Here is a 144,179-nt window from a genome sequence, read left to right as displayed (position 1 = left end):
AAGAGTAAAATTTAAAGTCTAAAATTTTATGGTATAAAATTCAAATAATCCCGAACTATGAGGGTGTAGTTTTTCAATTTAACGTAAATTAATATAAACTAGGAATTAGAACAAGGATGCTTTGGAATCGGAAATTTGGAATAATTTTGGGAAGCTATTATTGTTTTTTGGGTCTCACATATTCGGAGAATGATGCCAAGACAAGAGTAGTGGCATATCTTTAACTTTTAGTGCAATTTACAGGGCATGTCCGCATGTGCTTTTCTTGTTGTGCAATATTTTCAGTCATGGGCGTGTCATTGATTCATTATATTGTGAGAGTCACATGAAATGGTCATAATACGATTCCTATTGATAAAAAGAAATGATGTGGTCATCCGCTCAAGTTAGTTAGAATGAATCAATTAGCTGGATCATTTTTTTAGAATAGGTTATTTGACGGTTTAACTAAACCATGTGCTATGGGTGGAATCTTTAGTTAAAACCTTTTACTTCCTATTGAAACAATTGATAATTTAATAAGAGTTGTTACCTCCATGATATTTTTTACAATACTTTTACAACAAATTAAAGGTAATAAGTTTTTATTGGTTCTAATTTGAATCTATTACTGAAAATACTTTTTTGTCCACCAATATCAACCCATAATAACCTATCACTTAGTATTTGTTGTAAAAATATTGTGAACATAGCATTTCTCTAGGTGAATTTAAGTCATTCAAGAAAGGTGGAATAATATTTTTGAATTTTTATGTATTCACAATGAAAACTTTGATGTATGAGAAGAATTTTAAAGTTTGCCTTAAATAAACATAAAAAGAATACTCATTAACCCTAAGATTGGTTGATTACTCATGTCATCCTAATTTGAAGCAAGTTCAAAAAAATCAATCATAATAAAAGTTTTCGTTAGTGTTCGTATGTATCAGTACGTGTATCACCATAAAGTGACAAGTTTAACAAAAATAGGCGGATGGTTAGAAATGCCTGTCATCAAATATTACCATAATGTCAATGTATCTTTTTTGCCAACATTTAAGAGGTAAAGCTATAATTTCAAGTTTGAGGGAGACAAAGTAATAACAAGTATTTCCTATAAAAAAAAAAAGTAATAACAAGTACAGCAAATTAACCAATTTACGGAGGACACATAAGAAATAATTAAAGTTTGAGGGACCATCCATATATTTATTACAAATTTTAACCAAACATAAACGTAAACATTGAGTTCTTTGAAAGCTAAGAGCTTATGGGGCCATGACCCTAGCCTCAATGTTAGGAATGTCAATTTAAATATATGATTCATGAATACCTCTAAGTTAAACTCGGCCTAGACATATTCAAAAAAACCAATATATTTAACTTAGATTTAATGTTGTATATTAGGTTTCTTAGTTAAATGCAAACATATTATCGATTTGACCAATAAAATGCAAACACAATTTAAATCAATAGAGAGAGAGAGAGGAATGTTTATGATTATTAAATTGCTGCATACACAAGTTTAATTTTTTTAGACTAAAGCAGGACAATTTTTTACAAATTATGAAAAATGTAGCTTACTCAATATAGATGAGTAGTCAAGGGTCTTGTAGTTGATCTGATACGTCTCCATGCACAAAGTGCTTGAAAGTTTAGGGAGGAAATGATTCGAGCTGCAAGATTAGCAGCATGTTGTAATTATCTCTCAAAATATATGGAATGTAGATGAGAATACTTCAGATGGTGATTGAGCTCCCAACAAGAAAATTCTTATAGTTTCAAAAAGAAATTTAGTAGTTTGGGTTGCTAATCTTGTGAGGAGGGTCTTTGTGATTTGGTCTGAGTGCATGGCTGAGTCCGAGTGCAAGTAGCAATTTGTCTTTACACAAATTGTTGACTGGATGTAGAAGATAAAAAGATCAATTAAACTAAATATTAGGGACAAGAAATATGGTAACTTGTAAGGGCAATGGAAAAGATTACTTTTGTATTTAGATTGTCTGGAATCACTGAATTTAGCCAAGTCGAATTTAAAATTCTGCTAGTAATTTTATAGACATGTTAAAGCATTAAATCATTAATGTACATTTTTTGGGGGGGCCATTAAAGGTCATTTACCTCGAAATGTCTTCATGTTTTCGTCAGGTTCAGGTTCAACTGTGTCATCAAAAGGCATGGTACTTCAACCAACCAATCAACATCATTTCCATGTGCCCATCAATAGGCATAAAAATACTATCCAACTTCGAATTCTTTACACTTCAACCACTGCTGATCCAAAACCTGCAAAAGCAACTTTTGTGGCTCACCAGTCGCCACCATCCATGCTTCTCGTTCTTTGGTGAATAGTTGATAATGTTGCATCCTCTTTTCTGGATGGGAAAAAATAAATTGTGGGGTCGGTTATTATCCTAATGAGATCAAACAGATGATTGGAGGTATTTTATTTTCCTAGTAAGATGTATTCTCAAAAAAAAAAAATTCCTAGTAAGATGATTTCGAGTTGGTCATTAATGAAGCAATTAAATATGAAAAAGAAATGGAAAGAATGGTTTTGTTTTTTGGCAGATATTGAGAGAGGGCAAACCATAAACTCTAGGGCAAACTTATGGTATTTTTATAGAACATTGAGGATTAAAATCTCTTCTCACCATTTATCAAATTGTCCCAAAAGAAAAAAGAAAGTGTTTGAGGACTTTAATATAATATATGTAAAAATGTATGATTGTCAATAAATAAATATATATAATTAAATTACAAATTAGGAATGAGTTTTTTTTTAGAAAGTTTCAACTTATGGCGTCCACTCCTGATGATAACTCTTTATCATCAGACTAAGACACCAATCAATTTTTGGTATAAGCGGGGATTGAACCCCAGATCTCTTATACAACTATTAGAGACTTTACCAGTTAAGTTAACTGGAATCCACAATGAGTTTTGTTAATTGGTGTCCTTGTGAACCCGCTATAATAGAAATCTATAATCTGATTTGTGCATTTCTTATGGAGGGTCAAGGCACAATTAAAGTCTGTATTTTTATTAGTTATTATATTATTATTTTCCAATGAAAACCCTTTTGAGTCTCCTTAATCAATTGTGGTAAAACCAAAATAAGATTTTTTAAGGGGCTAATAAGTAAAATTTTATGTGTTTTATATCTTATAAAAATTGTAAGATGTAGGAGAGATTTTTTTAAAACTAGACTACCATGGCCCTCCCTTCGTCACCATGCTCCACCCTGGTGAGCTCACGTGGTTCTGATGTGCCCAAAGGCTAGACATGGATCGGTTAGTGTTAACAAGTGCACAAGAGCATATGCATCCCTTAGCACAAAACTATTAGTGTTAAAGAGTGCACAAAAGCATTTCTCAACGCAATTCATAAATAATATATAATTTTTTTATAAGTAATTGTAAGATACAATAAGCTCGATCGATAAAATCTCTTTTTCCTAATTCCAATCACTTTCGTTGATGATAAACATTGGTATTGTAGGGGTATTGGGCCTAGGAACTCATTATTTATGTATATAATGGGTCTAGGACCCAAGTCGAGGACTAGAGGTCGTCCGAGGAGGGTAGACATTGTCAAGGGAGCCTATGTTAGTAAATAAAGAAGTCAGTTTTGATCATAACTGCCCAAGGGATTGGGCCGAGGACTAATGCCTCCTCGGCTAACCAAGGCCATGGTTCGTAGAGTTGTTCTGTCGTCCGAGGGAACGTCCCAAGAACATTCTATTGATACGGATAAACACTACGGGAACACAAGACAAGGAGGAGTCTTAAAATATTTAAAGAGAAAGTTACTACCACCGCATTGAATGCTTTGTACCTAACTTTCTGGCTGCATTAATGTGGAGAAGACTCTAGAACAGTGTTGCATTGACTACCCCAACGCACAAAGGGACTGAAAGGGTGTCCGATGGGATAAACATTCAAGTGGTGGCTTGGATGTTTAATAAGTGAAGGGCCAAGATTATCTAAGGAGAACTATATAATAGAAGAGATCCTTCATGGAGAGGGAATTGAGAAATCAAGAGAGAAACACTATAGCAATCAGGAACCAACTTTGTAATTAAACTTATGAGAAATATATAGGAACTGACTTCCTTGGACTATGCCGATGATGATTTTCTTTGGATTAATTCAATCTACTTTCTTGTTCCTGTCAATTGAACTCACTTTATTTGTTGTCCAACTTATTTTAATCCAGTGTTCCAACACATTTTCTACAAATTCATTGATTTGGGCTTTTTGGGCCTAGGTCCATCCATCATCTGGGCTAGGGACTCAAATCTGGTCCTTACAGGTATTATTTTGCATGTTTTACACATCAATAAATCATGCAACAAGAAACAAACTTATTGACTCAATTGTTGGAACCGATGCTCAATAGGAATGGACTGAATGAGTTTTACCATTTGGCTCACTTATGAGAAATATATAGGAAATGACTTCCTCAGACTATGTCGAGGATGATTTTCTTTGGATTAATTCAATCTACTTTTTTGTTCTTGTCAATTGAGCTCACTTTATTTGTTGTCCAACTTATTTTAATCCAGTTTTCCAACCCACTCTCTACAAATTCATTGTTTTAGGTTTTTTAGGCCTAGGTCCATCCATCGTCTGGGCTAGGGACTCAAATCTGGTCCTTACAAGTATCATTTTGCATGTTTTACACATCAATAAATCGTGCAACAAGAAACAAACTCATTGACTCAATCGTTGGAACCGATGCTCAATAGGAATGGACTGAATGAGTTTTACCATTTGGCTTATTTGAGGTGATGACAAACTGGCTGAGGAGTGAGGACACAATGGAATGCATTCCATACGCAGATGACTGTTTTTGCTAATGTATTGAAGTTCCCTCCACTCTTACATATTATAAAATGCAAGTTCCCATTGTATGAACCGCGCCTAAAATACAAAACAAAGGTTCGAATTAAGGAATCTAAATAAAATATTTAATTTTTTGTAATCACCTCTCACACGCATTTCTTTTTTTCTTTTTTTAAATATCCTTTTTTTTCAAATTGTTTTAATTTCCTTTTTATAGTGTTTTACACGTGAAGAATTTAAATGTTATACAACTAATAAAAAAAAATTGTTGATTTCTAATACCACTCATTCTTAACTAAGAAATGTATCATTATCTACCCTAATCACCTTATATGATACAACCTGTGGGGGCCGGGGAGCTTATGATCCGGCCCACGCTCTATCCAGGCTCAGGGCCCGTGTCGAGGAGGTCGTGTGCCGAGGACGAATGATTAAAGGCTGAGGTGTCGAGGGGAACAGCTGAGGACGACCCTATCCTCGGCACTCCAGGACTTCAATGGGAAGAGCAACGTCTTGATGAAGGCTATCCCCAAATAACCCCCTGAAGGGGATGTGAGTGGAATGGGGCCCACGTGGAGGTACGGTGCAAAATTGGTTCAAGGAAAATACATCCCCTTCGCATTAAATGCACTTGCTAGCGTCCTGATCATGTTAATGAGAAAAGACGCTTGGACAGTGTAACTTCGATCATTGCAACTAACAGAAAGTAAGAGGGGACAACTGATGGGACGGGTGCAAAAGTAAGCACCTACCTGACCAACAAGTGGAGGGCTAAAATCAACCAAGAAGGACTATATAAGGTAAAAGTTAGTGCACCAAGAGGCTGGCTGGGAAAAATGGCCAAAAACCAGAGCCTCCCAACCCACCTCCAGGAGAAGGACTCTCAGGGCGAACACGATTTCACTCTGTATAAACACCACGAAAAACCCACCGTCTGGTGACCAAAGCCTAGCCTTTCAAACCCACGCTCTATAAATGATATTGTTTGGGCCCTTTTACATGCGAGCCTAACATTGTTACGGGTCGTTACGAATCGTGTCCTCACAATTGGCGCCGTCTGTTGGAAAGACTTGTGTGTTGGCATAGGCGGTAGGTCGAGACAGTTCCCTTGTCATTTCTAACAGCCGGTTGTAGTGTTCTAGCGTAAAGTTCCACTAGGGGCTATATTTCTTCACTAGGGGCTGCGCTTTGTAGCGTCAACAGCATGGTTAGTTCTAGGGGCTTGCCCAAGGAGCTAATCCCCCTAAACCAAGGTCCCACGCCATAGTCGAACTTGGAAGAAAAACTGAGTTTTGGACAGAACCAAGGTATTGCATGGTCCTTGGACTCAAACCTATGAGGAAACCAACTACTTATCAAAATCAAGTTTTGGACAGAACCAAGGTATTGCATGATCCTCAGACTCAAACCTATGGGGAAACCAACTACTTTGAAGAAAAACTGAGTTTTGGACAGAACCAAGGTATTGCATGGTCCTCGGACTCAAACCTATGGGGAAACCAACTACTTGGAAGAAAAATCAAGTTTTGGACAGAACCAAGGTATTGCATGGTCCTCGGACTCAAACCTATGGGGAAACCAACTACTTGGAAGAAAAACTGAGTTTTGGATAGAACCAAGGTATTGCATGGTCCTCGGACTCAAACCTATGGGGAAACCAACTACTTGGAAGAAAAATCAAGTTTTGGACAGAACCAAGGTATTGCATGGTCCTCGGACTCAAACCTATGGGGAAACCAACTACTTATCAAAATCAAGTTTTGGACAGAACCAAGGTATTGCATGGTCCTCGGATTCAAACCTATGGGGAAGTCAACTACTTTAAAGAAACCTAGATACTAAGCAGGACCTAGTAACTACACGTGACATCTCGGATGATGCCTATATCTCCATTGAATGGGGGATAGAAATGAGTTCAAGGCTCTACAGGTGCAGGTAAGCTAACGTTCTGAAACACGATTCCAAATTTATCGAATGCACAACTATTCATACGTGTTAAGATAATTAGTTCAAAGTTCATAAACAATAGTAAATATCGACAAGGGCAACTAACAAGTAACCAAAAGGAAAAAAGGAAGAAAAAAGATTTCATATATACATGTTCAACAGGTTCACACTACTAGTAGAATTACAAAGCTTTTAAAATGGAAAAGAAACAAGTTAATCGTTAAACTGAAAACAAATATGAAGCTTGGCCAGGGCTTCTACTCCTTTAATTTTGCGTCGGCCACGTCCTGGGAAGGCGGAACGGGATCAGCTTCGACGCCCTGGAGGATAGTCCCTTCTGGGGAAGGCTGAACAGGGTCAGTGTCGGTACTCTTGGGGACCACAGCAAGAGGAATTGCCTGTAGGGGCTGGGCATGTAGGGTTGGCTCCTCAACATTAGGCATCTGAGTGCCAACCACGGGCTCAGCAACCTCTTTGGGTACCTCGAGATCCGTACACTGAGATGTTTCTATTACATCCTGAAGTTCTCCCTCTTTGAGCGTCTCGCCAGGGGAGACAACGATCTGTACGGTTTCCGACTGAGTGACCCCTTCCTCGGGTTGGTCGCTTACAGCCACGGAGCTAGTGGAGGGTGCCTCACGGATGGCTGTAGGGTAGAATATGTTCTCTGCTTTCCACAAATCGGATGAAGCATTCACCCCAGCTCGCTTCAAGGCCTCTTCCCAAACCTAGGAGCAGTAAAGCCTGCATACTCCAGGAATCTGGGCTTTAAGGATGGCTTGGGTTTCAGCTACCCTCGCATTATAACCATCATTCTCGGCCGTTTCCTTGGCAGCCTCAGCCTCGTTTCTGGCAAACTCGGCCTCCTGCTTGGCCCTTATGGCTTCGTCACGGGCATACTCAGCCATACCTTTGTCATGCTCTGCCGTGACCAATTTTTTATTTAAATCTTCGATCAGTTCCTTGGCTATTCGCAACTGATCCTCAACTTCTAGCAGACGTTTTGTTTGATCCTCGGCTTGCTTTTGAGCGCCAGCCAAACCCACCGAGGCGTTGTCCCTTCCTCGGATAGCATTTGTTAGGGCAGCCTTGGCCTTGGCGAGGTCCTCCTCAGAAGACTGGAGAGTCCACGCGGCCATTAAGCGTTTGGAGCGTTCATCCTTGGTCGCCTTACTCTTCTTGTTCACTTCTTCCTCCATCTTATAGGTGGCCTGGAAAGCCTGTCAAGGGAAATAAATACATCGTGAATGACAAACCGGGAGTGAGAGTTAATAAAGTTTTAGGTTTCAAAAAGCCTTACCATGCCCAGGTACCTCTTCGTACTGAGGAAGACCTCCTGCATCCTCATTTTCTTCAACTCATCCATGTCGGTGGGAAGTAGCATGGTTCTCCCTAATGCGTCTGCCACGTAACCACCCTCGCCATCTCTAAGGTCCCTCATGGACGCGGTTTCTAGCAATGGACCCCCATGGAGCATTGGGGCGGGAAGCCAGGCGCTTGGCAAGGATTGGGCCTTGATCCCCTTTCCCTTGCCTTGGGAAGGTTGGACTTCGGTCTCTTTACCCTTGCTTTGGTGCCCCATCTTTAACTGCTTCGCACGCGGGGCTTCCTCCCTCTCCTTAGAAGGTTAGGACTTTCCCCCATCCACGGTTTCCTTATCCTTGGGACTCCTCTTCCTTTTTGAATCAGTGCTCTCCGGCCGAGGAGGCAGAGCTGGTGGGGGAGAAGCAGGAAGTTTGGGGCGAGGGGATTGTGGTTGTGACTTTGAGGAGGATGACCTAGTCTGGATAGTCTGGGGCGGAGGTGGTAGGGAGGGAGCATTGGGTTGTGTCGTCCCCTGCGCATCCTTCCCTGTTTGACCTTCGAGGAGTTCGAGCATGGTGGTCGGGGGCTTTCTCTTGAGTCCCATCTCGGCTTGGGAAGATGTGCCTACTGACGACAATTCTACCTCGGACAAGACTGGGTCACCTATATCACCAGAAGGATCCTCGAATTGGTTGGCTAGGTCAAACACCCAAAACCCTTCCTCGGCCTGATCTAACTCGCCTTCGTCCTCCGCTATTTGATGAGACGAGGAGGGGCCCACCAGTGGGATGCTCTCCGGGACAGATGGTACTTCGGAGATTAGAAATTCTGTCTCGACTACGGTAATTTTTGGCAGCCGAGGACGGCTAGCACTGATCACGTGCCTAGCGTCGGCAAATGACTTTTGGACGGGAGGGTACCCTAATATTTTGTGAGCGGCTCGGATTTGACCATCTCCGTCATTTACAAAAACTGCCGCTTGTAGAACAGTCTCCAAGTCCACCCGGTTAACTAAGTGAAAATGTCATTGATAAGCGTGTGGATCTATAAAAGAAAAACACATATGCATGGTTAGTTACCGAACCACATCAGATTAGAAATGGCTCAAAGGTTCAGCACCTTTCCATTCCCTATACCCCACATGGTTCTCCTTCTACTATGGGGCACGGATTGCCATCATGCCATTCGCCGGAAACGATAAGGAAATCCTTATTTAATCCCTTGTTGGAATCAGGGAGGCATTGGATTAATCGAACCCTTTCATCCCTCGTCTTCATGTAGTAGGATTTCCTCTTCAAATTTTGGAGATTATAGCACCAATTCACGTCATGGTGGGTCAGTCTTAACCCCATCTTTTCGTTTAAAGCGTCCACGCAACCCAGAATCCTAAACACGTTGCCGGCGCACTAGGTGGGGGCTAATCGGAAGTGCTTGAGGTAACCCCTCGTTACCGACCCCATAGAGATTCTCATACCCCCCTCTACAAAGGCGAGGACGGGAATTACTACCGCACCCGTTTCCCTCTTATAGTGCCACTCCCCCATCTTACAATGCCTCAGACTTACGTTGGAAGGAATCCTATAATCGACGATGAACTTATTCATTGCCTCTTCAGTATCGACTAATTTCCTCAGTCTCAATTTAGCCATTTCTATGATTTACTAAACAAACCCAAACCGCGACGGGAGAAGAAAGGGAACCAAAGAAAAATAAACCCAGAAAAGAAAAAGCACGAGTTAATGGAGGTAGGGAACTTACATAAAAGAAGAAAGACGCTTCGGACAGGCTTTTTGTGCTGGAGATAGACTTGAGTTTGGGCGAAAGTTCAGATGAACCCAGAATATACGCACTAGAACTCTTAAGTGCAAAAACTGAAGAGACAGATCCGTTCCAAAAAATCTTTTATACTTTCTAGGGTAACTGCACAAATTTTCCCGCCCATAAAGACCAAGGGATCACCACCGTTCGATCTTCATCATGCCGTAGAACGTGGGAAACACAAAGCCGCCCGTATTTAATGAGGCCACGTTTCACCTTCCAAAGGCTCTAGGAACGTGTCTCGGGCAGATGAAAAGTCTCAGAAACCGATAGGTGACAAGGATTGACAGGCATTGACAAATATCTGATGTCATCAAAACCCTCATATCTATCTGAGGAGTCGGATAGCAGGATTTTGAGGGGCTATTGTAGGGCCGGGGAGCTTATAATCCAGCCCACGCTTTATCCAGGCTCAGGGCCCGTGCCGAGGAGGTCGTGTGCCGAGGACGAATGATTAAAGGCCGAGGTGTCGAGAGGAACTGCTGAGGACGACCCTATCCTCGGCACTCCAGGACTTCAATGGGAAGAGCAACGTCTTGATGAAGGCTATCCCCAAACAGCCCTCTGAAGGGGATGTGAGTGAAATGGGGCCCACGTGGAGGTACGGTGCAAAATTGGTTCAAGGAAAATACGTCCCCTCCGCATTAAATGCACCCGCCAGCATCCTGATCATGTTAATGAGAAAAGACGCTTGGACAGTGTAACTTCGATCATCGCAACTAACAGAAAGTAAGAGGGGACAGCTGATGGGACGGGTGCAGAAGTAAGCACCTGCCTGACCAATAAGTGGAGGGCTAAGATCAACCAAGAAGGACTATATAAGGTAAAAGTTAGTGCACCAAGAGGCTGGCTGGGAAAAATGGCTAAAAACTAGAGCCTCCCAGCCCGCCTCCAAGAGAAGGACTCCCAGGGCAAACACGATTTCACTCTGTATAAACACCACGAAAAACCCACCGTCTGGTGACCAAAACCTAGCTTTTCAAACCCATGCTCTATAAATGATATTGTTTGGGCCTTTTTACGTGCGAGCCTAACACTGTTACGAGTCGTTACGAATCGTGTCCTCACACAACCTATTAAGGAGATGGTCTATTATAAAGAATCCAGTTTTCAGAAGCATTTTTACATTGCATCGACAAGATTGATATCTCAAAAACAAGAACCGTTGTTGCATTGAAAAGGTTGCAACAAAAGAGGTAGGAAAGTTGAAGTCAACAATGGCAGATTTTTTGTCAACATGGCAAGGTTTTCAAACCCGGGCCGTTCATTGAACCGTTAAAGGGAGAGGTTCAAGGTTTTTGAGGTCGAACCGAGGTCGAACCGGGGTCGAACTGTGATGACATCATAATTAATTAAATAATTAATTAAAGCCTAAATATAGATATTAAATTTATAAAAACTAGCAAAATTGACAATATATCTATATATGTGAGAGAAATTTAATGATTTTCAAGCATATATTTAATAATTAAATAAGAAAGTTAATAAAATAAAATAATAATCATGAAAATATTAAAATTTATGATTAATTTTTAAAGTAAAATTGAATATCTTTGAAAGTTTTTAATTATAATTTTTTTTATTCCTTGTAAGAGATGAATAATTTAATTAGGTAGAATAAAATTGTAAAAAAAAAAAAAAATTGCTAAGGGGTTGGACTGCACAGTTCTCACCGGTTCGTACGGTCCAACCCCGGTTTTAACGGTTTACGGAATTAACAAAAAATCCGGTTCTTTATGCTTAAAAAATCGGTTTTCATCCCGGTTTCCGGTTTTCACGATCCGACCTTCCGGTCTGGTCCAGTTCTGAAAACTATGCAACATGATCGATGGTTGTTGTTGATAAGAAATACGAAAAAAAGGAAAAATGAAGTATGTGAATTATTCAACATGAGTTTTCTTATTTAGGCTGTCAGTGATGAGATTTAACTATTGTTAGTAGTCAATCTGGAATTTGGATAGTCAATTTGGAATTTGAGTGGCTAATATATATAGATTTAAGGGAATATATAATAGGCGTGACCTGAAACAATAGTAGACTCATGTGGTTGATCTATATATATAGATCAAGGGGAAGCGGTCGAAAGAGAAATATCAATGTAGTTTGGTTAGCCTTTTTAAATCTCTTGCTTACAACTACACCACTAAGTAAGCTTAGTTTTGTATGCTGCCCTGGGGGGTGTGGAATTGCCATTGTTGTTGCCATTGGAGGCTAACGGTTGATTTGATGCGATCGTGGTTGATGTGATCTATGATGAGATAATCGTGAATAGCCCTGCCTATTAAGACATTGCTTAACTTAATGGTTTAAGCACAATTATATTCATTTATCAATTTAATTTAGTTATTTTCTTAAACCTTCCTCTCACACCCACATGGGCCACAACCCCTGTAACACATCGTGCAAATATTTAAGTACGCCGTACTCCGGACATGGAAAAAAAAAAAGGAAGTGTATCAATTATAGAGTTATAGAAGAAACCGAGGGCAAAACTGCAATGTCTCCGTTTCAAAATTCAAAAAAAGTTTTAAGAAATAATAATAGTTCAGGGCGTTATTGTAATTACCCCCCCACCTAATAGCCTAACCTGAAAACGTAGGCTTTAAGTGATGGAAACCACGAGAGCTGTAAGGTCCACCTCCCCATTTCGGACCCCAAACCTCACATATTTACCATTTAATGCCACTCTCCATCTCTCTCTGTCTACTGTGAAGTCTCCGATCTCTCTCTTTGTCTAGCTCTTGCTCTTCAGCTCTGTTCAACTTCAATGGCAGTTCCTTCAAGCTCAATCTCTCTACTTCTCCTCTAAGCTTCAGCTTCGCTCTGCAACAATGGCGGTTTTCTTGAGCTGAAGCCAGTATACTATATGCTCCACTCTCTTTTTTCTCTCTCTTGAGCTTCTACAAGTTTTTGGCTTTATATGAGGTCAAAGTTCTAGTTTGGAGAAATCCAAGCTGAATGCACTAGTTTACGCTTCGATTTCAGATCTATTTCGTGCTGGTTTTTGGTTGGAGGAAGTTCATGATGACTCAGAACGGTGCGTTTGGTGTAGAAATCGTTGGCAGTGGTTGGAGAAGTGAGTGAGAAGCCAAGCTATGGTTTTTTTTTAGGTTAGTGGCTTAGGGCTTTTGTTTACTACTATTTTTGATCTGCGATTATTGGAGAGTCGTGGAGCTAGGGTTTTTTTGGCGATGAATCGGAGTTTTAGGGCACACGAGTCGCAAATGCAAGCGGCGATGAGACAGAGGCAACAGCAATTGGGAGGTCTTAGGGTTTCGGTGATGAAGGAGAAGGAAGAAGAGCTCGCATTGTTCCTTGAGATGAAGAAGCGCGAGAAGGAACGGAATGATCTTCTTCTAAATGGCTCGGAAGAGTTCGATGCGCCATTAGGTAATGATTTCTACGAAATTTGTTCCATTTTTCCCTTTTGATGTAGTGCAATGTAGTGTTAGTGTTCTCACTTCAATGTTATTTGCTTTTGTTATGTCTGATAGAATATAGAAATTGCAAGAAGGTTGATTTTGCTTGTGAATATAATTTTTATTTATTCGAATAATATAGTTTCAAACAAGATTAGTGAATTTAATTTTTGTAAGTTCATAAACAAAGAATCATTAATTTTGTAGTCTTGGTTTGTAAAGAATAATTTAATCAAGTATCTAGTGAATAAGCTCGAGCTTGTTTGACTAGAAAATGAACTAAGCTTGAACGTGTAATCTAGCTCGGCGATGAACTCGAGTTTGGCTTGTGTAATTGTGTTTGAAATAAAATTTAATGGACCAATCTTGAACTTGTAATACTTGGCTCATTTTATAGCCTTAATGGCTCTCCACTTAATTGTATGGAAATTTTCTGATTTTAGATTATGCAATTGGTCTAGATGATTGCTATTGTGTATCTAATTTGGTGTTCTTTGTATTGTAGGATCAAAACCCGGAACTTCTCCTATATTTAATATTTCATCATCGACACCGGCACCAACACGCAAGACGGGTGCTGATGATTTCCTCAATTCTGAAAATGATAAAAATGACTATGACTGGTAATGTGGTTGTGTTCTTTTAGATTCATATAGTAAGCATTACTAATTTTACTAGGGTTTATTTTTTCCCTTGTGGGCTATAGCTGCCATTAGCTGAGATGGAATTCTAGAGAATTAGGGAGATATTATAACTTTTGCGCTTGCAAATTAGACATAAATTCATTTATTACTAGTTTGCATCCTCCATGACTATGACTGGTAATGTGTTTGTGTTCTTTTAGATTCATATAACTAATTTTACTAGGGTTTCTGTTTTCCCTTGTGGGTAATAGCTGTCATTAGCCGGGAGAGAATTATAGAGAATTAGGGAGATATTATACTCTTGCGCTTGCAAATTAGACATAGATTCCTCTATTACTAGGTTGCATCCTCCCATTTGTTATCTGAGGCTTCTCAGCAATTTCATTTGGTCTTTCTATTAGTTTTGAGTTTTGGGAGAATATAAACATCTGTTATGGGATGCAGTTCCAAATAGTGGAAAACAATGAAGAAAGAAATTTTTTTAAATTAGTTATTAATACATGTGTAGTCAATGGAAGTGGACAGGCTGTAGATGTGACAAAAAGACATTTTCAGGTGTTTCTAAATTCAATTATCACAATAAAGGCATTCTTTTCATCCTTAAAAGAATCAGTGTCTTTTTCCCTTTTCTTGTTATAAACTTTAGCAATGTTGTATGATGATCTTTCTAAGAACTTGAGAGGGATTTTGCTTCCTAAATTTAAATCTGCATCCATATATTATCATTGGATTTCCTATTGAGCGAAAGATTTCAGTTTTTGTTGCAACACCTTCAAATTCTTAGATTCATTAGTAATTAAATGGAAAGTGCTTTTCGTGGTTACAGATAATGGAGTAGTGTGACTGTGTTTGTTTGTCTCTGCTCCTTCTATGTGTGTGGTTTTATTAGATTTAGGTTTATTTATACAGATGTGTAACAAGGTGCATATAAAGTTGTTTAAGTTGGAATTTATTGATTTTTCTTCTGTTTTCAGGCTTCTAACGCCTCCTGGTACCCCTCTATTTCCTTCTTTGGAGATGGAATCACAAAAGACTGTAATGAGTCAGCTTGGTACCCCAAAGGCTCGCCCCACTGCCCTGAAATCTAGGGTGAGCAGTCTTAAATTTTCTAAAGTTTCTGTTACTCTTTTATACTCAGTAAATGAAGGCTGCTTGTGGATCAGAATGTCACATGTACATTCTACCAAACATTCAGACTATTCGAACCTGTTAATACTTTCAAGTCTCACAGGGTGGTCTCAGGAATGCTTAAATTGAAACTTCACATTGTACTAACACATCTAAGGTTTTGGACTATTGACCAATCTTAAGACCTTGGCTGCTAGTGAAGTTGAAAAATTGTTGTAGTTTCACTTAGATATGATGATGCTTCTTCTATATTTATGTCAGTGACTTGAATTTCATGGCCGTGAGGCAACATACTGTTTAGGATTTTCAAGGTAACATTATGCTTGAATTCATGAAGTCAATTTGCTAAGTCATTCCTTCATTGTCTATGTAGTTGGCAAACCCACAGCTAGAGCCTACTACAAGGAGCAACTTAGTATCTAAACAAGCAACTTCCTCCCCTGGTTTGAACACTTCAAGTGCTGGGATTCGCAGGCCTTCATCATCAGGGGGTCCAGGATCAAGACCTGCAACACCAACTGGGCGGCCCACATTGACCACGACGTCTAAACCTTCAAGATCCTCCACACCTACGTCCAGGGCTTCATTACCTTCAACTAGGCCCTCAGTTTCAGCAACAAGGCCCACAGTCTCAGCAGCAAGGCCCACAGTTACGGCAACTAAGCCCACAATTTCTGCAACTAAGCCTACAGTTCCTGCATCTAAGCCTACAGTTCCTGCATCTAAGCCCACAGTACCTGCGAGATCCTCTACACCATCGAGGTCTACAGCAAGATCTTCAACTCCAACTGCAAGACCCACTTTACCTTCATCCAAGCCCACATCAAGAGCAGCAACACCAACTCGTAGACCGTCAACACCATCAAGTGCACCGACTGTATCCGCTCTTCCAATTAAGTCATCTTCTTCAATTTCAAAGTCCGTTCCAATGACATCAAGGAATCCTGCACCATCACGTGGAACTTCCCCAACGGTGAAGTCCAGACCATGGAAACCGTCAGAGATGCCTGGTTTCTCACTTGATGCTCCACCGAACTTAAGGACATCAGTACCTGAAAGGCCACTGTCAGCCACTAGGGGTAGGCCTGGGGCACCTAGCTCTCGATCGTCCTCCATTGAGCCTAGTTCTAATGGAAGACCAAGACGGCAATCATGCTCTCCTTCAAGAGGAAGGGCTTTGAATGGCATTCTTCATGCCAGTGGGAGTTCTGTTCCAGCAGTGAATCGTGGGCATTCTAAAGTTAATGACAATGTGAGCCCTGTCTTAATTGGAACGAAAATGGTTGAAAGGGTAATAAACATGCGTAAACTGGCACCACCAAGGCAAGATGACAAACATTCTCCTCATGGTAATCTCTCAGGGAAGTCATCCTCATCCCCGGACAGCTCGGGCTTTGGAAGAACACTCTCAAAGAAGTCTCTAGATATGGCTATAAGGCATATGGTATGTATATCTTTCCGTACTATAGGAAGTTGCATTTGTACCATATCAGATTGGATTCTTTGGTGCTATATTACAAAAATGTCCATCTTATACCTTTGTTTATTAGATAATCTATTAAAGTTACTAAGGCATATGGTATGTTTGTCTTTCCGTATTATAGGAAGTTGCATTTGTACCAGATCAGATTGGATTCTTTGGTGCTATATTACAAAAATTTGCATCTTACACCTTTGTTTATTAGATAATCTATTAATGTTACTATGGCATAGCATGCTCATCCCCCTTTTTTGTGTACATTCATGCTAATTGGTGCTATATTTAGTATTTACTCTACTTTGTATCCTCAGAATTTTTTTCCTTTTCATTTTCAAAGTGATTTTTCTGATATGAGTTTCCCCTTGAGCAGGATATCAGACGAAGCATTCCAGGTAATTTACGGCCATTGATGACAAATATTCCAGCATCCTCTATGTACAGTGTGAGGTCTGGGCCTGGACGAAGCAGAGCTATTAGTGTTTCAGACTCTCCTCTTGCCACGAGCAGCAATGCTAGTTCTGAAGTTAGTGTGAACAATAATGGCCTATGTTTAGAAGGGAGTGAAGTAGAAGATGATATCAGCAGTGAGAGAGGTGGTCGATCACCTGCTAGTATGCGTGGCAGGTGATAGTTCTGAGTGCACTCTCCTGAGATATAAACTGCATTCTCATCTCCTTATATTCCCATTTTGAATTTGAATCATCCTGACTGCTAAAGAGGAACCGAATTCCCTGAAAGAACTGACAGAGTCATGCTTCTATGATTAATGTAAAGTTATTCAAATTGTTGGGATTTAAGCCTATGTAATTCATGATTGTTGTTAAATTAGGGTAAGTAGTTTTGTACTGGACAGCCTCTCCTGCCCATTTTTCTACACGGTTATGGGTTGTGGTACTTCCTTTGGAAAGTTGGACCCTTGTCACTGAAAACTAGAAATCAAATTACCTCTCCCCCATTCTTGCTTCTGTACTTTGCTGGGAAAACATTCAAGGTAAACGAAGCAGCACGCTTATATGTGGGGGTGTGTCTGTGTATTTTTGGGCCAGTGGTAAGAGTAATTCTAATCCATCAAATTGCGCACCTATTTTCGGGAGCGTAGCCCAGGATCAGATAAAAAAATTTCATTGCACTTGTATGTGTTTGAATTTTTAAAAAGAAACAAGTTTGCATTATTAACCAATAATAATGAAAAGAACAGAATAATAATGAAAATAACAGACTTTTTATACTTCATTGGTTTGCGTTATTAGCCAATGATAACAAGAAGAATTCCTAGTTTGCATGGAATTCCGAAGCTCGCCTGTCTTTTCAGACTGGTATAAATTATAAAACTATTGAAGACAGTATTTATTTATTTATTTTTTTAAAGAGAGTTTCAACTTATAGTGTTTGTTTTTGATGTTATCTCTTTATCAATAGATTAAGACACCAATTAGTTATTGAAGACAACTGAGTATGACACCAAAGTTTACACAGATGGTAAAAGAAGTTGGGGGTTGTTTGGATTGGCAATTTCCATAACTCAATTCTCAGTTTTCATAACTCATAACTCAAAAATGGTGGGACTCATAGCAAAAAAGTTGTTTGGCAAACGATAACTTTGTTTTCATAACTCTGTTTTCATCATTCAATTATCTGATTTTTGAGTTATGAGTTATGGAAACTGAAAACATATTTTGGCTGTTTTCAGTTTTCATAATTCATAACTCAATGACAATATTGTAATTAAACACATATAGGGGACCCACAGCCGCAACTTTTGACCACCTTTTGACTTTTTTTTTTCTTTTCCTGGGTTGGCTGTTCTTTTTTTTTTTTTTTTTTTTTTTCACTGGGTTCAATGAGTTTGGGTATTGAAAAAAAAAATGAAAAAGTTGCACCAATGACAGTTATGGGACCCACAAATAGTGTGAAAAATATTAAGTGATGGTGCCAAACAAACATGATATTTTAGAGTGATGAGTGATGAGTGATGGAAATTGAGTGACCAAAAAAATGAATCCAAACAGCCTTGGGCCGTCATAATCCATAACCCCACCTAATGCTTTGAGCTTGCGCTGAATTTGTAAACTACTTTCAATTTTGGTAATCAGTGTTCACTTATTTACTCCCCCCTCTTGAAGCTCCATGAAGATGTTCAATATCATTCCCATCACATAAGGCACGTGTAGTACTACTTTAAATTAGTTTGCATAAATCAATAGAACATTTACTAGTCTTAAACAACTCTCTTTTTTTTTTTTTTTGGTTAACAGTTTTGAACTCTTTGAAAACTTGGGCAAGATTTTTTAATTATTTTTTATGAATGAGTAATCTTACTCAAACAAATAAGCCTAAATAGTGTGCGTTTTTATTTAACTTATTTTTTTTATAACTTTTCTCTTCCTCCCTTATGTACATTTTATATTTCTATCCACTTTCAACATCCAAACACTGAAAACGAAGATATAAGAAATAGCTACAGCTGCAAGCAAAGCCTACGTTAGCAAATGCATCATGTGTATTTTTTTAATATAAAAAAAATGCATGTATATTTGGATGAGTTTATTTTTATTGTCTTATTTTACTCAAAACAAGTTGGCAAAAATAACTGATAAGCTATATATATATATATATATATATATATGTAGGTATATATATTAACAAAGTTGGCTCAGCAATATAGGCAAATGAGCCAGTCGTCTAAGACCCCCAATTGGAAGAAGACCCCTTCATTAAGGGCTTTTCACTTAGCAAAAAAATAGTAGATCTGTCCAAAAAATTTTAAACAATAAAAATAAATTTTTTTTTTTTGAAAAAAAATAATACTAGGGACACAACAAAAATTACACATCTTTAGAACTTATCGACTTATTGTTATCCACTCAATGCTTATCCTAATCTATATAGCTTTTAACTCTTTTTACACCTTATAGTTTTGGTTTCCCCAGCATGTATTGTACAAAAGTAAAATTAATTTTTTATTTTATTTAATTAGCTAGTGAAGATGGTAAAATATAGAGCCTGATGGGCTTACCTTAATGGGCCAGACGGATTGGGTCTCTTGGGCCTGTGTAAAGATGGCCCCAGCTTTGAAGGCCCATCATTGACTGACACGGTACGGGCCCATGATCCGAAACGTCCATAGCCCAGAAAAACCCTAAGATCCGGAAACGGGGATCCTTGCTCGCCACGCATAGAAGAATTGGGAGTAGAGTCCCACATTGGAAAGATTTGGAAACCAAAAAGGAAAAGTCAACCCTTTATCACTATAAAAGGTCTAATACCCACAGAAATCGAGGTACGCTTTAATGAACCCTCTCTAACGCACAAAGTAAAACAGAGGAATTCTAACTTGACCGTCGGAGAGCTTTTGGCCGGCACCACACCGGTGCTCTCTGAAGGACTTCTTTCGACTTCTTTTGTCGTGCAGGTTCGCTTCGAGTCGCGAGTACGGTGTGACCCATTGGTGACAATTTTCGACGTCATCAGTTGGCGCCGTCTGTGGGAATCGGGTACGGTAACATTATCGCTTCCTAGACAAAAGAGTTACATGGTACTCACACGCTCGATGGCAACCACAAATGACGTCCAAGAAGAAGCCCCTACGACTGCCCTTGAGAGACAGGTCAAGACGCTCGCCGCAGCCGTGGAGCGCCTCACCAAACAAAACCACGACCTGGTGGAGCAGCTGAATCAAAAAAGTGCGGCGGTGAATAGCCAAGGAGAAGATCAAGAAGGGAACAGTGCGGAAAGGAGAAATAATGACGGACCACAGGAGAGTAACGCCCCGAGCAAACAAGTGCGACGGGACGCTAGCATCCCTTCAGTGACGGATACAGCTCCACAACCCATCATCGCGGAGATGCAGGCGATGAAGGAACAGATGGAAGTACTGATGAACGCTCTCAAGGGGCGAGTGTCCAGTGATCTTGACGACCTTGTCAACCGGACTGACTCGCCATTTACGGCGTCCGTCAATTCCTTCCCCCTGCCGAGTAAGTTCCGCATGCCGAGTATGGACAGTTATAACGGAATCAAGGACCCTCTCGATCACCTAGAGACCTTCAAGACCCTGATGCACCTTCAGGGAGTGGCAGACGCAATTATGTGTAGGGCATTCCCTACAACCCTGAAGGGCGCAGCAAGGATTTGGTTCAGCCGGCTAACACCAAACTCCATCGGCACCTTCAAGGAGCTGAGCGCTCAGTTCACTACGCACTTCATCGGAGGACATCGGTATAAGAAATCCACGGCTTGTTTAATGAATATCAAGCAGAGAGAGGAGGAGACGTTACGGGCCTACATATCACGCTTCAATAAAGAAGCGCTCTCGATCGACGAAGCCGACGACAAGATATTGGTGGCAGCGTTCACGAACGGGCTGAAGGGGGGTAAGTTTTTGTTCTCCCTATACAAAAACGACCCAAAGACCATGTCAGAGGTGCTTTACAGGGCCACCAAGTATATGAACGCTGAAGACGCACTATTAGCCCGAGAAGACAGACCCAAGAAAAGAGACAGACAAGAGGACCCCCGACAGGACCAGGGGCGGAAGAAAGGACGGATGGGAGATCGGAGGGAGGAGAAACGTCCAAAACCAATGGGCGGAAGGTTCACAAGTTTCACTCCGTTGACCTCTCCGATAGACCAAGTCCTAATACAGATTAAGGACGAAGGATCCCTAACGTTTCCGGGAAAGCTGAAGAGTGATCCCAACAAAAGGTCCAGAGACAAATATTGCCGCTTCCACCGTGACCATGGTCACAACACGGCCGATTGCTACGACTTGAAGCAACAAATCGAAACCCTTATCCGACAAGGGAAGCTGAAGAAGTTCGTCAGCAAGGAGAGAACGGATCAACCCCCACAAGAACAACACCCCCGTCGAGAAAACGAGCGACCAAGGCCCCCATTAGGAGACATAAGGATGATAATTGGAGGAACAGGTGCGGCCGGATCGTCAAAAAAGGCTCGCAAAACATACCTTCGGATGGTACAGAATGTCCAGTTGGCGGGTACAGTACCAAAGATGGCAAGAAGGGAAGGCCCCATTATCGGGTTCTCGGAAGAGGATGCACGGCGCCTACACCATCCACACGACGATGCCCTCATCGTCACCTTGCGGGCAGGCGACTACAATATCCACCGAGTGTTGGTCGACAACGGTAGTTCGGCCGACATCTTGTATTATCCGGCGTTCCAACAAATGAGGATTGACAGGGAGCAGCTAATACCGACAAACGCCCCGCTCGTTGGTTTCGGAGGGAGTAGAATATTCCCTTTGGGCGCAGTCACGTTATCGGTGACAGTAGGAGATTACCCCCAACAAATCACCAAGGACGTAACATTCTTGGTGGTCGATTGCTCGTCAGCCTACAATGCTATTATTGGACGACCCACGCTCAACTCGTGGAAGGCGGCAACATCAACTTACCACCTGATGATCAAGTTCCCAACGGAGTATGAGGTAGGAGAGCTACGCGGAAGTCAAATTGCCGCACGAGAATGCTACGTAGCTATGATGGAGGTGGAAGACCAGATCCAGGCCTTGAACATAGAAGAACACCGAACGATGGCAGAACCCACAGAGAAGCTAGAGGAGATAACTCTCGACAGTTCCAATCCAAATCGAACCACCAAGATCGGAACGCTTGCCAAACGCGCAATCCGTCAAGAGCTCGTAGCTTTCTTGAGGAGCAATAAGGATGTGTTCGCCTGGAGCCATGACGATATGCCAGGAATCGATCCCTCGGTCATGGTACATAAGTTGAATGTGTTGCCCTCGTTCCCACCTGTCCGACAAAAGAAGAGAGTATTCGCCCCGGAACGAGACCAAGCAATAGCGGAAGAGGTCCGCAAACTCCAAGAGGCAAGCTTCATCAGGGAAGTCTACTACCCCGATTGGCTGGCAAATGTGGTAATGGTGAAGAAAACGAGCGGCAAATGGCAGATGTGCGTGGACTTCACCGATCTTAACAAAGCATGCCCCAAAGATAGCTATCCCCTTCCAAGGGTCGACATCCTAGTAGACTCGACGGCTCAACACCAATTGCTAAGCTTCATGGATGCTTTCTCGGGTTATAACCAGATCCGCATGCACGAGGACGATCAGGAGAAGACTTCATTTGTAACCAGTCAAGGACTCTTCTGTTACAAAGTAATGCCATTCGGCCTGAAGAATGCAGGGGCAACATACCAGAGACTAATGAACAAGATGTTCGCACAGCAAATCGGGAGGAATGTCCAAGTCTATGTCGACGACATGCTGGTGAAGAGCCGGAAGGAGGAAGACCACTTGGAAGATCTCAAGGAAACATTCGGCACGCTTCGATCCTACAACATGAAACTCAATCCGGGAAAGTGCGCATTCGGTGTAACGGCAGGCAAATTCCTAGAATTCATGGTATCTCAAAGGGGGATTGAAGCTAACCAGGACAAAATCCCAGCCATAATGGACATGGCCCCCCCGAGAAACGTGAAGGAAGTACAGAGCCTTAACGGCAAGGTAGCGGCATTGAATAGATTCGTGTCGAGAGCGACGGACAAGTGTTTACCCTTCTTTCGAACATTGAAAAAGTCATTTGAGTGGACGGACGAGTGTCAGCGAGCCTTCGAGGAGTTAAAAACCTATCTATCTTCACCACCTCTGCTGAGCCCCTCGCAACCAGGTGAAGAACTCTTCCTCTATTTGGCTGTCTCCCCGGTGGCCGTCAGCGCTGCCTTAATCAGAGAGGAGGACAGGGCACAGAAGCCCGTGTACTACGCCAGCCGGGCGCTCCGCAGTGCCGAGGAAAGATACCAACCTATGGAGAAACTCGCTTTTGCGTTGGTCACGGCGGCTCGCAAGCTCAAGCCCTACTTTCAAGCCCATACCGTGAACGTAATGACCGACAAGCCCTTGCGAAGGGCACTGAGTAATCCTGAAGCCGCGGGTCGACTGACGCTGTGGGCAATAGAATTGAGTGAGTTTGACATCAAGTACCGACCACGTGTGGCCATTAAAGGACAAGCTATAGCCGACTTCATAGCAGAGTTTACGCGGGACGCGGACAAGGGGGCAGAAGAACCCCCCCAGTGGAACATCTACACCGACGGATCATCCAATAAGCGAGTTGGAGGAGCCGGCATAGTATTGTTGTCACCTGAAGGAGACAAGATTGAATGTATGGTCCGTCTCGACTTCCCCATTACCAACAATGAAGCAGAATACGAAGCGGTGGCAGCAGGACTCGACCTAGCCAAAGCCGCCGGAGCTGAAAGTGTGGTCGTGCATTGCGACTCTCAAGTCGTGACCAATCAAGTAAACGAAGATTATGAATGCAAAGGGGAAAGGTTGAAGAGATATCTTGATCAAGTAAGGGCGAGAGTCGACGGGCTAAAAGCAATGTTCGTCCAGATCCCCAGGGGAGAAAATGAGCTCGCCGATCAGCTAGCCAAAGCCGCTTCAGCAGAACATATGACGGCACCGGGTAATGTACTTTCTTTTGTTCAAATCTTTCCGCTAATAGACCCCGACAACATGCAGGAGATACGCTCCGAAAGAAACTGGACTACGCAGATAACTTCATACTTAAAGGACGGGATATTGCCAGAAGAGAAGGAGGCAGCGAGAAAGCTAAAAGTCCAAGCGGCAAGGTTCGTCTTGATAAAAGACATTCTTTACAAGAGAGGTTTCTCCCGTCCTTATCTAAGATGTCTCGGGGTTGAAGAGGCAGACTACGTAATGAGGGAAGTACACGAAGGAATATGCGGGAACCATTCCGGATCGCGCTCATTAGTGCACAAACTGGTACGAGCTGGGTATTACTGGCCAACCATGCAGAAGGATGCCGAGTCTTACGTTAAAAGCTGCGACAAATGCCAAAGGTTCAGCAATTTCATCGGACAACCAGCTGAGGAGCTAACCCCTATAACGGCTCCATGGCCGTTCGCTCAGTGGGGACTAGATATCATGGGACCTTTCCCAACGGCGGTAAGGCAGCTGAAGTTCTTGGTAGTGGGTATCGACTACTTCACAAAGTGGGTAGAGGCGGAAGCCTTGGCCACCATCACAGAAAAGAACATTAGAAGCTTTGTCTGGCGGAGCATCGTATGTAGGTTTGGTATTCCTAGAGTTCTTGTCTCAGATAACGGGAGGCAGTTCGACAACGGCCACTTCCGGGATTTCTGCACACAGCTAGGAATAAAAAACCACTACTCGTCACCCGCCCATCCTCAGGCTAACGGTCAGGTTAAGGTCACAAACCGATCCCTGCTAAAGATTATCAAGACTCGGCTCGAGGGGGCAAAGGTCATATGGCCAAAAGAATTGCCGAGCATACTGTGGGCATATAGGACAACGGCGAGGACTCCGACAGGAGAGACACCATTTCGACTGACATACGGGAGCGAGGCAGTCATCCCAGCAGAAGTTGGGCTCACAAGCTACAGGGTTCACAACCACGACGAGGGCAGGAATGACGAATCCATGAGGCTACAGCTGGACCTTATAGATGAGGTCAGGTCGACGGCAGAGCAAAGGATCGCTAGATACCAGGATCGCATGTCCAGATATTTCAACTTCCGGGTCCGACAAAGAAACTTCCAAGTAGGAGACCTCGTACTCAGGAGGGTCATGGGTGCAACTAGAGACCCTACACAGGGAAAACTCGGCCCCAACTGGGAAGGACCTTATAAAGTTACGTCGTGGAAAAGGAAAGGAACATACCACCTGGAGACAACAGACGGAGAAAAGCTACCGCATCCGTGGAATGCCGAGCATTTGAGGAAATACTACCAGTAATAGTGACACGACAACCAGTTTTTTTTCTTTTAAGACTTTTTGGCATTATTAGCTGTTCTTTTAATTGTTTAACTATTTTTGCTACAATCTTGTCGTGCCTTTTTAAGCCCGGGGGGGCAGGCACTTTTCCCTTACGCATTTCTATTAACTTTGATCTTCTACTTGGATGCCATTACAATTGCCCACAAAATAACATAGGTCCACAAAATGGACGGATGCAAAATAAAGTCCATAAGATGGACGGATCCTTCTAAAGGATAATCACTTGAAGTCCACAAGATGGACGGATAAGCCTACGAGGATTATCACTTTCAACAAGATGGACTGATACAAAAAGGAGTCCACAAAGTGGACGGATCACTAAGGTGATGAAACATAAGTCCACAAAGTGGACGGATCACTAAGGTGATGAAATATAAGTCCAAAAAGTGGACGGATCACTGAGGTGATAAAATATAAGTCCAAAAAGTGGATGGATCACTAAGGTGATGAAATATAAGTCCAAAAAGTGGACGGATCACTAAGGTGATGAAATATAAGTCCAAAAAGTGGACGGATCACTAAGGTGATGAAACATAAGTCCAAAAAGTGGACGGATCACTAAGGTGATGAAACATAAGTCCAAAAAGTGGACGGATCACTAAGGTGATGAAACACAAGTCCAAAAAGTGGACGGATCACTAAGGTGATGAAATACAAGTCCACAAAGTGGACGGATCACTAAGGTGATGAAATATAAGTCCAAAAAGTGGACGGATCACTAAGGTGATGAAATATAAGTCCACAAAGTGGATAGATCACTAAGGTGATGAAATATAAGTCCACAAAGTGGACGGATCACTAAGGTGATGAAATAAAGTCCATGAGATGGACGGACTGTCCTACAGGGATAATAACATCTTACAGGGACGAATGCTCAAGTCCCAAGGTGGACGAAAATAATAGAAGAGCGTGTACGCGAAGTGGACGGACAACTAACTACGTTAAAATTTTTTACAAGTCCATTAAATACGCGATACATTTAAAAATGATATACAACGCCACAAAGTGGACGGAGTATCACAGATAAACAAATATTCTCACAAAAATCCTTCCTCAAGAAGGAGGACGGACCTTTAAACAAAGCACCAAACAATGATAGAAAGCATAGATGAACATTAAGCCAAAAGCCCCAAAGGCAAATGTTTAAAACAATTAAAGAGGACGGATTGTTCTGAAATGTCAATGAAAAAAAAAATAATAATAATAATAAAGGAAGGACGGATTGTTCTCAAAATAAATTACATAGACATTAATCTTTCTTTTGTTCAGCGACTTGGACGTCCTTCGACGGGACAGACTCTCCGTCTCCTTGAGCAGCGCCTTCGCCAAAGAGGTCCTCCGTATTTTCGGAGGCGACGGGGAGGGCAGAGGTCTGGGCTTGGTCCTCAAGTTTGACCATTGACAAATCCAGCTCTGGATAGGCCTTCTTGACTTGACGGAGAGAATCATCGAAGCCTTGAAGGAAAGAATCTGACAGCTCGCCCAAGCAGGACTCTGAGCATCGGTACTCCTCGACGGCTACCTCTTTCGCATGACGGATCTCTTCCTTGAGTTCTTTGATCTCCGCCTCCCTTTTCTCGATGACCGTCAACGCAGAGGCCGTCTTCTCCTCCAGCTCCTTCCTCGCCTTCTCAGAAAGCTCCAACTTCTTCTCCATCTTGGACCTCCATTTATGAAGTTGTCCGAGCTCTTCCTCCGTCTGCTCCGCCTTCGCGCGCACTCGGTCCAAGGTACTCTCACGGTTGAGACACCGGTCCAGTAGTCCCTTCATCATGACCAAGGACTGCGAATAGAAAAGAGACTGTCACATAATGTAAATAACAACGAGAAAGAAAAATAAACTTATTTGACGGACATAACCAACCTGAGCGACGGCAAAGAGGCCCGTCTCCCCCATGGCCTCCGTCGAATGGTTTCCCAGATCTTCATAGTCTTCTGCCGTGATGATGGACGACAGCTTCTCCAATGCATACTTGGAGTCGTCGCGGAGAAGGGAAGGAGGTCTCTCTTGCTTACCGTCTGGGGCCGTCATCAATCCTTTACCCTTCCCCTGCTTCGCTGGGGTGACGGTCTTGTTACCCTCAGCCATTAAACCAACCACAGGTTCAAGAGAGACCTTTGGTTGCTTAAATGGACGGTCAGATTTTGATGTCGTTTTCCTCTTAGGGGCTGAAGCCGACACCTTAGGTACCACCTCGCCGGATTCCCTCTTCTTGACGACTTGGGATTTGATCAAAGCTCTACTTTTTGCGTCCTCCATCTCTGCAAGTAGTGACGGATGAAATTAAAACTAAGTAAGGGCAGTTAAATGGCAAAGTAAAGTTGACGGGCTTACGTCTATGAACTCGTTCGTCGTATCTAATTGCCTCTTGGGTGGGCTCAGGATCGTCGCAGTACCAATGTATGGTCCTCGGGTTCACCAACTTAGCCCAAGTCCTTTCCTCCGGCGTAGTTTTCCTGCAAATCTTTTCAAGGAAACTAAACTCCTCAAGACTGACTTGTGGGCGCTGTCTACCTGCAGAGAAAGATGATCAAGATATACACATAAAATTGGACGGATATGAAAAGCAGTACAAAATTAAGACGGATGCATACGTGTCTGATTTATCACTGCCCAAGTTGTGTCGACGGGCATGTACTCCGTCTCCCCTGGATGGTTCATCCATCTGTCACCCTCCAGGAAGAAGTACTGACTCTTCCAGTCTCTATTTGAGTCTGGGGTCTCAAAGATCACCTTCAACAAGGGGCTCCGACTAGCAAAACTATACATCCCCCTTGATCCAGAAATCTCGTCTGGACGGTAACAGTGAAGAAATTGACGGACCGTCAATTTCCTTTCCCCGTCTGACATTGCACCGTAAAGAATCTCCATGGCTATGAAGACCCTCCAGGCGTTAGGGGATATCTGGGTGACGGACAACCCCAGATACTGTAAGAGTTCCCTATGAAGTGTAGAAAGCGGGAATCGAAGTCCAGCCTTCAACGCCTGCTCGTACACTCCGACACCGTCTAGCCCTTCATAGTAACACTTCTCTGACACGTAAGGTAGACGGATGGAAACATAGTCAGGGATTTGGAAGTTGGTTCTGAAGGTGCTGAAGTGTTTCTCTCTAATGACGGATGTAAACCTATGCACCGTCCACTCTGGCAACATGATGAACTGCCTTAGTCCATCAGCACCTACAACGGACTCCAGTACTTGATCCCCATCGTCATCGGAACCCTCTATTTCAACTATCTCCACATCCTCATTTGTTGAGGATGAAGAGGAGGCAGACGGACTCCTATCTTCGCCGGGGCTCTCTTGGTCTTTATGACCGGACGGGTATACATCCTCGTATTCCGTCCCATCACGAACCACCGACTGGTTACTTGACGCACTAGACATTTCCTACAATTGATAATGAAACCTAAGACCGACGGGTTTGAAAGTATTGACGGGTATGGAAAGCCTAAACAATGCATGGACGGAAATGTAACTTGACTATAAGTATATTAGCACTTACCAAACTTAGCGAAGGAGAGGTGACGGTTGGTGTAATTAGTAGATGCTCGTCCTCGGCGGATTACTCTGACAAAGTTGACGGCTTCGCTCTGACAAATGATTTCTGAGTGAAAATTGAAAAATGAGAGAGTGAGGCGCCTTATATATATTGGAGGTGCACGGAAGACGAAGCGACGCTTCGATCCTATACAACGACCATTCAGAGAGTGACACGTGGCACGCTTAATAAATGCTGACAACCTGTCAGTACGTACCAACAGATTTGTACCCGTCATGTAACCGTCAACTTGATGAATCTTCCTCTGACGGGTTGATCCATCTTGAACCGTCGTCCTATCTTGCATGAATCCGTCATAAAATGACCGTCATACCCATACGTAAGGATCGTCACCCCATTGATCTTTTGACCTAAAAGGTGACGGACCATTGGGGTGAAGGGGGCAACTGAAGATGGTAAAATATAGAGCCTGATGGGCTTACCTTAATGGGCCAGACGGATTGGGTCTCTTGGGCCTGTGTAAAGATGGCCCCAGCTTTGAAGGCCTATCACTGACTGACACGGTACGGGCCCATGATCCGAAACGTCCATAGCCCAGAAAAACCCTAAGATCCGGAAACGGGAATCCTTACTCGCCACGCATAGAAGAATTGGGAGTAGAGTCCCACATTGGAAAGATTTGGAAACCAAAAAGGAAAAGTCAACCCTTTATCACTATAAAAGGTCTAATACCCACAGAAATCGAGGTACGCTTTAATGAACCCTCTCTAACGCACTAAGTAAAACAGAGGAATTCTAACTTGACCGTCGGAGAGCTTTTGGCCGGCACCACACCGGTGCTCTCTGAAGGACTTCTTTCGACTTCTTTTGTCGTGCAGGTTCGCTTCGAGTCGCGAGTACGGTGTGACCCATTGGTGACAATTTTCGACGTCATCAGCTAGTTTTTTTAAGTTTCTAGTTTTTACACGTTGTGTTACCTGTGTACTAATCTTTATAGCAAAATCAGATATGCTTCTAGGCTGGATGAGATTACTGTAAAATGTAAAAGATCTCTTTGCATTTATCACATAATCTTAATTATTAATTTTACATCTAAATTTTAATAAATAATAATATTATTATTTAATTTAAATTTAAATTTAAATTTTTTTCTCAATTTTTTTAAAAAAATTTAAATATAAAAAAAGCCCCTATAGTTGTCACCTTAGGCCCCGAAATATATATAAAAAATTAAAAATAAGTTGATTCAACAACTCTGTTTTTCCCTTTACTCGGGTTGAGTAATAATATATTTATTCCAAAAAAAAAAAAAAAAACTTCACCAACGAACCACAAATACCTTATTAGGCGAGGTGTTATCTTATTAGGTAACAAGTTTATATGTGATCTGCGTGAATAAAATCTCATAAAAGTGTTGCGTACATTCTGGATTCTACAAACAATGCAGCTCACCTTATAGGCTTGTCCCATCTATGTTCATATCCTGAGGTATTGGGCCAATAGTTGAAAAGTAATGTAGTTGGGCCTAGCCCACACAACGAATCATGCCTACTAAATAGTCCTTGTATTTAGGCCCACCAAGACACAGAAGCATACAACTCTCTTCTCTCTCTCTTTAGAGCATTTCACACAGTTTACGTGTCCGTACACAACCAACCAGCCAGCCAGCCAGCCAGCCATGTCATCGTTTCCCGACTCGTTTACTCAACCCGGCGACGACTCGGTCCCCTCAACCGGGTCGACTCGTCCGTTCGACGACGATGGTTACCAAGGTTACGACCCTCGTCTCCCTTCCCAGCGATTCGACTCGTTTGCCGCAACTCATTTCGCCGACTCTGACTCACTCAAGGACTCGGCCACCGATTCACCGATCTTCCACAACAACAACGACGCCTCTTTCTCTGCCGGCGATGACGCGGTCGCGTCGCAGCCAGTCTCGGAGATCTACGCCGATGAAGCGATCGGTGAGGACTTCGATGGAGGGTTTCCTGGATCGGACGGTCCGATTTTGCCCCCTCCGACGGAGATGGAGCCTGAGGAAGGCTTCGCTCTCAGGGAATGGAGGAGGTACGCTTTCGAATTTCACTTTGTTTCTCTGATAGATTCATCGAAGCGATTTGGAAAATAATACTGTTCTTAAATTTGCGATCTGTTTGGTTGCCGAGAAAATTAGGGAAAATTGTCCTATTTTGCGTTTCCATTCCATAATGACTGAATCACTTTACCAAAACAATTGGCTTTGTTAGGTTAAATTCGAATTGCGATTGAAAATTTAAGATTTCAGGTTTTTGTTAAGCCAAATTTGTGGAAATTGTATCATTTATGGATTAAGCGCTTTTAATTATTTATATATTGTCTTTGATGTAATGTTTGGTTTGCTTATTGAATTTGATAGAGTTGTATGTTGTGAAGTAATTGAGTGGGATTTAATGTTTTGCATTGAATTTGTGGCGAGCAGAGAGAATGCGATCCTGCTAGAGGAGAAGGAGAAGAGGGAGAAGGAGGTGTTGAGCCAGATAATTGACGAAGCCAATGAATTCAAAGTTGATTTCTACAGGAGGAGGAAGGTTACTTGTGAACAAAACATAGTCACTAATAGGGAGAAGGAGAAGGTAAAGAGTGTGCATATATATATATATATATATATATTTGGTTGTTGTGGTTAATAATTAGATTCTATGTTGTTCTGTATTTAATCTGTTACTTTGTTCTAGAATCACAAGATTACATCACTGGAGGGTTTTTTTAGGAATACATTTGCCGGTTACTTCTGCCACATTGATGTGAGCTAGATATGAGAGCTTACAGAATCTCAATGGAGATAAATTGCTGACTCTGCATTGATATGTAAAATAAGAGTATTTTTATTAGATTAAATGATGCACCTTTAAAAGGTTTTAACAAAATATAGATTTTTTGATTAGGTGCAGAATACCCAGATAAAAATGTACTTACTGGTATTTAGTATTAACAAATATATTAAGTAGGATGTTGTGGAATTTTTTTATTATGCCGCCTCCTCTATGGTGGTATTTTCGTGGCCTTAAAATGTGGTTGTGGCTTTTATCATGCTGCTTTGAAATTCCAATTTAGTTTGAAATATAATCCGTTGCCATGAAATACAGCTGATCATGGTTTTAGAGAGCATGTGTCGGATCTCTGTTACCCTTGCTTTAACTTTGTGTGTGTGTGTGTGTTCAGGCCTGCAAACAAATTACACTTCTAGCACCAGATTTATGTCATTATTTGAATTTTTTCTGTTGGCGAAGCTTCTGGCACATGGTTGAAATGCTCCTATTACACAAAATTTTCCCTTTTTTTTTTCTCTTCTTTTTTATTTATTTATTATTTCATATTATATATATGATAAGAATTTCCTTCCAAAGTCAGGAATGGCAAGACAGGAAACTAAAGAGATACCTAAGCCATATTAATTATTCCAACTCTACTATCTCTATAGGACTAAAGCTGACTTCCTTTAGCTGCTAAGAGTAGATCAAGGACTTCTGCTTAGCGTCCTAAGAAGAGTAAGAGCAAGACAACAATCTTCCTTCTCTCTTTTTTTTTTTTTTTTTTTTTTTTTTTTTTCAGTCTTGTACATGCTAGTCTGCTGCAAAGGGCTGTCAGCAATAGAAGGAGTCTTTCATATAAGTCCTTGAGGCAAGACACATTGGTCATTTGGTCACTCACTCCCACTTGAAAGGTATCTCATGTCAGTTATTCTGGAAGTAGATCAGCAGTGGCTTTTCTAGATTTAACTGCACTCATGAACTTAGAAGGGAAGCAAATTATATGATTAATTATGGTAGTTAAAATCAGGATCTTACTTTTGATCGGAAGAAGGGTCTTCTAGATTGAATCATAAGATCGGATCAAGGATTGTAAAATTTTATGGAATATAAAAATTAGTTTTGAGTAGTAGACATATTTTAAGAAATCATATCCAAAGCTTAGGAAATACATTTTTACCACAAACTATTGCCATAAAATAAATAGGGTTGTAGGCTTATAGCTCAAAAGGTAGAGCCTTCATCTATACCTAGAAGCTGACATAACTATTAAAAAAATAATATTATCGCTTGAGATGGTTTGGTCATGTGTAGAGGAGAGAGATTAATGCACTAGTAAGAAAGTGTGAATTAATTTAAGTTAAGGGAGCAAAAAAAAAAAGTAAGGGAAAATAAAAACTAACATTATTAGTAGTTAAAATGGACATGTCAATTAAGTAAGTAATAGAGGTTATGAGTTTGAATGGAATAGGATGGAGGAATAGAATACATGTGGCTAGCCCTAAATAACCTTGTTGAGGATCCATAGCCAACCCCAAAAAAATTGGTATTAAGGCTTTGTTGTTGTTGTTGTTGTATTATTAATTTCAACCAAGTTCAGATGTCAAATTCTCATTCAACTAAAATTTATGAATAATAATAAGCTTGTTGCGAATTCCAATCCTATCACATTTTTACTTGAAAACCAAAGAGATAGATAGCAATATAATATTATTGTACCGATGTTTAATTGACAGCAGATTGACTCCTGATTTTATTATTCAGATCTTGATCTCAATCTGATCCTATAACTTTATGATTTTTAAACAACTTGAATTGTATAAGGGATTTCAGACCGTATATCCTGATTTTTACAACCATGTGATTAATGTGAAAGGAAGCAAACTACTTTTGTAAGACAGACTGAAGCATCTACATTTGAGATTGTTCCTTCAGTGGATGTCTCTAGGTAGTAGTAGTCCTTTTTCTGGAGTTCTTGGATTCTTTACCCTTGTAATTTTTTCTTTATGGGTCACCTATAATGTGGCCTGTGAACCTGCAGTATCCTTGTTATATTTGTCAGTTTTTCTTTTAAAAAAGGTTCTGTAGAATTTTTTAAATGGTAATTGAGCTAATTTTGTTTGGCTAATTATTAAGGGCAAGACTTGTACGCTTGAGAAAAATCTGATCTTAATATCTTAAATTGTAAACTTAATATCCTGCTTTTTCCTGAATTGCATCTTTTTGGACTCGGTTATTTTCTTTTCTGTCAGATATTTCTGGCCAACCAAGAGAAGTTCCATGCTGAGGCTGATAAGAATTACTGGAAGGCCATTGCAGAGTTAGTTCCTAATGAAGTTCCTGCTATAGAAAAGAAAAGAGGGAAGAAAGATCAGGAGAAGAAGCCTTCTGTTGCCATTGTCCAAGGTCCAAAGCCTGGAAAGCCAACTGACCTCTCAAGGATGCGGCAGATAATCTTGAAACTAAAGCACAACACACCTCCTCACCTGAAGGCTTCACCACCCGCACCAGCCCCCGCAAAAGATGCTAAAACCAGCTGTACGGCTGTTGTAACTGAGGCTAAGGCTGCAGCTGTTGTGGCTTCTCCTGAGGCTGTTGCTGCAGCTTGATATTTTTCTGTTGTGTCGGTCTTTAATAGTCAGGATATTTCACTGCAAGAGAAAGATAGTACTTTGCTAATTGTTAGATTATGTTAAGTATAGACCTTCGAACATCATTCACGGCCTATATTTGAGTTTGTGAGGATATTGTCGTGTTTTTCCATGCATGAACTCAAATCAATTGGACGGGCTTGTGAGCCCGAAATTATCACATTTTACTTTTTGTTACAAGTCCACTACTGTAATTTTCAGGTTTGGTGCATGTGCAAAGCTTGTGTGAGTCATGTGACTCGGTTTTTTTTCTTTGTATGAATTCAAATCGGCTTGTGAGCCGAAATTATAACATTTTTCTTTGGTTTCAAGTCCACTACTGTATTTTTTAGGTTTGGTGCATGTGCAAAGCTTGTATGACTGAGTTGACTGGTAAATTGAGAGAGAGAGAGAGAGAGAGAGAGAGAGAGAGATATCTTATGACGTTTTTAGGAGGTCTCTCCCTCACACTAGGTGTGGGTTTTATGTGTGTGGATTTCATATGTTGTGAGAGGGTGGTCTCATGGGATTCTCACATCCACTATGGACATGCACTTGAGATCATTCACTGGCTTTGCTTTATGTAGTCTCCTCCTTACATTTTAAGTTTTCAACTGCCCAAAGGCCATTGGTTTTGCTTTATGTAGTCTCCGCCTTACATTTTAAGTTTTCATCTGCCCAGAGTACGGGTCATTTTTCTTTGGAACTGATTGCAACTTACTGACTACTGTGAACTGTATTTTGGTGTTGTCAGTTTCATTAATTTAAAGTTTTCTTCTGAGGATAATATGAGTGGTCCAGTTACTCGATTTTGTTATACGGAAAACATTTTTATATCAAATCATAGCATACCTATTTCTTACTTATTACGAGTGAAAATGGAATCAAAACCACATGTTTATATCAAATCATAGCATACCTATTTCTCTAGGAATTAAAACCACTCCGCCGTCCAAATTGTCAAGTTGATGAGCTATGAAAATGAAAAAAAAACCAACCCACTATCCAAATTGTCACCAAATTGTCAAGTTGATGAGCTATGAAATTGAAAAAAACTAACCCACTATCCAAATTGTCACGTTGATATGATTATCCAACGAAAATGGAAACAAAGCCATCCCACCATCCAACTTGTCATGCTGATATGATTAGGGATATGGTGGTGATTACTATTTGTTGATGTGTATGTATATCCTCTCTTATGTTTTCTTGTGTAGCAAATATATCATGTTTGATGTTAACTCACCAATCAATATAGATACAAGGGGGTGAGCGAGGCAACATTCCAACATTTGCCCACCAGGTTCCTTTTTCTCCAAACCAAAAAATGCTTCACGAAACCAATTTGTGTGCGTCTTGTTCCATTCTCTTTCCCATAATTCTACTTTGCTTGCAACTCACCTTTACAGCCACCGCTCCAACAAATGAGACTGATCTTTTGGCTTTGCATAAATTCAAAGAATCTGTACCTCATGATCCAAATAACATATTGAGCTCATGGAATGATCTATGCACTTCTGCAATTGGCATGGAGTCACATGCGGCCTTCAGCACCGAAGAGCCACGGCCTTGGATCTAGAGGGCTACAAGTTACGTGGATCTCTATCACCTTACATTGGCAACCTTAGTTTTTATGGTGAAATTCCACAGGAAGTTGGTAATTTGTTTCGACTGCAAGGACTCCATCTTAACAATAACATGTTGAAAGGGGAAATACCCTCTAATCTGTCCAATTGCTCTAATCTCAGATCCATAAATCTAATATGAGCTTAAAGGGAAGATTCCAGCTGAGCTAGGCTCTTTGATGAAGCTTGAAAATTTTCAACTTTCTAAAAACAATCTAACAGGAGGTATTCCACCATTTTTAGGAAATCTTTCGTCACTCAAATATTTCACTGCAGCGTACAATAATTTGGTGGAAAATATTCCAGAAGCCATAGGCCAATTAAAGGGTGTAGTGTCTGTTTGGATCACGTCTGCACGTCTGTGTTTTTGCCTTTTTTTTTTTTAGACCAGCACCTCTTGCATTGTTCATGGGACATAAAAAGTGCATTAAGGCAAAGTTATAGTGTTTTTAGTTGTGAATAGTAACCCAAAAATTATTTTTTTTTATTGTTTTCAGCAATAAGTTTTCAATTTTCAGCAAAATAAGCGATATCCAAACGCATACTTAGTGTTTTTCTCAATTGCAGTTAATAAATTGTCAGGTACAATCCCTTCCTCTCTTTTCAATGTATCATCTCTCCAAATCATTTCAGTTGCATACAACCAACTTAATGGCACACTTCCCACCAACATAGGCCTTAGTCTTCCTAATCTCCAACTTCATCTATCTTCTGGAAATGCGTTCTCTGGGCCAATCTCTACTCACTACAAGAAAAAGGGGCTATTGCGGCGGTCTAGAACCGCCGCTAAAGCCCCAAAACCGCCGCTAAAGGTACATTCGACCTATAGCGGCGGGTGCTATTGTGGCGGGCCGTCCCGCCAGTGCTGCAATGCCGCTATAGGTCAATTGCGGCGGTTGCTAAAAGCGCCGCAATAGATCTGTCATTTAGCGGCGCTTTTTGGTCTATTGCGGCGGGCTAAAAACCGTCGCCATATGAGGTTGCCATTCCCCTCAAGTGCCCTTTAGCGGCAGGATAAGCCCACCGCTATAGGTTGTCACCTATAGCGGCGGTAAATAAGCGCCGCTATAGGGCTCCATGGAGAACGTACCCTATGTACCTTTTAGCGGCAGTTTTGCCCGCCGCTATATGTTTGAAGCTTTAGCGGCGGTTTTGCCCGCCGCTATAGGTTTTTTTTTTATTCCTCTTGGGTTCTAAAACCACATTTCTATTACAAATAACCTGTAATAATTTTCACTCCACTAAAACATTACCACAAATGTCTCCAAACTAACATTATATTAACATAAAAACATATTATCAAATACATAACATTGTCTATAACCATCATCATAAGATTAACAAAAGAAAGATGTGACCTTTTGAATAAAACCACCACTTAAATTAAGCTAATACATTAATCAAAGTTTCAAAGTGTTTAAAAATATCCCCCAACACTTGCAAAAAAATATCCTCCATTCTAGCACCATATTTTAATTTGATACTACCTACACAATATATCTAAGCCCACTACATCATTATAAAAACATAATCATGCCTTTCGAATGAAAAAGAAAAGTTATCACGAAAAGCTACTTTCATGTCAAGCACAGGATTTGTACATCTTAATTTCAAAAAAGATATATAATAAAAACCCCTTCAGGCATTCAAAAACAATTACTAACCATCAGGACTTCCCAAAGGTGGTACACCATGTCCACCAGCACCCATGCGAAGTATAGTTGTAATAGCAGGATTAATGAATGCATGCTGACTCCGTCGTATCTTCATAAAAAAAATAAAAATAAAAAACTCATAACTCAGTATTACATATCATTCAACAAGGTGGTCAAGTGTGTGAAGAGCGAGAGAGCACATACCTCATCTATATCTTCAAACGATACAACCACGTATTAAATTTATAAGGAAATCAATGAATAATTTCAAATTCTAATAATAACAATTAAAATCCTAAAATTACCTTCAACAAAATGTTCCATGGAAAGGTTTTTTTTTTTTTTTTTTTTTTTTTTTTAAATCACTCTAATTATGTGTATCCATGAATTTATGGAAAAACTTACAATTTACACACATACTTTGTCGCAGAATTAGCCAACACTACAAATTTTATATTTACCCGCTTAAGAGAAAAAAAAAGGTACTGGGAAACGAGTGCAAGAAAGATGGGCTTGATAGCTATGTTGTCCGAAAATCTCATAGGAGGACACTACAAATTTATGACCAACAATACCAAAGATGTAGACGCAACTAACCAGAAATTCCAGCATATGTTTTCCTGCAAAAAATTTAGGAAAAATTACAATTTATTATTTACTCTGCGTCCCTCACTTTTAAATATTAACTGGTTTGGATTAAACTATATATTTTGGTGAATCAATCAATTATCTACTTTAAATCGTGTTACACAAAATCTTTCTTCATTCTTTCCTTCAAACCTTGCTTCCAAAATGTATTAATGAATCCACTCCACAAGAACACCATGATAATTGAGGATAATAATGGGAAAAAGGTTGTTCACAACTAGGATGTCAATTAGAGGATGTTGATGTGATATCACTTGAGGGTTCATCAAAACGTACCAATTTAATCCAAATTGTAAGGAGGTTTTGCTTTGTTTATCTAAGAGTAAAGTAAAGTGTAATAGACCTAACCTCAGGGAGATGAATTTCAATTTGCACAAATTTTTAACTTCTCATGCTATCAAACATGAAACATTTAAAGGAAGTATACAGCACTAATTACAAAAATAATAATAGCTTTTTCTTCTCAAAAAACTAGTATTATAAACAGGAGAGCCTAACAAATATGAAATTAAAAACATGATAATTGAGAAACTCCCACTCACATAGCTAAGCAGTGCTGAAATGACAAAGAACATGAATCCCATAAGTGTTATCTGACAAAATATAAAGATTACTGTCAGTTAATAGGCATGAGTATATTACATCAAAGCAAAAGTTACAAATGAATGCAACGATACAAAGAAGGAGCCAAGATTACAATACCATGTTTGGACTGATAAAAGATCCCGAATGCAACACCAAAAATCAAAGAAAAAGATAAAAGTCAGCATATCTCAATAAAATAAAATACTAAAACTTGCCTGGAGAAAAATCATTAACAAATCGTACATAGTCAGACTGATAGAAGTTCCTAATAAGGTGAAACTATAAAATATTAAAGCCATAAATAAATCACACACACAAAGGCAGGCATAAATAAATCTAAGGAAGCTCCCACGACCCACCAACCCAATAAAGTTTCAGAATTGAACATACCCAACTGACCCCTTTCAACCACAAAACAAATATAACAATATCAATACATGACAAGATCAAAACAATAAAAAAAGATCCAAAAGACAAAACCCACATCACATATGAAGTCACAAACACCAAAAATCAAATCTTTACCCAGAACCCAATTCAAAACAACCAAAAACAATAACTTTTCACAACAAGAATCAAAACCCATGTTTTATATAATGAATAGAATTGAACCAAAAAAATCCAGATCCAAAAAACAAAGATTTGGGATTAAAGGTACAACCTTGACAAAGAAAGTAGAAGGAGCACCACCGTGAGGCCGAAGGAGTGTTAGAATCACATTGAACTTGCTATCATCAATTTAGCATATAATCACATTGAACTTGAGCAAAAATTATAATTAGTGATAGAAATTTATCCAAAGAACTATGAGCACAAATTACAAAGTGATAGATATTTAAACAAGCAAACTCCCGTCAATTTAACCCGACTTAAACATCCATTCTTGTAACATTAGCATATCGACCAAAAAGACTTCAACCTTTCATCTTTCCACTTAGGCAGTAACAAATGATAGCTCACGTGATGCTACCCCGCAGAATCTTAAAAACGAAACCTACATTGACCAATAAAATTACTTAACTAAATTGTACAACCTAATCACCTACGGTTTCTCACTTAATTAGGATGAGTTCTAAGTTGAGTTGATGATTTTCTAACTATCCAAACCACAAAATAACTACAAATTTCCTCAGTTCTTTCTTTGCAATCAAAATTAGACCAATGCTTAACAAAAACACTTAATCATCCACAGTTTCCAAAACTTGCTCTACAAATTATAGCTCATCTTGGCACAACCAAGTAACAAAAATCAACTAAGCCCTAAAAATGCCATCTCAACAAATCAACATGTTTATTTATAAAAAAATAAACTGAAATGAGAAAGGTAGAGAATAGTCTATTAAACAAAAGATTCTAGAGTTTTCTTGCAATTTTCCCGGTAACCAAACAGCAAGTTAAGGAATCAGAAAGAATAGATTGGTACGGACCTGCAGAGATCGTCGAGGAGTTCCTGGGGAGGGAGGCCGTTTTTCAGGAGTTCCTGGCGAGCTGAGTGTCGCGTTCGCGATGCTGAAGCGTTGCCGTTGAGCTTCAGCTCGCCGATGAAGCTGAACGGCGACGCTTCAGCGTCGCGATCGGCGAGCTGAGCTTCAGCTTGCCGATGAAGCTCAACGGCGAGCTGAGCGTCGCCGTTGAGCTTCAAGCTAAACGGCGACGCTGAAGCGTCGCCGTTGAAGATTAACGGCGACGCTGCGCTGAAGCGTCGCGATCGGCGAGCTCAGCTCGCGATCGCGACACTGAAGCGTCGCCGCCAATGAAGCTTAACGGCGACGCTTCAGCGTCGCGATCGGCGAGCTGAGCGTCGCGATCGGCGAGCTGAGTGTCGCGATCGCGACGCTTCAGCTCGCCGATCGCGACGCCGAAGCGTCGCCGTTAGCTTCAACTCGCCGATGAAGCTCAACGGCGACGATTTAGCTTGCCGAAGCGTCCCCGTTGAGCTTCATCGGCGACGGTTGGCTCAACGGAGCTGCTTTGGGTTTTTTTGGTCAAGCTTTGTGTTTTTTTTTTTTTTTTTTTTTTTTTGACTGAAATGCTTGGTTTGAAATGATTTAAGGTAGCTGAGTATTCTATTGATATGCATAACACGCGGCAACATACGTTTCAGTTGTCCATTATTATTATCTATATATAATATAAAATTAAAAATTTTGACTTTCTTTAAATTTAGGATTAAAAAAATAATAATAATTTTTTTTAATTAGATCTCATATTATAATTTTTTAATACATAAAAAAAGACTAACTTTAAGTTTCAATACAAAGAAAAATAAAAAAGAAAGACTAACGTAAAAAAAAAAAAGTTACACCAACCAATAACTTATTGCTGGTTTCATATTTTGAAAATCCAACCGTTGGATCACATTTTCTATATGTTCTTAACGTGCATGTCAATTTTCATGCCAATCGGGTGTAATTTACCATTCGATTTTTAAACTCATCTTTTATGCGTATTTTAAACTACAAAAACTTGAATTTAAACAATTGATTGATAACACGGTTATTAATCTTCAATCGCCTTGAAATTTGGTAAGCAAGAAAAATATATGAAGATAATGTAATCTAACGGTAGATTTATCAAAATTCACATCGAATTAAGAAATATAGCGTTGGATTCAAATTACACTTGATGTAACTCTAAAAAATGTCACACAAACTAATAACTTATTGTTGAATTCATATTTTGAAAATCCAACCGTTGGATAACATTTTCTATATGTCCTTAACGTGCATGCCAATTTTCATGCCAATCAGATGAAATTTACCCTTTGATCTTTAAACTCAACTTTTATGCGTTATTTTAAACTACGAAAACTTGAATTAAAACAATTGATTGATGGCATAGCTATTAATCTTTGATCACCTTGAAATTCTGTAAGCATGCAAAATATATGAAGATAATGTAATGTAACGTTAGATTTATCAAAATTCACATCGAATTAAGAAATATAGCGTTGGATTCAAGTTACACTTGATGTAACTCTAAAAAATGTCACACAAACTAATAACTTATTGTTGAATACATATTTTGAAAATCCAACCGTTGGATCACATTTTCTATATGTTCTTAACGTGCATGCCAATTTTCATGCCAATCGGATGTAATTTACCCTTTGATCTTTAAACTCATCTTTTATGCGTTATTTTAAACTACGAAAACTTGAATTAAAACAATTGATTGATGGCATAGCTATTAATCTTTGATCACCTTGAAATTTTGTAAGCATGAAAAATATATGAAGATAATGTAATCTAACGGTAAATTTGCCAAAATTCACATCGAATTAAGAAATATAAGATTGGGTTCAAGTTACACTTGATGTGACTCTAAAAAATGTCACACAAACTAATAACTTATTGTTGAATTCATATTTTGAAAATCCAACCGTTGGATCACATTTTCTAAATGTTTTTAACATGCATGCCAATTTTCTTGCCAATCGGATGTAATTTACCCTTCGATCTTTAAACTGATCTTTTATGCGTTATTTTAAACTACGAAAACTTGAATTAAAACAATTGATTGATGACATAGCTATTAATCTTTGATCACCTTGAAATTTTGTAAGCATGAAAAATATATGAAGATAATGTAATCTAACGGTAGATTTGTCAAAATTCATATCGAATTAAGAAATATAAGATTGGGTTCAAGTTACACTTGATGTAACTCTAAAAAATGTCACACAAACTAATAACTTATTGTTGAATTCATATTTTGAAAATCCAACCGTTGGATCACATTTTCAATATGTTCTTAACCTGAATGCCAATTTTCATGCCAATCGGATGTAATTTACCCTTTGATCTTTAAACTCATCTTTTATGCGTTATTTTAAACTACGAAAACTTGAATTAAAACAATTGATTGATGGCATAGCTATTAATCTTTGATCTCCTTGAAATTTTGTAAGCATGAAAAATATATGAAGATAATGTAATCTAATGGTAGATTTATCAAAATTCACATCGAATTAAGAAATATAGCGTTGGATTCAAGTTACACTTGATGTAACTCTAAAAAATGTCACACAAACTAATAACTTATTTTTGAATTCATATTTTGAAAATCCAACCGTTGGATCATATTTTCTATATGTTCTTAACGTGCATGCCAATTTTCATGCCAATCGGATGTAATTTACCCTTTGATCTTTAAACTCATATTTTATGCGTTATTTTAAACTACGAAAACTTGAATTAAAACAATTGATTGATGACATAGCTATTAATCTTTGATCACCTTGAAATTTTGTAAGCATGAAAAATATATGAAGATAATGTAATCTAACGGTAGATTTGTCAAAATTCATATCGAATTAAGAAATATAAGATTGGGTTCAAGTTACACTTGATGTAACTCTAAAAAATGTCACACAAACTAATAACTTATTGTTGAATTCATATTTTGAAAATCCAACCGTTGGATCACATTTTCTATATGTTCTTAACCTGAATGCCAATTTTCATGCCAATCGGATGTAATTTACCCTTTGATCTTTAAACTCATCTTTTATGCGTTATTTTAAACTACGAAAACTTGAATTAAAACAATTGATTGATGGCATAGCTATTAATCTTTGATCACCTTGAAATTTTGTAAGCATGAAAAATATATGAAGATAATGTAATCTAATGGTAGATTTATCAAAATTCACATCGAATTAAGAAATATAGCGTTGGATTCAAGTTACACTTGATGTAACTCTAAAAAATGTCACACAAACTAATAACTTATTTTTGAATTCATATTTTGAAAATCCAACCGTTGGATCACATTTTCTATATGTTCTTAACGTGCATGCCAATTTTCCTGCCAATCGGATGTAATTTACCCTTTGATCTTTAAACTCATCTTTTATGCGTTATTTTAAACTACGAAAACTTGAATTAAAACAATTGATTGATGACATAGCTATTAATATTTGATCACCTTGAAATTTTGTAAGCTTGAAAAATATATAAAGATAATTTAATCTAACGGTAGATTTGTCAAAATTCACATCGAATTAAGAAATATAAGATTGGGTTCAAGTTACACTTGATGTAACTCTAAAAAATGTCACACAAACTAATAACTTATTGTTGAATTCATATTTTGAAAATCCAACCGTTGGATCATATTTTCTATATGTTCTTAACGTGCATGCCAATTTTCATGCCAATCGGATGTAATTTACCCTTTGATCTTTAAACTCATATTTTATGCGTTATTTTAAACTACGAAAACTTGAATTAAAACAATTGATTGATGGCATAGCTATTAATCTTTGATCACCTTGAAATTTTGTAAGCATGAAAAATATATGAAGATAATGTAATCTAACGGTAAATTTGCCAAAATTCACATCGAATTAAGAAATATAAGATTGGGTTCAAGTTACATTTGATGTGACTCTAAAAAATGTCACACAAACTAATAACTTATTGTTGAATTCATATTTTGAAAATCCAACCGTTGGATCACATTTTCTAAATGTTTTTAACATGCATGCAAATTTTCTTGCCAATCGGATGTAATTTACCCTTTGATCTTTAAATTGATCTTTTATGCGTTATTTTAAACTACGAAAACTTGAATTAAAACAATTGATTGATGACATAGCTATTAATCTTTGATCACCTTGAAATTTTGTAAGCATGAAAAATATATGAAGATAATGTAATCTAACGGTAGATTTGTCAAAATTCATATCGAATTAAGAAATATAAGATTGGGTTCAAGTTACACTTGATGTAACTCTAAAAAATGTCACACAAACTAATAACTTATTGTTGAATTCATATTTTGAAAATCCAACCGTTGGATCACATTTTCTATATGTTCTCAACGTGCATGCCAATTTTCATGCCAATCGGATGTAATTTACCCATTGATCTTTAAACTCATCTTTTATGCGTTATTTTAAACTACGAAAACTTGAATTAAAACAATTGATTGATGGCATAGCTATTAATCTTTGATCACCTTGAAATTTTGTAAGCATGAAAAATATATGAAGATAATGTAATCTAAAGGTAGATTTATCAAAATTCACATCGAATTAAGAAATATAGCGTTGGATTCAAGTTACACTTGATGTAACTCTAAAAAATGTCACACAAACTAATAACTTATTTTTGAAGTCATATTTTGAAAATCCAACCGTTGGATCACATTTTCGATATGTTCTTAACGTGCATGCCAATTTTCTTGCCAATCGGATGGAATTTACCCTTTGATCTTTAAACTCATCTTTTATGCGTTATTTTAAACTACGAAAACTTGAATTAAAACAATTGATTGATGACATAGCTATTAATCTTTGATCACCTTGAAATTTTGTAAGCTTGAAAAATATATAAAGATAATTTAATCTAACGGTAGATTTGTCAAAATTCACATCGAATTAAGAAATATAAGATTGGGTTCAAGTTACACTTGATGTAACTCTAAAAAATGTCACACAAACTAATAACTTATTGTTGAATTCATATTTTGAAAATCCAACCGTTGGATCATATTTTCTATATGTTCTTAACGTGCATGCCAATTTTCATGCCAATCGGATGTAATTTACCCTTTGATCTTTAAACTCATATTTTATGCGTTATTTTAAACTACGAAAACTTGAATTAAAACAATTGATTGATGGCATAGCTATTAATCTTTGATCACCTTGAAATTTTGTAAGCATGAAAAATATATGAAGATAATGTAATCTAACGGTAAATTTGCCAAAATTCACATCGAATTAAGAAATATAAGATTGGGTTCAAGTTACACTTGATGTGACTCTAAAAAATGTCACACAAACTAATAACTTATTTTTGAATTCATATTTTGAAAATCCAACCGTTGGATCACATTTTCTAAATGTTTTTAACATGCATGCCAATTTTCTTGCCAATCGGATGTAATTTACCCTTCGATCTCTAAACTGATCTTTTATGCGTTATTTTAAACTACGAAAACTTGAATTAAAACAATTGATTGATGACATAGCTATTAATCTTTGATCACCTTGAAATTTTGTAAGCATGAAAAATATATGAAGATAATGTAATCTAACGGTAGATTTGTCAAAATTCATATCGAATTAAGAAATATAAGATTGGGTTCAAGTTACACTTGATGTAACTCTAAAAAATGTCACACAAACTAATAACTTATTGTTGAATTCATATTTTGAAAATCCAACCGTTGGATCACATTTTCTATATGTTCTTAACGTGCATGCCAATTTTCATGCCAATCGGATGTAATTTACCCATTGATCTTTAAACTCATCTTTTATGCGTTATTTTAAACTACGAAAACTTGAATTAAAACAATTGATTGATGGCATAGCTATTAATCTTTGATCACCTTGAAATTTTGTAAGCATGAAAAATATATGAAGATAATGTAATCTAACGGTAGATTTATCAAAATTCACATCGAATTAAGAAATATAGCGTTGGATTCAAGTTGCACTTGATGTAACTCTAAAAAATGTCACACAAACTAATAACTTATTTTTGAATTCATATTTTGAAAATCCAACCGTTGGATCACATTTTCTATATGTTCTTAACGTGCATGCCAATTTTCTTGCCAATCGGATGTAATTTACCCTTTGATCTTTAAACTCATCTTTTATGCGTTATTTTAAACTACGAAAACTTGAATTAAAACAATTGATTGATGACATAGCTATTAATCTTTGATCACCTTGAAATTTTGTAAGCTTGAAAAATATATAAAGATAATTTAATCTAACGGTAGATTTGTCAAAATTCACATCGAATTAAGAAATATAAGATTGGGTTCAAGTTACACTTGATGTAACTCTAAAAAATGTCACACAAACTAATAACTTATTGTTGAATTCATATTTTGAAAATCCAACCGTTGGATAACATTTTCTATATGTCCTTAACGTGCAGGCCAATTTTCATGCCAATCAGATGAAATTTACCCTTTGATCTTTAAACTCAACTTTTATGCGTTATTTTAAACTACGAAAACTTGAATTAGAACATATGATTGATGGCATAGCTATTAATCTTTGATCACCTTGAAATTTTGTAAGCATGAAAAATATATGAAGATAATGTAATCTAACGGTAGATTTATCAAAATTCACATCGAATTAAGAAATATAGCGTTGGATTCAAGTTGCACTTGATGTAACTCTAAAAAATGTCACACAAACTAATAACTTATTTTTGAATTCATATTTTGAAAATCCAACCGTTGGATCACATTTTCTATATGTTCTTAACGTGCATGCCAATTTTCTTGCCAATCGGATGTAATTTACCCTTTGATCTTTAAACTCATCTTTTATGCGTTATTTTAAACTACGAAAACTTGAATTAAAACAATTGATTGATGACATAGTTATTAATCTTTGATCACCTTGAAATTTTGTAAGCTTGAAAAATATATAAAGATAATTTAATCTAACGGTAGATTTGTCAAAATTCACATCGAATTAAGAAATATAAGATTGGGTTCAAGTTACACTTGATGTAACTCTAAAAAATGTCACACAAACTAATAACTTATTGTTGAATTCATATTTTGAAAATCCAACCGTTGGATCATATTTTCTATATGTTCTTAACGTGCATGCCAATTTTCATGCCAATCGGATGTAATTTACCCTTTGATCTTTAAACTCATATTTTATGCGTTATTTTAAACTACGAAAACTTGAATTAAAACAATTGATTGATGGCATAGCTATTAATCTTTGATCACCTTGAAATTTTGTAAGCATGAAAAATATATGAAGATAATGTAATCTAACGGTAAATTTGCCAAAATTCACATCGAATTAAGAAATATAAGATTGGGTTCAAGTTACACTTGATGTGACTCTAAAAAATGTCACACAAACTAATAACTTATTGTTGAATTCATATTTTGAAAATCCAACCGTTGGATCACATTTTCTAAATGTTTTTAACATGCATGCCAATTTTCTTGCCAATCGGATGTAATTTACCCTTCGATCTCTAAACTGATCTTTTATGCGTTATTTTAAACTACGAAAACTTGAATTAAAACAATTGATTGATGACATAGCTATTAATCTTTGATCACCTTGAAATTTTGTAAGCATGAAAAATATATGAAGATAATGTAATCTAACGGTAGATTTGTCAAAATTCATATCGAATTAAGAAATATAAGATTGGGTTCAAGTTACACTTGATGTAACTCTAAAAAATGTCACACAAACTAATAACTTATTGTTGAATTCATATTTTGAAAATCCAACCGTTGGATCACATTTTCAATATGTTCTTAACCTGAATGCCAATTTTCATGCCAATCGGATGTAATTTACCCTTTGATCTTTAAACTCATCTTTTATGCGTTATTTTAAACTACGAAAACTTGAATTAAAACAATTGATTGATGGCATAGCTATTAATCTTTGATCTCCTTGAAATTTTGTAAGCATGAAAAATATATGAAGATAATGTAATCTAATGGTAGATTTATCAAAATTCACATCGAATTAAGAAATATAGCGTTGGATTCAAGTTACACTTGATGTAACTCTAAAAAATGTCACACAAACTAATAACTTATTTTTGAATTCATATTTTGAAAATCCAACCGTTGGATCATATTTTCTATATGTTCTTAACGTGCATGCCAATTTTCATGCCAATCGGATGTAATTTACCCTTTGATCTTTAAACTCATATTTTATGCGTTATTTTAAACTACGAAAACTTGAATTAAAACAATTGATTGATGACATAGCTATTAATCTTTGATCACCTTGAAATTTTGTAAGCATGAAAAATATATGAAGATAATGTAATCTAACGGTAGATTTGTCAAAATTCATATCGAATTAAGAAATATAAGATTGGGTTCAAGTTACACTTGATGTAACTCTAAAAAATGTCACACAAACTAATAACTTATTGTTGAATTCATATTTTGAAAATCCAACCGTGGGATCACATTTTCTATATGTTCTTAACCTGAATGCCAATTTTCATGCCAATCGGATGTAATTTACCCTTTGATCTTTAAACTCATCTTTTATGCGTTATTTTAAACTACGAAAACTTGAATTAAAACAATTGATTGATGGCATAGCTATTAATCTTTGATCACCTTGAAATTTTGTAAGCATGAAAAATATATGAAGATAATGTAATCTAATGGTAGATTTATCAAAATTCACATCGAATTAAGAAATATAGCGTTGGATTCAAGTTACACTTGATGTAACTCTAAAAAATGTCACACAAACTAATAACTTATTTTTGAATTCATATTTTGAAAATCCAACCGTTGGATCACATTTTCTATATGTTCTTAACGTGCATGCCAATTTTCTTGCCAATCGGATGTAATTTACCCTTTGATCTTTAAACTCATCTTTTATGCGTTATTTTAAACTACGAAAACTTGAATTAAAACAATTGATTGATGACATAGCTATTAATATTTGATCACCTTGAAATTTTGTAAGCTTGAAAAATATATAAAGATAATTTAATCTAACGGTAGATTTGTCAAAATTCACATCGAATTAAGAAATATAAGATTGGGTTCAAGTTACACTCGATGTAACTCTAAAAAATGTCACACAAACTAATAACTTATTGTTGAATTCATATTTTGAAAATCCAACCGTTGGATCATATTTTCTATATGTTCTTAACGTGCATGCCAATTTTCATGCCAATCGGATGTAATTTACCCTTTGATCTTTAAACTCATATTTTATGCGTTATTTTAAACTACGAAAACTTGAATTAAAACAATTGATTGATGGCATAGCTATTAATCTTTGATCACCTTGAAATTTTGTAAGCATGAAAAATATATGAAGATAATGTAATCTAACGGTAAATTTGCCAAAATTCACATCGAATTAAGAAATATAAGATTGGGTTCAAGTTACATTTGATGTGACTCTAAAAAATGTCACACAAACTAATAACTTATTGTTGAATTCATATTTTGAAAATCCAACCGTTGGATCACATTTTCTAAATGTTTTTAACATGCATGCAAATTTTCTTGCCAATCGGATGTAATTTACCCTTTGATCTTTAAATTGATCTTTTATGCGTTATTTTAAACTACGAAAACTTGAATTAAAACAATTGATTGATGACATAGCTATTAATCTTTGATCACCTTGAAATTTTGTAAGCATGAAAAATATATGAAGATAATGTAATCTAACGGTAGATTTGTCAAAATTCATATCGAATTAAGAAATATAAGATTGGGTTCAAGTTACACTTGATGTAACTCTAAAAAATGTCACACAAACTAATAACTTATTGTTGAATTCATATTTTGAAAATCCAACCGTTGGATCACATTTTCTATATGTTCTCAACGTGCATGCCAATTTTCATGCCAATCGGATGTAATTTACCCATTGATCTTTAAACTCATCTTTTATGCGTTATTTTAAACTACGAAAACTTGAATTAAAACAATTGATTGATGGCATAGCTATTAATCTTTGATCACCTTGAAATTTTGTAAGCATGAAAAATATATGAAGATAATGTAATCTAAAGGTAGATTTATCAAAATTCACATCGAATTAAGAAATATAGCGTTGGATTCAAGTTACACTTGATGTAACTCTAAAAAATGTCACACAAACTAATAACTTATTTTTGAAGTCATATTTTGAAAATCCAACCGTTGGATCACATTTTCGATATGTTCTTAACGTGCATGCCAATTTTCTTGCCAATCGGATGTAATTTACCCTTTGATCTTTAAACTCATCTTTTATGCGTTATTTTAAACTACGAAAACTTGAATTAAAACAATTGATTGATGACATAGCTATTAATCTTTGATCACCTTGAAATTTTGTAAGCTTGAAAAATATATAAAGATAATTTAATCTAACGGTAGATTTGTCAAAATTCACATCGAATTAAGAAATATAAGATTGGGTTCAAGTTACACTTGATGTAACTCTAAAAAATGTCACACAAACTAATAACTTATTGTTGAATTCATATTTTGAAAATCCAACCGTTGGATCATATTTTCTATATGTTCTTAACGTGCATGCCAATTTTCATGCCAATCGGATGTAATTTACCCTTTGATCTTTAAACTCATATTTTATGCGTTATTTTAAACTACGAAAACTTGAATTAAAACAATTAATTGATGGCATAGCTATTAATCTTTGATCACCTTGAAATTTTGTAAGCATGAAAAATATATGAAGATAATGTAATCTAACGGTAAATTTGCCAAAATTCACATCGAATTAAGAAATATAAGATTGGGTTCAAGTTACACTTGATGTGACTCTAAAAAATGTCACACAAACTAATAACTTATTTTTGAATTCATATTTTGAAAATCCAACCGTTGGATCACATTTTCTAAATGTTTTTAACATGCATGCCAATTTTCTTGCCAATCGGATGTAATTTACCCTTCGATCTCTAAACTGATCTTTTATGCGTTATTTTAAACTACGAAAACTTGAATTAAAACAATTGATTGATGACATAGCTATTAATCTTTGATCACCTTGAAATTTTGTAAGCATGAAAAATATATGAAGATAATGTAATCTAACGGTAGATTTGTCAAAATTCATATCGAATTAAGAAATATAAGATTGGGTTCAAGTTACACTTGATGTAACTCTAAAAAATGTCACACAAACTAATAACTTATTGTTGAATTCATATTTTGAAAATCCAACCGTTGGATCACATTTTCTATATGTTCTTAACGTGCATGCCAATTTTCATGCCAATCGGATGTAATTTACCCATTGATCTTTAAACTCATCATTTATGCGTTATTTTAAACTACGAAAACTTGAATTAAAACAATTGATTGATGGCATAGCTATTAATCTTTGATCACCTTGAAATTTTGTAAGCATGAAAAATATATGAAGATAATGTAATCTAACGGTAGATTTATCAAAATTCACATCGAATTAAGAAATATAGCGTTGGATTCAAGTTGCACTTGATGTAACTCTAAAAAATGTCACACAAACTAATAACTTATTTTTGAATTCATATTTTGAAAATCCAACCGTTGGATCACATTTTCTATATGTTCTTAACGTGCATGCCAATTTTCTTGCCAATCGGATGTAATTTACCCTTTGATCTTTAAACTCATCTTTTATGCGTTATTTTAAACTACGAAAACTTGAATTAAAACAATTGATTGATGACATAGCTATTAATCTTTGATCACCTTGAAATTTTGTAAGCTTGAAAAATATATAAAGATAATTTAATCTAACGGTAGATTTGTCAAAATTCACATCGAATTAAGAAATATAAGATTGGGTTCAAGTTACACTTGATGTAACTCTAAAAAATGTCACACAAACTAATAACTTATTGTTGAATTCATATTTTGAAAATCCAACCGTTGGATAACATTTTCTATATGTCCTTAACGTGCAGGCCAATTTTCATGCCAATCAGATGAAATTTACCCTTTGATCTTTAAACTCAACTTTTATGCGTTATTTTAAACTACGAAAACTTGAATTAGAACATATGATTGATGGCATAGCTATTAATCTTTGATCACCTTGAAATTTTGTAAGCATGAAAAATATATGAAGATAATGTAATCTAACGGTAGATTTATCAAAATTCACATCGAATTAAGAAATATAGCGTTGGATTCAAGTTGCACTTGATGTAACTCTAAAAAATGTCACACAAACTAATAACTTATTTTTGAATTCATATTTTGAAAATCCAACCGTTGGATCACATTTTCTATATGTTCTTAACGTGCATGCCAATTTTCTTGCCAATCGGATGTAATTTACCCTTTGATCTTTAAACTCATCTTTTATGCGTTATTTTAAACTACGAAAACTTGAATTAAAACAATTGATTGATGACATAGCTATTAATCTTTGATCACCTTGAAATTTTGTAAGCTTGAAAAATATATAAAGATAATTTAATCTAACGGTAGATTTGTCAAAATTCACATCGAATTAAGAAATATAAGATTGGGTTCAAGTTACACTTGATGTAACTCTAAAAAATGTCACACAAACTAATAACTTATTGTTGAATTCATATTTTGAAAATCCAACCGTTGGATCATATTTTCTATATGTTCTTAACGTGCATGCCAATTTTCATGCCAATCGGATGTAATTTACCCTTTGATCTTTAAACTCATATTTTATGCGTTATTTTAAACTACGAAAACTTGAATTAAAACAATTGATTGATGGCATAGCTATTAATCTTTGATCACCTTGAAATTTTGTAAGCATGAAAAATATATGAAGATAATGTAATCTAACGGTAAATTTGCCAAAATTCACATCGAATTAAGAAATATAAGATTGGGTTCAAGTTACACTTGATGTGACTCTAAAAAATGTCACACAAACTAATAACTTATTGTTGAATTCATATTTTGAAAATCCAACCGTTGGATCACATTTTCTAAATGTTTTTAACATGCATGCCAATTTTCTTGCCAATCGGATGTAATTTACCCTTCGATCTCTAAACTGATCTTTTATGCGTTATTTTAAACTACGAAAACTTGAATTAAAACAATTGATTGATGACATAGCTATTAATCTTTGATCACCTTGAAATTTTGTAAGCATGAAAAATATATGAAGATAATGTAATCTAACGGTAGATTTGTCAAAATTCATATCGAATTAAGAAATATAAGATTGGGTTCAAGTTACACTTGATGTAACTCTAAAAAATGTCACACAAACTAATAACTTATTGTTGAATTCATATTTTGAAAATCCAACCGTTGGATCACATTTTCTATATGTTCTTAACGTGCATGCCAATTTTCATGCCAATCGGATGTAATTTACCCATTGATCTTTAAACTCATCTTTTATGCGTTATTTTAAACTACGAAAACTTGAATTAAAACATATGATTGATGGCATAGCTATTAATCTTTGATCACCTTGAAATTTTGTAAGCATGAAAAATATATGAAGATAATGTAATCTAAAGGTAGATTTATCAAAATTCACATCGAATTAAGAAATATAGCGTTGGATTCAAGTTCCACTTGATGTAACTCTAAAAAATGTCACACAAACTAATAACTTATTTTTGAAGTCATATTTTGAAAATCCAACCGTTGGATCACATTTTCGATATGTTCTTAACGTGCATGCCAATTTTCTTGCCAATCGGATGTAATTTACCCTTTGATCTTTAAACTCATCTTTTATGCGTTATTTTAAACTACGAAAACTTGAATTAAAACAATTGATTGATGACATAGCTATTAATCTTTGATCACCTTGAAATTTTGTAAGCTTGAAAAATATATAAAGATAATTTAATCTAACGGTAGATTTGTCAAAATTCACATCGAATTAAGAAATATAAGATTGGGTTCAAGTTACACTTGATGTAACTCTAAAAAATGTCACACAAACTAATAACTTATTGTTGAATTCATATTTTGAAAATCCAACCGTTGGATCACATTTTCTATATGTTCTTAACGTGCATGCCAATTTTCATGCCAATCGGATGTAATTTACCCATTGATCTTTAAACTCATCTTTTATGCGTTATTTTAAACTACGAAAACTTGAATTAAAACATATGATTGATGGCATAGCTATTAATCTTTGATCACCTTGAAATTTTGTAAGCATGAAAAATATATGAAGATAATGTAATCTAAAGGTAGATTTATCAAAATTCACATCGAATTAAGAAATATAGCGTTGGATTCAAGTTCCACTTGATGTAACTCTAAAAAATGTCACACAAACTAATAACTTATTTTTGAAGTCATATTTTGAAAATCCAACCGTTGGATCACATTTTCGATATGTTCTTAACGTGCATGCCAATTTTCTTGCCAATCGGATGTAATTTACCCTTTGATCTTTAAACTCATCTTTTATGCGTTATTTTAAACTACGAAAACTTGAATTAAAACATATGATTGATGGCATAGCTATTAATCTTTGATCACCTTGAAATTTTGTAAGCTTGAAAAATATATAAAGATAATTTAATCTAACGGTAGATTTGTCAAAATTCACATCGAATTAAGAAATATAAGATTGGGTTCAAGTTACACTTGATGTAACTCTAAAAAATGTCACACAAACTAATAACTTATTGTTGAATTCATATTTTGAAAATCCAACCGTTGGATCATATTTTCTATATGTTCTTAACGTGCATGCCAATTTTCATGCCAATCGGATGTAATTTACCCTTTGATCTTTAAACTCATATTTTATGCGTTATTTTAAACTACGAAAACTTGAATTAAAACAATTGATTGATGGCATAGCTATTAATCTTTGATCACCTTGAAATTTTGTAAGCATGAAAAATATATGAAGATAATGTAATCTAACGGTAAATTTGCCAAAATTCACATCGAATTAAGAAATATAAGATTGGGTTCAAGTTACACTTGATGTGACTCTAAAAAATGTCACACAAACTAATAACTTATTGTTGAATTCATATTTTGAAAATCCAACCGTTGGATCACATTTTCTAAATGTTTTTAACATGCATGCCAATTTTCTTGCCAATCGGATGTAATTTACCCTTCGATCTCTAAACTGATCTTTTATGCGTTATTTTAAACTACGAAAACTTGAATTAAAACAATTGATTGATGGCATAGCTATTAATCTTTGATCACCTTGAAATTTTGTAAGCATGAAAAATATATGAAGATAATGTAATCTAACGGTAAATTTGCCAAAATTCACATCGAATTAAGAAATATAAGATTGGGTTCAAGTTACACTTGATGTGACTCTAAAAAATGTCACACAAACTAATAACTTATTGTTGAATTCATATTTTGAAAATCCAACCGTTGGATCACATTTTCTAAATGTTTTTAACATGCATGCCAATTTTCTTGCCAATCGGATGTAATTTACCCTTCGATCTCTAAACTGATCTTTTATGCGTTATTTTAAACTACGAAAACTTGAATTAAAACAATTGATTGATGACATAGCTATTAATCTTTGATCACCTTGAAATTTTGTAAGCATGAAAAATATATGAAGATAATGTAATGTAACGGTAGATTTGTCAAAATTCATATCGAATTAAGAAATATAAGATTGGGTTCAAGTTACACTTGATGTAACTCTAAAAAATGTCACACAAACTAATAACTTATTGTTGAATTCATATTTTGAAAATCCAACCGTTGGATCACATTTTCTATATGTTCTTAACGTGCATGCCAATTTTCATGCCAATCGGATGTAATTTACCCATTGATCTTTAAACTCATCTTTTATGCGTTATTTTAAACTACGAAAACTTGAATTAAAACATATGATTGATGGCATAGCTATTAATCTTTGATCACCTTGAAATTTTGTAAGCATGAAAAATATATGAAGATAATGTAATCTAAAGGTAGATTTATCAAAATTCACATCGAATTAAGAAATATAGCGTTGGATTCAAGTTCCACTTGATGTAACTCTAAAAAATGTCACACAAACTAATAACTTATTTTTGAAGTCATATTTTGAAAATCCAACCGTTGGATCACATTTTCGATATGTTCTTAACGTGCATGCCAATTTTCTTGCCAATCGGATGTAATTTACCCTTTGATCTTTAAACTCATCTTTTATGCGTTATTTTAAACTACGAAAACTTGAATTAAAACAATTGATTGATGACATAGCTATTAATCTTTGATCACCTTGAAATTTTGTAAGCTTGAAAAATATATAAAGATAATTTAATCTAACGGTAGATTTGTCAAAATTCACATCGAATTAAGAAATATAAGATTGGGTTCAAGTTACACTTGATGTAACTCTAAAAAATGTCACACAAACTAATAACTTATTGTTGAATTCATATTTTGAAAATCCAACCGTTGGATCATATTTTCTATATGTTCTTAACGTGCATGCCAATTTTTATGCCAATCGGATGTAATTTACCCTTTGATCTTTAAACTCATATTTTATGCGTTATTTTAAACTACGAAAACTTGAATTAAAACAATTGATTGATGGCATAGCTATTAATCTTTGATCACCTTGAAATTTTGTAAGCATGAAAAATATATGAAGATAATGTAATCTAACGGTAAATTTGCCAAAATTCACATCGAATTAAGAAATATAAGATTGGGTTCAAGTTACACTTGATGTGACTCTAAAAAATGTCACACAAACTAATAACTTATTGTTGAATTCATATTTTGAAAATCCAACCGTTGGATCACATTTTCTAAATGTTTTTAACATGCATGCCAATTTTCTTGCCAATCGGATGTAATTTACCCTTCGATCTCTAAACTGATCTTTTATGCGTTATTTTAAACTACGAAAACTTGAATTAAAACAATTGATTGATGACATAGCTATTAATCTTTGATCACCTTGAAATTTTGTAAGCATGAAAAATATATGAAGATAATGTAATCTAACGGTAGATTTGTCAAAATTCATATCGAATTAAGAAATATAAGATTGGGTTCAAGTTACACTTGATGTAACTCTAAAAAATGTCACACAAACTAATAACTTATTGTTGAATTCATATTTTGAAAATCCAACCGTTGGATCACATTTTCTATATGTTCTTAACGTGCATGCCAATTTTCATGCCAATCGGATGTAATTTACCCATTGATCTTTAAACTCATCTTTTATGCGTTATTTTAAACTACGAAAACTTGAATTAAAACATATGATTGATGGCATAGCTATTAATCTTTGATCACCTTGAAATTTTGTAAGCATGAAAAATATATGAAGATAATGTAATCTAACGGTAGATTTATCAAAATTCACATCGAATTAAGAAATATAGCGTTGGATTCAAGTTGCACTTGATGTAACTCTAAAAAATGTCACACAAACTAATAACTTATTTTTGAATTCATATTTTGAAAATCCAACCGTTGGATCACATTTTCTATATGTTCTTAACGTGCATGCCAATTTTCTTGCCAATCGGATGTAATTTACCCTTTGATCTTTAAACTCATCTTTTATGCGTTATTTTAAACTACGAAAACTTGAATTAAAACAATTGATTGATGACATAGCTATTAATCTTTGATCACCTTGAAATTTTGTAAGCTTGAAAAATATATAAAGATAATTTAATCTAACGGTAGATTTGTCAAAATTCACATCGAATTAAGAAATATAAGATTGGGTTCAAGTTACACTTGATGTAACTCTAAAAAATGTCACACAAACTAATAACTTATTGTTGAATTCATATTTTGAAAATCCAACCGTTGGATAACATTTTCTATATGTCCTTAACGTGCAGGCCAATTTTCATGCCAATCAGATGAAATTTACCCTTTGATCTTTAAACTCAACTTTTATGCGTTATTTTAAACTACGAAAACTTGAATTAAAACATATGATTGATGGCATAGCTATTAATCTTTGATCACCTTGAAATTTTGTAAGCATGAAAAATATATGAAGATAATGTAATCTAACGGTAGATTTATCAAAATTCACATCGAATTAAGAAATATAGCGTTGGATTCAAGTTGCACTTGATGTAACTCTAAAAAATGTCACACAAACTAATAACTTATTTTTGAATTCATATTTTGAAAATCCAACCGTTGGATCACATTTTCTATATGTTCTTAACGTGCATGCCAATTTTCTTGCCAATCGGATGTAATTTACCCTTTGATCTTAAAACTCATCTTTTATGCGTTATTTTAAACTACGAAAACTTGAATTAAAACAATTGATTGATGACATAGCTATTAATCTTTGATCACCTTGAAATTTTGTAAGCTTGAAAAATATATAAAGATAATTTAATCTAACGGTAGATTTGTCAAAATTCACATCGAATTAAGAAATATAAGATTGGGTTCAAGTTACACTTGATGTAACTCTAAAAAATGTCACACAAACTAATAACTTATTGTTGAATTCATATTTTGAAAATCCAACCGTTGGATAACATTTTCTATATGTCCTTAACGTGCATGCCAATTTTCATGCCAATCAGATGAAATTTACCCTTTGATCTTTAAACTCAACTTTTATGCGTTATTTTAAACTACGAAAACTTGAATTAAAACAATTGATTGATGGCATAGCTATTAATCTTTGATCACCTTGAAATTCTGTAAGCATGGAAAATATATGAAGATAATGTAATGTAACGTTAGATTTATCAAAATTCACATCGAATTAATAAATATAGCGTTGGATTCAAGTTACACTTGATGTAACTCTAAAAAATGTCACACAAACTAATAACTTATTGTTGAATTCATATTTTGAAAATCCAACCGTTGGATCACATTTTCTATATGTTCTTAACGTGCATGCCAATTTTCATGCCAATCGGATGTAATTTACCCTTTGATCTTTAAACTCATCTTTTATGCGTTATTTTAAACTACGAAAACTTGAATTAAAACATATGATTGATGGCATAACTATTAATCTTTGATCACCTTGAAATTTTGTAAGCATGAAAAATATATGAAGATAATGTAATCTAACGGTAGATTTATCAAAATTCACATCGAATTAAGAAATATAGCGTTGGATTCAAGTTGCACTTGATGTAACTCTAAAAAATGTCACACAAACTAATAACTTATTGTTGAATTCATATTTTGAAAATCCAACCGTTGGATCACATTTTCTATATGTTCTTAACGTGCATGCCAATTTTCTTGCCAATCGGATGTAATTTACCCTTTGATCTTTAAACTCATCTTTTATGCATTATTTTAAACTACGAAAACTTGAATTAAAACAATTGATTGATGACATAGCTATTAATCTTTGATCACCTTGAAATTTTGTAAGCTTGAAAAATATATAAAGATAATTTAATCTAACGGTAGATTTGTCAAAATTCACATCGAATTAAGAAATATAAGATTGGGTTCAAGTTACACTTGATGTAACTCTAAAAAATGTCACACAAACTAATAACTTATTGTTGAATTCATATTTTGAAAATCCAACCGTTGGATCACATTTTCTATATGTTCTTAACGTGCATGCCAATTTTCATGCCAATCGGATGTAATTTACCCTTTGATCTTTAAACTCATCTTTTATGCGTTATTTTAAACTACGAAAACTTGAATTAAAACATATGATTGATGGCATAGCTATTAATCTTTGATCACCTTGAAATTTTGTAAGCACGAAAAATATATGAAGATAATGTAATCTAACGGTAGATTTATCAAAATTCACATCGAATTAAGAAATATAGCGTTGGATTCAAGTTACACTTGATGTAACTCTAAAAAATGTCACACAAACTAATAACTTATTGTTGAATTCATATTTTGAAAATCCAACCGTTGGATCACATTTTCTATATGTTCTTAACGTGCATGCCAATTTTCTTGCCAATCGGATGTAATTTACCCTTTGATCTTTAAACTTATCTTTTATGCGTTATTTTGAACTACGAAAACTTGAATTAAAACAATTGATTGATGACATAGCTATTAATCTTTGATCACCTTGAAATTTTGTAAGCATGAAAAATATATGAAGATAATGTAATCTAACGGTAAATTTTTCAAAATTCACATCGAATTAAGAAATATAAGATTGGGTTCAAGTTACACTTGATGTAACTTTAAAAAATGTCACACAAACTAATAACTTAATGTTGAATTCATATTTTGAAAATCCAACCGTTGGATCACATTTTCTATATGTTCTTAACGTGCATGCTAATTTTCATGCCAATCGGATGTAATTTACCCTTTGATCTTTAAACTTATCTTTTATGCGTTATTTTAAACTACGAAAACTTGAATTAAAACAATTGATTGATGACATAGCTATTAATCTTTGATCACCTTGAAATTTTGTAAGCTTGAAAAATATATAAAGATAATTTAATCTAACGGTAGATTTGTCAAAATTCACATCGAATTAAGAAATATAAGATTGGGTTCAAGTTACACTTGATGTAACTCTAAAAAATGTCACACAAACTAATAACTTATTGTTGAATTCATATTTTGAAAATCCAACCGTTGGATCATATTTTCTATATGTTCTTAACGTGCATGCCAATTTTCATGCCAATCGGATGTAATTTACCCTTTGATCTTTAAACTCATATTTTATGCGTTATTTTAAACTACGAAAACTTGAATTAAAACAATTGATTGATGGCATAGCTATTAATCTTTGATCACCTTGAAATTTTGTAAGCATGAAAAATATATGAAGATAATGTAATCTAACGGTAAATTTGCCAAAATTCACATCGAATTAAGAAATATAAGATTGGGTTCAAGTTACACTTGATGTGACTCTAAAAAATGTCACACAAACTAATAACTTATTGTTGAATTCATATTTTGAAAATCCAACCGTTGGATCACATTTTCTAAATGTTTTTAACATGCATGCCAATTTTCTTGCCAATCGGATGTAATTTACCCTTCGATCTCTAAACTGATCTTTTATGCGTTATTTTAAACTACGAAAACTTGAATTAAAACAATTGATTGATGACATAGCTATTAATCTTTGATCACCTTGAAATTTTGTAAGCATGAAAAATATATGAAGATAATGTAATCTAACGGTAGATTTGTCAAAATTCATATCGAATTAAGAAATATAAGATTGGGTTCAAGTTACACTTGATGTAACTCTAAAAAATGTCACACAAACTAATAACTTATTGTTGAATTCATATTTTGAAAATCCAACCGTTGGATCACATTTTCTATATGTTCTTAACGTGCATGCCAATTTTCATGCCAATCGGATGTAATTTACCCATTGATCTTTAAACTCATCTTTTATGCGTTATTTTAAACTACGAAAACTTGAATTAAAACATATGATTGATGGCATAGCTATTAATCTTTGATCACCTTGAAATTTTGTAAGCATGAAAAATATATGAAGATAATGTAATCTAACGGTAGATTTATCAAAATTCACATCGAATTAAGAAATATAGCGTTGGATTCAAGTTGCACTTGATGTAACTCTAAAAAATGTCACACAAACTAATAACTTATTTTTGAATTCATATTTTGAAAATCCAACCGTTGGATCACATTTTCTATATGTTCTTAACGTGCATGCCAATTTTCTTGCCAATCGGATGTAATTTACCCTTTGATCTTAAAACTCATCTTTTATGCGTTATTTTAAACTACGAAAACTTGAATTAAAACAATTGATTGATGACATAGCTATTAATCTTTGATCACCTTGAAATTTTGTAAGCTTGAAAAATATATAAAGATAATTTAATCTAACGGTAGATTTGTCAAAATTCACATCGAATTAAGAAATATAAGATTGGGTTCAAGTTACATTTGATGTAACTCTAAAAAATGTCACACAAACTAATAACTTATTGTTGAATTCATATTTTAAAAATCCAACCGTTGGATAACATTTTCTATATGTCCTTAACGTGCAGGCCAATTTTCATGCCAATCAGATGAAATTTACCCTTTGATCTTTAAACTCAACTTTTATGCGTTATTTTAAACTACGAAAACTTGAATTAAAACATATGATTGATGGCATAGCTATTAATCTTTGATCACCTTGAAATTTTGTAAGCATGAAAAATATATGAAGATAATGTAATCTAACGGTAGATTTATCAAAATTCACATCGAATTAAGAAATATAGCGTTGGATTCAAGTTGCACTTGATGTAACTCTAAAAAATGTCACACAAACTAATAACTTATTTTTGAATTCATATTTTGAAAATCCAACCGTTGGATCACATTTTCTATATGTTCTTAACGTGCATGCCAATTTTCTTGCCAATCGGATGTAATTTACCCTTTGATCTTAAAACTCATCTTTTATGCGTTATTTTAAACTACGAAAACTTGAATTAAAACAATTGATTGATGACATAGCTATTAATCTTTGATCACCTTGAAATTTTGTAAGCTTGAAAAATATATAAAGATAATTTAATCTAACGGTAGATTTGTCAAAATTCACATCGAATTAAGAAATATAAGATTGGGTTCAAGTTACACTTGATGTAACTCTAAAAAATGTCACACAAACTAATAACTTATTGTTGAATTCATATTTTGAAAATCCAACCGTTGGATAACATTTTCTATATGTCCTTAACGTGCATGCCAATTTTCATGCCAATCAGATGAAATTTACCCTTTGATCTTTAAACTCAACTTTTATGCGTTATTTTAAACTACGAAAACTTGAATTAAAACAATTGATTGATGGCATAGCTATTAATCTTTGATCACCTTGAAATTCTGTAAGCATGGAAAATATATGAAGATAATGTAATGTAACGTTAGATTTATCAAAATTCACATCGAATTAATAAATATAGCGTTGGATTCAAGTTACACTTGATGTAACTCTAAAAAATGTCACACAAACTAATAACTTATTGTTGAATTCATATTTTGAAAATCCAACCGTTGGATCACATTTTCTATATGTTCTTAACGTGCATGCCAATTTTCATGCCAATCGGATGTAATTTACCCTTTGATCTTTAAACTCATCTTTTATGCGTTATTTTAAACTACGAAAACTTGAATTAAAACATATGATTGATGGCATAACTATTAATCTTTGATCACCTTGAAATTTTGTAAGCATGAAAAATATATGAAGATAATGTAATCTAACGGTAGATTTATCAAAATTCACATCGAATTAAGAAATATAGCGTTGGATTCAAGTTGCACTTGATGTAACTCTAAAAAATGTCACACAAACTAATAACTTATTTTTGAATTCATATTTTGAAAATCCAACCGTTGGATCACATTTTCTATATGTTCTTAACGTGCATGCCAATTTTCTTGCCAATCGGATGTAATTTACCCTTTGATCTTTAAACTCATCTTTTATGCATTATTTTAAACTACGAAAACTTGAATTAAAACAATTGATTGATGACATAGCTATTAATCTTTGATCACCTTGAAATTTTGTAAGCTTGAAAAATATATAAAGATAATTTAATCTAACGGTAGATTTGTCAAAATTCACATCGAATTAAGAAATATAAGATTGGGTTCAAGTTACACTTGATGTAACTCTAAAAAATGTCACACAAACTAATAACTTATTGTTGAATTCATATTTTGAAAATCCAACCGTTGGATCACATTTTCTATATGTTCTTAACGTGCATGCCAATTTTCATGCCAATCGGATGTAATTTACCCTTTGATCTTTAAACTCATCTTTTATGCGTTATTTTAAACTACGAAAACTTGAATTAAAACATATGATTGATGGCATAGCTATTAATCTTTGATCACCTTGAAATTTTGTAAGCACGAAAAATATATGAAGATAATGTAATCTAACGGTAGATTTATCAAAATTCACATCGAATTAAGAAATATAGCGTTGGATTCAAGTTACACTTGATGTAACTCTAAAAAATGTCACACAAACTAATAACTTATTGTTGAATTCATATTTTGAAAATCCAACCGTTGGATCACATTTTCTATATGTTCTTAACGTGCATGCCAATTTTCTTGCCAATCGGATGTAATTTACCCTTTGATCTTTAAACTTATCTTTTATGCGTTATTTTGAACTACGAAAACTTGAATTAAAACAATTGATTGATGACATAGCTATTAATCTTTGATCACCTTGAAATTTTGTAAGCATGAAAAATATATGAAGATAATGTAATCTAACGGTAAATTTTTCAAAATTCACATCGAATTAAGAAATATAAGATTGGGTTCAAGTTACACTTGATGTAACTTTAAAAAATGTCACACAAACTAATAACTTAATGTTGAATTCATATTTTGAAAATCCAACCGTTGGATCACATTTTCTATATGTTCTTAACGTGCATGCTAATTTTCATGCCAATCGGATGTAATTTACCCTTTGATCTTTAAACTTATCTTTTATGCGTTATTTTAAACTACGAAAACTTGAATTAAAACAATTGATTGATGACATAGCTATTAATCTTTGATCACCTTGAAATTTTGTAAGCATGAAAAATATATGAAGATAATGTAATCTAACGGTAGATTTATCAAAATTCACATCGAATTAAGAAATATAGCGTTGGATTCAAGTTACACTTGATGTAACTCTAAAAAATGTCACACAAACTAATAACTTAATGTTGAATTCATATTTTGAAAATCCAACCGTTGGATCATATTTTCTATATGTTCTTAACGTGCATTTCAATTTTCATGCCAATCGGATGTAATTTACCCTTTGATCTTTAAACTCATATTTTATGCGTTATTTTAAACTACGAAAACTTGAATTAAAACAATTGATTGATGGCATAGCTATTAATCTTTGATCACCTTGAAATTTTGTAAGCATGAAAAATATATGAAGATAATGTAATCTAACGGTAAATTTGCCAAAATTCACATCGAATTAAGAAATATAAGATTGGGTTCAAGTTACACTTGATGTGACTCTAAAAAATGTCACACAAACTAATAACTTATTGTTGAATTCATATTTTGAAAATCCAACCGTTGGATCACATTTTCTAAATGTTTTTAACATGCATGCCAATTTTCTTGCCAATCGGATGTAATTTACCCTTCGATCTCTAAACTGATCTTTTATGCGTTATTTTAAACTACGAAAACTTGAATTAAAACAATTGATTGATGACATAGCTATTAATCTTTGATCACCTTGAAATTTTGTAAGCATGAAAAATATATGAAGATAATGTAATCTAACGGTAGATTTGTCAAAATTCATATCGAATTAAGAAATATAAGATTGGGTTCAAGTTACACTTGATGTAACTCTAAAAAATGTCACACAAACTAATAACTTATTGTTGAATTCATATTTTGAAAATCCAACCGTTGGATCACATTTTCTATATGTTCTTAACGTGCATGCCAATTTTCATGCCAATCGGATGTAATTTACCCATTGATCTTTAAACTCATCTTTTATGCGTTATTTTAAACTACGAAAACTTGAATTAAAACATATGATTGATGGCATAGCTATTAATCTTTGATCACCTTGAAATTTTGTAAGCATGAAAAATATATGAAGATAATGTAATCTAAAGGTAGATTTATCAAAATTCACATCGAATTAAGAAATATAGCGTTGGATTCAAGTTCCACTTGATGTAACTCTAAAAAATGTCACACAAACTAATAACTTATTTTTGAAGTCATATTTTGAAAATCCAACCGTTGGATCACATTTTCGATATGTTCTTAACGTGCATGCCAATTTTCTTGCCAATCGGATGTAATTTACCCTTAGATCTTTAAACTCATCTTTTATGCGTTATTTTAAACTACGAAAACTTGAATTAAAACAATTGATTGATGACATAGCTATTAATCTTTGATCACCTTGAAATTTTGTAAGCTTGAAAAATATATAAAGATAATTTAATCTAACGGTAGATTTGTCAAAATTCACATCGAATTAAGAAATATAAGATTGGGTTCAAGTTACACTTGATGTAACTCTAAAAAATGTCACACAAACTAATAACTTATTGTTGAATTCATATTTTGAAAATCCAACAGTTGGATCATATTTTCTATATGTTCTTAACGTGCATGCCAATTTTCATGCCAATCGGATGTAATTTACCCTTTGATCTTTAAACTCATATTTTATGCGTTATTTTAAACTACGAAAACTTGAATTAAAACAATTGATTGATGGCATAGCTATTAATCTTTGATCACCTTGAAATTTTGTAAGCATGAAAAATATATGAAGATAATGTAATCTAACGGTAAATTTGCCAAAATTCACATCGAATTAAGAAATATAAGATTGGGTTCAAGTTACACTTGATGTGACTCTAAAAAATGTCACACAAACTAATAACTTATTGTTGAATTCATATTTTGAAAATCCAACCGTTGGATCACATTTTCTAAATGTTTTTAACATGCATGCCAATTTTCTTGCCAATCGGATGTAATTTACCATTCGATCTCTAAACTGATCTTTTATGCGTTATTTTAAACTACGAAAACTTGAATTAAAACAATTGATTGATGACATAGCTATTAATCTTTGATCACCTTGAAATTTTGTAAGCATGAAAAATATATGAAGATAATGTAATCTAACGGTAGATTTGTCAAAATTCATATCGAATTAAGAAATATAAGATTGGGTTCAAGTTACACTTGATGTAACTCTAAAAAATGTCACACAAACTAATAACTTATTGTTGAATTCATATTTTGAAAATCCAACCGTTGGATCACATTTTCTATATGTTCTTAACGTGCATGCCAATTTTCATGCCAATCGGATGTAATTTACCCATTGATCTTTAAACTCATCTTTTATGCGTTATTTTAAACTACGAAAACTTGAATTAAAACATATGATTGATGGCATAGCTATTAATCTTTGATCACCTTGAAATTTTGTAAGCATGAAAAATATATGAAGATAATGTAATCTAAAGGTAGATTTATCAAAATTCACATCGAATTAAGAAATATAGCGTTGGATTCAAGTTCCACTTGATGTAACTCTAAAAAATGTCACACAAACTAATAACTTATTTTTGAAGTCATATTTTGAAAATCCAACCGTTGGATCACATTTTCGATATGTTCTTAACGTGCATGCCAATTTTCTTGCCAATCGGATGTAATTTACCCTTTGATCTTTAAACTCATCTTTTATGCGTTATTTTAAACTACGAAAACTTGAATTAAAACAATTGATTGATGACATAGCTATTAATCTTTGATCACCTTGAAATTTTGTAAGCTTGAAAAATATATAAAGATAATTTAATCTAACGGTAGATTTGTCAAAATTCACATCGAATTAAGAAATATAAGATTGGGTTCAAGTTACACTTGATGTAACTCTAAAAAATGTCACACAAACTAATAACTTATTGTTGAATTCATATTTTGAAAATCCAACCGTTGGATCATATTTTCTATATGTTCTTAACGTGCATGCCAATTTTCATGCCAATCGGATGTAATTTACCCTTTGATCTTTAAACTCATATTTTATGCGTTATTTTAAACTACGAAAACTTGAATTAAAACAATTGATTGATGGCATAGCTATTAATCTTTGATCACCTTGAAATTTTGTAAGCATGAAAAATATATGAAGATAATGTAATCTAACGGTAAATTTGCCAAAATTCACATCGAATTAAGAAATATAAGATTGGGTTCAAGTTACACTTGATGTGACTCTAAAAAATGTCACACAAACTAATAACTTATTGTTGAATTCATATTTTGAAAATCCAACCGTTGGATCACATTTTCTAAATGTTTTTAACATGCATGCCAATTTTCTTGCCAATCGGATGTAATTTACCCTTCGATCTCTAAACTGATCTTTTATGCGTTATTTTAAACTACGAAAACTTGAATTAAAACAATTGATTGATGACATAGCTATTAATCTTTGATCACCTTGAAATTTTGTAAGCATGAAAAATATATGAAGATAATGTAATCTAACGGTAGATTTGTCAAAATTCATATCGAATTAAGAAATATAAGATTGGGTTCAAGTTACACTTGATGTAACTCTAAAAAATGTCACACAAACTAATAACTTATTGTTGAATTCATATTTTGAAAATCCAACCGTTGGATCACATTTTCTATATGTTCTTAACGTGCATGCCAATTTTCATGCCAATCGGATGTAATTTACCCATTGATCTTTAAACTCATCTTTTATGCGTTATTTTAAACTACGAAAACTTGAATTAAAACATATGATTGATGGCATAGCTATTAATCTTTGATCACCTTGAAATTTTGTAAGCATGAAAAATATATGAAGATAATGTAATCTAACGGTAGATTTATCAAAATTCACATCGAATTAAGAAATATAGCGTTGGATTCAAGTTGCACTTGATGTAACTCTAAAAAATGTCACACAAACTAATAACTTATTTTTGAATTCATATTTTGAAAATCCAACCGTTGGATCACATTTTCTATATGTTCTTAACGTGCATGCCAATTTTCTTGCCAATCGGATGTAATTTACCCTTTGATCTTTAAACTCATCTTTTATGCGTTATTTTAAACTACGAAAACTTGAATTAAAACAATTGATTGATGACATAGCTATTAATCTTTGATCACCTTGAAATTTTGTAAGCTTGAAAAATATATAAAGATAATTTAATCTAACGGTAGATTTGTCAAAATTCACATCGAATTAAGAAATATAAGATTGGGTTCAAGTTACACTTGATGTAACTCTAAAAAATGTCACACAAACTAATAACTTATTGTTGAATTCATATTTTGAAAATCCAACCGTTGGATAACATTTTCTATATGTCCTTAACGTGCAGGCCAATTTTCATGCCAATCAGATGAAATTTACCCTTTGATCTTTAAACTCAACTTTTATGCGTTATTTTAAACTACGAAAACTTGAATTAAAACATATGATTGATGGCATAGCTATTAATCTTTGATCACCTTGAAATTTTGTAAGCATGAAAAATATATGAAGATAATGTAATCTAACGGTAGATTTATCAAAATTCACATCGAATTAAGAAATATAGCGTTGGATTCAAGTTGCACTTGATGTAACTCTAAAAAATGTCACACAAACTAATAACTTATTTTTGAATTCATATTTTGAAAATCCAACCGTTGGATCACATTTTCTATATGTTCTTAACGTGCATGCCAATTTTCTTGCCAATCGGATGTAATTTACCCTTTGATCTTAAAACTCATCTTTTATGCGTTATTTTAAACTACGAAAACTTGAATTAAAACAATTGATTGATGACATAGCTATTAATCTTTGATCACCTTGAAATTTTGTAAGCTTGAAAAATATATAAAGATAATTTAATCTAACGGTAGATTTGTCAAAATTCACATCGAATTAAGAAATATAAGATTGGGTTCAAGTTACACTTGATGTAACTCTAAAAAATGTCACACAAACTAATAACTTATTGTTGAATTCATATTTTGAAAATCCAACCGTTGGATAACATTTTCTATATGTCCTTAACGTGCATGCCAATTTTCATGCCAATCAGATGAAATTTACCCTTTGATCTTTAAACTCAACTTTTATGCGTTATTTTAAACTACGAAAACTTGAATTAAAACAATTGATTGATGGCATAGCTATTAATCTTTGATCACCTTGAAATTCTGTAAGCATGGAAAATATATGAAGATAATGTAATGTAACGTTAGATTTATCAAAATTCACATCGAATTAATAAATATAGCGTTGGATTCAAGTTACACTTGATGTAACTCTAAAAAATGTCACACAAACTAATAACTTATTGTTGAATTCATATTTTGAAAATCCAACCGTTGGATCACATTTTCTATATGTTCTTAACGTGCATGCCAATTTTCATGCCAATCGGATGTAATTTACCCTTTGATCTTTAAACTCATCTTTTATGCGTTATTTTAAACTACGAAAACTTGAATTAAAACATATGATTGATGGCATAACTATTAATCTTTGATCACCTTGAAATTTTGTAAGCATGAAAAATATATGAAGATAATGTAATCTAACGGTAGATTTATCAAAATTCACATCGAATTAAGAAATATAGCGTTGGATTCAAGTTGCACTTGATGTAACTCTAAAAAATGTCACACAAACTAATAACTTATTTTTGAATTCATATTTTGAAAATCCAACCGTTGGATCACATTTTCTATATGTTCTTAACGTGCATGCCAATATTCTTGCCAATCGGATGTAATTTACCCTTTGATCTTTAAACTCATCTTTTATGCATTATTTTAAACTACGAAAACTTGAATTAAAACAATTGATTGATGACATAGCTATTAATCTTTGATCACCTTGAAATTTTGTAAGCTTGAAAAATATATAAAGATAATTTAATCTAACGGTAGATTTGTCAAAATTCACATCGAATTAAGAAATATAAGATTGGGTTCAAGTTACACTTGATGTAACTCTAAAAAATGTCACACAAACTAATAACTTATTGTTGAATTCATATTTTGAAAATCCAACCGTTGGATCACATTTTCTATATGTTCTTAACGTGCATGCCAATTTTCATGCCAATCGGATGTAATTTACCATTTGATCTTTAAACTCATCTTTTATGCGTTATTTTAAACTACGAAAACTTGAATTAAAACATATGATTGATGGCATAGCTATTAATCTTTGATCACCTTGAAATTTTGTAAGCACGAAAAATATATGAAGATAATGTAATCTAACGGTAGATTTATCAAAATTCACATCGAATTAAGAAATATAGCGTTGGATTCAAGTTACACTTGATGTAACTCTAAAAAATGTCACACAAACTAATAACTTATTGTTGAATTCATATTTTGAAAATCCAACCGTTGGATCACATTTTCTATATGTTCTTAACGTGCATGCCAATTTTCTTGCCAATCGGATGTAATTTACCCTTTGATCTTTAAACTTATCTTTTATGCGTTATTTTGAACTACGAAAACTTGAATTAAAACAATTGATTGATGACATAGCTATTAATCTTTGATCACCTTGAAATTTTGTAAGCATGAAAAATATATGAAGATAATGTAATCTAACGGTAAATTTTTCAAAATTCACATCGAATTAAGAAATATAAGATTGGGTTCAAGTTACACTTGATGTAACTTTAAAAAATGTCACACAAACTAATAACTTAATGTTGAATTCATATTTTGAAAATCCAACCGTTGGATCACATTTTCTATATGTTCTTAACGTGCATGCTAATTTTCATGCCAATCGGATGTAATTTACCCTTTGATCTTTAAACTTATCTTTTATGCGTTATTTTAAACTACGAAAACTTGAATTAAAACAATTGATTGATGACATAGCTATTAATCTTTGATCACCTTGAAATTTTGTAAGCATGAAAAATATATGAAGATAATGTAATCTAACGGTAGATTTATCAAAATTCACATCGAATTAAGAAATATAGCGTTGGATTCAAGTTACACTTGATGTAACTCTAAAAAATGTCACACAAACTAATAACTTAATGTTGAATTCATATTTTGAAAATCCAACCGTTGGATCACATTTTCTATATGTTCTTAACGTGCATGCCAATTTTCATGCCAATCGGATGTAATTTACCCTTTGATCTTTAAACTTATCTTTTATGCGTTATTTTAAACTACGAAAACTTGAATTAAAACAATTGATTGATGACATAGCTATTAATATTTGATCACCTTGAAATTTTGTAAGTATGAAAAATATATAAAGATAATGTAATCTAACGGTAGATTTGTCAAAATTCACATCGAATTAAGAAATATAAGATTGGGTTCAAGTTACACTTGATGTAACTCTAAAAAATGTCACACAAACTAATAACTTATTGTTGAATTCATATTTTGAAAATCCAACCGTTGGATCACATTTTCTATATGTTCTTAACGTGCATGCCAATTTTCATGCCAATCGGGTGTAATTTACCATTTGATCTTTTAACTCATCGTTTATGCGTTATTTTAAATTACAAAAACTTGAATTTAAATAATTGATTGATGACATGAGTATTAATCTTTGATCACCTTGGAAATTTGTATGCATGAAAAATATATGAAAATAATGTAATCTAACGGTAAATTTGTCAAAATTCGCATTGAATTAAGAAATATATCGTTGGGTTCTAGTTACACTTGATGTAACTCTAAAAAATGTTACACCAACCAATAACTTATTGTTGAATTCAAATTTTGAAAATTCAACCGTTGGATCACATTTTCTATATGTTTTTAACATGCACGCCAAGTTTCATGTCAATCGGGTGTAATTTACTATTTGATCTTTAAATGGGAAGACGAAAAAATAGTGGAAAATTTAAATGTCTATTGCGGCGGGTCACTGACCCGCCGCTATATCTAAGATTAATGCCGCTAAAACAGGTTTATTGCGGCAGGTCATTGGCCCGCCGCTATAGTACGCCGCAAAATACTTGAGCTATTGCGGCGGGTCAGTGACCCGCCGCTATATCTAAGCTATATGCCGCTAAAACAGGTCTATTGCAGTGGGCCAAAAATTCGCCGCAATAGGTGACCTATAGCGGCGGTTTTTGTACCCGCCGCAAATGCTCAGTTTTCTTGTAGTGACTTCATTATGCAATGCAACTCAACTTCGAGTAATTGATATAGGTGGGAACAATCTTTTGGGATCAATTCCAACAAATTTGGGAAATCTACTGGATCTTTTCAAGCTAAATTTGAGAGAAAATTATCTAGGAAGGGGCTTTCGTTTCTTAACATCTTTGACAAACTACAGTAAACTTCAATATTTGGATTTAGCTACAAACCAATTTGGAGGTGTTCTGCCCAATTCTATATCCAACTTGTCAACCCAACTCACATGTTTATCTTTGGCATTCAATGATATATCTGGAATTATACCTACATCATTAGGGAATTTTGTCAACTTAACTGTCTTGATCTTAAATGATAATAACTTCACAGGCATCATTCCCACTAGTTTTGGGAGGCTTCAGAAGATGGAAGTAGTAGGTTTGATGGGAAACAAATTATCAGGTGAAATACCAGCCTCCATAGGCAACCTGACTAAGTTGTTTGAAGCCGCTTTAGAACGAAACAGATTAGGAGGAACCATACCTCCAAGTATTGTAAATTGTCAAAAGTTGCAAAACTTATACATTTCACAAAATAAACTTAATGGATCTATACCCCAGCAGCTTATTGGTATTTCCTCACTTTTGATTCTTGATTTGTCACGCAACTCATTTACAGGGGAACTCCCTAAGGTAAACAGTATGAAAAATATTTACTATTTGGATGTCTTAGCAAATAATTTGATTGGGATCATTCCTAGTTCCATAGGGAGTTGTTTGAACTTGGAATATATTAGCCTGCAAGGGAATTCCTTTGAAGGCTCCATACCTTCATCTATGGCTTCCTTGAGAGGCCTTCAGCATCTAGATGTTTCAAGAAATAACCTATCAGGATTGATTCCTAAGGGTTTAGAAAAGCTTCATTTTTTACAAAGTTTGAATCTCTCGTTCAATGATATTGATGGTAAGGTACCAACTGAAGGAATTTTTAGGAATGCAAGTGCAATATCAGTGATCAGAAATACTACACTTTGTGGGGGTGTACTAGAATTGCAGTTGCCTGCATGTCCTATCAAAGCCAGGAAATCAAGAAAGTCCCTTGCTTTCAACCTAAAAATTGCAATCATATTTAATGTCCTATTTTACCTCACGATTTCATTCTTTTTTGTTTGTTATTGGAGGAAAAAATCAAAAAATAATTCATCTTCTATGGTCTCAACAATAGACCTCCTCCCAAATGTTTCCTATGGAATGCTCAATCAGGCAACTAATGGATTTTCTCAAGATAATTTAATTGGATCTAGTAGTTTTGGCTCTGTATATAAAGGAGTTCTTCATCCTGAAGAAAAATTAATTGCTATGAAGGTCCTTAACCTTCAACACAAGGCTGCTTCCAAGAGCTTTATGGCCGAATGAAATGTCTTAAGAAATATCCGGCTTAGGAATCTTGTTAAGATATTAACATATTGCTCTAGCATGGATTATGCTGGAAATCAATTCAAAGCTCTAGTCTTTGAATTCATGACAAATGGGAGTTTAGATTTATGGTTGCATCCGGAGATAGACAATGAAAATCAATCACGAGACTTAAACCTTCTTCAAAGACTAAATGTTGCAATTGATGTTGCTTTTGTATTAAATTATCTTCACAACCATTCTATGCCACCAATCATTCATTGTGATTTAAAGCCCAGCAATGTTCTTCTTGATAATGATATGGTTGCTCATGTAAGCGATTTTAGCTTAGCAAGGCTCCTCTCAACTGATGATTCTTCTCAAAAGCAAATTAGTACAATTGGAATAAAGGGATCTATTGGTTATGCTGCCCCATGTAATGTCTTTCAAATTTTGTTTAAATTTTAACATATCCTAATAGTTATTGTTAAAAAATTTGTTTGAAACATATTGATTTTTATTTTTAGCCAATAACCTTGTACTATCAACATAACACCCTCTCTCGCACTACGTACTAGAAACACGCATACACACAAACAATTTATTTTATAAATAAAAAATTCAAAGTAAGAAAAGCTTTAAACATGATTGGGGAAAAAGCACATTTCCCCCTCTATGTTTTGGGTAGATCACAATTCCCCCCATTTCTTTGGAACCAATCAATTTCCCCTCTATGTTTTGTAAATAAGCAAATACCCCCATTCCGTTACTCCCTCAGTTAAATCTAACCGACTTTTTTGATTTTTAGAATATTCTATTGTTAAAGGTCTAAAATCACACCCTTTGCTCTAGTTTAAATAGATAAAAAGATATTTTTATAGTATCAAGAACTTAGCAAAACTCAAAACCCAAGTAATGACTAAACAATAAAAATTCTCATTCCTGTAGCACATATTCTTTCTCTTATGGAAATCAAATAATGAGAGAGATTGCATCACATTAGTTCTCTAACTATCCAATGGGGTAGAATGAGTACCATGAAGGGGCAGGGAGAAAATCATTAAAACTATCCAAGGAAACATAACAGCAGCTCTTTAACATGGTTCAAAGAAACATAAAAATATAATCTATAAGACATATAAAAATCATATATCTCCATCATATCAACAGAATTATAATGTATACTTGTGTAGGGTTTCTAAAAAAATAATGTATAGTTGTGTTTGACTATTTTGCGTGTTAGCTGTCCTACTCTTAGTAGCACCTACATGTGATGTACTCTACAATAAAATGGACATAGCCTAGCATAGTCAAATATAGAATCAACTTATGTCCCTACCCAGTAATTTAAAATGCATAACAATAAGTTTTTTTTTACTCAATCTAGTTATTGGGGCAATTTATCAAGCATGTTATATGCATGAATTAATAAGATCGTGAACCAAGGTTGTCAAAATCGGGATCTTACGTAGGATCGCAGGAGGTAGGTGGGATCGTGGATTGTAAGATTCTACATTATTTGAGAAAAAAAATAAAAAATACACATTGGCATGTTAAATAATCACATAAATTATACATTCATTGATATAATTATCATACATCACTACATCCATTTATAAGCATCATTTAAAGAAGCCAAAAACCTCAAAACGTGACACTCAATTGGGATATTTTTTATTTGGGTCCAATTGACACTCTCTCTACATTAGAGTGGAAAAACTTGGTCTATTAGGATTTTATTTTTCATTTGGGTTCAACTGAGCTTTCTGTCAAGTTAAAGAAGATTACAAGAAACCAAGGTTGTTTGGGATCGTTAGAATTGTACGATTCTACCGATCCTAAATTGTTAGAATCGTACAATTCTACCGATCCTAAACGATAGCAAAGATTCTTGAAAGATCTGGATTGTTTTGAGTAGGTGGGATCGTAAAATTGTAGGATCGTAGGATCCTGATTGGGATTTTGACAACCATGTCGTGAACAAGGAAGAAGGGAAGCGTCTTGGCCAACAAATTACACACAATCAAAGAATCAGAAAATTAAGAAAAAGAGGACTTATTTGGCCAGAGAGATGAGTTTGCTGAGAAAATGAGAACCCACAGCTAGCGAAGGTAGTTGTGGCATCCAATTTACTGCTTGAAAAGATTCTGTTTAGGCGTGAGTGAGGTTGAGGAGAATTGGGTCAAATTTTGTTTACCTTGGGTTAGTTGGAGGGTTAAGTTTACCCGAGTTTAATTTATCCACGTTAGATTATTTGGGTTGGGTAATTCCTCAACACTTATGTGGTTGTTTATTTCCTGTTTGGTTGTGTTGTTTAAATTACAGGTTTCGTTATTTAAACAACACAACATGTATTTTCACAACATTTTTTTACCCATACGTATTTTCACAACGCTTAAACAACGTGACTAGAACAACATTACCGATCGGCCATGTCAAATATGGTATAGCTGCTCCCAAAACAAATCTATGCTACAATTTTGTGTACCTTATTCATGTACATATCTTACTTTTAGAACAAGTTGTCAACAAAAAAACGTCCAAGTAATGCATAATAATAGGAGCTATGATTTTCTTTTGGGACAAAATTTGGTTAGAAACTTGGTTGTAACCAATAACTATCACTAATTAAATTAACATGACTATATATTTTGAAAATCTAATTATTGGATGTTTTTTATATTCTTAACACACGTGTCAAATTTTGTGCTAATCAGATGTTATTTACTATTTGATGTATAAAATTATTTTAATGCATAATTTTAGACTACAAAAATTTGAAATTTAAATATTTGATTGATAATATAGTTGTTGCATGTTGAACATTGATATTCTAGAATGTTTGCAAGCATAAAGGATATAAGAAAAAAAATGTAATCTAATAATGAATTTGTCAAAATTCACCTTCAATAAATGAGATTTTTATTAAAATGGTGGAATTGATAGTGAAAATTTAAGTTTCTTTATTTATTGGTGACACATAGCAAAATGATTGACACATGCCAATAGTGGTATGCCACATGGCGTTTGAGAAGTGACATGTACCAATAGTTGTTTACCACGTGGCGTTTGGAATGTGTTATTATTTTTTGCATTGTGAATGAGACACGTGTCACCATTTTGTGTATCCACCAGTTTGAGGGATCCAACTTTTATAATGTACTAGTCGCTAACCCGTGTGATGCACAGGAAAATTCCAAAAATGAAATATTTATGAAACATTCTAAATAGTTTTTTTTAATAAAAAAATTCAAAAGTGATAAAACTCCAACGCTTGCGCTTACACAGTCTAGAAACTGTCCTATAGGATATATGTCCTGCCTATTTCACAAAAAAACATGAATTTGTTCTAACACATCCGAAATCTCATTCAAGCATAATTCATGCAACCCAATTGATGCCAGCAACTCTGAGTTGGCAAGCTCCACAATCAAATCCCTAATCCATAGTTTGTGACAGGAGTGTAACACTCAATAGAGCATGACAGCCATCCACAATGGGTTTCCTTGGCAAGGAATTAATTTAGTATGGACTATAATAGGAGAATTGACTATCTCTAAAAATAATGCCAAAACTTGCATAATAGGTGGCTTTGAAAAAAAGGCTAGTGCAATGTCCAGTTTTAAGATGAGGAGAAACAAGATTTGCAGTTGTTGGGCTCACTTAATATTTAAGCTTTTGTTTTTTAGCACTGTAAAGTTTAAAGATATTTTAGGCTAGTAAACAGTTAAAGTTATTTTGGCAATAAGTGGGGTAAGAATAAGTTGTAACTGGGGAAAAAAAGAGAGAAAGAAATGTTATGTCCATTATATTTTCACAACACTTTTACAAGAAATCCTAAGTGATAGGTTGTTATGAGTGGGCAAAAACATAATTTAAGTTGTAGATTCAAATTAGAACTAATAAAAACTTACTGCATATGTAAGGTTGAATTTATTCAACCATCTAATTGGCTTTATTCCGTGCCAAATTTGCTTGTAATTCAGCATTTAGTAACCCTGTATTTAGGTGGGTTTGTTGTAAGGGTAGTGAGTGAGATAGAGTGAAGATTGCTCAAGAGTGTGCAAGAAAACAGAGACTCGCGGCTGGGACTCGCGGGTGACTCGCGGCTGCAAGCCTCCAGAAGCAGCACACGTGCTAAGCATGCTGGAAGATGAACAGTCATGCTAGCTGGAGCACTACAGGACAAAACAGGACAACTGGCCATGCGGTTAACTCGCGACTGGATCTCGCAACGTAGTCAAGCCGCGAGGTCAAGCCGCGAGCCACCCCTGTTTTGTAAAACCTGACGTTTCGCATTCCTCTCCAACTCCAGTATAAATACCCCTTTTTCCCACGATTGAAAGAGAGCTTCCAGAGAGAATTTTGAGAGAGAAACCCTAAAGAAAAACAAGATTGTTTCACCCACAATCCCTACCTTAGAGTCTCTTCAAATTCCTCAACTCTCTTCCTCTCCATTGTCAAAACCTTGAGAGGCATTATAACAAACCTGGTTCTCACCATCATCATCACTGTGAGACAGTTGTTTGGAGTTCTGGGAAGCAGTTAGGAAGGAACCAATCTTCATTGGTTGATGCTATTATTTAGTAGCGGAATCCGGTAAGCTAGAAAAGAAAAAGGTTCGGCGCAACCTCGTTGGAGCAAGAAGCTTGGAGGGCTTAGGTACATCGGGTAGATTAGGCTTGGAGGGTCTATTGCTGTTCATGTATCCCAACTACATTTTCTAGTGGATTATTGACCGCTTGGAGGGCGGCGGAGAGGTTTTACGCCGAGAGCTTCGGTTTCCTCTTCGATAACACATCGTGTGTTGTCCTTGTGTTTGCATCTCTCTTCCCTTTATCTTTGCCTTTTATTTTCTGCTATGGATGTGATTTATAATTGGTTTAGATTGTTTTCCTATTCTGTTTATAGCTTATGTTCATTTTCCGCACACTAGTTGTTTGACATAAAGCTTGAATTGGTTAATTTGTAAATTGGGGGTCTAAACGTTCAAGGGTGTTTATACACGTTTTTGAACTTTCACTTGGTATCAGAGCGGGTACACTTGTTGTTTAAATACCTAAGTGTGATCCTTGACCCCTTATGTTTATTTGCCATGGATTGTGCTTTGTATGCCTCTTTGCATGATTTGGTTGGTGATGAATGTAACATGCCACATGTTTGTGAAAATGCCTCTATGAGTGTTAATCCTCATAAGTGTGATGACATGTTATTTGAATCCATGGGTGTTGTTGACAAACTCTTGAAAAAAAATGCTAAGAAGTTTCAAAAGAATTTGAGCAAGTTATTTTGTGAAAAGGATGATTTGATTGCTAAGCTCAATGAATCCAACAAATTGGTTGAGAAATATAAAAAACTTGCTGAAATTTCTCTTGAAAAGCTGAAAGAGTTTGAATGTTTAAATAAGGACTTGGATGCTAAACTTGTTTTGTCTAACAAACTTGTTGATGATCTTAAATCTGAAAATGAATCTCTTAAGATGCATGCCAAGTGTTTGATTGCTGAACATATTGATAAAATGGATGATAATATTTGTTGCAATCATGTTGTAGTACCCGATTTTGTGCCTAGTGTGTGTTCTACCTTAAAGGACAAATCGGCGTACATTCCTCCACATAAAAGAAATCAAAAGGTGGAGAGAAAGACTGTTAAGTCAAAACCTTCGTTTAGGTCTCAACCTAAGGTTTTGGATGGATCTAAGTTTGTTCCAACTTGCCACCATTGTGGTGTGATTGGTCATATAAGACCTCAATGTCATAAGTTGAAGATGGAACAAAATCATATTGCTAGATCCCTTCCCAAAACGCCTAGTGGACCTAAACACATTGTGTGTCACCATTGTGGTGCCTTTGGTCATCTAAGACCTCAATGCTCTAAGTTTCATGCTTTTAAAAGAATAAAAAAAAAAAAAAAAACTTGAGCTTCTTGGAAGTTGTGCTAAAAAGGATAAACCGGATTTGAGTGATAATAACATGTTGTTAAAGAAAGTGTTTAATGCTCTTAACTCCTTGTCTATGTGCATCTCCGGTTCTCATTCTTCCAACCCTCGTCTCACTTCTCATGAGACACTCATTCCAAACAATTGTTCTGTTTGGATGAGGAAGGGTTCCTATGGTTGAGCTTTTACTCCTTTGGTCCTTGATCTAATTCTTTCGATCTTTGTAGGACCCTTCATGCATTAGATGCTTCATTGTCATGCATTTGTGCATCATGCATATCTTTATATGCATTGCTTTGTTTTTGTTTTGATCTTACTTTTATATTTCAGTTTTGTGTGAGTAAAAAATCCAAAACCACATAAAAAGTGAAAAATTCAAAAAGTTTGATCGTATATGTTTGAGCACATATCACATGTGAGTTTGGCCTTGTACCTTTGTACAAATGGCTTTGTGCATTTACGAGCTTAGCTTGTTATTTTTGCACTTATATCTTTGTGGGAAAAATCTTGACATCTTTGTGTGATTGTTGTAAATCGATCTTCAAGCTTGTCATGAATGATTAGTCAATAGTCATGTTGGTTTTGATACATGCGTAGACTTGTGCTTATATCTCTTCCCACTCTTTTATTTTTATTGCTTAAAGAGCTCAATAAATGTAAATCTCAAAATGAAAAGAGATAATGAGCTGCAAAAGCCGTCGCACATACTAGTATTCGACTAGGAAAAAGGGAAAGCGACTTAAATGAAATTGTATGATGCCCAAAAAGCCAAAGGCTTGTTCATCAAATTGAAATATCACAAATTTCAGGCATCGATCTCAAAATGAGATGTTTTGATTCAAAATGATCAAATGTTATGAATTGTAAAGAAGCCAAATGAAAAGCTTCATCATATGTAATCATTTTCTTGTGGGAGGTCATATATGTTCATTTCTATAATTGAGATAGACCACTTGACTTAGCACTAGTTGTGTATGACTTGATTGAATTGATCATTGAAACTTCACTCTAGACTAAGGACTATTCCACATTTGATACACACACACAACACACATGCCTAATGTTCAATGAATGTCTCATTCATTTGTTAGATTCTACTTGTCTAAATGTGATGTGTGTGTGCTCAATCATATATGGTTCAATCCAAAAATATTTTTGATCATTTTATATGTTTTTGGAAGTTATTTTTATCACTTTTTGTGTTTATGTTTAGTGCTTACTTTGTTTTTCAATGTTTAAACATGTTCTGGTTTGAAAAACAAGTGTCAGATTTTTTGGCCACTCATTTTGGCTACTTGCGTGAGCTGCCAGCAAGCTGCTAGTTTTGGCTACTCGGTTTGGCGGCTTGCAAGCTGCGAGTTTAAGCCGCGAGTTCATACAGAGAGGTTTCGCGGCTCACTCGCGACTTGGCTCGCGACTCGCCAGTCGCGAGTCGCCCAGAATCAGCTTTTTAAAGAGCTTTTTCGTGGGAAACTTGTTTTAAACCTCTCCCATCCTCTCTAAAACCCCTCTTTCAATATTTTTACATCAAAACCCAACCAATTTGAATGGTTTTTCAATCCATTAACATCTCTAAGGTAATTATAAACTCTTTTCATTGATTTTGATCCTTAGATTATGTTTTGGAGAGTTTTGTGCTCTTGGTTGGGATTTTCATCATAGGGGTTGGGAAAACTTATTTTTTGTCAATTTTCTTCATGGGATTGGTTTCTTTTGTTGATATGCATTGGATGTTGGCCCCTTGTGGCAGAAAGATCATGTATTAAGGGTGGATTTCATGATGTTCATGCATTGTTTCACATTTTTGTTCATAGTGTGCATGCTAGGTGTTTGATAAAATGCCTCTTAGACATTTTCTCGCTTGTTTGGACTCCGATGAGTACCAAACTTTGGGGTTTCTCATGTTTCCTCATTGGGAACATGTTTGGTTCATTGGTTGTGTATTTTAACACACTTTGCCCCACATGTGCATTTTTCATGCTTTGGTCATACATTGCACTTAGCCACCTCTTGCACACACCTTTGCTACCCTTGTCATGCATTGGTCTTGACCTTGTTGTTTCATCCTAGCTTGTCATGTTTACCTTATGCTTTGTAGCATGTTACTTTGTCTTAGGTTTGAGCTTCATTTTCTCATTCATCTCACATCCCTCATGCATCATTATCATTGTTCATTACTTTATCTCTTGCCCTCGTTTCTTCTTGACCCTTTGTCTATTCCTGACAAAAAGGGGGAGAGTATACTCTAGAGAATATTTCGGAGTATTTTGTCATTTCTATATGACTCTTGTGCACATCCTTAGGGGGAGAAATTCTATTTCTCATGCACATTTATAGGGGGAGAGATATTCCATAGGGGAGATGCATATACCAAGGGGGAAAAGACATTGAGATAATAAGAAAACTTTGTTTTGAACAAGCGCAGGCTTTATGGTGCTTTGAGTTATGTTTTGTGGTTCTCTTCGCATCATGTTTTTGTTTTGGACATGCATACTTCCTTATGCTATTGTGCTTCATTGAATGCATGTTCGGATGATCAATTGCTTTGCTATGTGATTATTGTAGTCATTTCTATATGACTGTTTTGGTGTTTGATCAAGTTGCTCATATGTTTTACATCATGTTTACTTGATCACAATTTGTTTGTTACATTATACTTGTCCTTTTATTACTTGCTTTACCTTGAGGGTCTAATGTGTTTTGTGCAAGTGTTTCAGGTTACAAGTATATATGTTCCAAGTGCATCACAGCTTCTCATCATTTTGAAGGAGAGAAACTTTAAGCACTTTTAGTTTATATTGTTTAAGTTTTTATTCAATATAATGTGTTTTGTACCCATGTGCTTTTGTAAGTTTTTAGGGTTAATGTTTTATGCATAGTTTGTAGGCTTTATGGTATGTACCTTGCTTTATGCAGCCTTTATGCTATGTTGAAATCAGTACTTTAATCTAAATGTTCTGCATTTTGGTTTATGTACTGTCACTCTTGTGCCCTTGTAGGATTGTTCCTAGATGCATATGCCTTGTGTGTTATGCATTGGTTGAGTGTTGAGCATACAAGTGTCTTGCCTTGTGCTTGTTAACTTGTATGTCTTTGTGTTCATTCCAAGTGTGAATGAGCATTGTGATCACTACCTTGTGGTGTTCACTTGGTTGATCAAGCCATTGTTTGTTTATTAACTCCATCTATGCTTGATCACATATTGCCTGTTTCATATGCATTTATAATTTTCTGCTTACAATGATCATGGTGTATTGTTGTGTTTCAGGAGTATTATGTTATATGATTCAAGTGCTTCACAGCTTCTAGAGTTAGGTGTGAGTGAGTTTTGTTCAACTGTTCCCAACTCACATGTTAAGTCTAGAGTCTGTTTTAGGGTTTTGTCACGGAATAGCCAAAGGGGGAGATTGTAAGGTTGAATTTATTCAACCATCTAATTGGCTTTATTCCGTGCCAAATTTGCTTGTAATTCAGCATTTAGTAACCCTGTATTTAGGTGGGTTTGTTGTAAGGGTAGTGAGTGAGATAGAGTGAAGATTGCTCAAAAGTGTGCAAGAAAACAGAGACTCGCGGCTGGGACTCGCGGGTGACTCGCGGCTGCAAGCCGCTAGAAGCAGCACACGTGCCAAGCATGCTGGAAGATGAACAGTCATGCTAGCTGGAGCACTACAGGACAAAACAGGACAACTGGCCATGCGGTTAACTCGCGACTGGATCTCGCGACTTAGTCAAGCCGCGAGGTCAAGCCGCGAGCCACCCCTGTTTTGTAAAACCTGACGTTTCGCATTCCTCTCCAACTCCAGTATAAATACCCCTTTTACCCACGATTGAAAGAGAGCTTCCAGAGAGAATTTTGAGAGAGAAACCCTAAAGAAAAACAAGATTGTTTCACCCACAATCCCTACCTTAGAGTCTCTTCAAATTCCTCAACTCTCTTCCTCTCCATTGTCAAAACCTTGAGAGGCATTATACCAAACCTGGTTCTCACCATCATCATCACTGTGAGACAGTTGTTTGGAGTTCTGGGAAGCAGTTAGGAAGAAACCAATCTTCATTGGTTGATGCTATGGTTTAGTAGCGGAATCCGGTAAGTTAGAAAAGAAAAAGGTTCGGCGCAACCTCGTTGGAGCAAGAAGCTTGGAGGGCTTAGGTACATCGGGTAGATTAGGCTTGGAGGGTCTATTGCTGTTCATGTATCCCAACTACATTTTCTAGTGGATTATTGACCGCTTGGAGGGCGACGGAGAGGTTTTACGCCGAGGGCTTCGGTTTCCTCTTCGATAACACATCGTGTGTTGTCCTTGTGTTTGCATCTCTCTTCCCTTTATCTTTGCCTTTTATTTTCTGCTGTGGATGTGATTTATAATTGGCTTAGATTGTTTTCCTATTCTGTTTATAGCTTATGTTCATTTTCCGCACACTAGTTGTTTGACATAAAGCTTGAATTGGTTAATTTGTAAATTGGGGGTCTAAACGTTCAAGGGTGTTTATACATGTTTTTGAACTTTCAGCATATGTTTTGTTATAAAATGTGTTGAGAAAATATTGTAGAAGTAGCATTTATAAAAAATAAAAGCAAAAAAAAGGAGTATTTTGTTAGCAAACAAATATGAACCACATCAAGTAAAATGCCATTGTCCACTAGAACTAATGAACCGGTAAAATGAATAGTGAATGTGTTTTAGTGGGTTATTGATTTGTGGGAAGGAGTAGCCTAGTTGTGACATGAGGCCGAAGCCAAAATTTTGTCGGCTTCTTTTTCTTCCGTTTGCTTTTCTCATATTTATAGACATGGTAACTTAGTTGTTCATAACCTTATTAAACATGTTAGTCATGTCTTATGATGTCGATGGAGGATGTTCCAACACACATAAACTCTATTCTTTTAACCGATTTTGGCTAGTTTTGTTTATTTGTTTTAATACAACATGCTGATTTGATTCTAAAAAAAAAAAAAAAAAAAAAAAAACCTCCAAGCCTCCAATGTAAGTTATTTTATTTTATTTTTTTAATGAGGAAGAGGCAAAACTAAAGTTTTTTAGATGGTTGTTCAAATAACTTTGTATTCATCCTTTTTTTTTTAATTGTCAATTAATTTAACTTTCTGTGTGGTTCATAAATAATCTTGTAGAAAGGTTTCCAAAATTTACTGGAGCTTCGTCCACCACAACCAAACAACTCCAACTCTTAATAATCCTTCCCAACCACAACCAACCAAATTTGGAAAAAAAAAATCCATTTTCCCATATACTTTTTTGATGAGAAACAAAGAAAAGAAAAGTTGTGATCTCTCTCTGTACGTTTTTAGACCCCTTAAAATACAATTGGATTAACCTAATTAAATAGCCAAGTGATAACTTAGTCCAAATTTCAGATCTAGGTTAACACAATCATATAATCATATCAACGTAAAGTGCGGAATATAAAGAACACAAAGATATGATGACCCAGGAAACCAAACCGATAAAAACCTAAGGAGGATTTAACCTAGCTATCTTCAAGGTAAAAAGCAAATCCACTATGAAAGAATTGAAGTTTGTACAATAGAATTTAGAACACTAACATTCTATTGCTACCCACCAGTAGAAAACTTACTACCACGACCCCATGATAGCTCCGAGTCCACGGACTACTTCTTTCCTTGGCCTTTGCAAAACACAAACACCCATGTTTGGGACTTTGAGATCCCACTCAAAGGTTTAGCAACACAAACTCTCCTGTTTGTGACTCCAAGACCACCCTTGAAGGTTTAGATTATCAACACCTTTGATGACTAGAGAAGGCAGCAACTTTTATAATACCGGATCTTGAGATTCTTCCAGTAATAACACCGGTAGAAGATATGAGAGAGTTTTTTAGGAACAAAACCCTAAATACAAAAGTGGCACTCTCTTCTCTCTCTAAAAAGCCTTATAAAAACGTGCTTAGGGTTTCCTTTATATACTGGGAGAAGTAGATTTGAAACCCTAATCCTTAATAGGCTTGAACTGTTGTTTGGGCTTAATTAAAATTCTGCAAATACGACTTTCGATCAGTCGAGCCTGTCTCTTGATCGGTCGAACCAGATAGATTATGAAATCTTCTTCCTGCAACTTGTATGTTCTTGAATCTTGACTTGAATCACCTTGAACATTGTCTAATAATACCTATAGACTCTAAGATCTATATCTAGATAAGTTTTTGTTCACAATTTGCCAATTGTTCTAAATATTTAAAACCTAACACTCTCCATAATTTGCTTTTCGATTTGTTATACCAATGACATATATTCAAGCAAAGACAATGTCTTGAGGGACCAAATAAGATTTGTGACACCAAGTGGGTAAAGATTGTCTATGACATTATCATTTATAGACATGGTTTTGAAACTTGGACCGTTTAAAGAATTGTAAAAATGAAAAGTTCAAGGTTTTTACGATTGAACTAAGGTTGAACTGAGGTCATACCGTGATGACGTTATAATTAATTTAATAATTATTTAAAAAATAAAAAATATTAAATTAGTAAAAATATAAAAATTGGCTGAAATATAAATATTTATATTTCAAGTGTATTTTTCATATCATAACATTCATAAGACAAATAAGTAATATTAAATCATAATCAAATATAAATAAATATTGAGTTTCTCAATCAATCGATATATATATATATATATATATGAAATTAATATCCTTAAACTTTTTGTTAGGGATCAATATTCTACGCAAGTCTTCATCTAAATTATCTTAAATCATATTTAGCCCATTTGATTACCCAATACTTTTTTTTATTATGCCCAACCCCATTTAGTATATATGAAATTTTTTTTAAAAAAAAATACAAAAACTGAGAGGGGCTGACATTAGTTTGTCCGTCTGTTAATTGATCAAGTACAGTACAAAGTGCAAACACAAGCCCAAGCCAAGAAAGAAATGAGGGGTTAAAGCCTAAAGGCTTGCAAGCATTTGGTACTGTTAGGGCATTTTAATATTAAATAATTAAAATGAATAAATGTTACAACATAATTGTAAAGATGTGGGAGTGAATATGGAAGATGAGGAATTGTGAAAATGTTTAATCCCACATTGAAAATGAGAGAGACTATTTTATTCTTTTTAATTGTGGTGATTAATGGGTTAACATGAATTGTTTCAGATATTGGGCTAGATACGTGCGCAAGGGGGAGGTGAAGGGTGGAGGTATCAAAATTGGACCTTATCTCACCATTACTGCAATATACAATATACAAAAAAAGAAAAGAAAAAAAGAGAGGTTCTTGGCAAAGAACGGTGTTCTTTCTGGTGGAACTTTGGGCTTGAACACTTTGTGCAAAGGTTGTTTTAGCCATACAACACTTGTTGGGCTGTTGTATCCTGTGGGAGACAAGTCAGAGAAGGTCTGCACCGGTTACAAAGTTTAGCCAACCAAGGGCTTGAATCTCCTTAAAGAGAGCAAGTGCCGTGCCTCAGTCCAAATAGTGTTGTGTATTTCCTTTCTTTACATCAATAATATTCAAAAGTATTATTCAGTTTCTCTTTGTGTTATTTCCATTATTATTGTGTTTGCACCAATAGGTACAAGTGGATGACAACTAAGCTTGCCTAAGCATTGGTTTGTCCGTCCATTGTCTGTAACAACTTGACCTTCACTGTGATAGTCAAGCCTAGAAGACCTGCAAAAATGGCGAAAACGCAGCGAGAGCGAGAGAGACAGAGACAGAGAAGAAGAATAAGAAGAAATAGTGATGCAACCTCATGGTTTGACAGCATCTCAAGATGGTTGAAGCTTCAACAATGGAGAAGAATAAGAAGAAATAGTGATGCAACCTCATGGTTTGACAGCATCTCAAGATGGTTGAAGCTTCAACAATGGCTGAAGTACCCAAAAAAAAAAAAAAAAAAAAAAAAAACTCTGATCTGAACCTGTGATAGGGTGGTTTCACTGATTTTCTTGCATAGGGAGGTTTTATGGGTTAAAAGAATCGTTTTGGTGAATGGTTCACAGTTAACCCAGTTGGACCGTACAGTCCGGCCTAGGTTTCAAAACCATGTTTACAGATTGTTCAAGGACTTCTTTAACACGTTTTGGTTTGGACATTCAAGGGCTTTGATTCTAAAAGCTTTTGTTTTTGTTTTTGTTTGTTTGTTTTTTTTTTTTTTTTTTTTGCTTTTGGTCTGTTTGTTTGTTGGGAACCTCACGACAAATATCCATGGCTTCAAATCTGATAATTTTGTGGGGGTTCCTTGGTGGGAAGGATTGGATTCTGCAATGGCAGAGGTTAGGCTGATAGGCTCTTTATCTATGGAGGAAGAGAGATTGCAGATATAAATAGAAAGAATAAAGCAGTGGGTGTTCTATTTCCAATTGGCAACAATTGAACATTTTGAAAAACCTCTTGATTAAGAATAGGAAGAATCACCACTAATCAAGGCAGATTTGAAGAAGGTCCGAATTAATGCTCAATTAGTTGAAAGAATAGCAAAATATTAATTACAAAAGGAAGGGATTATGTGTACCTAATATGGTGGCAATTGAATAGGTATAAAGAAGTGATTCAGTTAAATGAGGAGAGGAAGAGACCAAGGAGGGAAGAGAGAGTTTGGCGTTAGAAAGCTGAAGTTGTGAAGTTTTGAAATCGTGAAAGACAGGAAGGCAGTTAGAAAGCTGAAGTTGTGAAGTTTTGTGTAAGCCTGAAAGACCAGAAGACAGAGGTGGGGGGGAGGGGGTTAGAATTAAAGACTATTTAGCTTGGTTGGGGCTTTACGGTGGTCAGCATTAACCGTAATGTATAAAGATTAGGCTTTAAAGTGGAGATAGGGTTGAGAATAATTTCTTTTTAATAGTATATTAAAATTATGAAAAAAAATTAGAAAAAAGAAGGGTAATGATGTGGCTGCTGATGTGGCTCAATGTGAACGTAGCAATATTAAATGCTACGCTTCAGCTTTTAGTATTATATAGATAGATATAGATATAGATTATAGATAGATTGATATTATAGATAGATGTACAAATTATCATTTTTTTTTTATCTTGAAATTTTGAAAGCATGACATCTATTATCATGTTTTTCCTTAATTAGTTTAACATCTTCTTTTTTTATGAATCCAATAAATTTGCACTCTTCTTAAATCCCAAATCTCATTATAAACAAGAATTGCAAAATCTCCTTACATAACATAATTTGTAGACTATCTCAAAAAAAAAAAAAAAAAAAAAAAACATAATGTGCAGAGTATGGCATGGGTGGTGAGGCTTCAATAGAGGGGGACTTGTATAGTTATGGGATATTTTTGCTAGAGATGTTCCTGGGAAAGAGACCCACTGACAAAATGTTTAAAGATGATCTTAATCTCCATAATTTTACTAAGATGGCATTACCAAAAAGACTTGTTCAGATTGTAGACCCAATCCTTCTCCCAAGAGAAGTTGAAGAAACACCAGCAATAACAATGGCTAGAGAAGATAATAATGAACATGAAATTCAAGTAGATGAAGAAACTCATTGTGGTGCGAATCCATGCCAAATAGACGCCAGTGTGCATAAGTGTTTAGTCCCAATCCTTGACATTGGGCTTGCTTGTTTAGTGGAGTTACCAAAAGAAAGAAAGAATATGGAGGAAGTTAACAGGGAATTAAATTTGATAAAAAACGCTTTTCTTGGCTCCAGGATCCGCAAAGATGGTCTTCGCTAAAAGAATCCAAGTTGAGGTACTGCTATGTATCAAATTTGAATCTACTCAAGTAAAATTGCATAACAATGATCTCATAATATAATTTTGCAGCCATTATGTTTTCTTTCTTTGTTCCAATTATTTTGTCACAAACACAAGAATGTTTTTTTATAACTTTTTTGATATATATTCGCCCTCACTAAATTTTTTCGGTTATTAAGACCCAGAACCCTAATAGATAAGGTACTTTAATTTTCATTTTGTTTTTTTAATGGTCTCACACTCTCACGCAAAAGGTGTTCTTTTTTCTGGTATCATGATTTATTTACAATCATAGAACATAACTCATTTTTACTTGAATTCTAGGAGCAATAACTACCTGAAGAGATCAGTGGAATCTCCTTGTTACCCCTGTTGAGTAAAGACTTGGCGTTGGTACGTGACACGTGCTCTCATGACTTCTTTTTCTGGTGTGCTATATGCGTGTATTTGTGTGTACTCTCTCTGTATTTTTGTTGTTGTTGCTGGAATACTCCCTCTGTATTTGAATGTTCGAATAATAGATATTCCAAGTTTCTCTTAAACATAGGGTGTTTTTTTTTTTTTTTTGGGGTGTTATACCAACATCCATCCTTTAAGTATAAGGAAATGACAGTAATAACATCTACGGTGAAGTCTTTATTTTGCTCTTGAATTACCCATTTAAACATGGACAAAGTTTACCTCCAAACCAATTTAAAGGAAAATTCTTTCAAACCACTACGTTGCTATTGAAATGACTATCCACATATACTTTGTTCTTCCTCTTCATCTTGTTTGAATTTCTCATTACACCAATCTCTGCGAGGTATAAAGAAACACAATGACCCCCTAAGGTTATATAGAAATGAAAATATCATTTTTGAATTTTGTGGTACCCAATAAGCATAACATATATATTATGAAATCCTATTTTGCTCAAGTTGTATTTTTGTATGCTAACGTGTCATGGGTTAAGTCACAGTGTTCTTAATTTGCTTGTTAACTTATTGATGAAATCCTTATTTTGCCCTTCAGTTATTCAATTTACAAAAGAGTTAAGAATGTTTAATATACTCCAATAACCTCATAGTTTAATTAGTTGATAGTTTGGTACCACCTGGTATTTTTAACGAAGATATCCATGATCTAGGAAGCATGAACACTTCATTTTGAGGTGCCCTGCCTGTGTTGTACCCATTTCATATTGGTATTGTACCCGCCTTGTCATGTTATAATTTTTATCGATGTGTCTTATATGTACCTGTGTTCGTGCTTTCTAGTCCATGATTCAAATTTCTCTCATTAACTATTGAATTGTAAAAAAGGAAAAAAGAAAAAGAAAAATCAATCAGTGACAACTTTTTAAACTATTTAGTATCTACGTGTACCTTACCATTGTAGCAGTTCCACATCCGAAGTTTGGGAGACCAGATAATCTCCATCGTGTTTGATACTTCGCTAGTCCTCCCTTGTTTGCCCCGTTGCCTTTTTCAAATGGTTTGAATTTTGGATCAAGATAATTTTCCACGGTGAATGACACTGTGCAATCTGCTCTATTTGTCACTTTGCATTTTGCCATTTTCCACAACGAATGTATGGACCAGGATAATCTTACACCATGCTTGACACCTAACGCAATATATTTAAATTTTGGGTGATGTTACAGGCTTACAGCCACTATATATTTACAAACTGAATTTCTATTGAAATTTGATGTTGATGATTAACTAAAATTAGGAAGAGACAAATTAGAAAGACTTAAGGTCAAGTCTCCTCATATAATGCCATTCTATCTTATTAATAAATGTTTGATATTGCCACAAGTGATTTTGACATAAATTTGCTGTCGATGATTAATTAAAAGTAGGAAGAGACAAATTAGAAAGACTTAAAGTCAAGTCTCCTCATATAATGCATATTGCCACAAATGATTTTGACATAAATTTGCTGTGGATGATTAATTGAAATTAGGAAGAGACAAATTAGAAAGACTTAAGGTCAAGTTTCCTCATATAATGCCATTCTATCTTATTAATATATGTTTGATATTGCCACAAATGATTTTGACATAAATTTGATGTTGATGATTAATTAAAATTAGGAAGAGACAAATTAGAAAGACTTAAGGTCAAGTCTCCTCATATAATGCCATTCTATCTTAGGGGGACAAGGGATTTTTTTTTTCAATGTAAGTGCATATGCAGTGACCCCAAGGGATTAAAAGCCTCCATTCCACTTGGTTGCCAGCTATGAAGCACGGGTGCGTTTCGGGACTCGGGTGCGGGTGCGGGACTCGGCAATTTTTGAAAAAGGTGGGTGCGGGTGCGGCAGGACTCGGCGATTAAAAAATTATTAAAAATATTTTTATAATATATGTTTTATAACACAGAACCCTTTAACTCCCACAAACCACAAATCACAAATCATAGGTTAACAAAACCCTTTAACTGCCACAAGAATTGAAAAAATAAGCAAAAAAACACAGCAAGTAGTCAAGCACATAAATTTTCAGATTCACAAATTTATTTCTAAGCAATTTGAAAGAGAGAAATCGTAAAGAACAAAGAATAAAAATTCAAGAAAAGAGTAGAGAGAGCACACCTAAAGGCTGAAGCAAATGCAGTGTGCACACAGCACTCACTATGGACGGAGCACACAGAGATGAGGGACGGAGCACACAGAGAAGGCAGAAAGGAGATGAGGGACGGAGTGAGAGAGGAGTTTTGGACAAAGTGTGAGGGTCTGAGGGGTCTGGGTATTTAGGTTAAGACCTTAAGTCAAACGGTGCGTTTGCACCTTTTTTTTTTTTTTTTTTTGAATTTCGGCCTGACTCGGCCGTTTCGGCTGATACAGGCCGATACGGACCGAGTCGGCCCGATTTGGGCCGCGTCGGCCCGCGTCAGCCCGAGTCGGGTTCCGCCACGTGGCGCGACGAGGCACGACGCGCGGTTTGCGGCGTCCCTCCCGCGTCGCCACGTCCCGCCGCGTCGGATGTGGGTGCGCCGGCCTGGGAGCCGCGTCCGTGCATCCTTGGTTGCCAGACACCAAATATTTCACCAGCTTCCTGCTTTTCCAAATTCCAAACCAAATGACGCTTCACCAAACCAATTTTTACGCATTTCGCTTAATGTACCTTCGTGTGATTCTTCTCTTCTCTGCAAGTAGTCTCCTTTGCTTGCAACTTGTGGCCATTACTGCCACCACTCCAACAAACGAGACTGATCATTTGGCTTTGCTCAAATTCAAAGAATCTGTACCTCATGATCCATATAACATATTGAGCTCATGGAATGACTCAATGCACTTCTACAACTGGCATGGAATCACATGCGGCCGCAGGCACCAAAGAGTCACGGCCTTGAACCTAGAGGGCTATAAGTTACGTGGATCCATATCACCTGATATTGGAAACCTCACTTTTCTTAGGTTCATCAACCTCCAAAATAATAGTTTCTATGGCAAAATTCCACAAGAAATCGGTCATTTGTTCCGACTGCAACAACTAGATCTTAACAATAACTCGTTGGAAGGGGAAATACCATTTAGCTTGTCCAACTGCTCCAATCTCAGGTTCATAAATCTTTATGTGAATAAGCTTATAGGGAAAATTCCAGTGGAGTTAGGTTCTTTAATGAAACTCAAAAAGCTTCAACTTCCCATAAACAATTTGGCAGGAGGGATCCCACCTTCTCTAGGTAATCTTTCTTCTCTCACAACTTTCGCTGCAGCGTACAATAATTTTGTGGGAAATATTCCAGAGGCCATAGGCCAATTAAAAGGCTTAGAATTTTTCTCAATTTTCATGAATAAATTATCAGGTACGATCCCTTCCTCTCTTTACAATGTGTCATCTCTTCAAACCTTTTCAGTTTCAAACAACCAACTTAATGGCACACTCCCAGCCAACATAGGCCTCAATTTTCCTAATCTCCAAAATCTTCTTTTTGCTGGAAATGAGTTCTCTGGATCAATCCCTACTTCATTATGCAATGCAACTCAGCTTCAAAATATTGATTTAGGCAAAAACAAATTTTTGGGACCGGTTCCAACAAATTTGCAAAATCTACCATATCTTTTCTTGCTAGATTTGAGTGACAATTACCTAGGAAAGAGCCTCCATTTCTTAACATCTTTAACAAACTGTAGCAAACTGAACACGGTGGATTTAAGTACAAACCAATTCCGATGTGTTTTGCTCAATTCTATAGCCAACTTGTCCACCCAACTCACTGAATTATATTTTGGAGGCAATGAATTATTTGGAACTATTCCCACATCATTTGAGAATCTTGTCAACTTAATTGTCTTGGGCTTAGATGATAATCACTTCATGGGCATCATTCCGACTAGTTTTGGGGGGTTTCAAAAAATGCAACTATTGGCATTAAGTGGAAACAAGTTGTCTGGAGAAATACCAACTTTCATAGGCAACCTTACTCACTTGTTCAAACTTGATTTACATGAAAACAAATTGGAAGGAACCATACCTCCAAGCATTGTAAATTGTCAAAATTTGCAGTTCTTAGTCGTTTCACAAAATAACCTAAATGGATCCATACCCCAGCAGCTTTTTGGTAGTTCTTCCCTTCCACTAGTTCTCCTCAATTTGTCACACAACTTGTTTACGGGCATACTACCATTTGAAGTTGGTAATTTGAAAAATATGATTGAATTGGATGTCTCCAACAATCATTTGTTTGGTGAAGTTCCTTCATCTATAGGAAATTGTTTGACCTTGGAAAGCCTTTACCTGCAAGGGAATTCCTTTGAAGGAGCCATACCATCATCTATGACTTCTTTGAAATCTCTTCAACGTCTAGATGTTTCACAAAATAACCTATCAGGATCCATTCCAAAGGGTTTAGAGAAGCTTCCTCTTTTAGAAAATTTGAATCTTTCATTCAATAATTTTGAGGGTGAGGTACCAATTGAAGGAGTTTTCAAAAACATAAGTGCGATATCATTGATTGGAAATAGTAAACTTTGTGGTGCTATACCAAAATTGCAGTTACCAAAATGCTTTGTAAAAGTTATGAAACCAAGAAACTCTGTTGGCTTCAAACTAGCAATTATTATTGTTTCCATTGTTCTATTTTTCATTTTGTTTTCATCCTTTCTTGTTCTTTATTGGATGAAAAATTCAAAAAAGAAAGCATCTTCTATGGTTTCAACAACAAACCTCCTCCCAAGTGTTTCATACAAACAACTCTATCAAGCGACTAGTGGATTTTCTTTGAGCAATTTAATTGGCTCTGGCAGTTTTGGCTCTGTATATAAAGGAGTTCTTCATCCAGAAGAAACATTTATTGCTGTGAAGGTCCTTAACCTTCAACACAAGGGCGCTTCCAAGAGCTTTATGGCCGAGTGTAATGTCTTAAGAAATATCCGGCATCGGAATCTTGTCAAGATATTAACATGTTGCTCTAGCATGGATTATGGTGGAAATCAATTCAAAGCTCTAGTCTTTGAATTCATGACAAATGGGAGTCTAGATATTTGGTTGCATCCAGAGATAGACAGCGAAGATCAATCACGAGACTTAAGCCTTCTTCAAAGACTAAATGTTGCAATTGATGTTGCTTCTGCATTAAATTATCTTCACAATCATTCCGTGCCACCAATCATTCATTGTGATTTAAAGCCCAGCAATGTTCTTCTTGATAATGATATGGTTGCTCATGTAAGCGATTTTGGCTTAGCAAGGCTCCTCTCAACTGATGATTCTTCTCAAAAGCAAACTAGTTCAATTGTAATAAAGGGATCTATTGGTTATGCTGCTCCAGGTAAAATCTTTTAAATTCTGTTTATATTTTAAAATATTCTAATAGATATTGTTAAAAAATTTGAAATATCATCAAATTACATTAGAAATCAATATATTACTAAAAGCTGAAGCGTGGCATTTATAGCTGCTGAGCTCCTGTTGCGCCACCTCATCACCACGTCATTCGCCACATAATTAATATTTATTCCTTTTTTTTTTTTTTACAAATATATATATTTATATAGATTATTGACTTTACATATTCATCTTTGTCGGTTTTAACATCTATATATAATTAATATTTATTCCTATTATTTTTACAAATATATATATATAAATAGATTATTGACTTTACATATTCATCTTTGTCGATTTTAACATCTATATATATTTCTTTTTTATTTCCAATTTTCCTATAATTTTTTTTTTTACATTCACTTATTTTTTTTTTAAATATTTACATTTTCTTCAACCTTTTTTCTTCCCTCACCTTTTCATCTCCCCACTACCCTCTACTTTAATATTGCTATTCATCCTTCTCTTCATCTTCCTTTATTTGTCTCTTATTATCCCTTCCCTCTTACTATAAATTTGTCACTCTTTTCCATTCTTTGCATAGTTTTCTCTCACAAAAAGGTTCTCTCTCTCTCTCTCTCTCTCTCTCTCTCTCTCTCTCTCAATGTTTTGGTGGATTTTTATTTTTTATTGCATCTTCGCTTTAGGTTGATAAAATTTTGTATTTTTAAGAACTCTAATTTATGTTGATACGATTTAGTTTTGTGTTTTAAGTTATTATTATTATTATGCTCTTTGATTGTTAAATTTTATCCGATTACATTATAAAAAATTAAAGATAGTAAATAAAAATAAAATAGTATTCCATTACATAGCATAATTTGGATAATTTAGTGTTTATTATTATATCTTTTAATTTTTCTTATTTTTTTCTTCTCTTCCATTTTACTCAATATTGAAATTCAACCACATCCTCCTTATCATTAAATTATTTATATTTTCTCTCTCTTTTTGTTTTAAAAAATAAAAAATGTAATATTTTACTTAAATTCAAATAAAAGAAAATTGTGCTCATCAAATTGTACTCATTTTTTTTTTTAACATTTACACTTTCTTCAACCTTTCTCATTCTATTTACCTTTTCATCTCCCCAAAAATTCTACCTTGATATCACTCTTCCTCTTTCCTTTTATCTTCCTTTATTTTGTTTTTTTATATTATCATCCTCTTAGTATAAATTTATCATTCACTCTTCTATTCTTTACATAATTTTATCTCACAAAAAAGTGGTTATATCCCACTCTTTCTCCCTCAATTTTTTGGTAGATTTTTATTTTTATTTTTCTTGCATCTCTATTTTAGCCTGATAAATTTTTGTATTCTTTAGAGCTCTATTTTGGTTTATGGGATTTAGCTTTGTGTTTTAAGTTTTTTTATTTATTTTTTTATGTCTTTGATTGTTAAATATTATCATATTTCATTATAAATAATTAAAAATAGTATATAAGAATGTACTATTATTATATTACATAGAATTATTTGGATAAGTTAGTGTTTATTGCTATGTATTTTTTTTTCTCATATCATTTTATTTAACATTTAAATTCAACCACATCCCCCATATATATCATTAAATTATTTATATTTCCACTCCTTTTTTATTTTTAAAAATTTTAAATATAATATTTTGCCTAAATTAAATAAATAAAATTGTCCACATTAAGTGGAGTAATGATAGGGAAACACTCATTCTCACACCCAATGCATCAAAGGAAGAATGAAATACAAAACAAATCAAGTTAGAAACACTAAATTAAAAAAAAAAAAAAAAACTAATAATGCATATTTAATGTCATAGAATCATCATCAAATTTTGGAAAACGATAGGTTGCCAATGGAGAGAGAGAGAGAGAGATGGTATAGAAAAAAAACCAATACAGAGTAATAAAGAGTAGATAAAGAAAAAAAAAAAAAAAACCAAACGTCAATTAGTAATCGTTGATTGGAAAACAAAGAGGTTGTTAGGAGAAGTAAAAAATAAAATAGAGATTACCGTGTGGAGAACATTAAAAACTTTATAGTGTAGTAACATAAACCGTTTAATTCACTTAAAAAATTAAATCAACAATCAACAATTAAATACAATCATAGTACTAAATTTAAATTTAAAACTAATCAAATTCTAACTATGGAAACCATATTAATCATAACTAAAAAAGAGATGTTCTCTGATAGTAGTAGAAATTGAGTAAGAAATAAAGTTAGAAAATTTAAAAATCCATTTTTTGACATTTAATTTAACCTTATTTATAATATATATATATATATATATATAAAATTTTCATGCACTATTACTTTTGAAAATCTAATGAACAATGCTACCTCTCATTTCTCGTCTTTGTTATGCAATCATCAGTTCGTAAATATATGATAATGGTAAGAAGCGTTACAAATGAGATCACTAAAAAAAAATATAAAATTAATTAGCCACTATCATTATGGAGTAGTAGTCTATAATTTTATGCATCCAAAAAAGTGGAATATATAGAGTTTTTTTAAAGGTATGTGTAAAGATTCACTATATGTGTGTGTGTGTGTGTAAAGGTAAAAAAAAAAAAAAAAAAAAGAAAAAGAAAAAAAAAAGAAAAAAAAAGGAAGGTATATTTAAGGTTTTTGTTAACTTAAAAACTAATTGAAAATCAAATGGTTAATAACTAAAATTATAGTATTAATAAAATATTTAATGAGACCATCCTAAAAAAATTACCGCGCGCAATGCGCGGGTATGCGACTAGTTGACAATTATTCCCCAAAACAAACTTTCTTAAAATCCTAACTTTCTCCCCCTATATCCAAAAAACATATTACCTAGCTAAACATTTATAAATCAAGGAATAAAAATGAAACAAACACAACAAAAACATGATTTAAAACCAAAAAGAAAAAAAAAATCAAATCAAAATCTGAACTTTCTCTCCCATAAATCCAAAATAGTGAAAATGTATCTTGAAAATTTATAACAACCATAATTAAAATGAGATTAGAGCCATAAGAGATAGAATTTGTAATAATCAATTACTTAAATAATTGGTAGATACATTCAAATACATAGTCAAGTTGAGTGTGTTATGATATAAACTTGTTTATTCACTTCCAAAACAACTAAATATTAACCCAAACTAAATTCAAATGAAATTAATAAGATAGAGGAGTTGTGATGGAGAATCAAAACACCAAAATGTTTCTACCCAAAACAAAGCTACAACAAAGAATAATAAATTCATCGCAAAGGTAGCAAAAATATTAATAAATCCACAAAAAACATAAAATGAGAGAGAGAGTAATTATCTTTTTTGTTGTACGAAGAATATGAAATGAATGAGAGAGAGGTGTAGAGGAAGTAATAGGAAATTTATAATAAAGAAAAATAGGGAGAAGAAGAGGTCAAAAAAGGGATATGAAGAGTTAGAGGTGTTGGGGAAATAAACACCTTAAGAAGACTACTCAAACACTTAACCCAAAAGGCCTATGTCCAGTAGGTATGAGCTAAACTATGTTATATTAACCACCATTTTTTTCTCATCAATATATATATATATATATATATATTTATATATATATAAGTAGAGACTTTATGCACAGCAGAGACCTCATGCAAGAGTGCATGAGGTCCTGCCATGTGATGTTCTAATGTTGCATTTAGCCTTTTTCACCTCTTTTTATTAATTTTTTTTTTTTTTTTTTACTGTTACCCAATAAATCATAGTAAATTTTTTTTACTATTATATAAATTTAGCATTTTTTCACCTCTTTTTATTAAGTTTTTTTTATTGTTACCCAATAGATCATAGTATCTTTTTTTTTTTTTTTTTTTTTTTTTTAACTATTATATAAAATATGGACTGCTCTTGACAATTAGACCAAAAGTTATTCTTTACAAAATGGACTACCTTTTAAAAATAGACCAAACCTTATGAAAAACTTAAGCCTAGTTATTACACTATGACCCAAATTTGACCCTTCCCACGTGTAAATCAAAGACAAAACTCTTACCCACTTACAAACTCTCTTCCTCCTCCCCCATGTGTAGATGACACTTCTAAAAAATCTCATTCTCATGAAATAATGTCTTCATTTTTCCCCAATTTCAATTCAATACGCTTTTGTCTATTAATAATGTTCTATGCAATTTATATAGACAAATTCTCTTTGTCATCGACTAGTGCAACAAAAATATATATAAATCTTGAGATCCCTGAGGTTGCTAAAATAATTGACAAGTGCATATTTCTAAAATTTATAATAACAAAAAGTCTAATAAATAGCATATACTATCTCACAAAATGCCATTTACTTAATATTTTCTTTAAAAAAAAAATTCAATGATCGGAATGGTCAAAAACATGATCCTATACAAGAAATACCAAAAATGCATGCAAAAAAATTTTCATAGGAGGATTTAGTTTAAAGAATATGAAGACAATAATAAAGATAAAATGCATTGAATGAGATCTTACGAAATAGGTTTGTTAATCATTTCAAATTATACTCATCATTTACATAAAAAAAAAAAAATAATACATCATATTATTTACATTAAAAAAAAATTAATTTCAAAGTTCATTGCAAGATGCGAACTGCTAGGGTATTGCAACAATAAGTAACATTGATACAACAATGGGTTGATATTACATTTCGTGCGTACTTTGTGAAAGGAATGTCAAACCACAAGTACGATCATTTTGGTGTGCAAAATGTGAAACAAAAACAAATCTTTCTATCCCAAGGTTAGAGGCACTCACATTAACTACATACTCTCCAAATATTTATAATATATTCATCTTACTATAACTACTATATATATATATATATATATACACAATTGCAAACTACTTCAGATATAGGATTCAAATTGAAGATTCTGATGCAATTGACAAAACAACTTTTGTGATATTTTATCGAGATACTTAGAAAATCCTAAATAAATCTACAAGAGATCATGTTGAAAAAAAAAAACTGAGGTACAACTTATTCAAATTATTGTAAAACTATATTGATATTGGAGAAGGAATCCCACATGATTTGAAAAAAAAAAAGGGAAAAAAGATAGATTTTCCTACTTCATTTGAATGAATTCAATCTAAAGGATGGTTTTGAAAATTACATAGTTGCTAAGATTTTTAATGAACCTTCAAATGGCAAAAAGGTATGGAAAAAAAATAATATACACAATCCAATATGCTATATTAATTCTTTTTGCTACACTGTTCCAAAATTAACAAAAAAAAAAAAATACAAAAACATTTACAAAAAATTGTCACATGATTGAAATTTAATATAAATGCAAATACCTATGAAAAATCTTAGTGACAAAGTCCAAACTTCGTAAGATCCAATAAAAAATCTCCCAGTGCCAACTCATTAGTGATTAACACAAATGATGGAACAAAAGGAAAAAGTGATGAAAGCTGAAAAATTGAATAAATATGGATAGACTAAACTTCAAACGTTGAAGATGAAGAAACAGATGATGATAACATATCTCTCAACAAGCTTTACAAGAGTCACCATACCGCAATAACAAAGCATTGAAGATACCAAAAAAAAAAAAAAAAAACCAAGATTTCGTAATGAAGCTTTTTATAACATCACATAATAGAAATCAATAATATAGAATAAATTACTATGCTTTTATCAACTGTTATTATACAATATTACTCCAAAGTTGTTTTAATTATTGCTCATTACTTGAACAAAATAATTATAATAGATATGTGTGTGCAATTTATAATTGTTACTTTTTATGATGAACTCATTACTAACAAAGTTTTATAATAAATATGCTATAATATATGTATAAAATTTTCCCAAAAGCAATTTACATAAAACATTACAACATTATCCGTGCATCGCACGGGCAATTTACTAGTTAGTAACCAATGTAGGACTTCTACTTAACCAAACACATTACTCACATGTGAATATTCCAACAAGATGAATAGTATCGGTAAACTGAAGAATAATAAGGAAGAAGAAAAGTGAAAAAAGGGAGAAGAAGGGTTGAAAGAATGATGGGGAGAAGAAGAAAAAAAATAGGAAACCAAAATAATTTATTGAACCTCCATTATTATATACTAGTAAGTTTTCCGTGCGATGCACGGATAATTTTGTAATATTTTATGTAAGATGTTTTTGAAAAATTTTATACATATATTAAAATGAAAAAATAATCTAAATTTGAGTAAACAAACATATAAAATTTGAGATATTAAAAATTAGTTTAGTAGCTTCATTGCACATTTGTAGCCTTCTCAATGTAAGTTTAATTTTTCTTTTTAAATCATGAAACCAAAAATAAATACAAAATAGTAACAGGATCATGAAAATCAACTAATATGTGTTGTATTCACAGATTGCATACCATGAAATGAAAATATGCACAACTCTCTTGTTGCCTTCCACTCATCGATAATGCGACATTAATAGATGGTGTGAGCAAGTGCATATGCGTGTGTCATATAAATGATTTAAAACTACGGTAAAAAAATTACCCGTAGAGATTGTGGTGGCTTGATGGTGGGGGGAGGCCAATATGAAAGAGGTGACGGCCCCTCATATTCCTCTTTCTCTCTCTTACAAATACTTTGTCAAACTCAGGTCTTTTATTTTGGTAATAGTGAAACAATGCGTTTCATTTAACTATCCACAACATTTTCGTGTTTCTCTATCTCTCCCTAGTGCCTTACTTGGTTAGTTATTAGTATTAGCCCTTAATTATTATTTTCTCTTTTGTTTTTAGTAGTAAAAAGGTGGGTATGCTAAAAGATATTAAGAAGAGTGAAATGTGTGGTATAAGCTAAGACAATCAATGATTCTCAAAAAAAAAAAAAAAAAAGCTAAGACAATCAATGGGAGATTAATGAGATAACAGTAAAATATAAGTTAATATAAACTTTTGGATAGCCGAAAAAATACTTAATAAAAAGAGGTAAAAAAATGTTAAATGTAAAATTAGAGCATCATATGACAAGACCTCATGCACTCTCGCATGAGGTCTCTGTTTTTTTTTATTTCCATTAACATAATTTTTATCTGTAGCTTTGCAAATTATGAATGACTGCAATAAAACAAAAAGGAAGCACTAACTCACTTGAAGTTAAATAGGGGAAGCACTTATTTTGATTGGGCAAAAATAGAAGAAAGAATGTGTCTCTCTATCGTAATTGTGAAACAATGCGTTTCATTTAACAATCAAAAATATTTTTGTGTCTCTCTATCTCTCCCTATTACCGTATTGGGTTAGTTATATTAGTCCTTAATTTTTTTTTTTTTTGTGCTTTTGTTTTTAATACTAAAACGGTGTGTATGCTAAAAGGCATGAAGAAACAGAAAGTTGTGGTGTAAACTTAGTCAATTAATGAGGTAACAGTAAAAATAAGTTAATGTGATATTTTGGGTAACAGTAAAAAATACTTAATAAAAAAAGGTAAAAAAAAAACTAAATGCAAAATTACAACACCACATGGCATGACCTTATGCACTTCCGTATGAGATCTTTGGTTATATATATATATATATATATATACTAGTTGTAGATCCCGCGCATTGTGCGTGATAATATTTTTAAGATGGTCTCATTAAATTTATTTTTGCAGTTTGGACTAATTTAATAAATAATAATGTATTTCAAAATCATATTTTCATTTGTTATTGTGACAATCACAAATGTAATATATAATTTTTGTCATACCAAAATGAAAACAATACAATTTTTCTTATGAATTCAAAAGGTTGAAAAAATATTAATTTTTTAATAAAAATTATTTTTAGCATTTTGTGTGTCATCAAAAAGTAACTAAAATTTGGAAATTATTTTTTAGTTTTAAAAAAACTTTTTCAAACACAATTTACAAATAGTGAAAGGAAACAGCACAGAGACCATCTTCTTCAATTGCACTAACTGTTCTTCATCATATTATCCAAAATCCTACTATTTTCCAAATAAACTAAAACCTGACAATAACATAAAATATGGACATATTATAATATAATTTTCCCCTAAATATGGTCAACAACATTTCAACAACATTAAAAGTATTTAGTGTTGCAAATAATGTGGTAAAAAAAATACTTGCATCAAGGAACACATATGAGTTAGTCAATAATAAGATAATGGGTGTACAAACTTCATAAAAAAAATCCATCAAAAAATGAAAAAAAAAAAAAAAATGAGAGAGAAACAGAGAGAGAGAGAGAAAACCTTTTTGTGTGGGAAAATAAAATATGCATAAAATGAGAGAGTGACAAATTTATAGTAAGAGGATGAGAATAAGAAGAGACAAAATAAAAGCAAGATAAAGGGGCAAAATTATATGTAAAGTTAAAACCGTTTAAGAGGAATATTTATAGACAATACTCATAACATTAAAATTTATGTATATAAATATGTAAATTTATAACCGCCGAAAATGAATTTGTAAAGCCAATGTATTTGTATATTTAATAATGTCAAAAAAATTAAAAGTAAAAAAAAAAAAAATAATGATGTGGTAATGACGTGGAGGATGAGGTGGATGAACAGAAGTGTAGCAACAATAAATTCTACGCTTAAACTTTTAGATATATATAGATATAGATTGATTGTATGGATATTATTATTTTGTTATATCTAAATATAATTGTACGGCACCGAGCTCCCAAGGCCCATACAGGCCTTGGGCCCAGATCCATCTAGGCCCTGGGCCCAAGCCCATACCAGCTTTGGGCGCAGGCCCAGCAGAAAGTTCCAGTTACCTTATGCCCTTCTTAAAACTGCCTTAGGGCCAAAAACAAGTTTTGGTTATTAAGCTCCCGGGGTTGACCGGTTAATATTTCCCGGTAGAGCGCATGAGTCAATACCCGGGAAGGTCATGATATGCACGGTAACGTGAGTTGCCGAACACAATCGGTGAAAATGGAGCCAAGTTCCAAGATCATAAATGCTGCACCGCCCTTTCACCTAAAACAACCACTTTAGCCAGATAATACTGGACCTTCAATAGCACTAACGATGAATATAATCATGGTCTCCCCACTAACCTTGGCTATAAATAGAGGAAAGATGGGAGAAGAAGGGGTTCAGAAAAATTGAGAGAAAATAGTCAAGGAGAGAGCATTTTCAACTGAGTGTTGCTTTGAGTCTCTCTGCCGAGAACGACCCATTGTAGGAAATCCTTAAACCCACTACAAATAAATTGTGAGCCCAAGGGATCTAAGGCCCAGAGTTCTTGTACTTGGTTCTTACAATTGGCGCCCACCGTGGGGCCATCCTACGAAGCTGTGGTTCGAGTGAGACTCAAGCAAGGAAGATGTCTGAGGAGCATTCAAGAGGGCACGTTCCGAGCAATTCCGTAGGATCTTCTCGGGGATCGACGTGGAGGGAGAGAAGGCAGAAGCGGCTGGAGGATAGGGAGCATTCAAGAGGGGAGGAAAGGTCCGGATTGGGAGAAGGATCGGACCAAACGCACCGAATGATTTCAAACGTCTCGGCACATCGGCAACATGATGATAGAGACCGGGAGCTGGAGCGGTTGCGCAGATTGGTAATGGACTTGGAGCTAGAAGCAAGGGGTCGGCGCCACGAAAGGAACCGCAACCCCCAACCCAGGAGGAACCGTGGCGAGGAAGGTTCCAGCCGATCTGTTACACAACAACACCGAGACCGATCCCATTCTCAAGAGTCACGTCGTCATTCCCGGGATATTCGTCGAAGACGGGACCGTTCCCGGTCGCATGGATACGATAACCAAGGGTCAGAGTCGCCAGAAGAGCGGCAGCACCACAACGCCGCGATGGACGCCATGAGCAGGGCCTTGCGGATGGCGGCCCGGTCTCCATTCTCTGATGAGATTGAACGGGCACCCATGCCGAGCAGATTCACGCGTCCACCATTCAATTCCTATGAGGGGAGGACAGACCCCGTGGAGCATGTCAGTCATTACATCCACATGATGTCGTTGCATGCGCACAACGACGCATTGATGTGTAAGGTATTCCCCTCTAGTCTCGGCTCTACCGCACTGAGGTGGTTCAATGGGTTGCGGAAAGGTTCTATACACAGCTTCGCCGAGCTGATTCAGGAGTTCGGCAGCAGGTTCGTGACATGCAGCCGAGTGCAACAACCGGTCGACGCGTTGCTTTCCATGAAAATGAGGGTCGGGGAAACCCTTCGGAGTTATGCCAGCCGATACTGGGAACTCTACAATGAGATTGGTGGGGGAAACGAGAAAATTGCGGCTAGCACCTTCAGGATGGGGCTCCCCGAGGATTCTGAACTACGGGAGTCGTTGACAAGAAGACCCCCGGAGAACATGAGGCAACTGATGAGACGCATAGAGGAATACAAACGCCTGGAGGATGACCGGCTGCAAAGCAGGGGAAAAGCCCATTTTTCGGGGAGATCTCGGCAAAGCATCTTGCCGCCGAAGCCGAAAAGGGACTTCAGAATGCAGGAACCAGAGATGCAGGTCGAAGGGGTTAATGTGTTGTTTAAAGAGCCCGTGCACAAGATACTGGAAAGGATAAGGAACGAGCCATTCTTCAGATGGCCGAACAAAATGGGGGGCGACCTATCTCGGAGGAACCAAAGCCTATACTGCACTTATCACAGAGACAAGGGGCACACAACCGAGCAGTGTAGGGTATTGAAAGATCATCTCGGGCAGTTAGTGAAGGCAGGGCACCTGAAGGAGTTTGTAGCAGATTCCACTGACCGGGAGACCGATCATGGCGCCCCACAGAGAAGGAATCCCCCTCCACCACCCCGGGGAGTAATCAACGTCATTCATGCCGCACCGAGAGGGGCAGTAGCGGCGAGGATGGTGATGACAGTGGCTTGCGCGGAGGGAGAATCATCCAAGAAGCAAAAGAGGGTTGGACGGCTAGACATCTCGTTCGGAGAAGATGATTTCGAAGGAACCATCCAACCTCACGACGACGCTTTGGTGGTGACAGCCCGGATAGGCGGATTCTTGGTGAAGAGGGTGATGATTGATCAGGGTAGCGGGGCTGACGTCATGTACCCGGACCTCTTCGAAGGGCTCGGGTTAAGAACCCAGGATTTGGCGAAGTATAACACGCCATTGGTCTCGTTTGACGGGAGAATTGTGATTCCCGAGGGGCAAATCTCACTCCCAGTGGACATGGAGGGCAAGGAAGTTGTAGTTACGTTCATAGTAGTCCGATCGTTCGCACCTTACACCGCAATCCTGGGGAGGCCGTGGATTCACGCCATGGGAGCTGTTCCGTCCACCCTTCACGTGAAAGTAAAGTTTCCTACTGAGTACGGAATTGTAGAGGTAAGGGGGAATCAGCAGGTGGCGAAGCAATGCCTCATAGCCGCGGTCCAGTGGGAAAAGGAACAGTTCGGCCAAGCTGAGCACGCCGAGAAAGAGACTGCATAACAATTACAGACACCCCAGGAAAAGGGGGCGGACGTTGCCGAGGAGGTGCTGAAGGTCAGAATTCTCCCAGATAGTGACAAATACTTCCAGATAGGTACAAGCATGAATGACCGGGAAAGGGTAGAGATGTTGTTGTTCCTGTTACAGAACATAGATGTCTTCGCGTGGAATCCGTATGAAGTGCCCGGCGTAGACCCCGAGTTCATTGTTCACAAACTCAATGTGGACCCATCATTTCCTCCGAAAAAGCAGAAGCCGAGGAGAGCATCAAAGGAGCACGTCGATGCAGTAAACCTGGAGGTCCAGCGACTGAAGGAAGCCGGGGCCATAAAGGAAATATTCTTCCCGAGATGGCTAGCAAACACTGTCGTAGTAAAGAAGAAGAGCGGCAAATGGAGAGTTTGCGTGGACTTCACCGATTTAAACAGAGCGTGTCCCAAGGATCCGTTCCCGATGCCCAAGATTGATCAGTTGGTGGACGCCACGTACGGGCACCCGAGAATGAGTTTCCTGGACGCCTTCCAAGGCTACCACCAGATTGCCTTAGCACCCGAGGACCAAGAGAAGACAGCGTTTATATCCCCGAACGCAAACTATCACTACGAGGTCATGCCGTTTGGATTGAAGAATGCCGGGGCCACCTACCAGCGTATGATGACGAGGATGTTCCGGGAGAAAATTGGTTGCACGGTTGAAGTTTATATCGACGACATGGTGGTAAAGAGCAGAAAAGAGTCGCTGCTTACTGAAGACCTTCGGGGAGTATTCGAGATACTACGGCGACACAGGCTGCGCCTCAATGCCGAAAAGTGCACTTTCGGAGTGGGGGCTGGCAAGTTCCTGGGTTATCTGATCTCCACTCGAGGAATAGAGGCTAACCCCGACCAAATAGAGGCAATCAATCGCCTAAAACCACCGGGCAACCCTAAGGAGGTGCAGGTGCTCACCGGGATGTTGGCCGCCCTGAACCGGTTTATCTCCAAGTTTGCCGATCGCTGCCGGCCATTCTATCAACTTCTGAAAAAGTGGAAGGGGTTTCAGTGGGACGAGAGCTGCGATGAAGCTTTTCGAGAACTAAAGGAGTATTTGGCAAAGGCGCCGAGGTTGACGGCCCCGGAGCCCGGTGAGGATCTGTTTATGTACCTTGCAGTCACTAATCATGCCGTAAGTGCTGTATTACTAAGGGACCGGGGAGTGCAAATACCGGTGTATTACGTAAGCAAGACCTTGGTCGATGCCGAGACAAGGTACCTGCCTCTTGAAAAGTTGGTTCTGGCCTTGGTACACGCCACGAGGAAGTTACCACACTACTTCCAGGCACACACAGTGTACGTCCTCACCGAGTATCCATTACAATCACTGTTGAAGAGGTCCGATTTCACAGGACGGATCGCTAAATGGGGGACTCGATTGGGATCGTTTGACATAAGATACTGACCTAGAAGCTCGGTGAAAGGGCAGATTCTCGCTGATTTCATCGCAGAATTTACACCTAAGAATGAAGGCCAGGTAATCTGTAGTGCGGAGACTCGCCCGTGGAGATTATTTGTGGACGGCGCATCAAACGCTATGGGAGCCGGGGTTGGTATTGTCATAATCACCCCTGAGGGTATGCGACTGGAACATTCCTTCAGATTGGGGTTCAAAGCCTCGAACAATGAAGCCGAATATGAGGCCCTGTTGGCCGGACTAAGGGCAGTATTGCATCTGGGCGCCAGGGACGTAGAAATCTACTCAGACTCTCGGCTGGTTGTTTATCAGATTACCGGGGACTTCGAGGCTCGGGATCCTCGAATGAAAGCTTATCTGAGTACGGCAAAGCAGATTATCGGTCAGTTTGGAACGGTAAAGATATCCCAGGTGGCCCGGTCGCAGAACAAGCATGCTGACTCTCTTGCCACGTTAGCCTCATCGGCTACCGAGGACACCCCGAGGCTTATCACGATTGAACTTGTAAGGGAACCAAGCATCTGTGTGGAGACTGCCCTCGACCGGGCCGGAGTAGAGGTTGCGCAGGTGGCGGTGGCCGGACCATGCTGGATGAACTCGATCATAGACTTTCTTTCCGAAGATAAAGTTCCAGAGGATGAGGCCGAGGCCAATAAGATTCGACGAATGGCTCCCAGGTACTGGTTGTCTTCGGACCGAAAGTTGTACAGAAGGTCCTTCGCGGGCCCTTACCTCTTGTGCCTGCATCCTGAAAAAGTTAAGGAGCTTCTAACCGAGCTGCATGAAGGAGTATGCGGCGAGCATGCCGGGGGACGATCTTTAGCACACAGAGCAATGACGCAGGGGTTTTGGTGGCCACAGATGCAGAAGGACGCCGCCGAATACGTTCGGAGTTGCGAACAATGTCAAAGACACGCCCCAATGATCCATCAGCCTGTCGGACATCTAAATCCTGTCAGCAGCCCGTGGCCATTTGCACAATGGGGGCTTGACATCCTCGGGCCATTCCCCCGAGCAACGGGGAACCGCCGTTTTGTACTGGTGGCCGTGGATTACTTCACAAAGTGGGCTGAAACTGAAGCCTTGGCCAATATCCGGGATACCGACGTGAAAAAGTTTGTGTGGAAAAACATAGTTACAAGGTTTGGGGTGCCGAATTCACTAGTGACAGACAACGGGCTACAGTTCGACAGCAACGCTTTTCGGACCTTTTGCAGCGAGCTCGGCATCAAGAACAAGTATTCAACCCCGGCATACCCCCAGAGCAACGGCCAAGCTGAAGCAGTAAACAAGACTATTTTGAACGGGCTCAAGAGAAGGTTGGATGGAGCGAAAGGAAGGTGGGCAGAAGAACTACCCAGTGTCTTGTGGGCCTACCGCACGACCCCCAGGAGATCCACGGGGGAAACCCCATTTTCTCTGGCATACGGAGCAGAAGCAGTGATACCGACCGAGGTGAGCTTATGCAGTGCGCGGGTCGTCGGGTTTGACCCTGTGCAAAACGCCGACCTTATGATGGAGCAGTTGGATTGGCTAGAAGAATGCAGGGAGGCTGCGACCGTACGTCTTGCCGAGTATCAGCAGAAGCTAGCGCAAAGGTACAACCGAAATGTAAGGACCAGGGAATTCAGTGCCGGGGAACTGGTGTTAAGAAGGGTAGTAGGGAACATGCGGGACGTGGCTGCAGGGAAGCTTGCTCAAAGTTGGGAGGGACCATACAGAGTCACAGCCGTCGCAGGGGCAGGGGCTTACTACTTGGAGGACCTGGACGAGAGGCCGCTCCCCCGACCATGGAACGCCAACAACCTGAAGAAATTCTACGCGTAACCATCTATGTAAGCCGAAACTTGTATTTTATGAAGATTAAGAGTATGATGAACTTTTTTGTCTTTGCTGTTTTTGACCCTGTAGCCGCACACCAAGAGAATCGCCAGCGGAACCTAAGGACAGAAACCTGACTCTCGGCTCGATCAATATCGCCGAGCAGGTGAAAACCTTACAAACAAAATCCTAAGGACAGAAACCTGACCCTCGGCTCGATCAACATCGCCGAGCAGGTGAAAACCTTACAAACAAAATCCTAAGGACAGAAACCTGACTCTCGGCTCGATCAATATCGCCGAGTAGGTGAAAACCTTACAAACAAAATCCTAAGGGCGGAAACCTGACCCTCGGCTCGATCATTATCGCCGAGCAGGTGAAAACCTTACAAACAAAACCCTAAGGACAGAAACCTGACTCCCGGCTCGATCAATATCGCCGAGCAGGTGAAAACCTTACAAACAAAACCCTAAGGGCAGAAACCCGACTCTCGGCTCGATCAATATCGCCGAGCAGGTGAAAAACCTGATGAATCAATCTTAAGGGTAGGAACCCGACCCTCGGCTCGGTCGGAATCACCGAGCATATGTGACCCCTGCAATTAAATCTATGAGGGCAAAAACTTGATTCTCGGTTAAAATCAAATATCCGGACAAACGGAAACTTTGCAAACAAATGCTCGAAGGACGAAAACTCAATTCTCGGTTAAACCCAAAACCTGATAAAAACCTAACCCTTTTTACAAAAACTGAGTCCAAATAGCGCTCTCAAAACTACTCACGGCTCCGCACAACAGGTTCTCGGGGGTACATTCTATTAAGCGGCCATAGCACTAGTATAATTCGAGCAAAGCACAAACAGATATAATTTCATTCAACAAAATTGAAACAGGAAAAGAAAACGGACTTCCAATTAAACGAGTAAAAGCGATTTTTCAAACACCACATCCCGGTGACATGGGCAAATAAAACCAATAAATTAAAACAACGGTTCAATCACCACATCCCGGTGACATAGGCAAATAAAAACGAAATAAAAAGGCTAAAATAAAATCAACTAGGGGGTTGAGTCGGTGGTGGCACTTCCTGTTGGACGATCAGGGAGAAAGGCTGGGCCTCGTCAAGAAGTTCCTGCACGGTATGTATGCTCGTAGCCTCCAGTTCCTCGGGCTCGGCATGAGAGTCGATTTGCTCAACCAACTCCCTCATACTGGCCGTCTCCTCCTCGTCTAGAGCAGCCGGGGAGTTCTGGACGGCAGGTACAGGACTCGGAAATGGAATCTGGCCGGGGTCTCTCAGCGGCGAGTCTTCAGGAACTCCCATTGCTTGAAGAGCAGCAAACCACCCGGCCTTGAAACCCATATGCCGAGCCCGAGCCACAACCGGCTCTGCGGAGTTCTCGGCGTCGGCGAAGCCTACGTCGTACCACTTCTGCTCCGCGGCCGCCAAGCCCGCCCTGAGATCAGCTATCTCCTCGGCATGAGAAGTGTTGAGGCTGAGGGCTTCGGCCAGTTTAAGTTCTGTCTCATTTTGCCTGGCCAGGAGGTCAGTACACCTCTGTTCGGCCGATGCTCGGAACTTCTCCGCGGCAGCAGCCTTCTTCTCGGCAGACTCAGCAATCTTGGCCTTTTCCTTAGCCGTTTTTACTGCTGCCTCCCGCGCCCCCTTCTCGCGCTCATTCTCCTCATCAAGCTCCCGTGCCCGGGCAGCCACGATGTGAGCCAGTTGAGCGGCCTAGCAAGCGCGAAGGTTAGCAAAGTGACAAAAGGAAATCTACATGAAGCAAATAGACAAAAGAATTACCGCAATGGCGTGCCACTCTAACCGGCGCCCAACGGACTCCTCGGACCCATCCTCAAAGGCGTGCACGTCCTCGGGAAGTTGGAGAGCTCCGGCCAAGGTTTGGGCAATGCGGCCGCCCTCGCCCTTATCCCATATCCGAACAGAGGCCGTTGATGGCAATGGTTTGCCGTCCAGAAGGAACTTTGGCTCCCACGCTGGAGCCACTTGGGAGGAGGATGCGCCCCCCGTGCCGGCTTCGGTCTGCGGCTCGCGGATGACAATCCCCCCTGTTGGTCGGGGAGGAGTCCGGACAGCGGCGTCCCCCGGGGCCGTGGAATGTTGCTCGGTTACTTTCTGTTTTTTCCGGGCACGTCCGGACTGCGAGGGGGGAGGAGGTTGAGAAACTGAACCCCGACCCTGGGTAGGCGGGGGCTGGTTGGTCGGCCGGGCACCAGGCACGAACCTGTCTAGGGTCATTACTCGCCTTGCCACCATTCTTGCACCGGGTTGGATCGCTTCAGCTAGCAGGTTAGCCGCGTCTGTCACTTGCTGTTGATGCTCGGCGGGTGGATCCTCGGGATGGGGCTGCTCTTGGGCTTGGTCCCCTTGTTGTATAGCTTCGTGAGCTCTCTCTCTAAGGCGCCGGGATACCTGCTCCGCGGAATCGTCTCGAAGGGGAACTAGTTCGTCTGCGGCAGTGAACCGCCTACCAAATTCCCTCGCTTCCCCGGTTGTAAGCTTCGGCGGCAAGAAATTCACGTACCGGACGTCTATATACGAGAGCAGGGGGCTGTCAACTATCAACGCCTGCTTGAAAGGTTGCCAAGTGGAGTAAACCGGTTCCACGCCGAGGATCAGGTGAGAGGCCCGGAGTTGCCCGTCCCAGTGCACGTAGATCTCGGAACGAAGGACGAAGTTTAGGTCCCTGACGTGGACGGCTCTGAGGTCCTGAGCAAACACTTTGCCGTCTGCAAAAGAACAGATAACGCGTTAGCTTTTAAACAATAAAAGATTTTCTTTTACTCAAACAACTATAAGAAGGGGAAGGTACGAACCCACTTCACGCCGTGTGAGGGGGCAAGGGATCTCCCCGGCAAACCAATTGCCGCGCACCCTGACAAACTCCCCGGCGGAGTTCCTGTTCGAATCGGGTAGGCACGATATCAGCCGTACCCGAGCATCCCTTGTCTTTAAGTAGTAATTTGTGGATTTGCTCCCACAGAGGCTGTACATTTGGTTAATATCATGGTGGTCTAGTTGTAAGTTAAAGGTATGGTTCAACTGGCCGACACAACTAACTACCCGGTAAAAATTGGGGGGAAGCTGGTCGGGGCACAGCCCATAGTAGGTGAGTGTGCTTATCAGGAGGGGATCTACCGGGAACCTAACCCCACCTTCTAAGATGGACATCAAAGGAAAGAAGGCTGTACCCTGCCCTCGGTGGAGTTCCATATCACTCTCATGGCAGTAAGCCACGTCCACGTCACTGGGGATACTAAATTTACTTCTAAAGTTGGCCAAAGCAGCCGGGGTATCTAGAAGGTAAGAATAACCCATCTATAAAGCCTAAAACTACAAGAATAAAATCAAAGAAACAAAGCTGAAGGAACAGGAAGGGAAAGAGAGACTTACGTTGGGTTCTAAGGAGGAAAAGAACGCTGAGCAAGCAAGCACACAGAAATGTGGTCGGCAGAGAGTAGGCACTAAAGATCGGAGGTGAGGGAAAAATGGAGTGACGCTTGGAGAAGAACTATTTATAGAGCCAGAAGAAATGGGGAAAGAAGAAACGCTTGATCAAACAATAAATGGGCACAGCGAACGAGCGACCCAGCAAATGCCAAGCGTAACCGTTTTGCGTGCCGCTTCGGTTCACGAACCATCAGGCAATAATGACGACTGCGCCTGGCGCCGCGAAACGGCGCGTCTTTTGAGATGGCTATTAATGAGAAGTGACAGCCAGAAGTCCCAGACTAAAAGATTCCCGAGGTCAAGAGGCCCAGGCAGCTCCTTGATTCTCCTCGGCGACCGAGTATGAATCAAGGGGGGGCTATTGTACGGCACCGAGCTCCCAAGGCCCATACAGGCCTTGGGCCCAGACCCATCTAGGCCCTGGGCCCAAGCCCATACCAGCTTTGGGCGCAGGCCCAGCAGAAAGTTCCAGTTACCTTATGCCCTTCTTAAAACTGCCTTAGGGCCAAAAACAAGTTTTGGTTATTAAGCTCCCGGGGTTGACCGGTTAATATTTCCCGGTAGAGCGCATGAGTCAATACCCGGGAAGGTCATGATATGCACGGTAACGTGAGTTGCCGAACACAATCGGTGAAAATGGAGCCAAGTTCTAAGATCATAAATGCTGCACCGCCCTTTCACCTAAAACAACCACTTTAGCCAGATAATACTGGACCTTCAATAGCACTAACGATGAATATAATCATGGTCTCCCCACTAACCTTGGCTATAAATAGAGGAAAGATGGGAGAAGAAGGGGTTCAGAAAAATTGAGAGAAAATAGTCAAGGAGAGAGCATTTTCAACTGAGTGTTGCTTTGAGTCTCTCTGCCGAGAACGACCCATTGTAGGAAATCCTTAAACCCACTACAAATAAATTGTGAGCCCAAGGGATCTAAGGCCCAGAGTTCTTGTACTTGGTTCTTACAATAATAATAAAAAATTGTTAAGAAAAAAAAGTGATATGAGTGATGATGTGGTGCAATAATAGTTTTGTAAAATTAAATACAATGCTTCCATTATTATATAAAGTAGAGATACATGTACAAATTATCATTTTTTTAAAACTAGAAATCTTGAAAGCATGGCATCAATCATCATGTTTTTCCTTAATTAGTTTAACATCTTTTTATTATTTTATTATTTTTTTATGAATAAAATAAATTTGCACTCTCCTTAAATCCCAAGTCTCATTATAAACAAGAACTGGAAAATCTCCTTACATAACATAATTTGTAGACTATCTTAAAAAAAAAAAATATTGTGCAGAGTATGGCATGGGCGGTGAGGCTTCAACAGAGGGGGATGTGTATAGTTATGGGATATTTCTGCTAGAAATGTTCCTGGGAAAGAGACCCACTGACAAAATGTTTAAAGATGATCTCAATCTCCATAATTTTGTTAAGATGGCATTACCAGCAAGACTTGTTCAGATTGTAGACCCAATCCTTCTCCCAAGAGAAGTTGAAGAAACACTAGCAATAACAGTGGCTAGAGAAGATAATAATGAACATGAAATTCAAGCAGATGAAGAAACTCATCTGTAAGGTTGAATTTATTCAACCATCTAATTGGCTTTATTCCGTGCCAAATTTGCTTGTAATTCAGCATTTAGTAACCCTGTATTTAGGTGGGTTTGTTGTAAGGGTAGTGAGTGAGATAGAGTGAAGTTTGCTCAAGAGTGTGCAAGAAAACAGAGACTCGCGGCTGGGACTCGCGGGTGGACTCGCGGCTGCAAGCCGCCAGAAGCTGCACACGTGCCAAGCATGCTGGAAGATGAACAGTCATGCTAGCTGGAGCACTACAGGACAAAACAGGACAACTGTCCATACGGTTAACTCGCGACTTGGTCAAGCCGCGAGGTCAAGCCGCGAGCCACCCCTGTTTTGTAAAACCTGACGTTTCACATTCCTCTCCCACTCCAGTATAAATACCCCTTTAACCCACGATTGAAAGAGAGCTTCCAGAGAGAATTTTGAGAGAGAAACCCTAAAGAAAAACCAGATTGCTTCACCCACAATCTATACCTTAGAGTCTCTTCAAATTCCCTTACTCTCTTCCTCTCCATTGTCAAATCCTTGAGAGGCATTATACCAAACCTGGTTCTCACCATTATCATCTTTGTGAGACAGTTGTTTGGAGTTCTGGGAAGCAGTTAGGAAGGAGCCAATCTTCATTGGTTGATGCTACGGTCTAGTAGCGGAATCCGGGAAGCTAGAAAAGAAAAAGGTTCGGCGCAACCTCGTTGGAGCAAGAAGCTTGGAGGGCTTAGGTGCACTGGGTAGATTAGGCTTGGAGGGTCTATTGCTGTCCTTGTATCCCAACTGTATTTTCTAGTGGATTGATTACCGCTTGGAGGGCGGCGGAGAGGTTTTTCGCCGAGGACTTCGGTTTCCTCTTCGATAACACATGGCGTGTTGTCTTTGTGTTTGCATCTTCCTTCCTCTCTATCTTTGCCTTTACATTATCTGCTGTGGTTTTATTTTGTTATGGCTTAGATAGTTGTTTAACCAATTTCTTATTATAGCATGTGTTAAGTTTTCGCACACTAGTTGTTTGACATATTGCTTGAGTTGGTTGAGTTGTATTTTGGGGGTCTAAACGTTCAAAGGTGTTTTGTACACGTTTTTGAACTTTCATCATCGTTGTGTGAATCCATGCCAAATAGATGCCAATGTTCATAAGTGCTTAGTCTCAATCCTTGACATTGGTCTTGCTTGTTCAGTGGAGTCACCAAAAGAAAGAAAGAATATGGAGGAAGTTGATAGGGAATTAAATTTGATAAAAAACGTTTTTCTTGGCTTCAGGATCCGCAGAGATGGTCTTCGCCAAAAGAATCCAAGTTGAGGTACTGCCATATTTCAAATTTGAATTTGCTCAAGTAAAATTGCATAACAACGATCTCATAAAATAATTACTAGCCATTATGTTTTCTTTCTTTGTTCTAATTATTTTTTCACAAACACAAGAATTTTTTTTATAACTTTTTTGATATATATTTGCTCTTACTAATGTTTTTTGGTTATTTAGACCCACAGCTCTAATGGACCAGAGACGGACCCAGGGGGACCTGGGCCCCCTTGGTCCAATGAAAAAAAAAGAATTTTTTTTTATTGGTATATAATTTTATTTCTAAAGTTGCACCTCCTTCCTCCAAAAACTTAGACCCTCTCCTTTTTAATTAGCCTAACTCAACTAGCAACTACTCAACTCAAAAACTTAACAAAAAACAAAACTTTAAAATAAAAAATAAAAAATCCTAGTCAATTTAGTATTAGAGTATTAGCATCAGGTATTCTAAATGCTAAATGATTAGTATTTAGAACACTAAATATCAAAAACATTACTGTTCGAGACATTTCAAATTCTATATTAAAGTAGCCCAAGTAATTTTTGGTTTGTGAAAATATATATATATATATATATATTTTTTTTTTGCAATAGCTGATGCTCTTAAGATACAATATTATTTTGTGTTTTTGTTGTTGTTGTTGGTAGATGATTGCATCTTAATGTATTAAGAAACAATGATTTTGTGTATTTATTTTGGTTGATAGTTTGTTAATACTATATGAATACCTATTTGTTTTTTTTTTTTTCCTTATATTTTGGCCCTAGCTTGAAATTCTAAGTCCGCTCCTCCTAATGGATAAGGTACTTTAATTTTCATTTGTTTTTTTAATGGACTCATGCAAAAGGTGTTCTTGTTTCTGGTATCATGATTTATTTACAATCATAGAACATAACTCATTTTTACTTGAATTCTAGGAGCAATAAACTACTTGCAGAGATCAGTAGAATCTCCTTGTTACCCCTGTTGAGTTAAGACTTGGCGTTGGTACATGACACGTGCTCTCAGGACTTCTTTTTCTGGTGTGCCACATGAGTGTATTTGTGTTGTACTCTCTCTGTATTGTTGTTGTTGTTTTTTTTTTTTTTGCTGGAATACTCTCTCTGTATTTGAATGTTAGAATAATAGATATTCCAAGTTACTCTAAACATATGGTGTTTTTTTTGTGTGGGTGTTATATCAACATCCATCCCTTTAAGTATAAGGAATTGGCAGTAATCAATATTTGGCAGAAATGACGATCCCCCTTAACTTTATATGAAGAATAACATCTATGGTGAAGTCTTTATTTTGCTCTTGAGTTTATCTCTAAGCCAATTTAGAGAAAAATTCTTTCAACCGACTATGTTGCAATTGAAATGACTATCCACATATACTTTTAGTCACATAACTTTGTTCTTCCCCTTCATATTGTTCAAATGCCTCATTACATATATATGATGAAATCCTATTTTGGTCGAGTTGTATTTTTGTATGCTAACATGTCATGGATTAAGTCACAGTGTTCTTAATTTGCTTGTTAACTTATTGATGAAATCCATATATTGCCCCTGTAGTTACCCAATTTACACGAGTTAAAGAATGTTTAAAATACTTCAATAGCTTTGTAGTTCAATTAATTGGTAGTTCAGAACCACTTGGTATTTTTAATGAAAATATCCATGATCTAGAAGCATGTACGCTTCATTTTGAGGTGTCATGCCCGTGTTGTATTCATGTCATACTGGTATCGTACTAGCCTTATCATGTTATAATTTTTATTGATGTATTTTACCTATGACCGTGTCCATGCTTCCTAGTCTATGATCCAAATCTCCCTCCCTAAATATTAAATTGTCAAAAAAGAAAAAGGAAAAAAGAATCACTTAGTGACAACTTCTAAAACTATTTAGCATCTACATGTACTGTACCATTGTAGCAGTTCCACATCTGAAGTTTGGGAGACCAGATAATGTCCATCGTGTTTGATACTTTGCAAGTCCTACCCTGTTTGCCACGTTGCCTTTTCAAATGGTATGAACTGTGGAGCATGATAATTTTCCGCCGTGTTTGAGATTGCAAGATAATTTTCCACCGTGTTTGACACTCTGCAATCTGCTCTATTTGTCACTTTGCATTTTGCCTTTTTCCACATCGAATGTACGGACTAGGATAATCTTACACCAAACTATATATTTAAAAACTGAATTTCATTTGAAATTTGATGTTGATGATTAATTAAAATTAGGAAGAGACAATTTAGAAAGACTTAAGTTCAAGTCTCCTCATATAATGCCATTCTATCTTATCAATAAATGTTTGATATTGCCATAAATGATTTTGACATAAATGTTGAACACTCTTATAGAGGGGATAAGGGATTTTATTTATTTATTTTTTCAATATAAGTGCATATGCAGTGACCCCAAGGGATTAATAAGCCTCCACTCCACTTGGTTGCCAGACACCCAATATTTCACCAGCTTCCTGTTTTTCCAAACCATAATGACGCTTCACCAAACCAATTTTTACGCATTTTGCTTAATGTACTTTCGTGTGATTCTTCTCTTCTCTGCAAGTAGTCTCCTCTGCTTGCAACCCATGGCCATTACTGCCACCACTCCAAGAAACGAGACTGATCGTTTGGCTTTGCTCAAATTCAAAGAATCTGTACCTCATGATCCACATAGCATATTGAGCTCATGGAATGACTCAATGCACTTCTGCAACTGGCATGGAATCACATGCGGCCGCAGGCACCAAAGAGTCACAGCCTTGAACCTAGAGGGCTCTAAGTTAAGTGGATCCATATCACCTGATATTGGAAACCTCACTTTTCTTAGGTTCATCAACCTCCAAAATAACAGTTTCTATGGCGAAATTCCACAAGAAGTTGGTCATTTGTTTCGACTGCAAAGTCTAGAACTTAACAATAACTCGTTGGAAGGGGAAATACCATCTAGCTTGTCCAACTGCTCCAATCTCAGGTTCATAATTCTTTATGTGAATAAGCTTACAGGGAAAATTCCAGCAGAGTTAGGTTCTTTAATGAAACTCAATCAGCTTCAGCTTGCCATAAACAATTTGGAAGGACGGATCCCACCTTCTCTAGGAAATCTTACATTGCTAATATATTTTTCTGTAGGGGCCAATAATATGGTGGGAAATATTCCAGATTCCATAGGCCAATTGAAATCCTTAGAACGGTTCTCAATTTCGATCAATAAGTTTTCAGGTACGATCCCTTCCTCTTTTTACAATTTGTCATCTCTCCAAGTCGTCTCACTTACATCCAACCAACTTAGTGGCACACTTCCAGCCAACATGGGCCTCAGTCTTCCTAATCTGCAAGTTCTTCCAATTGCCTTAAATGATTTCTCTGGACAAATCCCTACTTCATTATGTAATGCAACTCAGCTTAAAATGATTGATTTGGGTGATAACTATTTTACGGGATCATTTCCAAGTAATATGGGAAGTCTATTGGGTCTTTTTTGGCTAGTTTTGAGTAATAATCACCTAGAAAAGTGCTCCCCGTTCCTATTATCTTTGACAAATTGTAGTAAACTTCAAATATTGGATATATCTTCAAACCAATTCGGAGGTGTTCTGCCCAATTCTATATCCAACTTGTCAACCCAGCTTATAGCATTACAGTTAGGATTCAATGATATATCTGGAACTATTCCTGCATCATTAGAGAATTTTGTGAATTTAATTTCCTTGAGCTTAAGTTATAATCACTTTACGGGCATCATTCCTAAGACTCTCGGGAAGTTGCAGAATATGCAATCACTGAGATTACGAGGAAATAGATTGTCAGGAGAAATACCTGCCTCCATAGGCAACCTTACTCTATTGTTTGATCTCTTTTTAGAGGAAAACAAGTTCAAAGGAACAATACCTCCAAGTATTGTAAACTGTCAACATTTGCTGCACTTTGACATTTCACAAAATAACTTTAAGGGATCCATACCCCCACAGCTTATTGGTCCTTCTTCTCTTCCATTAGTACTTCTCAATTTATCTCACAACTCATTCAGTGGCAAACTACCATTTGAAGTAGGGAATCTGAAAAATATTAACGAATTGGATGTCTCTAACAATAATTTATCTGGTGAAATTCCTACATCTATAGGAAATTGTTTGATGCTGGAAGTCCTTTACCTACAAGGGAATTCCTTTGAAGGAGCCATACCATCATCTATGGCTTCCTTAAAAAGTCTTCGACGTTTAGATGCTTCACAAAATAACCTATCAAGATCAATTCCAAAGGAATTAGAGAAGCTTCATTTTTTAGAAAATTTGAATCTTTCGTTCAATAATCTTGTGGGTGAGGTGCCAATGGAAGGAGTTTTCAAAAACACAAGTGTGATATCATTGATTGGAAATACTAAACTTTGTGGCGGTATTCCGAAATTGCAATTGCCAAAATGCCCTATAAAAGTCATGAAACCAAGAAACTCAATTGGGTTCAAACTAGCAATTGTAATTATTTCCATTGTTCTGTTTTTATTTTTGTTTTCATCCTTTCTTGTTCTTTACTGGATGAAAAAATCAAAAAAGGAATCACCTTGTGTGGTTTCAACAATGGACCTCCTTCCAAATGTTTCATACAAAGAACTCTATCAGGCAACTAGTGGATTTTCTCCAAACAATTTAATTGGATCCGGCAGTTTTGGCTTTGTATATAAAGGAGCTCTTGATCAAGAAGAAAGACTAGTTGCTATAAAGGTCCTTAACCTTCAATGCAAGGGAGCTTCCACAAGTTTTGTGGCTGAATGCAATGCATTACGAAACATCCGGCATCGGAATCTTGTTAAGATATTAACATGTTGCTCTAGCATGGATTATAGTGGGAATCAATTCAAAGCTCTAGTCTTTGAATTCATGACAAATGGGAGCTTAGATATATGGCTGCATCCAGGGTTAGACAATGTAAATCAATCAAGGAGCTTGAGCATTCTTCAAAGACTAAATGTTGCAATTGATGTAGCTTCTGCGATATATTATCTTCACAACCATTCTGTGCAACCAGTTATTCATTGTGATTTAAAGCCAAGCAATATTCTTCTTGACAATGACATGGTTGCTCATGTAAGTGATTTTGGTCTAGCAAGACTCCTCTCAATCACCAATGATTCTTCTAGAAAGGAAACCAGTACAATTGGGATAAAGGGATCAATTGGTTACGTTGCCCCAGGTAAAATCTTTACAAATCTTCTAGCTACACCCCTAAATATTTCCACAGATACTGGACAATATATTTTTGGCAATTACCTTACTACTATCAAGAGTGGATACTTAAATTCTCTCTCTCTCTCTCATACTTAGAAGTGCACCTAGCATTGAAAATGATTTAAGCCTTGATAAATTTTATTAGTTGAGACATTGCTAAGTGATGACTTAAGCTTTGTATCTTCTTTTTTCGGTCATTTATTTCTGCAACACTGTATATATGTTTGTGATACTGATGGTAGCTTGTCAATTTGTTATATTATTATGGTAGAGCTAGTCTCAAAACAGATATGTGCTATAGTTTTGTGACATTTACTCATGTGTCCAATACTGAAGAAGTTGTTAACAAACAACATTCAAATAATGGGAAATAATAGGAACCATGATTTTAGTTAAACACGGGTGCAGCCAAGACGTGTCAACAAGTCCATACCAATTACAAAATATAAATTGATTAAATTTTCCTGTTTGTAATTATTAACCACATATTTTCAGTGCTGAATATAAATTATAAATGTTGCCTCCATCTAACAGCCCTGAAGTATTGTTGTAATGTACTTCTGATCAATTCATCTCACTAGAAAATTTGAAATGATGGCTTCTATCTTCCTGTTTTTAGGTTAAAGTTCATTTTTCTTTTTCTTTTTCACAAATCAAGTCAACTTCACTTGCATTAAATTCCAAATATTATTATAGACAACAATTGTAAAATTTTCTTACATTTCATAAAATTGTAGAGTATGGCACGGGTGGTAAGGCATCAATAGAGGGGGATGTGTATAGCTATGGAATATTACTGCTAGAGATGTTCTTGGGAAAGAGACCCACTGATGAAATGCTTAAAGATGGTCTCAATCTCCACAATTTTGCAAAGATGGCACTGCCAAAGAAACTTGTTCAAATTGTGGACCCAATCCTTCTACCAAGAGAAGTTGATGAAGCTCCAACAGCAATAGTGGCAGCTAGAGAAGATACTAATGGCAATGAAATACAAGCGGACAAGGAAGCTCAAGGTATTGCAAACTTGTGCCAAATGGATCCCAATGTGCATAAATGCTTAGTATCAATCATTGAAATTGGACTTGCATGTTCAATGGAGTCACCAAAAGACAGAAAGAAAATGAAGGAAGTAACTAGGGAGCTACATTTGATAAAAAGTGCTTTTCTTGGTTCTGGTATCCGCATTTAAGGTACTTCTAGATTTTTTAAATTTTAATTTGCCTAAATAATAAAACCATCAATGACTATGGTTTGGGAAATTTTCTTGGTTCTTGTTTCTACTTTCATGGTTTTTCCTTATGGTTTGGGAAATAATGAATATAACTAACTTTGTACTTGGATTGCAGAGCATGAAACTATCAGAAGAGATCATTGAAACCTCTTTCATGTCCCCATTGATCATATATAGGCATGCTAGTTCAACCTCGAGATGTTTATTGAATGATTTCCTTATATTTTCTTCTTTGGGATATGGCAGTCCCACTTCTGTATGCATATTGTCACTTTCAGACAGTACAAGCATATTGAACACTTCTACTACAGGTTCTAGTATAATGTGTATGTATTTAAATAAAAAAAACTAATGTGTGTATGCATTTTTTTTTCTATTAATAGTCAACTATCCAGTTGCAGAAAACCCTTTTGTATTTGAAATATCAAGTAAGATGCTCTATTTGAATGTTTATTAAAGACATCATATGTATCCAAATTCTCCACATATAGAGATTTTTTTTTTTTTTTTAAATGGAGATTTGAACTATGGTTTTTCTCATAAATGGGAGAAGACAATGTCACTAAAATATAAGGTTCTTGGTGCATTGAACGTAGTTATTAAGGCATTTAAATAAGATGAAAGGGAGATAACGGAATAAGGAAAAAAATTACATGGGACAATTGAACTCCATACCAATCTCCTCCAACCCATTACCTAACATTCAAAAGAACATCAACATGTATTAAAATTTAGAAACTTATTTGACCTTACTTCTCATTTAGAAGTTTACAATCATCCACCCTATAATTTGGAAAGTGTAATCCTTAATATTTCAGCTAAAAGATAGCATGTGAGAAGTAGGAATGATCATCAGATGGTGCCGTTGATTTTAGGAGAATTTCGGGTAGCTCAAACTTTTGGGAGAACAGAAGTAAATGACCAAAAGTCCAAAAGGTTATCTGATTGGACAGGGAGTCATGGTTCTATTCTATATACAAGCTACAAGGGAACATGGACATACTACTAGATAGGAAATTTTTTAAAAAGATGAATGTAAATGGGTAGGAAGTAGCAGTCATGGTACTCAATCTTCATTACCAAGTAAATGATTTCTAGTTCATGCCTTTTGGAAGCCTGAAAGAATATCCTTAAGAGTATTATAAACACCAGTCAAAGTCAATGATTTCTAGTTCATACCTCTTGGAACTTGGAAGTATGAAGGGCTTATCTATGTTACAGCACAACCCACATATTATGCTGTCGTTTTAAAAGATTGCCACATGCTCTGGAATTAATGTATAAAAACGGCCATTGACTTACATATTATATATGATTCAACTTTAATCAGTGAAAAATGGGTTCAACTTCAAACAGAGGAATTGAAAATGAGGAATATAGAAAGATATGTCAAGAAACAAATGGAATCAACCAACCATTATCATCTTTTATAGGAGAGAATGAAAATTTTATCTTCAACATGCATACTATGAATTTGACAGGTCAATATTACACCAATCTTAATCCAATTAAATAAAATATTGATTTAGTCATCTTATTGAATTAAAAGGAAAAGGGAAAAACATTAGGGAAAAAAAACAAAAGAAGAAGAAGAAACTTTGCACTACCTAGCCCATGGAATAAGGTCATACTTTACCTAACCTGGATGAATAATTTAGTGGATTTAGCATCAAAACAACATACAATGCCAACCACGTTTGTTTGTTTGTTTGTTTTTTTTTTTTTTGGGTTCAGTATCTAGTTTGTCACAGATGACTACTATAATTAATCATTAATGAATCAGTTAAAGTATCATAATTGCTTTTTGGTGTGTGGAGGAATGTGAGAAACAGCATTTTAAGTCTCACATGAGGACGAGTACAATAGTCAAACTTCGGCTTGATGGAATGCAAAATCAGACCTAGCAGCAAAAAAATCATATATTTTACATGATAAAAAATGTGGTTAGAGAAAATTTCAAAAGAAGTATTCCAGTTAAGTTCATGCCATAACTGACCCCTGCTTAAAGTCTCATTTTTGCTTAACATAATTCTCTATATCTCTCTTTGCCTTGCACCAATATTTCACCATCTGCTTGAAACCAATGAAACTTCGTAACACCAAGTTTCATGTGATATGGCCTACATACCTTCATGCTATTCTTCTCTTTCCTATAAGCCTACTACACTTGCAAACAACCAATATTGCAGCTGCTCCAACGAATAAGACTGATAGGTTGGCTTTGCTCAAATTCAAAGAATTGATAGCCAATGATCCACATAAAACCTTGAGCTCTTGGAATGATTCTATCCACTTTTGCAACTGGCATGGAGTTACATGCAGCCACCAGCATCAAAGAGTCACAGCCTTGAACCTACAAGGCTATACTTTGCATGGATCCATATCACCTTATGTTGGCAACCTTAGCTTTCTCAAGTTGGTCAACCTCCGTGGCAACAACTTATATGGAGATATTCCACAAGAAGTTAGTCATTTGTTCCGACTGCAAGATCTTCTTCTCAGCAATAACTCATTGACAGGGAGAATTCCAGGTAACTTGACCAACTGTCCTGAACTCAGAGTCATTGATTTCACTAGGAATAAACTTTCAGGGAATATTCCTGTTGAGCTGGGCTCTTTGAAGAAGCTTGCGATGCTTCAAATTGGTGGAAATAATTTGACAGGAGGCATCTCGCCTTTTTTAGGAAATATTTCTTCACTCCAGGAACTCTCCTTAGCACTCAATAATTTTGTGGGAAATATTCCGGATGAAATAGGCCGTTTGCAGAAATTATCTTTCTTTGAAGTTGTAGGCAATAATCTTTCCGGTATGATCCCTTATTCCCTTTACAATATATCAACTATGAGCATCATCTCTACTGCAGTTAACCGACTTAATGGCACTCTTCCAGACAACATAGGACTCACTCTCCCTAATCTCAAATATTTGTCCATCTCTACTAATAAGTTCTTTGGTCCAATCCCCGTTTCACTATCCAATGCTTCTCGACTTGAAATACTTGCTCTCTCAGGAAACAATTTTGTAGGACAAGTTCCAACCAATCTGGGAAACCTGCTACACCTCTAGTGGCTAGGTGTTGGACAAAATAATCTTGGAAGTAATTCAGCTAAGGACTTGGATTTCTTAACATCTGTGAAAAACTGCACCAAACTGGAAATGCTTGAATTTTCTAATAACAATTTTGGAGGTAGTTTACCCAATTCTATAGGAAATTTGTCCATGCAACTCCGTGCACTATATCTTGACCGAAATAAACTATCTGGAATTATTCCTGAGGCATTAGAGAATCTCATCAACTTAACTTCCTTAAACATGGCACGTAACCTGTTCACAGCAGCATTCCCAGTCATTTTAAGAAGTTTCAAAAGCTGGAAGGATTGGCTTTGAATGGAAACAGATTGTCAGGACCCATACCATCCTCTATAGGTAACCTCACTCAATTGGTCATACTTTACCTATCGCAGAACAATTTGGAAGGAAACATTCCATCCGGTTTTGGAAACTGCAAATATTTGCAGTACTTAGACATTTCAGAAAATAACATTAGTGGAGCCATACCCAAAATCAGTCTTCCCCAATTACTAGTACTCAACTTATCACAGAACTCATTAACCAGCACCCTACCTGTGGAAGTAGGCATTTTCAAAAATATCAATCAATTGGATGTCTCTGAAAACAAATTGACTGGTGAGATTCCTAGAGCCATTTCAGATTGCTTGAGCTTGGAGTACCTTTACCTGCAAGGTAATTTATTTCAAGGCACCTTACCTCCATCCTTGGCTTCTTTGAGAGGCCTTCAGTTCTTAGATCTTTCACAAAACAACTTGTCAGGGCCAATTCCTAAAGATCTGCAGAAACTCTCCCTTTTACAATATTTGAATCTTTCTTTTAATAATCTGGAGGGTGAAGTTCCAACAGAAGGCATCTTTAGAAATGCAAGTAACATATCAGTGAATGGAAATAAAAAGCTTTGTGGGGGTATCCCAGAACTGCAGCTGCAAGCATGCGAAATTAAAGTTATGAAAGAAGGAAAATCCAATGCTTTCAAATTAACAGTCATAATTGTTTGTGGGATTTTTTTCATCACTTTGTCTTCACTCTTTCTTGTTCTCTATTGGAGGAGAAAATCAAAAAAGAAATCATCTTCTACACTCTCACGTACTGAACTCATTTCAAAGGTTTCATACAAGAGGCTCTATCAGGTGACTGGCGGATTCTCTCCTGACAATCTAATTGGATCTGGTAGTTTTGAATCTGTATATAAAGGAATAGGAGTTCTTGATCAAGAAGAAATGATAGTTGCTGTAAAGGTGTTGAACCTTCAACAAAAAGGAGCTTCCAAGAGTTTCATTGCTGAATGCAATGTGTTAAGAAATATTCGGCATCGGAATCTTGTTAAAACCTTAACTTGTTGCTCCAGCATGGACTACAATGGTAATGAATTCAAAGCTCTAGTGTTTGAGTTCATAGCGAATGGAAGCCTAGAGAAGTGGCTGCATCCATATATAGACAATGAGAATCAATCAAGACATTTGAACCTTCTTCAAAGACTAAATATTGCAATTGATGTTGCTTCTGCATTACATTATCTTCACGAGCACTGTAAAAGACCAATCATTCATTGTGATTTAAAGCCAAGCAATGTTCTTCTTGACAATGACATGATTGCTCACGTTAGTGACTTTGGCTTGGCAAGGCTCCTTTCCTCAACCAATGATGTTTCTCAAAATCAAACTAGCACAGTTGAACTAAAAGGTTCAATTGGTTTTGCTGCTCCAGGTAAATAACTACTTAACTCTCAAATATTCTAAATCATGATTTTGATCAAGTTGACTAGCATCTCTAACAGTCTTCTGACTAAGATTTATTCATTTAGCATTGTTGATTTATTTCTTCAGGCTTATCTATGATTATGCTGATAGCATGCCAATCAGGTTTATCAAATATGTAGACTATCAATAAATAGAATTATGCAGACCCTGCATAAAAATTGTGCAGACAACTTTTTAGTTGAGAGAATTGGTCTCTTTGTAGCCTGGGAATATTGGTTCCAGCTAGGATTTTAAGGCTTGGGTGCAGATTAATAGGAATTGCAAGGGAGGATTTGACCACTATTTTTTTTCCCCTAGGTGAAGACACCAAGGATTGAACCAGTAGTTTACCCACCTTAGGGTAGAGGTGCCAGTGCCACTAGGGCAACAGGCCATTGGCGATTTGGCCATTATTAAAGAAGTTGCAAATCTTTCATAAATTACAACCAATAAAAAAGAGGCTTAAATATGAGAAGACAATGGCATGTCTCTTTCGTTTGGGGATAGTACATTGAGATTAGAATCTAAAGCTGAAAATGCAAACCAGAAAAGATTTTAAGATCAAAGAATAGCCTTTATTTAAACAAGAAATTGAATATTGGTCAAGAGGAGACAAGCAAAACAAAACAAGTAGAGATGAAGAAAAATTCACACCAATAATCCCAAGATAAAAGAATGCTTAGATTGGAGACACAGCCATTGAAGTTGTAAACTTTTTTGACCAAATGCAGGATGGACTGATGATTGAAATCCTGCATGGTTCAACAAGAAAATTTTATTTCAGCTTATTAAAAATTTGCCCCCTTCTTCCTTTTTCTCTGGTAGCTTTTTGTGACTTTTTTTTCTTCAAATTCGTATTTAATTTCAAAATTTTCAGTTTAGCTATTTCAAGCAGCTTTATATGTGACGTGGAAAAAAAAGGAACATACAAATAGACATGGTATAGCTGGTATTTAACAGATTCCTAAATAGCTAAATAATTTGGTTGTCATCGGATAATATCAGGGCCTATTACTCTCGGTATGCAGCCATGGCTTGTTGAGAGGCCTTTATCTACTACTTAATTACAAATAAGTAAAGGATATGATGATCAGATGATCCTAATCATTAACTTACATTTTCCATTGTAAGATGCAAGTATGAATGTTATTCCCTTCTATCATGCAATTTGTCACAGTTTTTACGAGTTCTGACTTTAGAATGCAGATTCTCTATCACATATTTTCAAAATAATATTAAACAAAACATTTAACCTCTAAATATTGTATATCAGATCACAAAAAGCAAGTATTAAGCTGCTATATGAAATTTCCCTCACTTTAACTAAGCATGTGAAACATATAAATTGCAGAATATGGAATGGGAGGTGAGGCGTCAAGGCAGGGCGATGTCTACAGCTATGGAATACTAGTGTTGGAGATGTTCACAGGATGAAGACCCACTGACGAAATGTTTAAAGATAGTTTCAACCTCCATAACTTTGTTAGGATGGCATTGCCAGAAAGACTTGTGCAGATTGTGGACCCAAACCTTTCCACAAGAGGAGTAGATGAAACAGCAACAGAAGAAGACAGCCATGACAATTATGATCACATGGATCCAGAGGCAGAGGAAGGAAAAAACCACATGGAGAACCTACACCAGATGAATGCTAATATGCACAAGTGCTTATTTTCAGTTTTCAAGATCGGCCTTGCTTGTTCATTGGAATTACCGCAAGAAAGAATGAATATGGAGAATGTCACCAGGGAGCTACATCATATCAAAAATGCTTTTCTTGGTATAGGGATTTATGGATAATGAACAAGGTATTATAGCATGTTTCCATGCAGTCATACAGAAGTTTAGCCAATAACAGATAACCCATAGAGTGACTAAATTTCACACATTATAGTTTTCAGCTGAATCTTTGAAACTACAAACAGAAAACTTTCTTAGGTACCTGATCTGCTAGTACAAGTAGATTTTCTGGTGCAGGGGCGTAGCCAGGATTTTTAACTTGGGGGGACCGAGTTATGGTATTTATACAATAATTATAATTTATAAATATATTGAATACAAAGTTATCAACTCTAATATATCCATAAATTGTCTAATTCACTATAGACATACATAATATCCAAAAAAAAATTAAAAAAAATTTACATGACGATAATCTTTCATAGAATAAAATTAATCTATTATCATCAAATTATGAATTCTAAATGTTGCTACAGGCATCTTAAATTCTGCCACCATCATCAAATCATTAAAGAACATTTTGCATTTAAAAAAAAAAAAGCATTTGTTGCTACAAGTGTCCTAAATTTTAAATTACTAATATCTTTAATATGACACAAGAATTAACCTAAAAAGAACCTTAATTTTTTTTCTCAATTATATAAATGTTACTCACATTAAAGGAAAACAAATTCCACTATTATTTTAAGCAACATCCACTTTATCATTCATATTATTTATTTTTAAAATATTTTAATGAATTATCCCCCAACACAAACCCACATCCTCACACACTTCCAAGTTCACTACTCTACTATAACAGCAATGAGATGGAAAAAAAAGGGATAGATTTGTTTTTACTAGCTGTGAGGGTTTTCAGTTTTGTGTGACTGTGTTGAGATGAGTTTTGTTTTGTTAATATTAACTAAACAATGACGCTGGCAGCAATATTGAGGAGAAAAAGGCAAAAGGCACGTAACTTGAGAATGAGAATGAAGAGGAAAATGTAAAAGCTTTGTTTTGAAATGGGCTAACATCTATTCTATTTGTAGAGAGTAGTTTATTGTCCACTAGATTAATTACAAGTCTTTAGATAATTGGGGAGCTCAACTATTCTTTTATTTGATGAGAAGTTTTACCTATTAGACAAAGTTTAAGTCTTCTGAACAAATGAGGGGGCCGGTTATAATTTTTTGAGGGGGGCCTATATATTTTTGCCATATATGCTATTGAGAAAATTTATAATTTTGGGGGGGCCATGGCCCCCCCAAGGAGCAACATGGCTCCGCCATTGTGGTGGTTTTATTAGGATAGAAAGATTAAACCAAGTCTAAGCCACATTGGATTTTTTCTTCCTAATGTTGTTTTTGTTTCTTGTAGTCTCAACATTGGAAAACATAACTAACTAACTACTATTTTTGCAGGATCATGGAACTTTGTGAAGAAATCAGATTGCAGGAAATCCCCTTTAAATAGCCGCCTTGAGAGTTGAGCGTAACCTCTACTGTATTTACGTGTATGTTCTTTGTTGGAAAAAAATCAAACCGGATTTTGTAAGTTATCAACATGTTTGTGACAAAATGGTTATAATGTAGACATGTATTAAGGATATAGCACTGCACAAATTACATGCTAATAAGAAAAAAGTCTGGAGTTATTTGATAAAATTAAAACCTTTTTGATTCAAAACTCATTTTGTACTATAAATGAACTAACAGCATTTGAACATAAAGCAATAGGTAAAAAAATAATAATAATTTGAATAAAGGTAAGAAACTCACTGTTCAGTCTTCAATGCCCTGAGCCAGACTGTTTGTGCAACTTCAGAAAACTTTTTCTAAAAAACCATCATTGAGATTCTGTCTGGAGCAGAGTGCATGCGTGCAATGTAAGGATTAGCATTCGGATAGCTAAAAAAAAAAAACTCATTTTTACACTCAATGTTCGCAATCAAATGACCTTTTCTGCCAAGTGCGGACCTCAGTAACTGGTGCATGAGAAATTGGGAATGATTACTAGGCATTTGGACTTTGGAGTGCAATTCTAGAACGATTTGTAAAAAAATCAATGGCAACGTGGCAAAAATTGAAGAACTACTTGCCAACGCCTATAGGAAATAGGGGGTATGTTTGGTAGAATAAGTGAGAACATTTTCAAGATGGGCTTAATTACAAAGGGCATCGGTCCTAGATAAAGATGCTTGGTTTCTAAATGCTCCTGTAAAGCCCTTACCCATTCCAGTTGGACATCCATATCAATGCAGTCACTGTGTCCATTTCCTTTTAATTTGAAACTTGAAAGCATTGCATTGCACACCCTTTGTCACTCACAATAACTGCAAGCCCAAGGACACCTTTCATTTTTTCTTTTTTTTTTTGGGTATTATAAAAGTTTAGAATCCAAGGGGAAATGGACCTCCGAGGAGTTCTCTCCACAGGCCCACTATTTTGGATGATTTTTGGAGAGAAAATGTGGTGGAAAGAGGAGTTTGATAAAGAAGATTACTTATCTACCCTCACCTCCTCCCACTTGTGTTCACGTTGCTTTTTATTTTATTTTTTATTTATATATTTATTTTTTATTTATAATTTTTAATATTGAAGATTTTTTTTTTCTTTTAAACTATTATTAGTATTAATATATATATATATATATATATATATTGTAATAGAGGCATAAGAGTAAATTTATACAAACTCCATTTTTTATCTTCTTAATTTTCTTCTCAACCAAACAACATAGTTTTCCTTCCCTCTACTTTTTCATCTCTTAATAGGGGCCTTTGCACAATTGAGCTCAAGGTGATCAGATGAACAACTTGACTTTCAAAAGAAAAAAAAAATTACTTGCAAAAAAAAAAAAAGTATATACATAATTATTTTTAAACTAATCTATCACCACCCTAAAAGAAAACATTGAACACCTTACTTGAGAATCCCAAAAATTTGGGTTCAAGAAAAATAATCTTTGATCCCACAAATATCCTTAACCCCTTAAACAAAATAATATAAGTCCAAATAACATCAACAACAAATAACTCAAAATAAAACAAAAATAGTCATAACAACAACATATAAACAAAAATGTACCATGGCTTTTTAGTAGTGTTTGTGTTGTATTTTTATGTTAGAATCTTATTTTTTTCTCCAAAAAAGAAAAGAAAAAAAGGGTTATGTCCCACATTACATAAGAGAGTGTGTTATGTATAGTATAACATCCTCCCTTAAAGTTACCATGATTTTTGAGTGGAATTTGTAGTGTGCATTTGTATTAGAATCTTATTCCCTCTCCCTTTTGTGTGTATATGTGTGTGTGTTTTTTTCCTCTTAAAAAAGGTTAAAAAAAGAAGGTAGCTATCTCACATTGCTTAAAAAGAGTATGTTGTGCGTAATATAATATGTACATTCCTCTCTTAAAAGTTACCATGGCTTTTGAGTGGAATTCATGGTGTGCCTTTGTGTTAGAAAATTAATCCTTCTCCTTTGTGTGTGTGTGTTTGTTTCTTAAGGAAAAAATAAAAACAAACAAACAACTACAACAAATTAAAAAAAAAAAAATTCAACAAAATGCATATTCAAAAACGAAAAATAAAGATCTCTAATCATTCAAATTCATAACTTGCTTAACTCAGCTTGCAGTCACAGCAAGTATCATTTGTTGCTCTCTCTCTCTCTCTCTCCCTCTCTCATCATTTTAGACTCTCTCATTGTCTTACTCATTTCAGTATCCTTAGTTCTCATTTTATCACTCATTAGTCCATTTTCTTTTGCATTTTGTAAGTCGAAAGAAAATGTAAAATTTCACTTGTTTATGGTTATTATTATTATTATTTTTTTTTGTGATGCAAATTTATTCAAGTTATCTTTTTATTAAATTTTGTATAATTAAGTTTTTTAATGGCTACCCTAAAAAAAATTCGTAAATCCACCACTATCTCCTAACCAAACACAAGAGAAAACTAAATTTCTTATATTTCCCTACTTTTCTATCTCTTAACCAAACAAAACCTAAAGTAATTGGTGTGGGGTAGGCATGTTCAGCCACTGCTTGCTACCAATGGAATTACCAGCAACCTTTCGCTACCAATGGAACTGCCCCTCACCGCCCACCTCGTGGCTCCATTGGAAGTTTCAAGCGTGGTGGTCGGTAGAGTTTTCCGTGTGCCGATGCTGGTTGGTGATGAGTTGTGCACACCAACAACATCCGCACCATTCTGATATGTGTGTGTGTGTGTGTTGAGCATACTGGAGAGAGAGAGAGAGAGAGAGAGAGAGAGAGAGAGAGAGAGAGAGAGAGAGAGAGAGAGAGAGAGAGAGAGAGAGAGAGAGAGAGAGAGAGAGAGAGAGAGAGAGAGTTGCGAGGGAAGATTGAAGGAAGAAGACGCTTGTTTTAATTTAATACGGGTTAAAATGATGTCGTTTAGCTTCTTTATAGTTAAAAAATTGATACTAAACAACATTGTTCTGAACTTGATATTAAAATTAATACTAGGTCCAAAATTACGATGTTTTTAGTATCAAAATTTAAAATTTAAAATAAAATGGAATAGCATTAGTTTGACTCATTTAAGTTTAGGTTAAATTTCTCAAATCTCAGTTATATCATCATACTCTCTCTCTCTCTCTCTCATGTAAGAACCTGTTTCTCCTCTCCGCTTCCGCCCCCGCCCCTTGAAGCCGTCATTCTCTAAGGCCACCATGTAGCTCTCTCAGAGCTTTTAGAGAAGGTTTTACTGAAGCTGAATTCCTACCATGAGAAGGTTTAGTGATTAGAAATGGGATTGTTGACAGAACAATAGTGAATTTGTTTGTTTGATTTTTTTTTTTTGGGAATATTTGGAGTATTTTAATGATTATGATGTGGTTTGGGGTGTGAACTTTCTTGTGTTTGGTTCATGAAAAAATGGAGGAATAACCAAAAGAAACGTACTGAACTGGTATGGTGCACCGCACCTTGTATGGGTTGGTTCCCACCCCTCCATAGTTGAGGTATGGTTAAACATGCAGGGAAACTACCCCTGCAAGGGTGGTGCAAAATAACCCCCTAAAACCGGTTGCACTGCACCATGTACAACCGTAGTGTAGGTGTGGTAAAAGCTACAAAAAGAGGAGAAGAAGATGAGATTGGAATTACAAAAGTAAGACATCTTATATGATACAGTTACTATTGAATTATTACTTAAACCCCGCTCCTAAAGCCTTTCTAAAGAGATGGTGGTAGAAACGAAAATTTTTTAAGTACTCTCGGACCACCATAGAGAAATGTTGTTTCATTATCTTATATTTATGTTGGACTCTATCATGAATTTAATAAGCAGATCTTACTATAAATTTGAAAGGATAAAACACAGTTCTTCACCTCAGATTCTAAGAATTACTCAAACACCCCGTGTGAGAGAGGATGGCGTACGTAACAAAGTCCAAATCCCTTTTTTCCAGTCAAAAGACCTCAGGGCATAGTTGCTGTGTAAGCGCGATATGGGCATGCTGCCTGATATTAATTTTACGACAGTATTTTCTTTATTCAGTGAGAAAATCAACGGACCATTAGAACCTGAAAGTTCAAAAACGTGTACAAAACACCTTTGAACGTTTAGACCCCCAAATTACAACTTAACCAATTCAAGCAATATGTCAAACAACTAATGTGCGGAAACTTAACACATGCTATAATATGAAATTGGTTAAAATCTATCTAAGCCATAACATAATAAAACCACACCAGATAATATAAAGGCAAAGATAGAGAGGAAGGAAGATGCAAACACAAAGACAACACGCGATGTGTTATCGAAGAGGAAACCGAAGTCCTCGGCGAAAAACCTCTCCGCCGCCCTCCAAGCGGTAATCAATCCACTAGAAAATACAGTTGGGATACAAGGACAGCAATAGACCCTCCAAGCCTAATCTACCCAGTGCACCTAAGCCCTCCAAGCTTCTTGCTCCAACGAGGTTGCGCCGAACCTTTTTCTTTTCTAGCTTCCCGGATTCCGCTACTAAACCATAGCATCAACCAATGAAGATTGGTTCATTCCTAACTGCTTCCCAGAAATCCAAACAACTGTCTCACAGAGATGATAATGGTGAGAACCAGGTTTGGTATAATGCCTCTCAAGGATTTGACAATGGAGAGGAAGAGAGTTGAGGAATTTGAAGAGACTCTAAGGTAGAGATTGTGGGTGAAGCAATCTGGTTTTTCTTTAGGGTTTCTCTCTCAAAATTCTCTCTGGAAGCTCTCTTTCAATCGTGGGTAAAAGGGGTATTTATACTGGAGTGGGAGAGGAATGTGAAACGTCAGGTTTTACAAAACAGGGGTGGCTCGCGGCTTGACCAAGTCGCGAGATCCAGTCGCGAGTTAACCGTATGGCCAGTTGTCCTGTTTTGTCCTGTAGTGCTCCAGCTAGCATGATTGTTCATCTTCCAGCATGCTTGGCACGTGTGCAGCTTCTGGCGGCTTGCAGCCGCGAGTCACCCGCGAGTCCCAGCCGCGAGTCTCTGTCTTCTTGCACACTCTTGAGCAATCTTCACTCTATCTCACTCACTACCCTTACAACAAACCCACCTAAATACAGGGTTACTAAATGCTGAATTACAAGCAAATTTGGCACGGAATAAAGCCAATTAGATGGTTGAATAAATTCAACCTTACAGAACCAAATCTGTTAAAAGACAACTTGAAACTTGAGACTGTTGAAATTACTCGCATTGTTTTTCGTAAGCAACAGGGACAAATTTAATACCTTGTGAAGTGCCAAACACGGTGGAAAATCATGTATCAAACACATCAACTGTGGAAGAAAATAAAAGCTGATATTAGAATACCAATTCAGTATTCAATTGGTGTGTTATCGTCGCCTCGATCTGTCCAAATCCGCATACATAAGCAGGGTGAGTTATGACATTGTTAAACATCGTCCAAGCAACCCATGTGAAACTATCTTCTTCTTTTTTTTTTTTTTTTTTTTTGCTCTCGCATAGTGTATCCCCAAGGCTTTCAACTAGAGACTAATCATTGTTCATGCCGAGTGAACCCACAAGGGGTAAAGCGCTGGCCCAGGAAATTTTTTTCAAAGTGCAGGTAGTAGGACTCGAACTGGGGAGCACACCCAGTCGAGCCCAGTACAAGCACCTTGAGACCGAGAGCCTAACCAACTTGGCCAACCCCTCGGGTTTCATGTGAAACTATCAAACATTACTAATTAATATCATTCCCATTGGATTGGAAAAATGTGGAACATCCAATGTGAAAATAATACGATTCTTCTTCATGTTAGTATCAAACCGTGTTGTTTTTTCAATTCAAGAGTTGTATACATATAATAAATTTCAAAGTTTATTACAGTTGACAGATTGTAATTAGTCAACATCACTTTTATTAGAAACACCACTAACATCAAGTCTATTATATATTGATCATAATTTGTTACCTAGTAATTATGAAAATTATTATAAAATTGATTGTCATTATACATATACTTATTCTGTCTATGCATCTTATTGATGTTTATAATATGTTTCACTTATAATATGCTCTAATTGATTCTTTTTTTAAGTTGCCTTTTTAGTTTTGGGCTCAAAAATTCATTTTTTCCCCTTTAATTTTTGGATTAAAAAGTATGAAATTTTATTTTATTTGGGCTAAAATCTTTAGTTTTGGACTAAAAAATACAAACAAAATAGGCATTAGGAATTAAAGATATAAACCCTAAAAAAGCAATAAAAATGATAAATATTCAAAAGATTACCTTAATGTAGGGACACGATTATTCAATGGCCCAAAAATGACGTTGGGCTCGCACATGAAAGATCCCTCGCAATATGATTTGTAGAGAGTGGGTTTAAAAGGCTGGCCTTTGATCACGGGGCGATGATCCGCGCCCTGATTTCAGGGGAACTCAGGTAAAGAGGGGTTCAGCTTGGACATCCAAGCCCTACAGCTTCGTAGCCTGAAGGATTGGACTCCTCGGACTTGGTCCGAGGAGTATTAAGGTCTTTCCCCGGTTACCCGGCGGTGGGTTTTTTTTGTGGATGTGTATATATCGTTAAGGTGTTTTCACCCATGAAGTCTTTCTCCTGGAGGTGGGATGGGAGGTTCTCCTTCTTCGTCCCCCCCCTTTTCCTTCTGGCTTTCGTTCCCTTTTATACCCGTATTCCTCCCTCCCTTTAGGGTCCACGTGTGAGCTTTTTCTTCGGGCAGAAGACTTGTCCTATCTGCCCATATCTCCAGTGGCTGGGAGTAGACGTAAAGGTTGAATAGCTTGGTCCAGAATAGGGGCTTGTCAGGCACAGAGTTCTCCCTTACAGTATGAGTAGTCTTTTCACTTATCCTATCCGTGCATTAAACTCTTTCTTGACAATAGGTCTCCTCAGATCAGGCCTTGGGCCTTGATATAGGGCGGGCCTGGGCCATGAATTTTCTGGCCCACAATAGTCCCTCAAAATCCTGCTGCCCGACTATTAGTTGGGGAGGAGGGTTTTGGTGACTTTGGGCCCACATCATGACTCGTTCAAATTCTGTACAGGAGACGTGCCAAGTCAAAGAGTTATCCCTTCGTTTGCGAGTACCCTGAGGTTTCAGCGATCGAAGCGCGTCTTCCCGAGGATCTTAAGATCCTACGGTTGTGGATGATGTGGGAAATTGAGCCAGAGCTGCCTTGTCTGCAGCGCGTCTTGGGAATCTGCTCAAGTTAGACTAAATGGCCCCTCCTTACCCTTTATATAAGTGGGACAAGCGGTTGTTTTCCTGGCACATAAACCCTTTCACTCTCTTTAGAATCGTAACCCTTTGTCCATACCCAGTTCCCTCTTCCGGTGTCACCTTCCCTTTGCGCCGTATGTTTGAGGTTTCGGTGGAGATGGAGGAACTTCACCCTCCACAAAGGCACCGGACCCTTCCAAGACGTAAAGTGGTGTGGTCTGGGCAGGGGAGGCACAGATTCAAGGTGTCTTCCTGCTTGGACATGGTGGGAACGGTACTCTCCCATCTTTTAGTCAAAATCCGAAGCAGATTCTGGTCACGCCAGATTTTTGGTGTGTCAGAAGAAAGGTTCTCCGCCATCAGCGCCGTCTGCCTTGTCGCAGGCAAGTTTTGGTGTAGGCTCCCCAACTTCTGGCTCCCGGCCCCTTCTCTTCGACGGTGTGGGCCTCAAGTTGGGCTCCCTACACCTTTTCTTCAGCTGCACTAGCCTGAAGTGGGGCGCTCTCTGCACCTTTTCTTCAATGGTGCAGGCCCCACGTCGGGTTCTTTTGCTGCCTGAGTTATGGGCATGTAAAAGTGTTGAGGAAGGACAAAGTCTTGAGCAGTAGCCAACCTCTCCTCTGGACGACCTCCTCGGCCTTATCTTATTTTCTAGTACCTTTCTTTTAGATTATGTACTTAGCTATAAGCTGATTCCAGCTTTTCATTGTACGCTGTACTATCTTAGTGTTTTAATGAAAGGGAAATTTATTTATTTGTTTTAAATATTTTTCTTTTTTGCAACACTACTTGGTGAATGGGTGTACTCCATGTGCGTTTTTCTTCAATGATACTTAGAGCAAGAAACCTCAAAACATAGTCTAACCAATTTTAATTTACCGACACTACCAGGCATAATAACGATAATTCACAGTAAATTAGACTTAGGAAACTAACCGAGATAGCAGCCGAATATTTCGTAATAAGTGTGAGGAGATCGTCCGAGAACGTTAAATTCTAAATAATTCACCCGAGGGGGTAGTCGAGCAACAAGGGACCCTGATTGTGTTTCTGGTAACATATTGCCTTATGTAGCATCAATCCCTTTGGTATTGAGAATCCGAGGGCAGACTTGAGAGTCCATGCAGTTCAGGAATTAACACAATTGTTAATGGAGAGTTCTCCTCGAATAGATTCTAAGGTCCATGTAATGTAGTTTTTCTTTTAAGTAGTTGGTTTCCCCATAGGCTTGAGTCCGAGGACCATGCAAGGCCTTGGTTTTGTCCAAATGTTTTTTTTGAGTACTTGGTTTCCCCATAGGCTTGAGTCCGAGGACCATGCAAGGCCTTGGTTCTGTCCAAAACTTGCGTTTTTTCTTTTGTGTACTTGGTTTCCCCATAGGCTTGAGTCCGAGGACCATGCAAGGCCTTGGTTCTGTCCAAAACTTGCGTTTTTTCTTTTGTGTACTTGGTTTCCCCATAGGCTTGAGTCCGAGGACCATGCAAGGCCTTGGTTCTGTCCAAAACTTTTTTTGAGTACTTGGTTTCCCCATAGGCTTGAGTCCGAGGACCATGCAAGGCCTTGGTTCTGTCCAAAACTTGCGTTTTTTCTTTTGTGTACTTGGTTTCCCCATAGGCTTGAGTCCGAGGACCATGCAAGGCCTTGGTTCTGTCCAAAACTTTTTTGAGTACTTGGTTTCCCCATAGGCTTGAGTCCGAGGACCATGCAAGGCCTTGGTTCTGTCCAAAACTTTTTTTGAGTACTTGGTTTCCCCATAGGCTTGAGTCCAAGGACCATGCAAGGCCTTGGTTCTGTCCAAAACTTGCGTTTTTTTTCTTTTGTGTACTTGGTTTCCCCATAGGCTTGAGTCCGAGGACCATGCAAGGCCTTGGTTCTGTCCAAAACTTTTTTTGAGTACTTTTTTGTACTTATTTGCTTTTTTCGCAGGTCAGCCCCTTGACCATGGCGGGGAGAGCTGACTTGAGGTCGGAAGCCCCTAGAGCTGCCCGTGCCGTTGGCGTTGCAGGACGTAAGCCCTGGCATAAGTTTATGTCGGAACAACAACTGCATGTCACCAGAGATGGGGGAAAAACCCGTGAATCTCTGCTTGCTAGAGAGTTGACTCAAACGCCACCTGTGCCAACGCGCAAGCCTTCCTACAGACGGTGCCAATTGTAGGGACACGATTATTCAACGGCCCAAAAATGACGTTGGGCTCGCACATGAAAGATCCCTCGCAATATGATTTGTAGAGAGTGGGTTTAAAAGGCTGGCCTTTGATCACGGGGCGATGATCCGGCCCTGATTTCAGGGGAACTCAGGTAAAGAGGGGTTCAGCTTGGACATCCAAGCCCTACAGCTTCGTAGCCTGAAGGATTGGACTCCTCGGATTTGGTCCGAGGAGTATTAAGGTCTTTCCTCGGTTACCCGGCGGTGGGTTTTTTCTGTGGATGTGTATATATCGTTAAGGTGTTTTCACCCATGGAGTCTTTCTCCTGGAGGTGGGATGGGAGGTTCTCTTTCTTCGTCCCCCCCTTTTCCTTCTGGCTTTCGTTCCCTTTTATACCCGTATTCCTCCCTCCCTTTAGGGTCCACGTGTGAGCTTTTTCTTCGGGCAGAAGACTTGTCCTATCTGCCCATATCTCCAGTGGCTGGGAGTAGACGTAAAGGTTGAATAGCTTGGTCCAGAATAGGGGCTTGTCAGGCACAGAGTTCTCCCTTACAGTATGAGTAGTCTTTTCACTTATCCTATCCGTGCATTAAACTCTTTCTTGACAATAGGTCTCCTCAGATTAGGCCTTGGGCCTTGATATAGGGCGGGCCTGGGCCATGAATTTTCTGGCCCACACTTAAAATTCAAGTTTCAATAATATAAGCATTATACTTATATTTGAAAAAAAAAATGCTACAATTTAAAACTTAGATAATAATTTATACTTAATATAATATGTTACATGTGTTCCATAGAATGAGAAAGTGTGTGTGCACATCGTATGGACATATAGTGCAAGATGTGTTTTTTGTCAATAAACACTTCTCAGACTTTAAAACATCTCTTGTACGTAGACATAGTAATAATTTGGCGCATTTTTTAGCAAGGAAATCACAATTCCTATTACATATGTCAGTCTGGATGAAAGATGTACCACCAGACCTTATATCTGTATTACAGGCTGATTTCACTGGCCTCCTTTAATAATATGAATGGTCTTTTTTCTCAAAAAAAAAGAAAAAAAGAAAGTGTGTGTGTGTGTGTGTGTGTGTGTGTGTGTATTTTTTTTTTTTTTTGAGAAACAAACACACACACACAAAAGGAAGAGGGAAAGGGGTTCTAATAGTGCATGTGTGTAATAGTGGTAGAGGCGTGCCCCTTGACGGTAACAAAACCGTGCGGGTATCATGCGGTGTCGGACATGGCCAAGTCAATCCCACCCTTGCCCCAAAGCGGACAATACTCGAGATGGGCACAGTCCCTCAAAAGCGCCTTTTTGTGGGGGAGGATTTTGTTCCACGCTCCGCAAGTTGTTTGTCCTCTTTGGAGAGCCAAACTCGTAAGGTTTTTTTCTCAGTACCGAGTGTGGGGTTTGGGATTTTTGGGATGCTTTGACCCTATGGTACACTCATGGTTGCTCCAAGGGCTTATAAACCATGAATGGGGTGCATCTCTTGCCGATGTGGGACTAGGGTGTCACAGAGTCAAAGCACCGCAAAAATCCCAAACCCCACACTCAGTACTGAGAACAAAACCTTGCGGGCTTGGCTCCCCAAAGAGGACAAACAGCTTGCGGGGTGTGGAACAAAATCCTCCCCCACAGTGTGTATGTATTCGCTATTCAGCATAAAAAATAAAAAGTATAGGGAGTGTTTGGTATATGGATTTAAAAACATATGTTTTGTTGTTTAAAGATGTGTGTGGAAATACGTGTAATATTGTTTAAAAACTTTTTTTTTTTTTTGAGATGGTGTACCAAACACCCTCCTAGTGTGTATGTATGAGTTTTGTGTTCTATTGATAATTTATAGAGATGCTAAAAGCCTTTTTGTATTGGAAATATTGGTGACATGCTTTTCTTTGTATGCATCCAAGTTTCTCCGATCATAGATTTTTTATTGAAATAATTTGATAGTTTACAACAGATGAAGGAAGAGATTTGAACCTTGATTTTCCTCAAACAAAAAATAGAGGCAATGCCATTGTATATAAGGCTCTTGGCGCTCCAAACATAGTTATTAAGGCATTTGAACAAAATGAAAGGGAGAAAATGTAATAAGAAAACTGAAAGAAGAATTTAGACCATGTTGATTGATTTTAGATGAATTAAATCAACTTTGCACATTAAGGAATTATATGATCGAAATCAATTTCCGGTTATTTTACCACAATAAAAATATGTTACCAAATAACCAATAATGCGATAAAGATTGACACAGGTATTTGGATAACAATGTGAAAACCCTTTGGACCTATCCAAGGAGACAAATATTAAGTAAAATTCCTATATTATTTGTGCTACATTAGTCGATGTAACCATTTGTTTGATTTTAATTGGGCTTTTAAGATATTACAATTAAAGAACTGTACCAAAATTTTACTTTAAAATAAATCTTATCAAACACTATATTCTAAATTTTACCCTAAAAAAAACAGGAAAAAAAAAGAAAAGAAAAATAGCTTAAACCTCAAAATATTAGTCCAAATTATCACAAATATCACTCCTCTGAGACATCCAATATCTCCTTGATTTCAACTTCGTTCAACTGCTTCCACTCATTCACCCATTTGTTCCTTTCATTCTTCAACATCCTATGCTTTTCACGATCTTTCTCACTCAATAGCATTGAAACATCCTGGTCCTCTGCCTTGTACTTCTTTAAGTTCTTTGCAATCTCTTCATCTTTCTCAAGACCCAAGAATGACTGCGGTCTTGGGCACCACAAGAACTGTCAAAAACAGTATGAGAAAAAGTATACAGAAAATAATTTCACATGTAATAATTGAGTTAGTGTATATACAAGACATGGTTCAAAGTTTAAACCGTTGAATATTAGTAAGATTAACCGAAAGAATTGATCCTTCATTGAAGGACAATACGTTGAAACCATTTTCCATCTCATGTACTGAAGTCACTGCAGTTGTAACATACCTAATAGATGCCAATCGATGTTGAAAGAAGAGAAAGAGTGAAAGTTGAGGAAGAGAAATGGTAAAGAGATAGGGGCTGAAGACTCAAGTGCTGAACGAGCAATTCTTTTAAAAATAAAAATAAAAATAAAGATTTTTTTTTTTTTTTTTTTTTTTTTTTTTTTTTTTTTTTTTTAAGAATAGGATCAAGAGATAGGGGCTCAAAATAATTATATATATATATATATTTATATGTATACTTGTTTAAAAATATATTTATATAAACTTGAAATTAGGTTGTATAAATTTAAAAATTGGTTCATATGGTATATAATTATTATTTACAGTAAAAAATCATAGATTTGTGAAGTGGTAAACATTTTAGTCATGATTTTATTATATATAAGAAAAAATAAGTTAATTAAGTAGCTCATGGACAAGTTAGAGCTTGCTCGACAAGTAAATAAAACAAATATGAACATGTAATCTTATTTGGTGATGAAGTTAAGCTTGACTTATGTTTGAAATAAAATTAAATGAATGAACCTGAATTTTCCGATTTGTTTACCGTCCTAAAAGGGTATCGCAAGGCAAGCATTAACAGGGTTATTGGAAGCAGAAAAAACGAATGGTATTGAATGCAGTGG

General features: G+C 36.3%; 4 protein-coding genes and 2 pseudogenes across 5 annotated transcripts; all 6 read left to right on the top strand.

Moving 5' to 3' along the window:
* The first annotated feature begins 12,461 nt into the window (after positions 1-12,461).
* Positions 12,462-17,532, top strand: LOC126697705 (uncharacterized). Of its 2 annotated transcripts, XM_050394785.1 has the most exons (5): positions 12,462-13,286; positions 13,821-13,938; positions 14,934-15,048; positions 15,461-16,531; positions 16,938-17,532. In XM_050394785.1, the coding sequence occupies exons 1-5, from the start codon at positions 13,088-13,090 to the stop codon at positions 17,193-17,195; spliced, it is 1,761 nt and encodes a 586-aa protein (XP_050250742.1). In that variant the 5' UTR covers positions 12,462-13,087; the 3' UTR covers positions 17,196-17,532. The 2 variants fall into 2 exon arrangements, with proteins under 2 accessions (XP_050250742.1, XP_050250743.1); XM_050394786.1 differs by lacking the exons at positions 12,462-13,286; positions 13,821-13,938 and adding an exon at positions 14,130-14,136.
* A 12,938-nt stretch (positions 17,533-30,470) lies between these two features.
* Positions 30,471-34,632, top strand: LOC126697704 (clathrin light chain 2-like). Its single transcript, XM_050394784.1, has 3 exons — positions 30,471-30,943; positions 31,335-31,488; positions 33,918-34,632. Exons 1-3 carry the CDS (start codon positions 30,555-30,557, stop codon positions 34,272-34,274), a joined length of 900 nt encoding a protein of 299 aa, XP_050250741.1. The 5' UTR covers positions 30,471-30,554; the 3' UTR covers positions 34,275-34,632.
* A 38,276-nt stretch (positions 34,633-72,908) lies between these two features.
* Positions 72,909-89,914, top strand: LOC126696635 (probable LRR receptor-like serine/threonine-protein kinase At3g47570; annotated as a pseudogene).
* Positions 89,915-92,968: 3,054 nt separating this feature from the next.
* Positions 92,969-95,880, top strand: LOC126697703 (LRR receptor-like serine/threonine-protein kinase EFR). Its single transcript, XM_050394783.1, has one exon. It carries the CDS (start codon positions 92,995-92,997, stop codon positions 95,701-95,703), a length of 2,709 nt encoding a protein of 902 aa, XP_050250740.1. The 5' UTR covers positions 92,969-92,994; the 3' UTR covers positions 95,704-95,880.
* Positions 95,881-119,129: 23,249 nt separating this feature from the next.
* LOC126697702 (probable LRR receptor-like serine/threonine-protein kinase At3g47570) lies at positions 119,130-123,577 on the top strand. Its single transcript, XM_050394782.1, has 3 exons — positions 119,130-121,937; positions 122,710-123,162; positions 123,319-123,577. Exons 1-2 carry the CDS (start codon positions 119,240-119,242, stop codon positions 123,159-123,161), a joined length of 3,150 nt encoding a protein of 1,049 aa, XP_050250739.1. The 5' UTR covers positions 119,130-119,239; the 3' UTR covers position 123,162; positions 123,319-123,577.
* Positions 123,578-125,170: 1,593 nt separating this feature from the next.
* Positions 125,171-131,325, top strand: LOC126696634 (putative receptor-like protein kinase At3g47110; annotated as a pseudogene).
* The last annotated feature ends 12,854 nt before the right edge of the window (positions 131,326-144,179 follow it).

The sequence above is a fragment of the Quercus robur genome, chromosome 8 (assembly GCF_932294415.1).
Source record: "Quercus robur chromosome 8, dhQueRobu3.1, whole genome shotgun sequence".
Taxonomy (NCBI): Eukaryota; Viridiplantae; Streptophyta; class Magnoliopsida; order Fagales; family Fagaceae; genus Quercus; species Quercus robur.
The sequence above is the reverse complement of the archived record's forward strand: the minus strand, read 5'-3'. Positions and strand labels throughout refer to the sequence as shown.

Bases quoted from the DNA above. Each gene is read 5' to 3' on its own strand.
- LOC126697703 (XM_050394783.1), top strand. From the start codon at position 92,995: ATGACGCTTCACCAAACCAATTTTTACGCATTTCGCTTAATGTACCTT.
- LOC126697704 (XM_050394784.1), top strand. From the start codon at position 30,555: ATGTCATCGTTTCCCGACTCGTTTACTCAACCCGGCGACGACTCGGTC. The intron at 30,944-31,334 runs GTACGCTTTCGA...TGTGGCGAGCAG, and splicing joins GCTCTCAGGGAATGGAGGAG to AGAGAATGCGATCCTGCTAG. The intron at 31,489-33,917 runs GTAAAGAGTGTG...CTTTTCTGTCAG, and splicing joins CTAATAGGGAGAAGGAGAAG to ATATTTCTGGCCAACCAAGA.
- LOC126697702 (XM_050394782.1), top strand. From the start codon at position 119,240: ATGACGCTTCACCAAACCAATTTTTACGCATTTTGCTTAATGTACTTT. The intron at 121,938-122,709 runs GTAAAATCTTTA...ATAAAATTGTAG, and splicing joins AATTGGTTACGTTGCCCCAG to AGTATGGCACGGGTGGTAAG.
- LOC126697705 (XM_050394785.1), top strand. From the start codon at position 13,088: ATGAATCGGAGTTTTAGGGCACACGAGTCGCAAATGCAAGCGGCGATG. The intron at 13,939-14,933 runs GTAATGTGGTTG...TTCTGTTTTCAG, and splicing joins GATAAAAATGACTATGACTG to GCTTCTAACGCCTCCTGGTA. The intron at 16,532-16,937 runs GTATGTATATCT...CCCCTTGAGCAG, and splicing joins ATATGGCTATAAGGCATATG to GATATCAGACGAAGCATTCC.